At 38.1% G+C, this 144179-nt stretch overlaps 1 protein-coding gene across 1 annotated transcript; it reads left to right on the top strand.

The window, feature by feature from the left end:
- The first annotated feature begins 35480 nt into the window (after positions 1–35480).
- Positions 35481–106322, top strand: DCHS2 (dachsous cadherin-related 2). The gene is made up of 20 exons (XM_026088250.1): positions 35481–35516; positions 37075–37266; positions 47085–47316; positions 60978–61214; positions 62626–63645; positions 65062–65249; positions 66046–66145; positions 72319–72476; positions 73675–74515; positions 75619–75858; positions 82012–82146; positions 82387–82596; positions 83830–84687; positions 90383–90493; positions 93027–93238; positions 94742–94893; positions 97362–97492; positions 99003–99289; positions 102080–102218; positions 103684–106322. Exons 1-20 carry the CDS (start codon positions 35481–35483, stop codon positions 106320–106322), a joined length of 8118 nt encoding a protein of 2705 aa, XP_025944035.1.
- The last annotated feature ends 37857 nt before the right edge of the window (positions 106323–144179 follow it).

The raw sequence follows: 144179 nt of genomic DNA, 5'->3' as shown, positions 1-144179 counted from the left end.
TTTCAATACTTACTGTAATGGTTCTCTTTAGTATTAGTACAATATATCTCAGAATTACAGTACTGAGCTGCCAGTTTTGTCAGGATTTTCAGTCGTCTTGTTGAAGAGACAATATATTATATTTCTCTCTCTGTTATACCACAGGCTAAAATTTGATCTAAAGGGAAATAATTAAGCATGTCGAGTTGGCATCTCTTTCCCTTGTGTTGTCTTTTACATTGTTGGGGTGGAAATGCCTGGAGCCCCAGTTCTGCTTGGTATCCTCCAGGGACTCCTGCGTGCTTGAATATTTCTCCCTTATCTGGCTATGCAACGCTTAGAGCCAGAAAGGAGTTTGGCGACAGTGGCAGCTTTCAACTGAACTCATATGTTGAAATTAACACAAAATAAACATCTCCATTATACAATATAGTACATTCTGTATAATTTGGGACTTGTAGCTTGAACTTGCTTCCACTGCATGGGTATACTATAGGTTGTAAGGTACTCTTATTCTATGACATGAATGTCGTTCACTTTATACTGAACATGCATTCTTATGGTAGGTATAACAAATTAGGTATTTGTAATTGCATCTTGAAAAAAAACATAAGTTGTCATGAATTCTTGAGAGTCCTATCAGTAGCTATGTTCTAAATTTATTTTCTTTTATGGTTTATTAAAAAATGTATCTATTACCTTTAAAGTCATCTCTGATGGACCAGAAGAAGAAATAAAGCATATGTTGTCTGTCAGATGATAAAGACCTGTATGCATTCTGCTGTTATGAAAACTTGCACTTTTCTGGTCCATTAAGGCAACTGTTTTAACTCACTGGTTAGAGCTCTTCAGTTATTTTTATTTAAAAATAGCAGGTTGAGGTGTGGGGGGGAGGGGGAGGTTTGTAAATGCAATGGCATCAAGGAAAGATTTTGTGTAAAGCTGAAAAACCTAACCTAGGTATACCAGAAATTATTTCCTGATTAGGGAAAGGCCTGTGGATTTTTAGAAAATATATTTGAAGGCAATAATATATGTAAGAAGGATGGTTGTTTTTTTGAGAATTTTTAAAGTGTTTAGTATATTTGGGAAAAGTTGTTTATTCTTACTTGAAACATACATATTTCCAAGAGACATTAGCATAAGGAGAGAGTTCTCAAAAGACATTTTAACATGCATCTTTTCTTTAACTTTTCTCTGCCTTCTGCAAAAAATGAAAGAAAAATAAGAGGACGAAAAGGATTTTTGATGTCTGGTGTAAGTGAAGGAGACGTGGAGGCTAATTGTCCATTGAGCCACTGATCAGGTAGCAGCATTGGCTGCAGACTGCATTTTTCTTCCCTTTCTTTCTCTGAAATGTTGGAAGAAGGAGCTGAAAGGACAGTTCATTCTTTGATCCTTTTCATTCTGGGTCATTTTGTCCACATTGCTGTTACTAAGAACAGACATGAAGCCAGCAAACTGTTTCATGTTGGTTATAAGGAGCTATAAAACAGACTCATCCTAATTAGAGGTAAGACAAAAAGAAGATAAAAGCAATTAGGCCATGCATTCCTCTGTTAGTTTCTTGAGCTTTCCAAGCTTAGTCTTCATTGCATCCACCTTCAAAAAGTAAGCTGCAGAAGAGTTAAGATTTTTGTTTGTTGGCTTAGAGTGGTATTTTATTTTGAAACTAATACAATTAAAAACAGGAAGACCAAAACCCAGGCTGAAGTACAGTTACAGCAAAAATTTATTATTTAACCTATAATTATAATGCAACACTATTTGTTTCATCCAATCTGTATTAGTATTTTACTGAGTCTGAAACCAGCTAGCCCATCATCGTTTATCTGTTAGAAGATGTATGATTTTGTAGCAATTCTTCCCCCCCACCCCTCCCTTCGATTCACAACAAATATCCTTTTGCATTCCAGAAGTCACTCAGTAGATTCTCAATAGACTATAATAGCTTTGTGGCAATAAAATCACTTTTCATGGCTGCACGCACCTTTTGTAATCCTTCAGATATGTGGCTTTACAGATACAGTTGGTCTGTGCTTGGAGATAAAAATGTCTCTTGGAGTCTGTGAAGCATCCTGCTGCTTCCTGTGCTGAGCTGACTGCATAGTGAAAGGGAGGAAATGAAAAAATTCAGAAAACAAGATAAATTGTTTTAATGATACTATTTGATTAGCTCTAAATGAATAGGATTCCTACATATCTTTTGTTTAAGAATTCTAATTATGGCATATTTCTATCTTTTTAATAATTGGAAAAAGTTCCATTTTAGTAATAGAAAAGTTTATAAAAATGAATTGGTCTGTTTCTTGATGCAGTCCTTTCAGTGCCAGTCTTAAGCACAGAAACCATGTTTTGTAGAAGTAGGAAGTTCTGATCCTAAAAAATTCAAGGATGTGAGAAGTGGAAGCCTTTGACTTTTGCTGCTTTTAGTTTGTGGTTACTCTTAAATGTGGCAAGCATTAAATTTTCAGTGTCCAACACCTGCAAAAGAACAGATTTCCTAAGGGAAAGTAATCCCCTCCCCATGACAGTGTGCTAAATCTATAGCTGTTTGATAACTAATCCCCCCACTTTGAGAACATATGAAAAAGAAATAGATTGAATGTGATGGCTCTTAATGCTTATTTCTGACTTCACTTAAAGTGAACCAGCTGCTAAAGGAACAAACATGACTAGCTGAAAACTTGTATTGGTATTGAACTTAAACTTGAAGATACAGACATTGTCTTATATTAAGAAATGTTATAGCCAGTAAGGGCCTTTTAAATGAAAAATGACTTCAAAAGAAAGCTAAAAGTTTGATTAAACATTGACAAGGAAACAATTAGCTTTTATTTGAGAACCCAAATTTGCATGAAAGTTTTTCTTTTTTTAAGTTTTTATTCTCAAAATTGCTGCAGAAAATGACCTTTTTCCCCCCAGTTCTAATGGCAGTCTTTTAATTGACTCAGCAAGTTAGTGCTGGGAAGAGGGAAGGTTTGGAGGCTTATGGGTGCCCAAGTCTTCTGAAAGTGTCTGCACACTTCAGTCTGGAGCCGTGTTGAGAAAAGATACACCAATGGTTAAGGTGATGTTGTTAGAGTAATTAGACATGTTCTTAGCACTTGGGGTAGTGATAGCGAAGTAATCAAATTATCTTCTTACTCATGTGCTTTGCATTGCGGAGATCTCTGTGTTAAAATAGTAGTTAAAAGAATACTTGGAGCACCAGTGGCAAAGATAGAGCCTTGAGTATCTTTAACTACAGAATTTTACAGAGTTTTATACAGAATAATGAATAAATGTTTACTGAAGTGTCCAGCAAGTGTTGCTGACCTTCTGGATTAATTATTCGTGAATTACTTTTTTAGATGGAAGGCAGTCCAATTCAGAAATGTAATGGTTTTGCTAGCGTTCATCTTTATGCAAAGAGCTGACTTCAGCAGTTGTTTTATAACACACTCGAGCAAATTATTAATAAGCTGTAAATGGCTGGGTATGGCCTGTCTGTTCATTTATSAAATATTAATGTCAGTTTATCATCTATGTAGATTTTCATAAGCTGCTAGGTCAGCAGAGAGTGAAGCCTTAGTCTTTCCTGGAAGGTTTTAAAGCACAGGGAAATATATGAGTCGGAATTTAAGTTCTAAGCTTACTACGCAAATGGATTGACACATCATAGAATGAGTTTTTATTTTTATTTTCTTTTGCTGTGTGATTCATTCTTGAAAACAAACTTCTAATTGCATGCTGAAAAACCATCAATGATTCACAGAGTCTGCATTTCTCTTTTAAAATTCATGAGYTTGATTTAGAAACAATTAAGAAGTTTTATGTTCATTTTGCTTTCAGATAGCCAGCAGAAACTTGTGCTGCAGTGTGTTAGTGATAGTTTGTCTGAGCAATCCCTACCCTACATTCAGCATAAAGAGATAAGTAATATGAACACTGCTGTTAGCAAGGAGGAGTGGCGCTCGTTCTCAAAATGATTATACAGATCCTGCTACAGGTGTCAACGACCCAGAGGCACAAACATCGGCTAACAGAGCGCGCCTTGGGAAGAAATACTACAAAGCTCACTTTGTGCAGTTGTTATACATAAGACCTTATGTATGTATTGTGTCAGACCAATAGTCCATCTATAGCCCCATGTCCTCTCTCTCTCATAGGTACTAAAACTGTATGCCTGGGGAAGAGTATAAGAACAGGGCCAACGTGATCCATGCCCTAATAGACTCTCAGTCTCCAATTGCTTTCAGCTCAAGGACATCAGCAGCAAAATATGGTTTCTGCACATTTGTAACCCTGAATGGATTTTCTTCTGTGAAACTTATTTAGCTCCCAGCATTTCCCAAGTGCTTTCATCCACAGTGTGCTGTGGCGAGGAGTTCCACAGATCAGCGACCCCTTCCATGAAGAATCACCCCGTTGCTTTGACCTTGGAGACAGCTCGAATGAATGAATGAATGATTGGTCCCTACCGCTCATCATTTTATAGTTCTCTGTTGTATCACCTCTCCATCATCTCTTTTCCAGTACTCTGTCTTGTTAGGTGAAAAATGCAGCTAGTACTTGGGAAATAGTTGGTCTTGAACCAATGCTGAAATGTGCCATTGGTGAAGAGATAAAATTAAATCTTTTTTACAAAGGTGATGTAGTGAAAAAAAGCCTATGTTTTATAGTCTACAAAAACAGTCTACAAGAGCAGTTCAGTAATCTGTGTAAAAGAGGTTTCTTTCAGAAGGAGTAATGGATTCTTAGAATATTATTTATAAATCCCAGTTCATTTAATCAGTTCTAAGTGCTTTAAGACTCCTCTATAAAGATCTCTACAAAATCAGGAGCTTTTTTATTTCTTTGGCACTTAGTGAAATCATGCTTCTCTAGTGAATGTAGAATTACATGGGATTTATGCCATCCCTGGAGAACATGTCCAGTAGTGGTATACTGTTTAACATTGCTGCAGAAGGTGTGCAGACATTTCTCACCTTTTCCTACTGAGCTGTTCTCCTACGTGTGTGTGTGTGTGTGTGTRTATATATATATATATAAAAATACATGCATATATTATATATTTGTAAAAAAAAAATGCAGCAAATTAAATACTTGTATTCTAACATGTACATGACCAAATGTAGTAACTGTCAGCATTTACTGTAACTGCCAGCACATACTAATGCAAAAGGAACGTTTATAAGGACCCATATGCTGGCCAGCAGTGCTTGGATGTAAAATGTCTGGTTAGTTCTCTTGATAATTACTTGGTCAGGATTTTTAGTGAAGTAGAGTGTTTGGATGCAGGAACTTTGTACCAAAGTATGTGGGTTATTGATGAAATTGTTCTATGTACAAAATCAKTGTAGTTCCTATTACTAGCTCAGTCCCACTTAAATCAAGCAATGCAAAGAAAGTTTGAACTAGGCCTTTCTTTACAGACCATTCGGTAAAGACCATTCTTTATAGACCAAATTTACCACAGAACCCAAAGCCTCACCTTTCATGGTAGCATCTGCTAGTGAGAGTAAGCAGAACATATTTTACGGGAAGATGTGTGTGTTGCAACCCATTTTTGTGCCTATTTGCTTACTCCCACAAGCTTCCCTTTGATGTGTAGGTTACTCTAGTAGATTGAATCAAATCTGTGAACTTTGAAATACTGCTTTGTTTAGAAGAGTGTTTCTGTTCTATACTAAAAGTACAGCATTAGACACGCAGCTCTAGATTCTATCTCTCCCACTCCTCTTCCCCAAACAAAAGCATGCGTTACATCTATGCCAGATTTTACTAGGTCTGATTCCTGTTGTGTACGACTTTTAAAATAAAAATCAGGTTATTGTCATGCCTGTTTACTTGTATTCACAGGCTGTATTATTTTAAGAATAAAACTGTTGCAGTACCAATAGTATTTGCTGTAGTAAAAAAATGTACTAACTCTCAGCCTTGACAGATGTCTCGGTCTCCTGCATTGACGTTGTGAGACTCTCGCCTAGTGTTTTTTGTCTCCTCTTCCCCCTCCCTCTCCCCACTTATTCCCTCATGCAGGGAATTAGGTTGTCATGCTTTTGTCTGCTCCACTTCCAGTGGCTGTACCTACATCTGGTACTGGGGAAGGGGTAACAGGAAGGGCAATTCTTAAACTAATGTCTGACTAAACATATGTGAGACAAACAACTTGTGTATGCTCTTTTTTTTTAAACGATTATAAACAAACACATATGGTTTAGTGTAACGTCCAAAGAACTGGATGTACCTTACTAATTAGAGAAACTGCTTGAGACTATTGCACTCATTCTTTTGTAGATTACGTTATAMGCTTGTAAAACCCCAATAAATACAATTTTTATATTACACATTCAGTTTTTCCTGCTACGTTTTGTAGTTGCTTTGAATTCTGAACTCATGTCCAGAGATACTAGAGTAGTAATTTATCAAATTTTTTTCTCTCAAGTGTCCTCCTGCACTGTGACTGCACTGGTAATAGACTTATCATTTGTATAAAACTTTGTTTTTTCTTAGATTCTTACCAAGTCACACATCTGTTCTTTATCTCTATTTATGTATATTTAGCTTATATATTAGAAGTTCTTCATAGATATATAGACACATAATTATTTTTACTTACAGATATGTTACAAGTCTTTTGATAGGCTATTGCTTTGGACATTTATCCAGTATGATTTTGTAACCAATTCCAAACATTTTTATTAATAACTAATTTTATGGATGCATTTCAGTTTGGTACTTTTATTGCTGGAATGCTTAATTTCATTTATGTAGAACTGATGTTGTGCCCTTACAGGGGCATGGAATCGATACAGCATGTCTTTATTTTGTGATACTTCTGTTCTGAAAAGATACTCAGTCTCTTAAGATGCTATCAAATGGAGGAGAAAAAGCTCCTTGAGACAAGGCTTATCACCTTGTTAATGCTTATGCTGTACATTGTATCATAAGATTTTTTTTTGGTGTGTTATTAGAATATATGTTAATTTCAAAAATGTATCCACAGGGAATTTAAACCTTAAAGTTTGCAGTCACGTGTGGGGGAAAGAGGATGATAACTTGTATGTACCAAGTTATTGCTTGCTCAATTTTTAAGTTTGGTTCCTGTTCTGAATATTTTGTGTGCTGTATTGTTGTTGTTGCTCATGAAGACATCAAATAGAATTCTGTTTTATAGAATTTTGAGGGATGAAATCACTGAAAGCATTTTAAAATTCTTGGGGCTATACTTAAACTCCTTAGTTACTCTAATGTAGCTCTGGGATAGCTCCTTAGCACTGTTCTACTGTATCAAGGGTCAGTCGGTGTTTAGGGCCTTTTCAGAATCCAGTCACCAGCTAGTGATACAAAAATAGGACAGGGACCTTCATTCACATTACAGATTGGCTGTTTAACTTCAAACACAAGATTCAATAATGCTGTTTTTTAAAAATTAATGAACCTGGTAATTCCTGTCTGCCTTTTCCTTTTTCAGGTCTATAAGCCTGCGCAAAGTAAGTGTAAAATGCTGCCATATGGTAGTACTGTACAACAACAACACGCCAATGGATGTCTGCCCAGATCGTGAGGCAGTGGAGAGCTAGAATGCTATTTTCAAAAGTGCCTTTCTTGCACAAGCATGTAGGAATATAAGCCATGAAGAAATCAACCGGGACTTGCTCTTTGGGGTTTTTTTTTTTTAGGTTCTCAGCTTCTGAAAATCCCAGCTAATTTAATGTGTGTCTGTGTGAAAACCTGGCAGTTGAAACATAGCATTTGAAAGACTAACTGCTTTTAATTTTCAGGAATATTTGTTTGAATTTGTTTGCAGTGAGGACCAAAGGCAGTATTTAGGAGTTAGAACCTAACATTTGTAGAATGCTGTTATGGGACACAAGTTATTCAGCAGCTGCAGAAATTCTGTCAGTGAAATTCCATGTTACTATTAGTATATAGATAAAGAGAAAACATTCATGTTTACTGGGAGATTTTTTGATGTCTATTGGATCTTAGTGGTGGCCAGTTAAAACATACTTTTTGAAACCTTGATTTTATGCTATAGCATTATTCTTACTAATTGCTCAGAATGGAAACCATGTTTTAGGCCTATGAGCATAAACTAAATAATGGCTTTTTTTCTAAATAGTGTGGGTGAACATTAGAGACATTGCTGAGGTTTTCAGGTACAAATTTTAGTACCAGCTATCTCCAAAGGCTCCTAGTGGCCTCAGTAGTTCTTGCCTGTCCCCAGGTTTCTGGGGCATAAAGCAGAATTGCTCTATCTGCATAGGCAGACAGACATTTTCATCAAATCTGTAGACTCAGAAAGCTTGACTTTCTTCAAGCACAGCAGGTAACACCATAGTGACAAGTATGAGATTGCCGGCGTTGTAGCCTTGGAGCATATGTTATATGTAAGTTTGTTTGCCTGTCAAAACTTATGTTAAAAAAACACTGTTGGTGAGCTAAAGGGGGACTAGCACATAGAAATGGACCTTCTGGGGCATTCAGTCCACTTACATGCTGTTACATGCAGTCATATCATGAAATTAATCCTGCTTAGCAACTGATCAAACTCTGTTTTAACACCAGAGGGGTCTGGGTTTTGCCCCACTGCTCTGATTGAAAGACTGTTCCAGAAGTGAGTGCCAGGGTTAGAAACAGTCTTCTCATTTTCAGCTTCCACACCCAGTTTATCCATTCCTTGTGCAAGCACCACTCTCTAATTGAAATGGCAAGGGGGGAAGAGGGTATCTGCCCTCTGTAAATACCTCAGGAGGAAAACCATATCTCTGCTCAGCCTCCATCTTTTTAAGGTACCAACTCAAGCTCTTCAAGTCTCTTCTGTAAGGTTGGCTTTTTGCTCTGTTCATCGTCTTATCTCTGCCCCCATTCCAGCTTTAATTCATCATTCTTGAAAACAGGTACCCCGACTGTACGCAGTATATTCCAAATGAGATCTGACAAGTTATTTGTACAGGAATGTTAATACTTAACTGGAAATACCTCACCTAAATCAGTTTGCATTTGTCTTTTTTATGGCAGGTTTGCTTTGACTCAGTCATCCATGTATTTTTTTCTCTTCTTCAGTTTCCAATAAATAACATCACAGCTTACAGCAAAAAATATTAGTTTGTGGATACGTAATTTCATATTTTGTCATTCTATTTTTATTACTCCAATCCTCTAGTTTCTTCTTTATAAACTCTTTATCTTCTGTATTGACAGGGCTTTCCAATTTCATATAACTGGTGAATTTTATTGAAATGCTTATTTTTCTTTTCTGATTAATGCATAGATTTAGCAAGATAGTTACCAAGACTTATCCTGAGGAGTTCCACTGTGAACAACCAACCCTTTTTTTACTTCCCTTTTTCAAGACACCCTGTTTTCTCTCTCCTGTAACCTAGTTTCTTTGCATGTGATTCTTTGACTAGTAGCTGTGTTCTCTGTATTAAATAAAAGTTTAAAGAAATATGGTTTTCTACGAGATACTTACTATATCCTGACTAAATAATTACATTTTCTGTGTCTAGAAAATCAGTTTTCAAAAAAATACTGAGATAGTTGGCAGAATGTTGCATTTTATCCTCTTTTTTTATCTTTATTCTTTCTTCAAAACTTGTTCAAAAGTTTGCATCTGCTTAAGTCAGGCTGATAGGACTGTAGTGCTCACATTCACTTGAAAATACAGTCCCTGCATTTGGTATTTTCAAGACAGATGCATTTGTTAAGATTTAGAATAGTTCTTGCTGCAGGCCTGTAGTTTTACTTCAGTTCTTTAATAGTTCTGGATTGGATCCTCTCATTTTGAATGCTGTTTGAGTTTTATCTTTAAGATGCATAACTGCCTTTTGCTATATTCTTATTCCCATTAGTTATCATGCCCACGGTCACTGCTCTTAGCAGAAGTGAGGAATGCATTCCTTCAGCTCTCGCACAATAGCCAATTTTAACAGGATGCTATCTTCTTGTCTTAGCACGCCATAACTGCTTATTCTCTTTTTTTATGAATATCTGTATATTTTTATCACGATTGACTTAAAGAAGTCCCAGACTTCCCTCTTATCCAAATCCCTGATTTTGTCCATTTGTCTGTTAATTGGTTCCTTTAATTTTTAACATTATTTATCACTTAAAAACTATGAGTTACAGACTAACTGTTGTTTATTCCTCCTCCATTGAATTTAAACTTACGTTATAATTACGTGATCTGAAATATTTATGCCTAATGCCTCTATTATTTTCATTGATTTGTCAGTATCTGAGAAGTTAGTGCCTCATAAAGAAATGATTTCTGGTGGTAGTCTTTCTTCAAGAGCACTATAATTCTCCCTGTATATCTTCAAATCTAATTTTGGGTCTGAAAAGGCCTACAGCAGATACTCAGCTTTATTCCGTGTGATGCTGGAGAAAAAATCCACCAACCAACATGCCCTATGAGCATTAGCACAACACTTTACAGCTGTTAAAATCTCATCTTACTCAGAGGACTAACCATCTATTTCTCTTGGCTTATAGATTCGCATGTGAATTCATTCTAGGTTTTTTTAATAACATAGAGGTTAACTGGGGCTGCTAGTAGAATTTCTTCCCTAGTGGGACATTTCACTGGCTGATATGTTAGGGATTTATTTCATTAGGCCATACATTCTTTAAGCCTCTGGAATCTGAACCTCCATGAGGTCTCAAAGCACCTTCTGGAGATGCCATAAATCTTTTAAGTGACTGTTGGGATTCAACCCAGCTTCTCTTGGCTTCTGCAGCTTCCGGCTTTTCTTCAGTAACAACGCTTTTCTCACGTTTTGTTCTCTTGTGAATCTTGTGTCTCCAATTAAATAAGACCGCATCTTCTTTCTTCTTTCTGAAAATTCCTGAGATTTCCCCCTACGCTCTTCCTTCAAGTCTTTTTTTTTTTTTTTTTAAAGCTTGTGTTTTATCCACTTATACTGAATTTATCTTGCTTAGGTATTTTCCACTTTGTCTACTTCTTGCTTGTGGACAAGAAGGAGTAAACGCATTTCGGTCTTTAATCAAGGATTTTTTTTGGTTTTGTTTTGCTTTTTTCCTATGGTTTGTCACCCAGAGAAGCAATTGTTATTTTTAATGGCCCGTTATTTATCTGATCTGGGTGTTATGAGTGGAAACCTTTCCCTGGAAATGATATAAATGAGATTTACTCTAGGAGAAAAGTATCTGTAGTCCCTTTTAGAATTAATATTTATTGAATTAAAATAAGATGCATCTCTAAAAGGCAAGAAATAAGAAACTGTGACTGAAGAGAATAAACATCTCACTTCTATTCCTCTTACGTCTATGGCATTCTTAAAGGTTGCCATGTACAGTGCAGTGATGCACATGAAATCTTCCATGTTTTTAATTCAGCCTACTTTTATTTCTAACTTGATTGTTGTGTGTACCAAATTAGGAAAAAAGAAAAAATCCCAAGTAATTAAAATTCTGTTGAAAGATAAAGGAGTCAAAGGGTATAAGAAAGAGGACTTGCAAAACCAAAGTTAGACTGCAGTATTAAACTGTCATCCGCAGTAACCAGAAAAAAGTCATTTTATCATTATCATGACTGCTTAATAATTAGTCAGAAGAGAATAATGACCGGAGCTAAGGGGAATGTGATGAATTGCTTTTGAAAAGATTTTTGTAGAGTGTTTAGGTTTGTGTGGGGTTGCAACTGTGTATGATTACTGTACTTGAAATACTTTATGGGGGGGAAGAAGAATCTCAGTTTTGAGATGAATGCTACTGTGAGAATTTCAGATTATGAATAAGAACGAAATAGAATCCTATAAACTGCTAAAAACTCAGATAAGCTTCCAGAGCAAAGGGATGTATCATTTTTTTTTTCCTTTTGTACGTAATTGGACACAATCTAAGTGAAGAGCACCTAACTGGAACATTGTATTATAAAATTAAGGATTTGGGCATGTGGTTTTGTAATGATGTGAGCTACCAATAGTTAACATTAAATATGCCGGTCTACAGATTGATCTACATGAAAATTCTTCTAGCTGTGAGACAGTAACTGACCATAAGTTGCAGCAGCACCTTTTGGAGGGAATCACAGTTACATGCACTTCATGTGCTCGGCTGATATGTTCTGGTCATTTATGATACATGAAAGTAAGAATATAGGTACAGGTACACAAATCTCTGGTTTGGTATTTCAGATCTTATCCTGCATTGTCTAAGTCAAAAAACAACCCAACATTTTTTTTCAGTTAGAATGAACCTGAAATGTTTTTAATTTGAAATGGAAAAAAGCAATAAAACTAAAAATGAACAAAAAGTTTTCCAGGTTGAATGAAATGTTGACTTTGTTTTGACTAAAACCATTCATTTTTGGTCCTTCAAAGAAAGCAAAGAAATTAATAAAGTAAATGTTCTGTCTATTTATCTAATAGCTTGGTTGTTAATTTGCTCATACAAGGACCAAGACAGAAATCAATCTACCTTTTCCCATTTTCTGGAAGGTTTGTGTACAGTGATGTGTATAAGTAAAGGTTTTTTTCCTGATTGTAAGTACAAGTACAATTCAGACTACATTTTCCAGAATCACAGCTGTAGACTTGTGCTCGGAAAGCATTTTTAGTTCTGAAGGTGTTCTTACCATTATGATACTATTCTGAGGAGACACTGTAGAATACTAGGATATTTCCCAGGGAATTTATGACAAGAAAACCAGAAAATGGAATTATCATTCAGAAATAGGACCAAAGAAAGGAAAGTTGAAAGAGAAAAAAGAGTCCTGGACAGGAAAGCGAGGTTCTGTTTCATAGAGGTCAGCAGTGGTTGACCCGGAAGGGACCTGCAGTGAAGTTGTAGAAATGGATTAAAAATGTGAAAATCTTCAAGAACACTTCTCCCCCTGGGAGTACGGAGGTAAAACCTTCCTGGCACTTGCTGAGAATAATAACTAGTTACTTCAGGACCTCATTGCTTTGTCCAGAAGTTGACAATCTTAAAGCGTGCAGCCTCAACTGCATTCACTACAGCGGGATGCAACACTTGGGCAGTTAGTAGCTTAATTCATTTCATTTCTGCATGAGAGATTATTCATGTATTCATTCCCATTCCCTAGAAATTTCACCTGTTCAGTATTAAATGTACCTCTTGTCTTCATTTGCCACTCAGTGGAGTATTATATCACTGATCTTTCTATACGTCAGTGTTACTTTGGTTATATATTATGAACAGGAAAATGGAAAGGCATGAGACAGATTACTGGGAACTTAAAACTGTGTATTGCAATTAAAATCTTAATAAATGTAGATAACAGATACCTTTGTGATGAACAGACATTCAATATATGTACCTTGTTGATTGTACGTGGGAGAAGCTTTTGGTGATTAAAGGCTTTTGTAATTCTCACAGACTGTATTTTCCTTCAGCAAGGATCATATTTCAGTGAATGCTGTTTAACTGGAGTTCATGTTGTTGCTCTCTGGTATTAGAAGTGAATGGGTTTAATAGGGTGGTATTAGATGGCTTTGTGTGTAATCTTTTTGTCTTTATTTAGCTGTTTTGATAGTATATAAAAAGTATTCTTAAACTATTGAGATGTGGTAAGTGCCTGCATAGTTTAAAGTTACCAGATTATACTATGGTGAGCTTTACAGCAAGGTGTTACAGTTAACCTGCTACCAATTGGAAGTAGTGAAATCTTCTGCCATTCATCAGCTTTATTATTTGATTGGGAAGTCCTCTTTATGTCTGATTGCAGAGATCCTGCACGACAAAAGTTTTTTATTTTTAGATATTAGTAGAGATGGTACYCAGAAAACTTCTGGAATACCCAGCAGGTATTTCAAACAGAACATTGGGTGATTTTTAGATATCAATATTTTCTGTAGGAGCAATGTGAAAAGATGCATTATTTTTTCTCTGACACTAATGTTTTTTTAATAGAGGGAATTAAAAATACTATTTAGTTACCTTTCCCATTTCACGTATGCTGGGGCCCAGTTCTGAGCCAAATCTAGCCTAGTGGAAAGCCTTGTGCCTTTAAATCCAGTAATACAGAAAGTAGAAAGCACCCCCCCACACCACTAAGACCTTTATGCAGACATACTTTCAGATAAGTCAGTGTTACTGGGCAGTAGGTGGGATGGCTGATAATGCTTAAATCAGTCTGGGAGTGGGAGTTCTTTGCTGCCAATCCTTTGCACAAACTACAAAACACGTTTTGTTTCTTGTTCTCTATTTTAAAATTTTATCAAGGTGCATAGTATTTCAGTGCCTTGACCATGTGATTAGTTTATTTTTCTTACTTGATTTGCAACTGAAACTGATTCAGGTTATTAAATTGTCTTGTACATTCTGTCCGAAAAGATATCCTCCAAAGGTCACCCGTACAAAATACATGTATTACAGCATTGCTTTTTTATCCCATGAAACTCTTCATATTGTAAGCAATAACATGGTAAACTGACAGATATATTAACTGTGAAGACTGATTTTTTTGATAGAATAACATTTCCAAATATATAATGAGGTTTTACTTGCATGGGGTTTCCTTTTAATTGTGCCTGTTAGACTTCTGCTTTGTAGACTCGTGTTAGAGTATTTCATAGTGTAAACCAGAATGGTGACTTGTTCTCTCTGCTGTTTAAAAAAAAAAAATTTTGCTGAAATGAAAAATGTGCTTTTAATAATACAGATGGCAATAGATTCTTGAAAAAGCTTTTATGGTCATTGTCAGCAACATTTTCATTTTCATGCTTTAGAGTCAGGAATACTTACTAACATCAACGTGACAAATGCCGAACATTTAGTCCTGTCGTGATGCATTTTTGGTGTGTGGCAGGGTTTCTCTTTTTCTAATTAAGTCAACTAAAGACACTTTCTATTTTTGTCATTCTGCAGCATGGTTGATAAGTCTCAAACACAGTCTTATCCAAGATAGTGGTCAGTCTGTTTCATTCCTGTAGAGAGTTATGGACATGTATTGGCAAACTTTTCAAAATATCAAAGCTTTGTATATTAATTGTCGTGCTTTCTGGTTCTGTCAATGTTGTCATATTTTGATATCAAAATACAAGTTTTCTACTGTATTCCTGGCCATGAGCATTCTGTACTCCTTCTAGTTCAATAATTGCAGAGTTTTCTGTATAGTCCTAATTCTGAATTCCTTGTCCACTCAAACTGGAAGTTTTAACTGGTAAAAAGGTGTGAAAACTGGCCCTTAGTGATGATTTCTCAGCCATATGATCCTATTACTCCCATCATTCTTCATTCTCCCTTTTAGCACTGTGTGACTCTTCTGCAAAGAAAACAAACATGTTCTGTTGAAGCTGCTGATTACCCTATTTGGAGAACACTGTTCAAGGTCTTAGAGTAATGGAAAATTTGTGTCAGTCTTTGTAACTTTTTAGAGGAACTAAAGGGATGATGCTGTTCAAAATGTACATAAAATGATCATATCAGAGGAACTCTCTTCCTGCAGTTCTCTTTCTGTAATGTCTTGTCCTGTCATATGCCTTTGATAATGGCAGGTATCAAAGGCTTTACTGAGACACTTAGGTACCTGTAATTACATAGTAATCTAGGCTTTGTTAAGTATATAGATTGAGACCACTTTTAATTGTATCATAATTGGTTCTCTGTTGTCTGTTATAATACTATTCCTGTTTATTTAGGTCTGGCTTTGAATAGTGTGCTCATGTTGTATTGCAGTTTAAGCTATCTCGTTGACTGCAGTCAGACCAGTCATGAAGAGCAGCAAAAATTCAGCATCCTTGCATCTGGCTTTTAAGTTTTCATTTGTTTCCAAAACTTGACAACTCTATTTTCATTAGTGTTACAATAAAAATTTTTAGTAAACTTTTTAAGGTTTTCTGCTTTATCATTTTTGTTGTTGTGAACTTTTCTCTGTATTGCTGTGATATTGTGAGGATAGCTATTTTGAACAAATCTTCTGATCTGTTTCAGCCTGTCTACACACACACACACACACACACACACACACAAAATACATCTTGATTTCACCATCTGAGACCAAGGACATATAATGTAAGAATCAAAGGCTGAATTCTGAAAGTTGCAGGAACTGGAAAAACTTTGTGTGACTATTTTAGTTCATGGTAGTTGTCAAATTTCCAGGTATCTTTATTGCAGAAAAAATTCCACCGCAGCTGTGTAGATTGCCTAGGTATCTCATAGATACTGTTACTCAGCAACCATTCTAAAATAAATTTAAAGCCAGACATTTTATATTTTTAAAATGACCATGGACAATATTTTATTACAGAATAAAATTTGCTTTCTTCCAGAGTTCAGCAGCTGTAGTGTGTCCAACTGCCTTCATCTGAGGAGCTCCAAAACAAACAGGTCAGGTCCTATTGTGAAAAGGAAACCAACCACCCACTTTCTTTATAAAACAGTATACTGACTCCTGACTATGAAATCAGGGCTCAAAGAGAATGAGAAATTTAACAGCTGCTTTTTAGTTTCCTGTAGGAAGGCTCACATGCTTCCATGAGGCTTGCATTCATTGTCCTTAGATAGCAAGAAACTGGAGTGCTTGAAAAAAATTCCCATTCCCTCTGCTTGTCTGGATGTTATCTTCTGTACTGGGATGATGACTGTTTACATGGCTGCTTATACTCAGCTCCAACTTTGTAGAGGTTGAATAGATGTCCTAAGACTTGTTTTCACAAGCAACTTTGTTATTAAGGCTACATGACAAAAGTTAATGTGGATTTCTTGGGGGGGCGCCGGGGGCACTCTGTGGGGTAGAATTTGAAAGAAAATATAAAAGAGTATTTTCTCCACCCTGGCACTAGAAGCATGGCAGATGCAATTACAGTAACGAAGGAATGCTGCATGCATTATCTTCTGGGACAAAAGCAGGCAGTGTTGGCAAGCTCTAGGGCCTGCATAACTGACCTGCTTCTTCTCTGGAGTCACAAGTGTTTGTATCATGACAGCCAAAGCTTTGGTGCCACTTTCTTTTTCAGACCATTGTATTGTAAGCCTGGTACTACCAGATGACACGCACAAAGAAGCTATTAAAGTGTAAAATGAGACAGTGCTGTGTAACATTAATGACTGGAGGAGGAGCCCATTAAGTCTAATTTATAAAGCTTGTCAATGTGCTGTTATTATTTGTTGGTCTATGAAAAAAATCTCTGTTTTTACTAAGCATGTTGAATATTAATACAATAAGAATGCTTATTTTCATAATACATCTTTGTGAAATTTTGGTTTAGTGGTTACATGTATCTGTTTAGCTTGTTGAAATCACCCTATTGAAGATATACTTCTGACCTTCTGTGTGGTGATGTAATATTCTAAAAAGTATTATACTCTCCTTGTGAACTGTATTCTGTATGGGTTTGAATGGGTGTGTATCTGTAACAGTATATGAACTCTGTATGTAGTACACTTTATATATGTATGATGTTTCAAAATGGTTTAATAGTTTTATCTTTGTCTGTAGTTATAGCTGCGTAGTCTTGTTAGGTCAATGAGACTTCATAGATAGAGTAAGGGAAGAACTTACAGAATAAATATAGAGGATAAATAAGGATAAGTAGGATAAATATATGAGAATTCTCTTTGTCCCCAACATGTCATCAGATCCACACCTTGCTGTTATGGGTGTCCGCAAGATCTTTTCTTCCTTTTCTTTTTAGGCTCAGATAGCAGTGATTCTTTTTCTGGCTGTAGTTCTTCTGCAGTAATTCTCTTCTTTCTCTTTCTTCCCCCCTGCTCCCCTTCCTGTTYACATATCTATTTTCTCCTTAAGCGTCCCCTAGATTCTCCAGAACCTACTACTGTGTTTTAGTATGTCCCCTAGAGAGAGTTGATCCATCATAACATGGGACATAACTGAATTGTAACTACAGATTCTTCCCACTAAACTGCCATTTCAGTGTTTATTGCTTTATTATAAAGGGAGGTTCTGTAATCATCTGGAAGGAATTTAATTTTGTTCAAGGGGAGGACTTATACATCTGTCTCTTTTAAAATCTAGYGGTGCCTCTTACCATGGTATTTGTTTGCCTAAGGGAACACAGATCTGATTCTCTCTCCCATCTTTTGAGAATGGTGACTAACTTTTTTTGTTTACTTTTGGGGAATTTGGTTTTAGCTATTGTTGTCAGAAGAGCAGTTTAAGGAGAAAAGTTTTTTGCTTTCTGTTTGGATGAAGCTGAGGTTTGTTGTCCTCATCTCTTCTGGAAATGATCTCCAAATTTTTGGGCCCATCATGGAAAAAAGCATTTGATCATGTGACCTGAAATTGATGGTTCTGCCATTTTAGAAAAGCAGTTCTTCCAGTAGCGGAGCCATTTCCAGTTAAGAAGTCTGAAGATAAGAATGAGAGTCTTGAATATGAACTGTTATGTGATAGAAAGTTAGTAAAAGGACAAATTGAGAAGAGGCATGCTGAGTGACTTTGGCTGCTGAACAGCTGCCTGGCTGCGTTCTCATCTGCTTGCAGCTTTTTCAAGATGTGCAGCTGTGGTGTGGTCAGTTACCTGCTCAGTTGCAGTCCAAGTAGTGAGGCCCAAAGGTCAAAAACTTGCTGATCATTGGGATTAAGTCTGACTGTAGCAGGAATGGGACCGTCCGTGTACCTCTGGCCTTTTGAGTATTTGGAAACAATGATAAGTTTAGATGAATACCAAAACCGGTAGCCTAATGTTCTGTGGGGAGATTACATTTGATATGGGTGAGATTAAAAAGGTGGTAGAGTCTTCCAACAGCTTCCCTTTTTCACTAACACCGTGCTAGCATTGCTAGGATTCAGCCAGCAAATCTTATTCAAATCTTGGATAACTAGGAAATGGTGCTTTTATATTTGATAGCAGAGAGGGATGTTAGTGATATATAAGCCCTAAACTTAATTTTTTCCTGCTGGTTTTATGGAGAGGGAGAGTAGGGATTTATTATGATTTTCTAAGAAGAACCCTGAAAGCATGTCAGTGCAGGCCTAGTAACCCCTGTGATGTGTTTATGGCAGTAACATTCCCAACTGGGAGGAATCCCAGTTCTTGGCAGTTACTGTGTAGACTTGGAGGTGATTCTTGTCACGTCTCTTACTTGACTTGCTCAGGAATTGGGAGGTTATATTACAGATGGTAGGTAAATAGAGGAGTTGAATAAATGGGGAGTTAAATATGGCATGCTTCAAAGGGGACCCCTCTCAAAAGAGTTTTAAAAGGGAATATGACATAATTGAAAAACAAGAGTTTAAGCTTGTCCTTATCCTGCAAACCAGGATTGTTAGGAATAGTTTTGTAGCTTGTTACTAATGAATGTTTGTACCCTTTGCCCCAGCTCAGCCTTTAGAAATGGGACTGAATGTCTCAGGCTGATTACTGGTGCTCCATTTGTGTCTGTCGTAGAAACTACCATCGAGGAAGTCACTCTTGTTGGCAGCTAGGCAAAAAAGACCAAAAGTGTACGCATAATAGAATCTCCTCTGTTCTGGTAGTGTGTTCATTTGTGGTTGGCACTGAGACACATCAGCAGGAACTTGTCCTCTCCGAAGACGTGAGGGTTTTCATTTTGTCAGGGCTATTAGTTCAGGGCCTTATGGAAACCAAATGTATGTTAAGGGAATATCTGAGAGTTTCCCATAAAAATTCATAAAGTCTCATTACAGTTGCTTACATTAAAAGATCCAAATACAGTTGTTCACATGACATCTGTTTGCACACAAAATGACTGCTGTATGACCTTTCAAGTTTGATAAAAGTAGTATGTAACTGAGGACAGGTTAACTCAATAGACAAAATAATAATAGTTACTTAGGGATTAAAGTCTGAAAAAGAGGGAAGATAGATCTGTGTAGATATGGTCCAGCCAAAGAAAATAAGGACCAAGACCTCAACAGTAGCTGAGATTTATGGGATTCTGGTGCTCACTGAAAAAAAAGGTTTATATCAGGTATACCCTAGGTTAAAATCAATTCAACATTTGTAACTTTACATCTATATTCTAACTTATTTATGTATTTAAGCATGTTAATGTGAGACAGCTGCTACAGCTTTGTACAGATACAAAGTCTGCATGAAGAGCATTTTTTCATGTAATAGAGAGGATTTGGTACTATTCATACTTTAAGCTGTTGTAGTAAAATGCTGTTTCACCACAGAACTTTGTCTCAGCAGTAAGCAAATAGTAATTTATATTTCATTTTAAAGATACAAGTTTCTTTTCTCAGTTCCACTGGTTCAAGGTTCAAAACTGTAGTTGCTTGTAATGTGCAGTGTGGCACAAATGGCTTACTTTGGCTATCTGGCTGCCATTGGTGATACATAGACAAAAAAAAAGAGAAGCTTTTAAATATTACTAAGGTGCCTATGGATGACCAAAAAGCCTATGGATAAAATCAAATGATCTCATCAGCAGTTAACATCAGCAGTGCTAATTCTTCAAAGGGCAAAAAGACTGGTGTGTTTTTAAAGTTCAGAAAGTTAAGAAGGGGATGCTCTATAGTTCCTGGCTCTATACAGAGCCAGTTGGGACTGTACGTAGAATAAAGCAGACATGTTCATCACAGGATTTGCTTACTAAACACTGCTTTCCTAGACCAGATCTTTTGAATTGAGTCATTTGCTGTCACATAATTTTTGCTTTTTGAGTTGAGTTTGCTTTCTTGAGTTGCTCTTCACTCTGACATAGACATACTCGTATAAGCATGAGTGGGTGTTCATTAAGGATTTAATTCTTCTTTTGAGTTCTGTGGTAATTTTACCTGCTTGAAGAGCACTTTGAACCCCTGTATTTTGCTGCAAGAGACATCTCTAATTTCAGTCATGAAATTATCATGTTGTGTTCAGTACTGACTTACTGCTTTTATTGCTGAAAACTGTTACTTCAGAAATAAATAACTGTGGAATTGACTTATAGGAGGAAAATTTTTACACTTAATGAATCCTACAGCATGTTTAATTCCTGAAATGCATATTTTTTCCCTGTTGGCATCCAATATTTGGGCATTGGTAGTCTGAATTGTGGGTAAGGTGCTCTGTAGCATTATCAAATCACCAGTGCAGTAGGAAGACATGGAGCATTTGRGACAGCAGGTCTGTTTTGGGTACTGTAGATAGAAGTGCTAAAAGCACTTCCTAAACAGAAATCATCAACTTGGGTTTCTAGCAGTCTCATCCTTAACAGCAATCACAACCCCCCCGCCAAAGTCTCCAGAAGTACAGACTCTTACAGAGTTGTATTCCAAAGCACCTGATACTTCCAGGCTTCCAGGGCTTTGTCTCTATCCCTTTATTTATTTTGCATAACATTGTTAATATTTACTRGTAATTTGTTCTCTCTCTCTTTGGGATAGACTTCTTGGTAGGATTGATTTGGGCACAGATATCAGATGAATGTATGCAAGCAAGACTTTGTTCACATTTTATCATTGATACTATTGCTATGGAGTGATATTTTCTATATTGGGTGTGAAATGAGCCCTGAGAAAGGCACAGAGTCTGCATTCCTTTTCCTTTAAATACCTAAGCTGATTACATTATAAAGCTTAGGATCACTCTTGAAATTTCCATGGCTATTGCTAGCATATTAAAGAATAGTGTAATTCTATGCAAAGGGAAAGATTATTAAAGGAGGTTAAACATAGCACTACACAATTTGCTTCTAATTTTCTAGTAAATATATTTCAATTTGTTCCATAATAAATAGGAAACCTTATAAGACTGTTTATTTATAAAAGCTGTTGCTTAAGGGTTTTTGAAAACATTGTGAATTAGGGAAATATTATTATTCCCATTGAACTGGTAAATATAAAGGGAGAGAGAAATTAAGCAACCTGTGTGAGCTTACAGGCATTATTCATGAGAACAAATTAGTGTCCCCATTTTTATTAATGAGAAGGTGATATTTGATATATGCAAGAAGGAGGATCAGGGGAGAAGCCAGGGTGTTACGAGGCTGGGGTACTGAAAAAGAGAAATAGATCATAAGCAACATCCACCTGATTTACTTTCCCTGTCCCTTCTACTGTTTTGAATTTAGGTCATTCAAGCAGTGCCTGTGGAAGATGCCTGTAGAATTTAGTAGAAATGAAGTGTCATGCTACGAAGGTTTGATAGTAACAACTGAGACAGTAACGTAATAAAAAAATATATATGTTTACCTCCTCACGCAAGCTCTTAGGTTAGTAACGTCCATTAAAATAATGCGATTACTAATTTAGAAAGGATAATTCAAGATCATTGATTACTGATTTAGAAAGGATAACCTGAAATCATCGATTTCTGATTTAGAAAGGATAACCCGAAACCATCAGTTACTGCGCTATTAATTGGAAGGACTGCTTATCCCTACTTGAAAGCTTTCTTGTTCACTCTCCTAGTGAGAGGACTCTCAACCTCGAGGAGTTCCCTTCACCCAGCRTCCCAGGAAAAGGGGAGGGGGKGGATACTCACGGTCCAGCCGGAGAGGATGGTCAGGTCACGTTCCCGTCCCTGCTCCAACTCTCTTAGCTGCCAAGCCTCTTTTTATACGGCTGGGGCTCTGGGCAAACACTGCTTTTGCTGACCTCTGCAAGTTTCATAATCACAGGACTGTTTGTCTGCTTGCAAGGACCCTGCTAGCGAGGCAAGACCACAACACCTCTGTATCGCTTCTCCCCTCCCTGTGGGTCCATGCAGATTCCTTGGCCTTGTCAGGCGGCAGAGTTCTTTAGCCGTTAGCTCTTCTAGTCTGCAGCCTTGAGCATATCAGTTGGCAGACTTTTTCTGTCCTGTTAACTCTTCACTCGCTTGACATGAAGTGAGTAGGGTTCTACAGAAAAGAATTTAAAAATACCATTGAATTTAGTAGATCAGTTTGCTGTTTTAGCTTTTTGAACAACTATATAGAATATATATACAAATATATATAGTATTTACAATTCTACAGAAAATTATACAAGATGTCAGAAAATAATTCAGAGAAAAAAATCTGATTTCTGTTACATTCTGTAGTATTAGTCCCAATCTAGTTTTTATTTTGAAAATAAAAGGAAAGACTATTTTAACTACTTTTTAATCATGTCTTTTCAGGGCAAGTATAGCACAAACATTCATGCCATGACACTGTTATTACATAGGAGCGGTGACAGTCATTGGTGGCATAAACTCACTGTTCTTATGACAAGAAGAAGGTAAATTCAGTTTTGATTACAGAACAGATGAACTGGCTTTCAGTACTTTGCTGTATTGTCAGCCTTTCTAACTGTAATAACACACAGCACGTTATATTCCATCAGAGTTTTACTTTGACAGCTGGTTTATAAATGTCTCAATGTGTATAGAGCTCTATTGGGGTCATTGGGAATTATGCAGTCAGTGTAATGAACCTTTTCTCTTTAATTTGTGTGATTAAATGTGGAGAAGTAAGCTAAATTCTGTAGGGCAGGATTGGATGACAGGGAGATGGTTGCAAAAATTAGACCATGATCTTGGTGTTGGACAAGTGACAGAAGAACCAGGAGATGATGTGTAGGGTCTTTTAAGGATGTTATGTTTAACTGACAARTCTATCTCCTTTGGCTTTACTGGAGACTGCTTAAATAATTTGAAAGAGTTTATAAAGTCAATTTAAATTAGCCATAATTGTGTGTTCCTTGCAGAAGACCTAGGAAGAAGCCCTAGGTGCTTCCTTTCCCTAATTTGTCAGCTTGGATTTTATATTGCAAGGTATATTATTAGAAGTAGTGCTTGTACAGTAGTGCATTTGTTTGCCTGATTTTTTTCTCCTGATGATGGGATTGTTTTGTGGGTGAAGAGCACCACAGTTCCTGTGCACAAGTCTCTCAGACCCAGGGAAACCATTGTAAACTGTCACTCATGAGAGACCAGAAATGTAAATCTTACTGTTTAGTATTACAGTGCCTTTGGAGACCATGCTGCTCTAGCAGATGGGGAATGCGTTGCTGAAAGTTTTGTCACTCACTGAGAACACAATATATCATTTCTGTTTTTTTTTTTTCTGTAAATCTCTTTACCTTGCTTGCAAATCTTATTGAGCATACTACAGTCTTGCAGATTATTGTTAGAACTGACTACTTGACAAGCATGCCCTGCTGTGCCGCAATCCTATTTTAGCTCAGCTGCTTTCAAGAAGCACCAATTTTTTTTTTTCTGTGTAGGGTTTTTATGCGTGTGTTTATGATATAAAGTAGTTCTGCCAGGCATTATTAAAGACATTACAATGTTCATGAGCTTTGGCTGCCACTGACATGGTGACTGTGTTTGATATTTCTAGATAGATTTCTGATCTGTTCTGCATTCACTTCAAAACAGATTCATTTTATATTATCCCACCTGTGCTCCTGCACATGCAATGTGCATTACCAGATGTATATATAGGTTGGGCTATTGGAGCATTAGGTTACAACAGTGAAAGCTCAAATGACAGGTTCTGAATCTTAATGGAGTGCAGAACATGGCAGCCCTGTAGAGATTATATTTCTGTTTCCTGTCCCACAGACCTGTGTCTGCAAAGCACAGCAGCTGACTGCTAAAGTGCGCAGATTTCTCTGATTCTGATGAGGAACTTAAGGATCAGATGGATTGCAATTACTTTGTGCTAGAACAGGTAATTTCCCACCGAAACCCATCACTCTCAGCATGATTTATTCTGTCATAAATTTCTGTAACATCTTTTTTTTAACACCTTGTAAGAGGAATCACATTTCAAAATCTGTGTTAAACTACTTTTTTGATGTTAAGATTGCTCTCATCTTTTCCCACTCTTAGTTTTCAACTCCATCTGCAAAGTGCAGTTCTCTGATGGTAACTGACATTTGCATTCACACAGTGTTTTTTCCCTTGGGTTTGAAGTGTTTTTTTTAAATCTTGCAGCAAAGGCACYAGGTTTACCCCAGCTGCATGCCTGCTCTCCCTGGGTCATTTCTCTGCTGGATTTAAATTCAGCTGTGCAGGTGCCATGCTTGCTTTAGGCCACAAGTATTATTCCATTATTCCCTAATGTCAATTATAGTTGTTTAGCCTTTCTAACAGTTACATTTCAGTCCTGGTGTGTGTAACACTATGCATCCTATCCATAGATCTGCACACTGAATGCTTCTAGTGTTGCAGTAAATGGTATGTTCCCAAATTTGGAACATCTGCCAATTAGCAAGCTCCATACCTCACGGTGAAGTGAACCTAAACTGCAGAAGTAATTGCTGATTATGCTATAGCAGTGTCTGCTGATGCACATGTCTGTTGAGACCTTACTGCATTGCCTGTGGACAGATAGGCATCAAAGATTACTAGATCATCATCAGTGGGGAAAGATCTCTACTGACACTGCTCCACCAGTTTGCAGGACACTGTCAGAGACTGAGATTCCCTCTTTCTACAGCACTGATCAATGTGAGCTTCCCAGTCAGTCAAAAGGATTTTAAAATACTGATTCAAGCACAATCCCTGCTCGTGGGCTTTCTTCGTTACCTCAGTCCACATCCTCTGTCTCTAGTACAAGGACTTGTGCGCTGTCATGACTTCTCCTGAGGGCCAGGAACCTCTCTGACACTGTGTTTATCTGACATTGGTGCTGCTGGCTAAGAGGGATATCTGATGTCTTCTGTCTTTCTGTTGTCTCGGCATCAATTTCCAGGTACTTATTTTCTCCTTTGGAGAGGAAAGGCACCTACATAAATGCTTTGTCATGAGTGCCTATCCTCCATGCCTTGTCAGGAGGTTGTACATCATCTACTAGGTAGCCAGGTCGGTGTTGGATTCTGCAATATCAGAGACGTTGCAGCAATTCAAGGTTAAGATGATCTTCCTCTTGCTTTTATTTGTCTGGGTGGGGCAGGGGGGAAAGGAGCCTCAGCTGCATTTCAGATATTCCCCATTGATTATTTTGCAACTGAAAATCCACAGTCCATGAGAAGAAGCTGTCAGTACAGTTTATCAGGCTGAACTCTGCCCTTTTCAAGGTAGTCAGCTGTCTCTAACTATTTCAAGAAAGTGCAATGTACTATCCTGTATATTGTGTATATAGTACAAGATACATAWCTTCCAGATATAAACTGGAGCTTTTTATTCCTTGTCTAGCAACATACRAAGATACTCCATTAAATGGAAAAGGCATAAATTAAAAAAATGATGAGATACAATTCTTCCTGAGTAGGAAATTTGTAGCCATGGCGTGTCCTTGAAGTGAATAATTTAACACATTTGGAGAAAGCTTAGATTTTGATGCATATAACATGAGTAAAGACAGTTAATTCAAGAAAGTTTGGGAAAGAATAAAAAGCTGACCTTTGGTCATTAACCAGTTTAACTATTAAATTATGTTGAATCCTTCATGAGGAAGGAGAAGAGGGTGAAGGGAAGATTAGTTTGTCAGTTGTAGGCTTCTTGCATCTTCCTCTTGAGAATCCGGCATTACTCATTGCACAGGAACAAGATACTGGACTAAAGAATCAGTTGTTCTGTTCCTGTCTGGAAGTTTTATGTTTCTGTAATGCCCCTTCAAAAGGTACAGTTTCACTTGGGGAAGAAGGAAGTAAAAAGGGAGGTTATACTGTGGCAGGACAAACCAGAAAAACAGGCTCTGATTTTGTGCATTGGAACAATATTTTGAGAATAAAATACCATAGTGTATTTACTGGCAGACTGGAAATCAGTGGTGCAAAGTGGAAAGAGCACACACTGTAGCCCAGATATCCCCATCTATATACTATATGCTCTCTCTAGTGTCTCTTGCGTGGCTGAAATATAATAGTTCTGTTGTGAAATTTTAGCTGCTGTGATTCCCATTTGTGTAGTTTAACAGGAGCCAGGTCTCTATAAGAAATTGTTTGTTTTACAAGTTTAACGAAAGGCTGTTCCTCTGTGTCTGCTGTATAGTTGCTGGCGAGGAGGAGCTACCATTCTCTGGAGGTATAGGAAAAGACGGACCTTAGGTTAGGGGTGAAATGACTTGTCAAAGGTAGGGAAAAAACAAGCTTTACTTTTTGGCCAGATGGTGAAAAGCTCTAATAAAAGCAGCTGAGATTAATGAGCATTGTGGACAGGTACCAATAATATGCATGAGAGATGGAAGTAATTGAGAACAGAATCTCATTATTCAGCAGTTCCCTATTCTGAGTTCTAATGTGTCTTTTTAGTTTCTCCAGAAAATAGTGGAACATTACACAACAATGAAAATTAAACAGCTACAAATTTAGCACATCAATGTGACAAAGTTTTGGGATTCTTTCAGCTCAATAATAAGAATATCTGGTCTGTTTATAGTTTAAATACCATGCTACAAATGGTCTCATCCACTAGTTTGAGAAAAATGTAATGAGAAAATAGGGAATGGAATGGATTGTCTGAAAGTAGCACATGTGATAAAGTGACTTAGTATTAGAGACCTACTGCCTGAATATTCAGGGAGGCCTCAACCCTGCCTTAACATATGGATGCATGAATTCTGCATACACAATTGGACATATAATTCTTTTGGGGGTTCCTGTGTTTTCAGTTTTTCTTTCTGAAGAGCACATATTGAAGAATGCTTCTACCTGGCAGGTCATCTTGCTGTTCTGCTCACTGAAGTTGAAATTTATTTCAGTGAGCTGTTTTGATCACTGAAATGGCTACATTCAAGATTTTCAAAACTGGTCCTCAAAACAGAGCATTTCCTTTTCCTAAGAGCAAGCAAAAGGCTTCAGAGAATTCTGGAGCTGATCAAGTGGACTTAGACATCTGGTATTCATAATCTCCCACTTYAAAACAATTCTGACTTCTTTTGCTGTGCAAGAAGTACAAGAACTGTGTAGGACTCAAATGTCTTGTTTGTCTGTGGGAGAATTCAGTATCAGGAAAAAAAAGGACACTTCCATGTGTGTAAGTGATGTGGCCAATTTATACCCCCTCAGCCCTTTTCATTTCCTTCCCGGAACTTAATACATCTGTTACTTTTAGTAATTAAAATATGCTGCTGGTACACAGCATGCTTTTCTTAGATGTTATACTATAAAATTTAGCCACATTTTCTGCTCATAGTTCTTCTTTGGTTACTCCCACACGCTATGTACCCTTTGTTATCTGGTATATTTTGCAAAGGCCAAAGGTTTGTATGGTATTAGATCATACTGTTTAAAAGCTCTCACCTCATGCMGCAAAAGTTACTGGTGAATGAAGTAAATGGAACCTGAAATGCATAAATTGTAATGGATTAGTGTCTACTTGTGTGGCAGGTTCATAGCTACAGTATTGGACATTCCTTCCCTGTTCTCTTTTCTTGCTTTCCTGTTAGTTGGTTCTGTACTGTTTTGACCCATTAACCTTTGTAACTTGTGGATGTTCAACTTCTCAGGTGTGCAGTGGGTATGGTCCAGCAGAACAGGCTTTCAGCCCATGGGTTGCTCATGGATCCCATCTGACTGGAGGTGCATCTGTCACGTTGCCAGATGGAATGGGCCCTTCCAATAATGGGACACGCACCGCACAACAGCGTATCCTAGTTTGCATGCATGTAACGTGCCAGTCTAATGGCCATCATGTAACTGGGATCGTGCATGGAGGATGCATGAACAGGGAGAGATCATAGGAGAGGAAAGGCTGGTGCATCCCACAGTTTCGTTCAGACGTCAAGCCTGTATGTGGCCAGAATGTGTACAAGGTCTGACATGGGGACAGAAGTGCTTCTTGCCCCATAATGCTGGGATGGATCTCATAGGTGTAGCTGATGACCTGTGTTACTGTGTTCATTTAAAGATCTGTGAAAGAGTGTGTATGTACAATTATTTTCATTCTGGATGTGTAAGAGTTCTCATGATAATGAGTATTGGGTAGATTTTATTAGCACTTCATTGAACGGTCATTTGGATTCTCATAATACCAATTAGGATTCACCAAAGGCAGTGAGCATGGACTGCACAGGCAGGGATGGGAGCAGGGGTGGGCTCTCTTCCCCTCCATCCGGAGTGGCATGGCTGCGGAGTCGCTCTTGTTCTCTAGGCTCTGTGTTTCTGCARCTAACTTTCCCATGTACTGTGCAGGGAGCCTGAGTGCCTTCCCTGCTTATAGGGCTGACATCTACAGTAGGAACAAACTTATAGACACCTGTGTGCATTTGTGCCCAGCCCTCTCAGCTTGTGTTTAGGTTTCTGTACTTTCACTTTAAGGTTGTTGAGATTAAATTAATGAATGTTTCTGATGGCACTTGGATGAAGTAGTTATGAGCACCTTTGGAAAACATATAACAACTGCGGAAGTGACCTGGGGGACTAAGGGTTTGCTGCAGAAGAGTTTTGCAAACTTTAAAGTTTGTGTAGTGCTTGATGTCAGTTGTTTGGTTGTTGCAGCCTCCTTGCTATAGGAGATGAAAAGAATGCAGAAAGATTGATATTGGTGCAGTGGAGATACTTTGCATCAGAGCAAGGATGAGAAGTCAGGATTTTGTTGTTCTTTGTTTTGGGGGGAATGTGGTACCTGTGGTGATTGATAAAGTGAGTGTGAAAGCCAATTGAATATTCAGCTTAGATTCCAGATTTTACCTCAGTTCCTGGCTTTCCAGATGGGACCCATTTTGAGGATGAGGGACAAGGCTTCCTCTGTTCTGTACCTACAATTTTTCTGCAAAGACAGGCTGGTAAGAACAGCAACTGTTTGCCTGAGCACTTGAAGACAAGCCTTATGCATCTAGGACTTAAGCAAGTATGTCTGAAGCTTTATCTCTGTTTCTGTATGCTAAATCTGCAGTAAAAGGGAGATGGGTAGTAATTGTGCACACTGAGACAGACAGTAATCCAAAAAAGCCATGTATTTATTAAACCTCTTCCTGGGCTTGGTGTCAGCATTAGTGTTCACACTTTCTCAGGCAGTTTTGAGGTGAAGATCATTATTTTATATTTTATATATTATTTTCCTGCCAAACAGAGGTATAAATAAGGACACACAAAGCCATCTGCTGAGCCGACCTAACAGAGGAGCTGAGTGCTGCTCATGGTAGAAATTTACACACCATCAATAGGGTTTTTCTGTCAGTTTATGTGCTAATCTCGCRAGTACAATTACACCCAAATGACTCTTGAAGAATAACAGCTACCAGTAAGCAGTCTTTATTTCACAGTCTCATTTTACTGACAGCGTGCCACCAACATAGGCTGCTCCACTTTTTCTGTGTGGCTAGGTCCTGACAGGATTCAGGCGAGGAATAGTCTTTTAACTCAGCCAGCAGACTATGATCTTGCTGTTATGCTGATGCCAACTGTAGCATCCTGTGAGATCCTACTGTGTAACAGTGATTACAATACTGATATCAAAAAAGTACTCTGATGATCTGTATGATACTATGAAGTACTTAGAACATGGACACTAAGGAGAAGAGCGAAGTGTGCATCTCTTATTTGCCTCTCACTTGCCAGCTCATCTGATCTCTCTGTGGTGCTGCAATAAGGCTCACAGCACGCCACTGAAAGAAATGAGAGAGGGAAGAAAAGCAAATTTCACCCACCTTCAGCTCTTCCCCTTTCCACTTTTGGAGCAAAGACATAAAGAAATAGGACCTGAGAGGCACAGTGGGCAGAGAATAGGTGTGAGACATGCACAGTAGGGCTAAGTTGTGTAGTATGCTGCAGGAAAGCACAGAAGTCTGCAGTAGCAGATACTTCTGCAGTACTGGTGCTAAACAGCTCTGGTGGTGCTTGGGCTATCAGCATTTAGAACTGCAGTTCTGATCTGGTAAGGGCCTGTCATCTGGCATTGCCACGTAGCCATGGGCAGGTTTGCTGTCCTTTAATTTGAAGGATATTGAATTTTGGTTTGGTAATCACAGACTATGCCCTGGATGTCTGTAGGACAGGAAGGTTCTTAAACCATTTATCATCAGCATAACTATATTGCTGAATTGTTTCCTTATAGTTTTCCTATGTCTGTATCCATCTACTGTATCCTGTCGTACATTTTGATTATGAATATTTTGGAGTAGTGGAGTATGTTTCTATTTATCCATCATTCTGATTTTCTTCAAAACTGATTACTAGCAAGTAATTTGCTTTTCAAGATATCAATATAATTAGAAGAATTAAACCCACGCTTACAAAAAAAAAAAAAAGAAAGAAAAATCTGTCTCAATCTCTGACATTGAGGGTCCCCCAAAGCAGGTTTTATGAGCCATGAAAGCTTTATCTTGTTTTGCTGGAGTCAAACTGAATAAACTTGACAAAATATGTTGTATGAGAGAGATTCTTAAACTGGAAAATTGATTTAATGTTTTCTATTCTCTTTCAATTGCTATCAGAGATGACCACTGCCATAAGTTATTTGGCCAAACTGCCTGCTCTTTCCCTCAAAGTGTTTATTGTAGTTTATTTTTGTTCCATTGATCAGAAATCCATAAAATTAATTCTGGTCATCCACATGTGAATTTCAGTATTGCAAAGCAGCCAGCTTTAAGGCTGCATACTATCTGGAATCTAAATCTTGGAAATAGTCTTTACATAGGATGTGAAGTGTACGGCCTTGAAATTTTTGCTCTGCTCATAGTAAATTTACTAATTGTATTGTCTTCTCTGATGTATTTCTGTGTACACAAATCTTTTCTCCGATTTTGCATGTCATTTGAAATATTTACTCTGCTTTTCAAAATATATACAGTTGTAAAATAGCAGGTACTGCCTTAGGAAAGAAAGTAAAGAAGTCTAAATCTATAGATAGGAACTTTATTTTTGTCTGTTGAAACAATTAGATGCAATGAAATAGGTGCAATTTTTGAAGTAGGAAAAAGTAACAAACCAAACCAAATGGGGACATTTCTCTTAAAATAGATTAGTGTTTAAAACAATCTAGGCTTTAGGAGCTGATATAATTCTTTATAATCTTGATTACTAGTAAATTCCGTATCATAGCATTCTATCTCAGTACACAGCTCATTGTTTATTGATAACACTGTTTCATGTCCTAAAAACAGAGGACAGAGTGCCCATTTCTGTGAATTGTCATAATTCCACTGAAGTGAATGGAACCGAGGATCTGCCAAATATTTGCTTTCTCTTAGCTGTAAAGTCTCTTCTCCCTTAGCTTAACATTGAAGAAAATGTTTTTGTTCACACTTGTTAAGTGTATTGCCTGCGCTGTTTTCTCGATTCAAACTCTCCCAGGTTTTATAGGATTAAAGTGTATATCTAGGTGAAGTTAATCTTTAATTGCACAGTGGGTCCCTTTATTTTCTCTTCTCTGATGTAGCCCCTGTTTCCCTGTGCAAATATAAAGTAATTTCTGCACTTCCAACATTGTCTTYATCTGTATTTCTTTAAATGATTGACTGTCTTTCTGTCCGTCTGTCTGTCTTTCTCCTCTTACACCCTTTGGTGTCAACCAGTTTCCACCATTTATTCCCATCGTGCACTAATCTGTAAGTTTGAGCGTAATGTTGATGGATCAGCTTCCTTGTTGTTCTCCATAACATTTCCCTGGGTCCCCCTTTTCCCTCCTCTTGAGAGGATGGCTGCATTCTGACCACTTATTACTTTCTTGGTAGTGTCAACAGGACAAAAGAAAGTCTTTGTTTTTGTTTTTGTTTTTGTTTTTTTTTCTCTGGTGGGTTTGCAGTCTAGACAGTGTACAAATACAGTAAAGGAGATACGCTACAGAAAGTGCGACCAGCTGGAGAAGTTCAGCCAGGTTCTCTCCGTACCATGACATTTGTTGGCTTTTAAAAATGTTTCTAGGGAAATACTTTGTCATGTAGTTCCTTATTCCCAAATTTACGCTTCTTAATAACATGCATTTACAACTTAGTGTGYTGAAACATATTCAGTTAAAGAATAAAAAAGGTCCTGTCCACTTAATCCTTCTATTTTTCCCTTTCTGTTCTCCTGGATCCCAATATCATATTCAGCCCAGCTGTCAGAACAGAGCTGTTACAGCTCCATACTCTCTTGCCTCCCACCTCTGCAACTTCTATAAATCTTTCCAGCTCTATCACCTTTGTGATACTGCCAACATACAACACTCCTGATCAATCCACTGTGAAAATTCTTACTGCTGCCTTCATTTCCTCTTGTTTGGAGTGCTATAATTCACAGCTCTTGAACGCTTAACTACTGTAATACTCAATGAGAGCAGTACGATATTATAACCTGCAGTGTTTTGGATCATGACTACAGTATGGTTTAATTTCTAAAATGTGTGGCAGCTTGTTCTCTTCAACTGTATCTGAAAAGTTGAATTTGTCAGCGTGTCTTGACTAGATTCCTTCTTCTAAATCAGCTTGCATCAATAACAGTTAATTGCTCCCCAGGCCTCAGGTATGGTGCTATTCCAGCTCATCTGTATTTTCTACAATAAACTCTTCATTCATTTTTAATTCTGGATTTTTTTCCTCTTTAGATCAAAGATTCCATGGGCAAAAATTTAGTTTGCTAATGTACTCAAAAAAAGTCTGATAATAATAAGTAAGAAAGGTTAAAATTAGGTGGAAATTGAGTGCATACTAAGGACTCTGACAGGGAGATAAAACACATTTTTATAAATGCAGAAATTTGATGTCATTCAATTTTGCTGCCAGAGAGGTGATTCAAGTAACTGAAGTTGATCACAATTGGACCTTCAGGTTTATATTGAACTGAAGCGTTTTTATTTAAAGACATCATTCATTAGTCCTTTGCATGTACTGTTGAAAATCTAAGGACTGCATAATTTACAAGAAGGAAGAAAAGTTGCTGAACATAATGGGCTAAACCCATTTCACACTCCTAATTAATCACCCATAGTCAATTGCAGACATTAACCTTAGCATTTACACATTTAACTACTTGCAGGCACAGTTAGATAGAAACCTTTCAATATTGTCTCTCACACTAGCTTTTAGGCACAAAAATTAATTAAAATATTTTTATTTCAAGGGCCAAGTGAATTACTGCTCCGTAACATTGAAGCAGTAGAGTATTGACAGCATACTAGGCTTCTGTTTTATTTTATTTTTTGTAATGGAAATAACAAAGTAGAAGACTGGTGAAATACATGTGTTGTAGACTTGATTTACATATAACTGTAGAGCATTTTTAGGGTCAGATCGTTGTTCTATTGAAGTTGAGTGCGGGTTTTGCCTTTAACATTACTAGAGTGAATAGTAGGACTTAGTAAGAATTGCGCTGCATTGCATCCTGTGCTGCAGCTGTGGAAGGCAAACTACAAGGATGGTGAAGGAGCGTGAAGTGGTATTCCAGGGAGTACTGAAAAATGAAGCCAATTGAAGTAAATGTATCTTTTGGGCCCTCTGTCAGTTTAAAATTCTGATGGAAGCAATGGGCCTTGAGTAAGTTTTAGCTTCATAACTTGCTTTGATACTTTTCACACGGTTTCCATTTCCTGTTCTATGCTTTTCATCCTTCACAAGCCATGTTTTCGTTCATTTGGACTTAATTCAATCCCAGTTCAGGATCTTAATGCCGAAATAATTCCTCTGAGGGCAGAGAAGTGAGTTTGTGATTAAGGCACTGACTGTGGACTTTAAGGCCATGTTTGTACTAGTAAGTAAAGCAGCCAAGGACTGTTCTCTGGCCCGAAGGCCACCTGACCTGGCATGGCTTGTGTCCTTGCAGCTAAATTCTCTTACCCCCCTAAAGCAGGGTGACCTCATCCAAACTTATTACTAGGAAAATCCCTGGCCTGTGCTGCTTGGCCTTTGTCAAAACCATGCCTGAGCCCATGCCGGCAGTTTAACGAGTAGTGTGCAGGCCTGTGCCTTTGGCCCATTTTACTTTGTGACTGTGGATGTAGCTTAAAAACTTAGGTTGAAGTGCAGCCAATCTCTGTCACAGGTTTTCTCTGTAAATTTATGCAAGTTATTTAACTCTCAGGTCCTAGGATAATAAGGTTTCCCAAGATCTGTTAAGGTCTTCAAACATTGTATTTGCATAAACAGACTAATGGAAAAAACATAGGATTTACCATCTTCAATGAATAAATAGAAAATGAAACCAGACTGCAGAAGAGAAATTCTTCTCTAAATATCTCCAAGAACGACAAACTAAAGGACTAAAAATACTGACTCTTTTCATGTATATTTATTTTTATAAGTTATTTTCTTCCCAGATATTTGTAAATTTAAATGAAAACTTTCACATTGGAGCATGTCACAAAAGAACCAAGCTTAATGCAAAACTTCTGCTATTATTTAGAGAGCTTAAGGCAATAAAATTGAAGGTGTAGTGTACAAAGCTGTTCTGTTTATCAAAAATTTATTTGATTAATCCACCAGTTGGATTAAGAGCAGGAGTTTTACACTTGAGCATTGCATTGATTTTTGAGTGAATGATAAAGTTGCAGTGTTTTTACACAGTGCTGTACAGAAGCAGAGATTCATGCAGGCTGGAAGGGGCCTAGGTGGTCTCCAGGCCAGCCCCTCTTCGAAGCCAGGCCAGCAGCAGGTTCAGGCCCAGCTGCTCAGGGCTTTGTCCAGTCAGGTCTTGATACCTCTGAGGATGGAAACTGTGCAGCCTTTCTGGGCAGGTAGCCTGTTCCAGTGCTTAATTATCTTCATAGTGAAAAGTGCCTTCAATCCAGTGAGGACCTCTTCTGTTTCAATTTATGAATGTGGTTTCTCATTCTCCTGCGATGTACCTTGGGATAGAGCTTGGCTTTGTCTTTTCGGTAACCTTCTCTTAGGCACTGGAGGGCTGCTATTAAATTCCCCCAAACTTTCTCTTCTCCAAGCTAAGGAAGCCCGGTTCTCTCAGCTTCTTCTCACAGGGCATGTGTGTATTGTATGGGCTAAACCTATTGCCATGGTAAATATTTATTAAAATATTTTAAAGGGTTTGTTGATTTTTGTCTCTTCCTGTGTGTCACAAGCAAGATTTTAGTGTTGGAAAAAACTTTCAAACATGTTCTGTCTTAAAATTTGAAGCACCTGATGATTTTAAATGTTTTTTTTAATTTATGCTTCCTAGTTGCCAAATACATTCCCAAAAAATGAAGAGCACTGACCCCTACTGTTTGTTTAGTGTTTTGTGAGTTCTTTAAAACTCAGCTGAGAGAAGATGATACAGCAAGTTGAAAGTTACTCCAGGTTTTCATAGGCTTCTGAAAACATCTTTCTTAATCCCACATACTGGTCTGGTGTCATCTGATGGTAACACAAGAATATGTACAGCTGGAAAGAAGGGGAGGAACTCCTTTGTTTCTGCTTGGAAATAGCCATTTGGTGCCGTGGATTGCCCCCCACCCATTGCTACCTTAGGCCATTGCCCTGCTCCAGTTCCTAACCATCATCCATTTGGGTTTTTTCCTGCTGCTCATTTCCCTTGTCAACTTAGCACATTTACTTCTCTTTGGTGCCATGTGGTTCCAGAGGAACATCCCTCTGAAGGAAGTATTTCTTTAAAGTGGTTATTTATGACATGTTTTGGATTTACAGCAGAATCCACAATGCTTTTTAAATAGAATTAATATAGCTGAAAATAAAAGATGTGATGCTTATTGGTTATTCAGCATTTATAACTATATGCAAGACTATATTGAGAAGTGAATTTAATCTCTCACAGTGATTTATTGCAGTCTGTCCATCTTTTCCTTTGTATTGTACCTGCATGTGACAGTCAAGTTTAGTTGTGTTGGTTGTGTTGGTAGAGCTCTAGCTTCTAAAACAGGCGGTGGTGGATTAAATCCCCCTGCAGTCCTTAACTTTTATGGAGCACTGTTCCAATAAGCCCTCCTTGAAATGAAATAATAAATTAACTCTAGGGAATCTTTTAGAAATACATTAGATAAGAAAGTCCTGTCTCATTTTTCTGATCCACATGGGACATAGTTTTTGTAAGACCTACCTCTACTGGTAAAAATAACACATTTTAACATGAAAGCGAAGTAGCTTAATGTGTGGCCTACTAATGTGACTTAATGTGTACGGCTTCTCAAGGTGTGGGAAGTTCATTTGACCGAGATAATTATTTGTCAGGTAAACAAGTCATGTTACAGACAAGATCTAATCCATTTTAAGTTTGCTGCAATAATTACACCATCAGTATCTAAGTTATTATTTTACAAACTGCATGCAGATAGCTTAGGCAGTAGAGTGTGTTTGTATTGTGTGTGCACATTTGTTTTTATAACAAAAACAGTTCTCTTTAAAACGAAGTATCTCTGATTTTTAAATGATTGAGTAATAGTTTAGCTGGTTTTCATTTTTATCTTTATTATTTTCCTACAGGTCAAGGCAACAGATGCAGATGCAGACCAGTTTAGTGAAATTGAGTATTTTCTTTATGATGTATTCCATTACTATGAAAAATCTGAAGCGTTCCAGATTGATCCACATACTGGTCAAATCTGTGTGTCTCAAGACATTGACAGAGAGGGAGATCCAACCACTTACGATCTCTTAGTAAAAGCTACAGATGGGGTAAGTTTCACCCTTCCTTACTTCCAGACTTGTGAATGTATTTTCTAATTTGGATGTGCTATATACTTTTAAATGAGAATGGAGTATGTGAAACTTGCATGATTTTGAATTTAATTTATTACCACTAAAGAGGGCAGAATGTGATACTTCACAAAACATAAAATAGAACAAAATCCAACAGGAGTCATTTTGACTTGAATTGATATACTTCACTGTGAAATCCACAACCTTTCCTAAACAGGTTGTTCAAAGCCGTTTCCAGGAACTGTTACTCATTGCGGTTTTTCTTCTCCTCTTGGAACTGGTGGACTCCATGTTACTTCTGCTCCCTGGTTTAAAGATGGTTGCACCACTAATAAACCAGTAATTTGTGCCAGAATTGCATGGGTAGAGTGGGTGCCAGTAATTATTTTCCTAGATAACGTTCCTTGTCCTTTTTAGCTAGGTGATGCCATTGTTGTKGCTAGATACAGCCTCTTTTCAGCGGCATGTCTGCAAGTTTTCTCACTTTTCAAGAGCTAGTGCTTGGAAGCAGACTTCCACGATACAGTGGGGTGGGTCGTTTTATGTGGCCAAGAGGAGCATGCCTGAGACGGTCCATTTCAGGTCTCTAGTTTGCCAGAATGGTGAGGATGAAGAGGCTCTGAGGAGCTTCACTAAGCACGCAACTTTGTTTTGTGAGCTTGCACTGCATTGGCAAGTAGTGTAGACTCTAGTCTTGTTCCATTAACTGAATGCCCCCATGCAGCTGGAGTGCATTAACTGCAGTAAGTACATTCCTGGAGCATATCTTTCATTTAGTTTCAGTCTACTTTGTGTACTTTGAGGCCAGCTGACAATGTGAACCAAAGCATAGTAAGTGAGGACAGTCAGGAGATTGGCCTGAAAAGTATTAATAGTCACACTGAAACACTAATGGAGATGCACAGAGAATGTATTGCTGAGGTCATCTCTTCAAACTGACCAAAGCTATAAAGAATGCAATACAGTAACTCCTTCAGGTCTTCTCATTTCAAAATCTGTTGCACAGAAGTTCTTTGTGGTGGGAACACATCAAGACGGTTGGGCGTGGAGACTCGTTCTATAGGGTCGCCTATAACAGAGTATTTTAGTAAAGTGACTGGAAGAAAATAGTTTGTAGGTTCGTTGTTACAATTATGAAAGTATCCAAAAGCTACTTGCAGTGAGAGGCTGAGACCAGCCAGTATTTTTCTCACTTTAGTAGTGAACCGTGGAGAGGCTGAAAAAAAAGGTTACTGGTTTAACATTGTAAATGTTAAAATTAACATGAGGACGCTTTTTAAAACTTACGGATTCATGTTATTCAGATCATATTTTGCACCACAAGTTGAGCTGTGAAACATTTAAATTAAATTATTTCAGGTTAAACAGTTTTTATTTCATACTTTAAATACTAAACTTCCATTTAAAATTTTGTCCTAAGTATATCTACTATAATTTTTGAAAATGCAGATCTGCTAGAAATGCTGTATTTATTCATAAAAYGTCTATACTTTTCATTAAAGTACACCAAAGAAACTTGGAGAACTCTAATTCCTATATTAATTAGTAGATGAATTTAAATAGGTTTAGTTGATGCTTGGTATTGTTGCATTTTGAGAATGTAGTAGTCAAAGGTATATTTGTATATTGTTGAATTTGGATACATGTGTAACAGTTAAACAATGCACTTGCAAAAATCAGAGGTTTAATTCATGCCTTTTTTTTTTCTTTAGCTACAGATATTCAGTGATTATTTCAGAGGCTACAGACACATTCTTTGTGTTAGTAGTGCCTTTAGCACTGTGCCTTTTTTCCCCCATAGATTTGCTTCGAGGAAAAACAATAATATAAAAATATCAATTACATTTTTTGTTTCCTAATATACAACTATGTCTTATTTGAATGCATGATAATTTCAGAATATTAATTCTTTTTGTTAGGACAGTATAAGCAATCTTTCCAGCAGATGTATATTTCTGTGCCCTTTTTGGAATTTCTCTGTGAAGCGATTTTTGTCTTCAAAGTTCCTTTCTAGGAAAAAAATTTATAGCATACACATGAGTACACATTTCCGAGTCCTGAAGAATAAAGGAGTCAATATTACAATGTATAACAGGAGAAAATTACATATTTTGCTATGCTTCATCTTTTTTCTCTTGTGTATGTCCAATGCAGATTTTGCACAGGGCCTCACATGTTTTGAAGCTGAATAAGCATGAAGAATACATACAAATATCTGGAATATCAAGATTAGTCTTGTTAATAAAGGCTATGTGAGAGCTGAACAATAGCACTGTAAGTCATACAGGTTTCTCACATTTCCTTTTACTCTGGTCCATAAGATTATTTTGAAAATGTAAAGGAAAATAGGTTTATTTGAATAAGGTAGTTGCATATTTTGGTTAATTTTTTGCTATAGTGATTAACTTTTATGTCAAAAGGAAAACTCCAAAGCACAGAAACTATAGATTATTTCATTTTTAAGTTGGTCTGTGATTTGTCTTCATTTGGGGATCTTATGTTTTCAAAAATTCAATAATGTGGAGGAGGGATTCAATTTTTGATTGTCTTGTCTGTGACAGGTAGGGCTTGGATTTTTTTATTACTGGAACTCAGCACTTTGTAGCTCACATTGATTTGGATTCTGCAAATTAGGTCATCTGACAACTAAATACTAAAGCACCTAAAATCAATATTCACTTTTCAAAATTTTTGGTATACCTGAACTGATGTTGAGCCATGTACCACCTTTACAGCTGAATTATGGTAGGATATTTTTATCTCCTGGCATTCTGCTGCTGATTTTGATCAATTAAAAACATGTTAGGTATGGAGTTCAAAGTGGGGACTGTGATCAAAAGTAGGGGGAAATGTGTAGAGAAACGACAGAGGAAGAATGAGGGGTCACTGTTGTCAAAGAGGAGGGAGAGAGATGAAAAGGAAAGAAAATAAGAAAGTTAATTAGAAATGAGGAGGAAAATAAAGTATTTTCCAGGTGGTGCTCAGTTTATCTTACAGCAGAACTATCAATTTCTTCCACCTGTTTGTGTCTAYTCCATTACATGGTTTTGGAGCTTGACTGCCTTGTTTTTAATGCGCTATTTAGAAACAGTAATGGGAGAACTAGAATTGCCTGCAAATGACCATGGAGAGGCAAGTGTAAAATTGATTTTCTTAAACGAATGCTCATAAGGTCTAAACTTCTTGGGAGAGCTTGCAGGAGAAGTCTCACTGATTTAAATGGGGACAAGACTGATCATAATGTTAGCATAAGCTTTTTCAGTTGGCAGCACTCATTTTGATGCTAAAGTCACTTATGTCTCCTATGTATCTGGTGCTCTGTTTGAAATACTTTTATATGAAAAGAAATCATGTAACTAGCATTCTAGAAATGTATTTGCACTGAATTGCAGAGCATTTGCAGGTAGCCCTCCTTTTGGGTCTTTGTCACATGTTGTGTTCTCTGTATGGACTGGAGCAGACTGTACCATTAGTAACAGGACCTCTCCTACGCTTCGCATGCTACCCCTGCTTAGGACTATCGCCAGTTCAAATAGTGCCTTTAAGTCACAAGTAAATACGGTTGTATTATGCACTTGCAGCAGCCCAGAGATAGTTTCAGTAGGCATTTTGGGAGTCTGAATTGCTAGTGAGCTAAAAATTGGCTTTCTTGTAATGATGTCAAAATTCTAATGTTTTTCACTCTCAAAAAAGAAAAAACGAATGAAGACATTTTGCTTGGAAAACCTTCCCAAATATTTGAGAGAGAGATTTAGATCAAACATACTGTGAAATCAAGTCTTGCAAAAGGAAAATATGGAAAAACGGGAATTCTAATAAAAGTCTTAACATGTTTTCAAAAGTGGCGGAGGGGACAAAATTACTTTGTTTTTCTTTTTGAACATACGTACATTAGGTCCAATATGTTTTAACTGTTGTGTTTGTGTTTTGGGTTTTTTTTGTCTGCTGTTACAACATGACTGAAGTGAACTAAGACACTCCATATTTTCCCTATTTGCTTGGTGGTCTCCAAACTGTTACATATGTAACTTTATGCTTGTTTTATGTACTTCAGCCTTAAAGAGTGTTAACACGAATTCATTTACATGAAGGAAACTTTTTTTTGTTTAACAGCGTGCATATTTTTGCTGCTGTACAGTTGCAATTCAATCAAATCTTATTGCTATGCATAGTGCATAATTCAATCTTTTTGTTTTTACATTTGCATTTCTAAAATGATGTCCATCGCACCTCTTTTTTTCTTCAACCAAAAAAACAGTAATGCCTGCAGCTATCAAAAAAACCCTATCACAATCCGAGGAAATTTAATTGGAATAATGCTAATTTAGATTCTGTCTAGTGGCATCTCTGCTACCTGGTTACAGACTATGATTGGTCTTCAAAGCCAAAATCTCAAAGTCGCACAATCTTGGGGTTGGGGCCCAAAGAGGGGCGTTCATGAGAGTGTCCAGCTTAGACCCTCTGAGGACCTGGCCTTTACAGTTTTGTCCAAAGTGTGCCTTGGGAAGACTGGATAACCTGCATTTGTCAGTGTTGCTGTCAGGGATGGCCCAGTTCCAGGAACAAACGTCTCTCTAGATAACGCACTGCACATACCAGCGTACCATCTTTCTTCATCAGTGTGGCAAGAAGTTTCAAAAACTGAAGCACAGGCAGGAAATACTTCTGTTATTTGTGCTCCCACATTGTAAGGAATTCCCGATTCTCACTAAGGAAGGATTACATGCATCATTAAGAGCTAGAATCTGCCTAATCCCAGGTGGATCCACATGGCTGCAGCCCATACTGTGTTTAGTTTAGACAGGGAGTGTGGGCCTTCTTGCTGGGAGCCTGCTCTGACATTGCCAAACTAGCAGCTGTGACCCTGTCTGACAACCAGTTCTGTCAGAGCCCCCCTCCAGCCCCTTTACCTCCACCCACTGAAGGGCAGAGCAAACAAACATGCAATCATCTGGAACAGCTGTGCTGCACTTGGCCACAAACATACATAGAAGTGAAACAGAAAGATCTTTATTAGGACATGAAGTAATCCCTCTGAAGCGCAATTTGTGCTGCTTACCACGGGTCCCACCTCCCCTTCCACTTCATTCTCTCCTCTTTTCTCACCTCTTCTGTTCTCACATACACACACTTCCAAACCAGGATTACTGTGCTCACCTGAGAAAGAGGGCAGGACATACACAGCCTGCAAAGTGTTGTCTTATGCACCGCACAGACTGCTCACCGGTTGTGAGCGCTCATCAGAATTATGTTACGAAAACAGTATGCTCGCTATCCCCAGATATCCAAATACTGCTTTCAGGGGTAGCTGCACCATAGCAGCCTCTCCAGTCCTGCCCTGAGATTTTGCAGAAATGCAGCAGGTAGTGCTGCCCCTGCTGGAGCTGCAGTAAGGGCAACTACAGAAGGTGAATTGCAAAAGCCTCTATCTCCCTGCTGCTGGGGATTGTCTCAGTTCTGACGACAACTGGCCAAGCRCTTAGCAGTAAGTGACACATTGACTTTTTCATCACGTTTAATACAGGCAAGGCCATCTGAGACCTGCCTAGATCATCTTTAGATCTACATCCCTACAGAGCCTCTTCATAACAGACATTGAGGTCCTGTGTTGGAAACACATGCTTGGCTGCAGCAGAGTCTAGGAGGAGCCGGTATGCTGTAACGAGAGTTTAGATATTGGGAGTTTTGTTGGTTGTTTTATTATTATTATTTTTTCCCCAGCCTTTTCCCTTTACAGAGGTGGACTGCCTTGTTTTTGTTTTCTCCTAAGTGCAGTTCCTAAATGCTTTGATTGGACTGCCCTTAAAAATTATGATTTGAAGGTTGTCATTGAATCGTGATAGGAGGCTTTTTGGTGAGCTTCCTTGAAAGTCTGTGCCAGCATGGCTTCTCCTGATTTTGTCTGTTTTTCATCAGTCTTTGTCAGTGTAGGCCGTTAGGTTCCGATTTCACCATAATATGTAGTGCCTCACGTAATTTCTAAAGTACCATATGCATCTGGATATGCCCTGCAATTGCTTTTTTTTTTTTTTTTAATGGGAAATGGCCACTGTAGGCTTGTTCTTTTCCTGAGGCCTTTGTAAACAAGAAGAGAAAGATGGAGCTTTTTGTTTTGTAGGGTTTTCTTTTTATTCTGAACAGCAATGACAGCTTTTAGAGGTTGTCCGGGATGAAGACACTTCAGGGCATGTGTTTCCCATCCTAACTTGTTGGCCCAGGGAAGCTGCTAAAGTCACACTTTGACACACTCATGCACGCTGTAATGGTGCTTTCTTTTTCCTCTGCCTGTTAGCCTTTGCCCATACTAAGCTCTGTTGATTTTAGACCATATTTTCCCAAAGGGAAAGGGCATCCTTTTGCTGTAGGACAAACTCATGAAAATAATTTCTGCCTGAAAAAGATTGAGAGAAGCCAAAAAGGCTCTGCCAAGTATCTAAGTTGGTGTTTAGTTAGATTCCAAGGAAAATCTAATAATATTGAAACCTTAGTGGCTCGCCTRCTGTCTTTGTGTATAGAAAAAAAATTGTTCTTGAGAACTTTTTGTTTTCTGGTAAACCACACTGCATGGCTTGTCTCAATTTTCTTTGTCTTTTACAATGAAGCAATTAAAACATAGACATAAGCACTCAACACTCATGGCAAAGCTTCTAAAGAAGTTAAGGCTTTTGAAATACCTGGTGGTGTCCATCCCTATCCATCATGACAGCATTGTGACTTGAAGTTGGCATAGTATCTTTTAGGTTTTACAAAGAAAAGAAAATATGTCTTTATATCAGAGATCATGCATATCACAGTTCAGCTAGGAACAAAAATTTGACAGCACAATTCACTGATGAAAAGGTTGGAGGCCTCAGTGGAAATCTTGACAGATTCTTAAACATTTTACAATGTGTCAACAAGAAGAAATACAGCCATTCAAAATAGCACCATTCCTACTTATTAAGCTACAGTCTCTCCTGCCAAAGGCATGGTAATTTTTTTTTGAAACATGATAAAGAGGTATGCTGATAGCTTTATATTTTCACACAAATTGGGTCCTGCCAAAGAAAAGAAAATCTACTTTTGATTATCTTGACTTGGTAGTAGTTTCTTATGTCTGCTGTTTGTTCCACAGATCATAAAATCTTAGGATTCGGGCAAAAAAAATTGTAATTGTGACTTCTTGTTGCATCAAACAGCACAACAGTAGTTAATATTTGAACATTTGAGAGACATGATTTCAAAACAAGCAACTGTGGCTTGTTGTTGCTTGTAACGTGTTTTGACAAATGTAATTTTCTTTCAACAGCAGACTTGTTTAATTCAGTCTTCATATTTTGGAAGATCTACTGTGTCATGCTTGCTTCTGAACAGATGAAGCATATCCATGTGGTTAGAAATAGTGGCAGTCAGTTTCCTCTCACTTGGGATGTTACTTGAAAATTATTGTAGCCAGAGTAAGTTTAAAAGAATACAAAAAGGTTACACGATATCCACTGTACTGGACCATAACCAAGTTAATATCCCTCTTGACTTCTGTGTAATGGGGATACAATGCTGCTTCAGGAAAAGAAGGATCTGTCTCCATCATAAAATTTGGTCTGTCTTCTGAAAGATTTAATAGTAGGTCTCCAACTTGCTCAGAATGAATCCATTCCCAAAGATTTTAGTCTTTACTTAGCTCAGTAGGATAAATATAAATTGGCTGGAGAGCAGGGTGTTTTTCATGTCAGTTTAGCAATAATGAAACTTGGAAGAAGCAGTTTAACACAAATTCCCTTGAGTTTTGCAGTTTAGTTCTTTATGAACCTTTTAGTCTTTCTTGATGCTTTTTTGTTATTGACCTCACTTCTTCCTTGGCCCACTTCCCTTAAAAATACTGTTTCTGATTCCTGTTCTAAAGTACCTGAAAGCCGTGGAGTCACTGTGGTGAAGAACATCTTCTGCTAGTGGGCTTGAACAAAGCACGTAGGCTCCCCCTTTTAGGCCCTGTGCAGACATTTCCTTCCTGAGGAAACCCAGGCATCGAGTAAAGTCTCATTCTGAAATGGGATTGGGATGTTGGCAGTGAGCCCACCAGATCTGCACATCTCCACATCCTCTAATCAGCAAAACATTTCATGGCTATTTCAGCATTTTGAGGCTGGTGCTGGCATGGTGCACCTTACAGTCCTGATCCAGAGGTGCTCATCCTGGCTGCTGGCTGATTCCATGTCAGCATGAGACCTAGACCTGAAAGTGCACCATTCCACTTCATGTCCCTTTTTTCTTTGGAAGAAAACCCAAGCATACCAAGAGAAAGTGGGCCACATTTCCTAGTTTGCACGTGAAATATAGAGGCATACTGCACGACACAATCTTAATTTCCCACAAACTTTACTTTAGCTTTTATAGCAATGTCACTACCACCCAACAGAGATAATATCACTACATGGGGGGAAAAAATGAAAACCTCTGTGAAAATCCAGAGGAGAATGCTTTGGACGTTTTTCACAAAAAACAAGTCTGAGCCTGTGGAGGTAATAAGCAAAACATCAAAAGTAGTTTTGGAGGGTAGTCATATACTGTAGGACAAATCTAAAGTAGTATCCAGTCTGAATCATTAGGTGATTTCATGAAGGCCAGATTTAAAAATAATTGACATATACAATTAGATTTCAGAAATATGTAGCATCATTACTTTTTTATATCATAGCTATGATGTGATATGATATGATATGGTGGCTGCAAGATTAAGTTTGGAATTGCTCAGCATAGTTTGTCACTTGTGCTTACCAACAGGCCATTTGTGTCAGCATTTTCTGTAATTAACTAATTCATATAAGCACGGTGTTCTTGACATGACTTTGAAAGTCATAAGTTTCTTTTCCATATATGTTTTAATGTATTGTTTACAGTGTGTGCAATATATATGTGCGTATATTCTTTTATGCCTCCATTCTACACTTCAATGCCATAGAATTCACCTTTAGCTGTTCCAGAAAGGGTGCTGTTTTCTTTTAAACAATGTCTTTAGTTGTTACRCTTGCACAGATAACCTTGGAAATATGAGCCACTCCAAGCTGATGGAGAGTCAACAGGGAGTGTGAGACAGTGGCTCTGAGAAGTAAATTGCTGTTTATTTCACTCAGGGCCCTGTAGTGTCTACGCTTCAGCAGCCACAGCATTATCTTTTTTCCAGATTGTCACAAAAATCAGTGTTTTGCCATGGCAAATAATGATTTTGCTGTCACATAATTTGCTAAGCCAGCTTGCAGTTGCTTCTTGCTTTTCTGGTTTCCGTGCAAAGCAAGGTTAAATGGGATTCCATGCCTGCCCACACAGTGTTACAGTGGGGAGGGAGTCCTGGTGAGCACCAGTAGCAGAAGCTTCAACCAAGTGGAGAACAGCAAAGCAGCTGGGGCTTGAGGCTGTGAAAAGGTAAGTTACTGAAGCTGCACACAAGGCCTGGCTCTTTTCCCAGCTATTTGTGTAGGGGAAAGAAACAAGAGCCAAGAAGTTGAGCCAAGCTCTCTGGAAAGCATGGTGAGACCTCTTTCTCCTCAAAATAAGCTTGTGAATAAAATTACATAATCATTTACAAATTTTACATCAACAAATCTGTTCAGCTAGGTATTTCTGTTGAATTTGGTAGCATTCTGCCTCTACCTACCTGAAGTGAAGGTGTGGATATGTAGACACATACATATATGCTGCATGAGCAGAGCAGTGTATTCTTTATTCTGATGATGGGCTCAAGCCAGATCTGTGTCATTCTACTGTGTACAGTCTAAAAATTGACAATGTTTTTATTTTTTTCTGATTTATCCAATCAGGGTGGACTGAGTGCCCAAGCTTTTGTTCGTATTGAGATAGAAGATATTAATGATAATCAACCTATTTTTGAACAAGCCATCTATGTGACAAGCATCAGCAGTCACACACAGCCGGGAACAGAGATCATCAATGTTGTTGCAACAGATAGAGACTCTGGAATATATGGAATTGTCACATATGAACTGATCCCAGGGGAATTTTCTTCTCTTTTCACAGTGGATACTTTTACAGGTACTGTAAGAGTGTACGATTCAGAGAGGCTATAATGACAGCATGTATTTTTTCCTTGAAGATGGTTTCTTTATTTGGGGTCATGTCATACGATTGAAAGTTAGATTCTACTGAAAAAATAATTCTAAAGGAAGGTGGAGGATTTAGAGTTAACACAGATGCATTTCTCTCCTATCTTCCTTCCCCATATTGTGCTAGCCTAATTCTCCCATTCTGCTCAAAGTTTTATAACATCCAACTGCCTCCCTGTTTGACTTAGTGATTAGCTTCTTAAGTGTCTTTTCCTGCCATTACTTCCTGATATGATCCTTCCCAATTTTGGTTTCTGGAAAGAGATTCAATGAAGGGGTGATGGTGAAGGTAGGAAAACAGACAGATGAATCTCACAGTCATCACTTTTCCCATGACCACAAAGCAGTCCAGTATAGGTTTTTTCTAATCTTAAATAGTTATCAATCGTTCTATCTAATAAATCTAAGTATCTAATAAATAATTATCAGTATCAGATGGATTAAACATGAGCAGTATATCCGCAAATGTGCATGGTATCTTTCARAGAGTGCTTAGTTAAACCACAGCTAACATTTTACTAAAAAGCCAGCCCTTGCATACTACTATGAATATGTCCCAGTCAACAGTATTGCTTCCTGATCATCTGTTATTTCAGATAAATTAGCTTTGGCACAGGCGATTATTTCATATGTTTTAAGAATATTTTGGGCTGTTGTATGTGTGTGCTTATATTAGCAGTTTGGCACATGAATCATTGTAAGGCTCTGTTCTCTCAAAATGGTGCCTATTTTCACCCTCTTACACAGTCCCAAAAATATTCTGATGAACAGAGGAAACTAATCTTCTTAGGAAGTTGGCCTGCTTGTCTTGGCTATTTCATAATTTCCTTTAACTGTGAACTTCAACTGCCTGTCAACTCAGATTCTCTAGGGCATAACCAATGCCAAAAATATATAGGTCAATCAATAATTAGGGAACTGGATCTCCACAAGCATTTAACTGATCATTTTAAAGCTGCTCCAGTAGGCTTGTCAGAGAGAGACCCTGTGGATTATGCTAAAAGAATTGGCTTTGCAGCAGCCCTTTCTTTTAAAAGAGTTCTTCCTCAGATTGTGACTTTTGGGCCTTTTTTTTCTAGCTTTGGCACTTGTATAGAACAAATGTCATCCTTAATCATGAAGACCATAAAAGTTATCATTATCTTATGGAACTATCATGGTATTTTATCAAAGACAGACCAAATTCTGGATGAAATAGCTTGCAGTCATTATTGCTTGCATTTCTTGATGAGAAAAGCATTTAGGTTGAAGATACTGTTCCCAACATTATAGTGCTTGGAATCTGACTGCACTTAATCAGGTCTCATGGGTAATTCATGAGGTCAGGCTGTGTTTTATTTTAACTTATTAATATTAATGGTGCATGTTTTTTTTGTGAAGAATCCACTTTTTCCTTTTATATTCTTTAATGTCTGCCTGAAACAATGCTTATGCCTAATTACTGGCAAGCAAGCAAAATGATTTTTAAATCATTTGGCAATATCTAAATAAAACAAGCATTAAAATTGCCAATTTACTACACAGAAGTTCTGCAATCTTCCTGGGTTAAATAGCTGTGAAAGCTGTTCAGTATTCAGAGGAAGAAGGAGAAAAGTGGTTCACTGTGATGGTGCAGAGACTGGAGTTCCTACATGTTACTTGTTGTTAGGGTGGTGACCTTTTCCAGTTTCCTCTTGCTAAAGCTGTGTCCATGCTCTCTGACATATGTCCCGATTTAGATTTGCCTCTCTGAAGATTATATGAGGGACTTTATCCAGTTGTTAGGTGGACTGTATTTTGTGAACAGAAGGAGATGGACAAATATGACTAGAAATAGAAATTTTTCAGAAGATGGAGCCCCAAACCCATAAGCCAAACAAGATCGTATTGTGCTCTTTGGTGTTCTGCTCTTTCCTGTGGAGGTGCAATTTGTGACTGATGTGTTGTGCAGTTTTTCCAATTTGTAGTGTGACAAACTATTTCATTTGCTGTTTTCACTATTAAAGGACTTAAAAGGAGGCATAGTGATGGCTTTGGAGTGTTCTATGAATTTGCCTTCCTAATAGGTTTTATTTCTTAAATGAGTAATTTTTCTCATTGACAACATATTTAGAAATGAGGAATGAGAATCAGTACATTGATCTTTTTGACTTACTTTATTCATCATAGCGCTTAAGATTATATGTATAAATGGACAGAGAAATATTTCCAGTATTATGAGATGTAAATGGTTTGTTAGTTAATGGTTTGTCACATTAGAGTAAAACTATGTTCCATTAAAATCATGTACAAGATGAAGCTGCTCTCCATGCCATATATAATTTCTGTTTTATTGAGTGTAGATTGTGTATTTGAAAATTGATCTCATTGTAGTTTTCTTCAGGATTGTTTTTGGAATGTTAAAGATTAACTTTTCTCTCACTTCTCTTCTATATTTATTTTTAAAAGAGAAATGAATAGTGGAATTAAATAAAAGCTATAGCCCAAATTCCTCACTGCTATAGCTCGCTTCTAGCTGTTGCTCTGTTAAAGCAAGTATGTGTCTGTATGAAGAAAACTTAGTTTTGCATAGTGAACTGTTGTCATAGTACAGGATGTGCATGGCCTGGAGATCCTACAAGATGGTCAACAACTGACTATATAGAATATGCTAATGGTGCTTTGGAAATGTAGAGATTATAAGACTGAGCCGCATCCAAGCTCCTTGAAGGGGCTCCAGCTTTTGTTTCAGGCACTATGGCATGTGGATATCATGTATGGATAAGTTTAATGGGAGTGGGAAGGAAGAAGCGTTCATGAGGCAGATAGATACTCCATTAAAAAGGTTGTTTGAATTTTAAAAAGTTCTTAAATGGTGATATTTATTGCTATTTTGGCTTTTAGGTACTGTATTGTTTGTGATATGCTCTTACACCCTTGTAAATAACTTTTGTTGCATTTTCCTTAGAGAAATAATTGAAATAAGCTATTTTTCATTTGATTAAGGATAGACTGTCCACAAGATAAACCACTTTTTAAAGTTTGTAACTAGAAAAGTACATGGATAGGGGAGCTGTCAACCAGTTCCTCTGCTAGTTCGTAACTCTTTTATTATCATTTATTTCTAGCATTGGTGTAAACAACATTCTTAGCCTTGCTAGGTTTCCTTTTGTAGCTATTTGATCCATGCATGATCTATGAACAACACTGGTGGATTGACTAGAACRGAACAAGTTGAAGAGCTCTTCTGGCCAAGAAACTGTCTGAGCTATGTTTATTTTCCCATTATTAGCTAACAAATTGTCTGAAAGACAGTTTATTTGTAATTGTGGGTAAGCAGGTAATTAATAATGCAAGTCACAGGATACAATCAGAAATGTGGCAGGAAACCTGTGCAGTGATTAACTTTAAGAATTTGGGATTAACAGTTTAATTTATAAACTTTCATTGTGCTACAAGCATTAATATTTTCTTTCATTCAAGGGCATAAAATTATTTTTTTTTTCCATTGATCTTAGTGATATCCTTCTTCAGAGCTGGATAAAAGATGGTTATTATCTCATTTATAGTCTTGGTTCACGGAACGTGCTTCAAATCTGCAGAATTAGTAGAGCTGATCAGTAGTTTTGCATTAAAGATTTTTTTTAATGTAAAGTACAGCTTCTTCAAAATTAGCATTCTTTTGGGAAATTTTGACTTGCTAAAATTTATTAATTTCCTCTCAAAAAAATCAAAATATAATGATTGCTTTCTGGTCAGTCTCAGGCACACTGTGGTTGCCTAAGCTGCAGTGAAGTTTTTTGAGGTCCACAGCCTCTTTTGTGAACATGGATACGTGGTCAGCCCCTCTTTCTCAAGATGCATTCTGATTTCTTTTTAACTAAATAACATAGTGCATCTCATGACTGAAATGTCCTAGAAGAGATGCGGATCAGTCTGGGAGCTTAGTCCCACAGAGAAGAATAAAGGAACATGACACCAGAAGGGGATGCAAATTTAAGAACATAAGACTTTCTAACTAAGTCAGCCCAAAGGCAGATTTAAGTCTGGTATCCTGCCTCTCTAACAGTGGTCGGTAATGGATGCAAAAGGAAGGGTTAAGAGCAGAACTGGTGCAGAATGGTTCCTCCACTGGTATATATATCTTCCTGGTTTTGGCAGTGCTCCACTTAGTGCTTTGCTACTTCCATTACTGTCCTCTGTACAATATGTAAATGCAATTTTATGTCAAACTGACCTAAAAATAAACTTTTTGATTTGGTTCAGTACTCCAGAATAGATTCATTCCAGTTAAGAATGTTGACAAATTTTGTTTTATTGAAGAAAATTGAAACATTGTTTACCAATCATATCTTGGTAGATTTTCATTTCATGAAAAATTTTAGTGTGTTTTTTTTATCACAATACAGGTTGAAAACAAAAGTTGTAATATCAGCATTTCATTTGGGACAAAAATTTCAAGTTTTGCTTAACTCTATATGTTATACAACATTTAATATATAGCAAATTTTAATCTGCATCCAAGTAAAATGGGGATGCATCCTTTCTGAAAAAAGCAAAGCCATTTTATGATGATTAATGGTGTTTTCATACAGTATTATAGTAAAAATAGTTTATTTTTAAACTACTCTTGGCATTTTTTTACAGTATGTAATACATTTGGAATACATATGAAGAGGTTCACATAAATAACATTTAAAATTAGGAGTGTTTTATTTTGGAACATTTTGAGACCACAGTTTTTTACTTCAATGACTGTTTTTCTGACCTTGCACATTGATAGCATATTCAGAATGCTGCAAATTAGAGGAATATATGTGAGACATTGGATTAACCCACTTAGTTTTTGCCTTTTAAGACTTTTATTCAGGTTAAGTCACAGAGGAATCAGTAGTGGCTCAGCTAAATAATTAGTGGACATTTACCACCACTGGGGTCTCACCTAAGAAGAAATCTAACATAGAGAACACCGGACACAATATATTCTCCTTGAAGCATACAAAATTTGCTCTAGTGAGTATGAGAATGAAGATTTTGGCCCTGAAAGAAAGCTCTGTAGCAGAACAGAAGAAAACATACATAGTGCCAACTCTTAATGTGTTTGACTTTTTTTTTTTTTTAATGCGGAATAAAATTCAATAGAATCAACCATTTATGAGGAGAAAAATTACCACAAGCTACATGCCAAAAATTGAACAATGCATTAGTGGAGTGACATCTGTACTCGAGATTCATTGTGCACAATACAATGCAAGTATTTTCAGAAATACTCTAGCCTACCCCCTCTTTCTTGTAATTCAGTTCATGTCAGATCTCAGAAATGAAAGAATTCACCAAATTAGACAAAGAGCAAACTCCCATGGCATTCCAGTGCCATGGCTCTTTGTCTACAAGAGGCAGATGATGTGGGCTGCGAACAAGAAAAATGGAGAAGAGGGAAAGATTACACCAAAACCTTCCCTTTTGGAGGAGAGGAAAAAAATGCAAGACTTCTGCAGTAAAATTCAGTCAATCAACAGTTTTCTTTTCATATAGACTATATACATCTGTTAAGTACAGAATATGAAATAAGAAATGATCAGTTATTGCTAGCATTTAACAATTTTTGTTCTTGTTTCCTCTCCCATTTCAGCTGAATGAGGTTCTAGTAGTATTGCCTTTCTGATCAGCAGCTATAGATGGATTGGATTTGCACCTCATTTCCCCTATCTTCAGCCTGCTCTTTGTTTATTTTTCAGGAATGTAATGGTCTTAGAGCCTTGTGGTTGGTTTCTRTGGAAAAGTGAGGGCTAGCCTTCATGTTCTCAGTTAACTTAAACAAAAGAAGAAACTTTGAAAGCAGCAGGTCACACAAAGAACAAATAGCCTTAGCAAAATGCCTTCATTCTGCTAGACTTAACATAGTCTACATATGGCAGTGTATGTAAGTAGCGTCGTAGTGTAGTTAACATAGGCAGTGTATGTAAGTAGCAGATCATTTATGAGGATTAAGGTGAGCATCTGGAATGCTTTCTAATGCTCTTAATATAAAAACAGCAAATACATCTTTTATGGCCTATATTATACTTCAGTATAATGTGCTGGAAACGTGCATGTTTTTGTACAGTACCATCAAACAAATATCATCTCTGATTACCATGGCACTAGGGTTTTTTTATCAGGCTGCGCATTGAGATTTTGGACCTGCAAGCTGGCAGCCTTAGTGAAGAGGTCCTTCATTAAAAGGATGTTTTTGGAAAACTTCAATAAATTCAGCAGCTAAAAGTGACCTGGTGAGATGGTGTGGCAATGCTGGAGCTGTGCAGGTTGGTCGCACAAGTCTCTATATTGTCTTTGAAAAACCAGCAGTTCATCATCCAGAGTTCTGCCTGCCTCGTTGTATGCTTTGATTTTTATTTTTTTTTAACTCAGTTCTCATGTGGAAGTGTTGCCTGATTTCTTTTTCCATACCAAGAGAACAAACATACTCTGAGTTACTATTGTATTAGATTAAAGGAAATAAAACAAGAAAGAACCAAAGTAGATCTCCATGCAACAGCAAATTATGTCTCTTTAGTTACACACTGCTTTACTGACAAATTAGTGATATTTTTGCTGCTAGGGCAGAATTCTTTAAAGATGTAATGATACAATATAGAGAAAATTAGGTCAAAGTAATATTTTTTTTTTCTCTATTTAGTTTAGGTGTCCTATGATGAGTCACAGGAGCCCCTGTAGCACTAACATTAGCATTGTACTAAGCAAAATCTCCAGTCCTGTCCTGTGAGGGTTATGGTAGGTTGAAATAGTGAGAGAGTAGTGGATTAGCATGACAGGGAGCCATAGGAGGTTGATTTGAGCTGAATCAGGTATTTACTATGAAAGCATTAAAATAATTAATCCTTTCAAACTTGAAATAATCCCCTTATTCACTGAAACCAAAAACAGTTGCTAATCCTGCACATTTTTCTAACACACTTTGTTGTACACAAAACCGCATGTCTCTGTGCTGATAAGTTAGTGTGCTAGGTTGGTCAGGGCATGTTCTGAACACGTCAGTGGGTCAGCACTAACATACACAGAATTAAACAGCAGGTTCAGCTGCCAGCTTTGAAGGCGAATTGGGGGGATGAGCTGTACATACCTTTTGCCATCTGCCTACTGTCTGAGCTGTGCTGGGTCATGTCAGGTGACCTGWCCTAGGATACTTGCTGAAGAAATACTGCCATCATTTAAAGTTGTTAGGGCATTTGATTTCACAGTCTGAGAGAACTCTACTAGATAGTTGTTGATTTTATTCCTCCTTCTGTGTTCTAAAGTTACTTTTTTATTCCATGAATAACAAGAAAAATTTGGAAGCTGTTAAAGTAAGTAAGTATACATTTCTATGTAATCCAGACTTTGTTATTGAAATTTGGGTGTCCTGATTTATATCTTTGCTTGACTAGTGCTTGACTAGTGAGAAATGTTGCATTTACCTACTAATGGGTATAAACATAGTGCTGGATTTTTGCTTTGATGGTTTGAAGACCCTGTAGAAAAACAGGTGCTTTATCAAAGTGGTTAGCTAGAGGCGTATGTGGAAATCCTATTGGCATAATCAATACTATTTCTGCCATACAGAATGTGCTCTTGGTGAGTGAACCTACTTTGGCAATCTGTGCTGTTACAATATTAAGACTGAACACAACATCATGGAAAAGATCAGAAAATATTTTTTAAAAGAATCATTATATACCGCCCTGGTCTCCTGCCTTTAACTCTTAAGAAATAGCACTTAGCAGCAAGCCCACTGAAGGAGAGGTGACCACCTGTGGGGTAGAGTGCAGCTCAACAGAATTAAGAACAGCAAAATCAAATCCATGAGACGTTTTATGTCATTGCCACAGAATGGCAGGTACTACAGAGTTCTGTCTTTCATTTATGCATTTGCACATTCTGGGCAAACATTAGCCTCATTTTACACCTGTTATTGATATGCACAATGTCCAAAACAGAAACTTCTTGGAAGTTAGTGTTTAGCCCATACAGTGAGTGAGGAAGAATGGAACAGGTCAAAGGACTGACAGTCGTGATTTTGCCCATTTTTAGTACTAGCCTTCACAGTACATTGAATCCCTGAAACAGTTGCAACAGTTTACACTGGCCAATAAACATAGTTTGTTCTGCAGCAAAATATCTTTAAATCCTAATGTGRCTGTGCTGAACTAACCTGCCATGGAACAGTTGTTCTCAAACTAGACCCTGAAGTGGCAGTTGCTAGCATGTACTTACATATTAAAAAGTGATTAGTGCTTATTTGTGTTTTGTACTAATTCAGATTCAGAGGTTTGCATATAGAACCACTGAATTTTTACATACCTGCATTGCAAATTCTCTCTAGAATGTGTATGTAAATCACGATATGCATTCTCTGAATCATATGGCTTTTATTTAGGCAGGTTGGAATCTGCAGTCAATTACACCTGTGCAAATCTATTCAAGAAAATGAAATTGCAAAGGTGTATTATTGATGCTAGATGATAACACTTCATCTGGAATTTACTAATATTATTGTTTACCTGTGAGCCAGAGTTGATTTCAGCGCTCCCTCCTGCAGACTGATGAGTTAACAGAGATAAAATCTTCAAGGCTGTGCAGTAATATGAACAATACATTAAAAAGGTAGTAAAAGTTATTGAAGGCAGCAGGTAAGACTTTCCATATAGAGGGGGAGCTAAGCTGTAAGAAAGAAGGTGACATTTTTCATACAATGACTTCTCAGAGTCAAACTACAGTTCTTTCTGTGTGGTCCCCTGCTGAGAACTTTGATCTCAGTGAAACATTTCCTCCAGAGGAGCTATCTAACCACTGCATCATTCCCTTTCCATCATTAGCCTTTCTAGATACTGTTTTTCATAATGGAGGAATATGTTCTGTACAATGACAACCTAATTTTCTTTTAAGTTCTCTGAAGCCACAAATTCCAGCCTGCAAATGACTATAGTAATACCAATAGTAAGCTGCTGATTTTTCTTAATTGCAGAACAGAGAAGAAAGGAAAATTGTGACTGATCTTCAGTCTTTCGCTTAATAGGGCCATACCTGTTGAATTTTGCACGCTGAATGTGTGACTTACACAGATTGTTCCTGCCTTGTGCTTCTTTGAGTTAAGCCCGTACTTCTGTCTTTGCAGTGTAGTGCTAGAGGATCTCCTGCACCATAGTGCAGCAGATCAAATACACCTAGTCAGCCTGCTCTGTGATACACTGGTAGCTACATTTGACCTGAGTGGTTATGACTGTCTGTTTTAGCCACAGTCTGGGGTTTTTACCCAACCAGAGAGAAAGTAGGATCCCAGATGCTGCCTACTTCTCCAGCTTCTTTCCTGTCATATGAGGCCATCATGTAGCCTAATGTGGCACGTCCCCCAGCATGTGATAGAACTGTCTCAAATGTATGTGTAGATTATTACCCATATCACTTGACTCAAAGCTAATATCCAGTCTTAAAAATGCTGAAAGAGAATGTGTATAACTAAAACTCAAACTAGATTGTAAAGTTTTCCATATATTAGAGGTTTGAGGCTAGAAGGAACCATCAGGAAGACAAACACTTTTCACTTGGAATTTGCCACTTTTCTTAGTGCCTCCTTACATGTGCTTCCCTGGTCCTGAGAGAGGATTGAGTTGGCAAGATACATTTGTCTATTCCCTTCCCTCTCAAGGACACTGCAAAAAGAGTGAAGAGAGGCAGCAAAATCTTCCATCCGTTTTCTTTCCCTCTGCTTACTCTAGCTGAACTGGCATGGACTGTGCTGTAACCTGTGTTTTGTCTAGGTCAGCAGAGAAATAACTCTGATTCTGAAATCTTTCTGTCCTACAAAGTCTTCAGAATTCCTGGAGTGGATCAGTTTTTGTTCCACCCCTTGCTCAGGGATGTGCTGAAGTCATTTATTGCTTTAAGAGTAAGAATTTCAACATGATGCTTTTCCGTAGAAATTTTCCCACTCTTCACATACATCTTGAAGTATCCAAAATGGGAAAGAGATATTTTTGGCCTTTTCAGTAGGAAAATACCCAATAGTGAAGTGATCAAGTTAGTAAAATATAATCTGTTTGATGGTTTCATTTAATCTGACAGTGGCAATGTTTAAAATCCATGTTTATATGTTTAACCTCTGGCAAAAAAAAGGTTAAAACCCTTTTTCCTTTGAGCTACAGTTGCTCAGATTACCTCAGGAAATGCCAAAAGTTTATGTCGCTGGAATATTACTTTGTTGAACAGTCTAACTAATTGTAAAACCCAATCATCAGAAGACCAAAACAAAGGCCAAAATAAGGCTGATTCTTGGAAAAGCATCCATTATTGGCAGAGGAACTGGATCAGCAATGAATTCTGAATCCATCTATATCTTTGTTGAGTTATGACTGTGGTTTGTCACACTGGAATAAACGTGCTTTGTTATTAGGGGAAAAGATTCTTCCTTGATCTTGAAGACCCTTTGAATGCATTTTAAGCATGTCACGACACAGTTTGTTATTATAATGTCCTGGCAGTGTAATTGAAAAGTGTGCTGCATGCATATTTGAATATTTGTAAGGATTTTATGTATTTTCCATTCTTCTGCTTAAAAATGCATTATCACAAATTACAGTTGTGGCTTCACCCTAAATTTTGAGAAGATACATTGTAGTTGAATCATGCACCAATTCTGCTAAGGCAGTTTGACTTAAATGTAATTTTTACTCTGTCTGACAGATAGGATCACTAAATATCCAACTTGAGTGCCAGACATCTTTCCTACTAAACCTGTCCTGAGAAGCAGAAAATTATGAAGGTATCTCAAAGCTTAAAAGTTTGGTTTTACTGAACTGCTGGAGGTTTTGTGACTTCATTGGCTTCTATAAAAAGTATAGGTGCTTTTTAAAAAATGTCCATTGATATGTAGAAAATTGTCCCTGGTGGTTGAATCACTCGAGTTTACTACAACCTTGCTACTTACAAGCTCACTACAGTTCTAGCATTTAGTGTATTAATAATAATTCATCCATTCCTAAGAAGGATGTTCTTGCCTTTAGTCACTTCTCATGTTCATTTTCATATTGAAAACCTTTCTTTACAAGAGGCTTTCCATGTGTTGCAAATTCTATGACCACCAAAAGGTCTTAGAATATTGAGGGTTTTTTGTCTTCACCTTAGAACAGGTGAAAGTGATTTTCCTCCTGCTCAGTAATAGAGAAGATGCTGGAAAGCATCGGACAAAAAGATGTCATCGCTACCAACACAGCACTTGTTTCTGACTCTTCATAAAGCTGATAAAAATGGTGTGGAGTGAAGAAGAAAGAGAGAAACATCATAATGATGCTTTGAATATAAACCAATCAGTTGCCTGTTTACCTGAAAGGATACTTTCCTATTCTCATGGATGGTCGCACTGGTGGAAATAATAGAGAAAGATTTAATATAAAAAGAAGTGAGAAGATGGAAAGAGAAAAGAGAAGAGGACATAAAAAAGATTAGAGGGAAAAAAGTTATAATACATCTTTTATTGAATAATATGTTTTGAATAGGCTACATGTATTTACTAGTTGGCATACTATACTTAACATAGAAATCTATTTTGGGCTTCTGCTGCTTTTTAGAAACATCTCTAAAAAACATATTGTTGAACAGATGAGAAGACTTCTCAACGCAGCACAACTTGTGTCTCGTAAAGACTTATTCTCTTATTTCCTTGTGATAATTACTTGTCACTAATAAGAAATATTTTATTATTTGTGAAAGGAGGAGAATAAGGAATTTCTAGTATAGACTATCCMACAATGGAGGAGGAAGTAGGGCTTCTAAGTGTCCCAAAAAATCTTTGGAAAATCTTTTGAGTAAGTGCCTGCTAACCTCCTGTTTTGTCAGGGCAGTGGAAAGAACTGTACATGTGAAAAGATTCATTTATTTAAAGCTGAAYTGAGATATCTCTTTCCCTGAGTTTCATAGTTGTATTAACTATACTGAAAATGAGTAAGTGAGGCAAAATATATTCAGAAGTACAGTGATGCTTACACTTAATTTATTTTTAATATTAAATCAGCTATGTCAAACAGTATTAAGACATAATTACATTTACTTATTTCACAGAATCATTTCATCTGTTATGTGACTGAAAGCACCTGGTCTTTGACTGCGTGCCTCAGGTTATAATTTAGATGCACAATTTATGAGGTAACAGACATACTGTGATCAACCACATTGTTCTATGATTCAGTGTGCTCCCCTAAATTCTTGTGTATTTCTGTTCACTTCATCTAGACCAGAGATTTCAGAGTGCTCTGAGGGTTAATTGATTTATTCATGGTTTTGTATCTTCATTTATAAATCCTTAATTGGCTCAAAAAGAACAATGAATAACTAACAGTCTCGCATGGAACAATTGCAAATATCAATTTTGGACCATTATGTACATCCCGTAGAGAGCTATGGTTTGGATGTAGTTTTTATTGCTGAGACTGAAGCCTTCACTCAGACAAAGCTTTTTTTGAAGTTCAGACAAGCTTTTACTGTAGTAGAAGACAGGACAGGATCCCTACCATATTATTCTTTCTAGCCATACTACCATCTCAGGTAATGATAGTTAGATGCTGATGCAGGTGGGGGTTTCTGTAGTAATATACAGAGTATTTGAAAATTGGATATCATCTATCTGATACTACTAAAGATTTATTTTAGCAGTCAGAAGAGAATATATTTGGAGACAGCTAGTCTCGCCCTTCAAAGTTAAAGGATGAAAATATATTTGTCTTGAGGAAGGTAGATCCAAAGTGCTGTATTTCTGGAGAGAACATTGCATTTTCTTTTCAAAGAATTATTTATTTCATGTAGTTTAGAAAAACAGTAATTGGCAGCAGCTTGCAAGTTAACCAGACCTCAGAATTTACTAGTAAAGGGTATTTTACCAAAAAGTTGTGATCAGACAGAGAGTGAATGCTTCCCAGATACCTGCCACGGGCCCCACTGCTCTTAAGATTTGTATTTTGGGGCTTCAGCCCTATTTGTCTGGACGTCTTATTTGCGTGATTATTTGAACAGGATGTCTCTGCAGCCTATTTGAAATGCAGTTTTCTCCGCTGTTTGCAAAGATAAATTAATCAGTTGTAATAAAGTTATTTTTCCCTAACTCACCTCCAGATTCCTAAATATTATTACTGGTTGAATTCTGTTCTTCATAACATTGCTGAATACTCAGAGCTACTCCACTAATTCAGGGAAGTTATAATAGATTTATACAGGAAATTTAAAAAATGAAGTTTGACCTGTCCATAGCTGAGTATATGTTTCTAAAGTCACAATAAGGGACACTGGGTTTTGACACACAACTTGCCATTTGTCAGTGGCTTTGTGCATGGTAAATTCGAGAAAACTTAGCCCTCAAAAAGGAATTAGTAGTGCTGCATACACAATGAAGGGGGAAGAGGTAAAACATGCATACAATCACTGCAAAGCAGCTGACACATTTTTACTTATTCATGTCTCAAACTCTTCAGCAGCTTTTTGTCCACACTGTCTGGCCTTCTTTTATGATAAAGGTACATGCTGAAGCCCTTTTGACAGCGTGCTAAATCTGGAAGAGTGTCATTAACTTAGTGCCTTCATTATTCTTCTATTTCTGTATACTTTCAGGAATTATTTACTTGATCTCAGCTCTTAGCCACCTGGAACATTCTGTGTTGTTTCTGACTGTTTCTGCACAAGATGGGGGTGGCCTTTCCTCTGCCATTAATGCAGCTGTCACAGTAAACATCCTTCAGACCACTTTGGCACCGGCCATATTTGAGAGATCCCGGTATGCTTTTTCTGTTCCCGAAGATGTACCTGAAGACAGCCCAGTTGGAACTGTCAAGGCCCGAGAACCTTTAAGTAAGTTTTATAGTCAGAGATTAATGTATATTTTAATTGTGACTGTAGGCTGGAAACATCTGCAGATAGTCTCATTTTTTGAACTTTTACATTATTTATTCAGTATGTTAAACATCAAATAGTATTTATTGTAAGTATTTACAGCAACTGCTGTAGTAACTGCTATATCAGGATTCTCCTTAAAACAGGCTTCCCAAACTGAGATTATTGGAATCCATCTTGGTGGCCCATGGGGAACAAGAACTGTCTCCGTTTTGTTATTTCCATTTACGAATTTGCTTTGCAAGATAGTTAAAAATACCTAAAGTAGTTTCCTAATATGTGTTTTGCATGCAAGCATCTGCTTAGTTGCCAGATGGATTTGTGTGATTGTGAGTGATGAGATGGGCAGTGCACTGTGAAAGTGTAAGGAAGAGTGTGTGTAACAGCATGGATTTTGTTAAAGCATTGGCCATGAAAGAAGACCTGTAGAGCAATACTGATGAGCAAACAGAAAGTATTCAGAAGTTTTCAAGAATCTAGATGGTGTGCTAATGCAAAAAAATGCATTCCCAAATTAAGTGGTGAAATCCAGACAGATGTTTATGGGGCTTTTTAAAAGCTTATTTAATCTATTTGGTTTCTTCATCACTTTGAGAGGGAAATGGGTTTAATTCTACCAGGCCCCTTGTAGCCATAAAAGACCCTGACCTGAGAGCCATATATGTTTGGCTGTAATGCAGAACAGTGGGACCATGGGTCCACATACCAACTTGACTATGGATCTCTGCATGTAAGGTGATAAACAGAGAGGTTTTATAAGAATTTGTGATTAGACAGAACCTCTTACTTTCTTCTTGGAGTTAGAGTGCATTGACCACAGTTTCCAGGGTGAGGTAGGACCTTGCTAAGCCAGAACCATGTGGAATTGTGGAAAAGAATTTTAGTCAGCATTCGACATGTATAGGTTATAGCAATGGTCACACATGAACAGTAAGTTCAGTAAAATGCAATTCTTTCAGAGAACTGCCATTTGTTTTATTCCTTGTAGTGAATCCCTGTGTGTAGTGAAATTATTTCCTTAAAAGTAATTTGTAAGAGTGTTTTTCTGTATTTTAGATGAGGGGAAAACAAGAGGCAATGATAGTRTTTTCTCCATAGAGATTTATCATACCAGTGATGAAAGTCAAATAGTGCATAATTGGGGAAACTGTATACAGTCAGATCAAGTCTGTGCAGTATTTATTTTACTGAAAGGCTCCAGGGACAGGAACGAGGAATCATAAAAACCCTAAGAAAGACAAGTATCTGTGTAGGTTACATTTATTCAGCTGAATTTAATGGCACACATTCTTCATAGATGTTCATACAAGCTTTCAGATTATCACTTTCATACTTTTTTACATTTTGTTGTTGTTGTTCCCATTTATAGATTCTTTAGAAGTGGTTTCTTACAGAATTTCCTCTGGTGATCCATATGGAAGATTCTCTATTGACCCTCAGTTTGGTATCATCCGCACCAAAAAACAACTTGACCATGAAACTCAATCTGTTGTGGTGCTCACTGTTCAGTCACAGTTGGGCAGCTCCCCTGTCTACAGTAGCACCCAGGTCAACATATCTGTGATAGATGTCAATGACAACCCTCCGGTATTTCTTACCAAATCTGGTAAAGTAATTATTTCACATACCCTGCCTCCTGGCACAGCTGTCTACATTGCTCATGCAGAAGATAAAGACAGTGGCCTAAATGGGGCAATCAAATATAGTATTGCAAGCAATCAATCAAGTGCATTTAGCATTGATCCAAGCCTTGGAGTGGTGAACCTCACCAGGACAGTGTTTGCAGATAAGCAACAGGAATATACTTTACACGTAGCAGCTGAAGACCATGGAAGTCCTCCTCTGAGTTCTTTGTTGAAGTTGTCAGTGATTATTGAAGAGCAGAAGATGGGCCCCACTTTGGCTTTTGAAAACTTGGTGTATCAAGTGGAAATCAGTGAAGCTTCCTCACTAGGTGCCCAAATCCTTCAAGTTCAAGCCCACTCACTAGATMCACACCATGTCACCTCCAAGCTGACATATTCCCTAGAGTCTAGTACAGATTCTGTTGCTTTTGGAATCAGCTCTGATACTGGCTGGATTTATCTGCGGAAACACTTGAACTATGAATGTGCACAGATGCTAAGTTTTAGAGCCCTAGTCAGCACCTTAGAGGACAAAAGCTCCAGGCAGAATGCAAGTACTTCAGTAATTGTTAATGTCCTGGATGAAAATGATAATTGCCCCATGTTTATACGTGAGGGCTACTTCTTTGAAATGGAGGAAAATCCAGTTCCCAGGGGTGTGGTTGGCACAGTCACAGCTGTTGACAAAGACTCAGGAAGAAATGGACAACTTTCCTATTTCCTCTTGTCTGATGGAAAATATTTCAAGATGAATTCCAACACAGGTAGCGTTTTATGATTTGTAATCTGCCTAATATTGCTTTTGGAAAGCAGTTTTCCTCTAAGGGAATGGAAGTAATGTGTAAAGTTCAGGAGCCGCTGTGAATTTCTTGGGTTGGTATATGAATATTCTAACTCAAAGCTTCATAACTTTTGGGATGAAATAAATCTAATACATGTTCATGAAGAATGAACTAACCCTTAGGATTTGATTTTTCATGACTTTGTTCTGGTCACTTGCTCATAAGTTTCAGTATTTGAATGTAGCAAATGAAGGAGTTTTAAATAATAGTTTCAATAGAGCATAGGAAGAACTTCTAATTGCCTGTGATCAAGTAAAGTTGTAAGTACAGGTCAGCCATAAACAACTGTAAAGATAACTATGATATTTGAAAGTTAGTGTTTTAAAACACATTTGTGAAAACTTCTAAAAGTTGCATCGAAACTAAGCTCATGCTGTTAATGGCATTGCAAAAGGAAATTGACTGAGACAAATTCTTCCCTGTACAAAGTGTACTCCACAGTGAATCCCAAATGCCTTGAGTCAGAGATACTTTATCCACACAGTGTAACAATACAGAATACAACATGGGAAGTCAAGTGGAAGGATATCCTATAACGAACACAGGCACTGTAAATAATCCAGTTTAGCAAAAGAATGTCTAAGCAGCACAGATTTCCCGTTTAAAACTCCACTTCCCAGATGTCCTGTCCTCACTGGGGTGAAGAGGCTTTTCTAGAATTTCTCCATGAATCTCAAAATAAAACTGTCATTTCAAAGCAGGTTCTTGTGGGGTACCTTTATAAAAGTTTAAAGGCAAATAGAATATAAGGAATTAACCAAGAAGATCTTAAAATGGTACAAGGTCATCTATGTGAAGGACTGGTCAGCTGCAAATCTTCAGGTATATTGAGTACGATTGAGCTGAGGGAGAGAAGATTGGGTCAGATTTATTCACTGGGTTTACCAAAATGTGTAGTAGACATAAGGCTTTCTGATTATCATACAGACATTGTGCTGAGAATTTCCTAACCCAAGGGCATAATAAAAGCCATGTGTGAGCAATTAAAAGTCCGTGCTCGTATATTATCTATCATGAAGTATGGTGAAGAAAAGGCCAGATGGATTTCTTTGGAAGGTCAGCATGTTGGTTTATACTGTTTTATACCTTTGCTCTGGGGCATCCGGAGTGCAGTAAAGAATGTAATATAATACTAATGTACAAATGCAGACTTTTATTCACAAAACCTTTCTGTGGAATGGAGTTCAGTAAACTGGGATTTTAGTGTAAGAAGTAGGGTATATCAAAAGACATGTATTATTAGTTCACATTAAATTAAATGTATAATTGCATACAATAAGATTAATGCAAGCATACAGCAATATCTCACTCGTTTTCTCCTTTTTCTTTGTCCATCAGGTGAAATTATAAACTGGGTTGCATTAGACCATGAAAGACAAACTCACCATCAGTTGACTATACTAGTGACTGATCATGGGTCACCGCGACTTAATGCCACAACAACTGTGTATATCTCAGTCACTGACATCAATGATAATAAGCCTATCTTCCCACAGATTCCATCTGGAAAAGAACTAAATGTCAAGGTTTGTGCTAGCCGTTTCAGTAACCTTCCAGTTTGGTCTATCTATGCTGTCTTTCAAGACTTGTTCTGAGCACCACCTTGTGGCAAAAGCTCAAATTGTAAATCGGATTTTCATCTACATATCACAGTTGTGTTTAGTGGAATGCATGTAATCTGACTTACTTGAAAGTTATTAAAGGAAGCATATGATAACAATAAGAAATACCTTTTAGTCCATGTGACCACCACATTGCCTAGAATGTGTGACCTAACTGAATAGTTATTAAGATTCAATTATGAGCCTAAAGGTTTTTGATTGATGTGAAATAAATTATTTATTAAGGAATATTACTTCTAAAGTATTTAAATTGCTGTTTTACTATAGGACTGACAAAATAATAAAACAGTAACAATATAACACAAAATAAAGAAGTAAGACATTTTTAAATTTAGATTCAGGTATATTTGAAACTTTCAAAATATGTAAAATTATTAGACTTCTCATCGACTATTAGTTTTAAAAAATATACATATAATTCTGTTTTATGTATACAGTAGACTCTTTTAATTTCTGGCCTCTGAATCGGCTGTATTAAAGATTTTTGAATTAGCAATGTATGCAAACCATAATGGGGTATTGCTAGAAATGTGTTAATTTGACCATTTTCTGAAATACTTTGTTTGTACTTACCGTGAACGTTACTGAAATGGAAAACATAGCTACTACTAAAGTCTTGCTTTATGGGAAGTGAATTAGTTTTAAAGCTCACTGATATTCTTTTATATTTACAAATTATATATAAACTGCTTGATGACAGGTTTTGGAAGGGCAGCCATCAGGGACACTCATCACAACTATCTTTGCAAAAGACTTTGATTCTGGGAACAATGGTGTAGTATTGTATTCAGTAGAATCAGGTAAGAATTTAAAATGTTATTCATAAGAAAAACACATTGAAATAATTAGTTTTAGAGGTGCCAAAAAGACATACAGGATTTTATTTTTATTTTGTGTCAATTAGAATAAAGGTGCCTGTGTAAGCAGGAATCAAGACTAATATATGTCTTATTAAATGTTTGAGGAGACATGAGTAGTTATCTTCCTCCCTTCACCRTCTGCCCCATCATCCCAAGGATTCAGTTGCTTATAGGGCCAGCCAGAGAATGTCCAAACAGCACTCRCACAAGATTAGGACCATGGTCTTGTACAGTACAGTTTAGTGTTTCAGTCAGTTGTTTAACATCTTAAAGGAAAGATGATCTCCCTGTTCCCATGATCAATTGAGAATTTTGATGCTAAAAGAACAGTTCATGACAGTCTGAGACAGGGATCAGAAGGATCAACAGATAATCTGGGCAGACAATGAGACTTGCGGTTTTTAGGTCATGYTTCATCCTTTGTTTAGCGCTGTGTTAGCTTGACATGGTGCAGCAGCTTAAAAACACTTCTCTTTTTTAGTTTTCCCCGTAATTTCTATATCTAGTAGTTCATGTCTGGGGTATGCTTTAGGACCCAGTTTTGTTTCCAGTGAAATCAATAACAAAACAGTTCTTAATTAGAATATGAGTGGGACTGGGACATTGATACTGGTAAGAGATATAGATATGATCTCTGCTTTTGTCACATACTACTTGCTACACTTTTACACAAGAGAACGCCATCTCCAAACAATGAGGAAAAAATTCCTTCTGCTTTATATAATTACTTACTGAAAATAGCTAGAGACGTCAAGAACAAAACTATTTCTAAAAATCTGTCAAGTTGTTTACATGTGGATGCCGTAACAGTTTTTATACCTGCTCCATGCTACAGGATTTATATAATCAGTATTTTTCAAGACTGATATTTTTAATATGTCGTAATTTGCACATTAAACATACTGTTTCACTGAGGTCATGAAGAGCAAAAATACATTTCAGTTATTTCCATCTGCTTAGTACATTTTCTCATGCGTTCTTTTCTGTGTAGGTAGAGCTCAAATGTGTGCTCATTCGGTTTGAACTCATGATTATTTGTCACTTCAGAGTAAAGAACAAAATTAAATGCCATAAAGGTACATTTATGGCATTAGCCCTCACTCTGAAGAGACAGGAAAGCTGTAATCTTTCCTTTGCAAGGCTGAAATTGCTGAAAGATTTCTGTGAATTGTTATACTGTATGTATCCTTTTGACTTTCATAGGGTAATGGGAGAACTTTAAGATACAAATTCAGAGGGCCAGAGAACTGATTCTTGTCTCTTCCACCAAGAAATCCTTAAAAAATTAAGACATTTAATAACTCTATTGTAAATTTTGCAGTTGAAAAGTATGTAGGTAATAAAAGTGTGTAGGGTTGTTTTATTGCCATACCTTTATTGCCTTAGTTTGGATACAAGTGACCATCTCTTTCAGAGGGAGTTGGAGAGAACTGTAGACTCCTGCATTGTGAATGATGAGCTTTTGCAAGAAATTATCCCCCCTAAGGAGAAGGGAACTATAGAACAGGTAGTACCCAACCCTTCGTTTGAAGGGTGATGGCCAGCCAATATAGGAAGCGTTCTTCATGGKTTTTTTTGTCTCTCTGTGTATCTAACTATATGCCCTTCCTTCAAAGAGCAACTGGATTTTCTTCGTGGCTTCACTGTAGAGCCACAGAGGAGAGTAAGTAAGAGTTCAAATTATTAAAAAGACTAGCGACTCAAAATATGACTGATCTTTCAAATGCTCTCTCTAGAAAGGACAAAAGGATAAAAGCAAAAACAGCAGCAAAAGCTCTAAAAGAATGCTCCCAAACTCTGAACTAGATATTTTCCTGATAAACAAATCCAGAAACAGCTCAGCTTCTCTGATACTGATTTTTGTTGTTGTTGTTAGTTGGCTCACAGCCTTTAACATCTGGTCTTCTGTTTCATGGTGAAGTTCTTGCCTGGTTTATATTTAAAATAGTATTTTCCAGTCTCGGGACATTGTTCAGTACTAAAATTTAAAGAAGAAATATGATCTGATTTACAGCCTTTTTTGTTAAACACAGGCATCAGGTTAATTGGAGGAGTGCATGCAGACCAGTGCCCTTTTCAACAGTTAAGGGACTGCTGCAAGATCAAGAGCGATGAGTATCAGTGTCAGCTGTTCAGCTTGTAAACTCCATAGGGACCTCAGTCACTGGGTAATTTTCAATGTTCTTGAGACCTTAATGAGACTCCCAGATTAAAATAATAGACTATTGTTCAGGAGGGCTAATGATAAATGTCCACGAATTATATAAGGGAAAAATCTGTGAAAGAACCATGAGGTTTACAAAAAAGATAAATTTTAGCCTTCAAAGTAGAAGTGTTTTCTTCTAAATTCTCCTCCCTCTTCCAAGAAAATCAAAACAAATCATCCTTTAAACATTCTCATGCTTGGAGATTCATGATCATATGGTCATACCTCTGCTTTTGTATCATTGCTGAAAGAATAACTGAAATCAGGAGGAAGTGGATCCCTCCCCATATGTATTATCCCTTAATAATGCTGGCAATTGCTAAGTGATTTACTTGGCCTTCTTTACAATTGTCAATAGATTATATCGTAACATTTATAACAAAATTTAATCTGTATTTATAGTACATCATAAACTGTTGCTTTGTGTGTTAAGATTAGCACTGGCAAAATACAGTTTTACAGTTACATGTGAAATGGTTCTGTGGATCCATTAGAACTTGATAACCAGAATGCTATGAGAAGAATAGTTTACACTGCTAAGACACACAAATTGGTCAGGGTTGTGTGCTTGTCTGTGGACAAGTAAAAAGCCAGTACTTGTTCTCTAGGGTGATCTGCAAGCACAATCCAAGGAAGATTCCTAGATTTGAAGAGGGCTACATTTCTATAGCAGCCCTGTGGTATTCAAGCACTTTGAGAAACATGGCACTGTTGTCTTCATTCTAATTAAAAGAAACACTTCTTTTCTCAGCATCATCAATTATATTTCTTCTGAAAGGAGAATGAGATGACTAAGGCCCTAAGTATCTTGAAATGTAGATAAGATATAGTTCTTCAGGAAATTAGATAAAAATATTTAACTAATAATATCTGCCTGCTGAGGCCACTGATATTTGGGAAAAATCTAGTGTTATTTTGTGTCTAGGTTTCTAAGCTATTTTGCCTGAATTATGGATCCCCAGAAGGCTTGAATGGTTCTGCTGAGGTTCATGGCCACATTGTGTGGTGTTTCTTAGGCCATCTTTTCATCTGAAATTGCAGTTTGTGTCATTGTGTTTGAGGGCACAGAGTTGAGAAAGTGCTTGGGTTTTGGAGAACAACAGGTAAATGAAAGACTGGTGTATAGATTGGACAATGAAAAGGTAGAAAACTGAGCGAAACAGTGTATCTGTTTATTAGCAAGTTAAGGTAGTGATGTAAGCACAAGAAGAGATTGGGTGCATTAGAGTCTAGTCGAGAGATTTACTTTTTGTCCGTTCCATACTTCATTTGCTCTTCTCAATTTCTTTCTTCTCCATTTCTCTTATTTTCTTCATTTTCCCTTCATACATAAAGCGTGGGATCTTGAAGGTGTATGATATAAGCAGCAGTTGCCTAACTCAGGTGACTCACGGAGATGAAAGCTGAGCAAATGTTTCTGGAAGTGCAGGAAGCACACGTTTCCAGAGCAGCAACTGACATACTCTTTGAGCGTAAAAAATACAACCACCTTTTCCCTTATTCCTCCCTTTGAACTTCCAAAAGAATGATGGGGAGGATTTGGAGTGTATTTAGAAAGTGCGCAAGTTACCGCTCGCATACACTTGTCCCCGCAATCTTGGGCAAAGGTATTTAAAAGTGATCTGTCTGTTCTCTTAGTAGATGTCAATTATTAAATCCACAGAAAAAAATCAGATCTGTCTTTGACAGACTTTTGATATTCAGAATTGAAAAAACTGGTTTAGCTACGAAATCTAGAATGAAAGTATTCTATTTTAATGACTTATACAAATACTGCTTTCCAAAATTATCAGACATTTTTGTTACTTTTTTCTCCAGCAAAATATGTGCAAAACTGTTTCAGGCAATATTTGGATTTTAGTGGAATTGCGGTCTCTGATGATTAACACCATTTCTTTTCTGATCTTCTTTTCTTTATTTTATTCAGAAAAGTAGATTCTGACCATTCATTTCTCTTATCAAATAAGCTTCAATGCTTCAAAAGCTCTGTTGACTGACACCTATTTCAGTTGACTGTAACTACCTACTTTCTGTTATTTGAAATAAAAAGTCTTTATGCTAAGACCTACTAACTGTCCTCAGTCACTACTGAAACAAGGGTGAGTCCTTCTAGCCTCTGGCTCAGATTGCAGTTATGTACTTGCAATGTTTTTGTTTCTAATTTTTTGGTTCAGTTTGGTAACTATAACTCCATTTTGGTAGAAAAATGAAAGGAATAGTTTTCATGAACATTTATTCACTGTTAGCTTCTTTTTCATGTTAGTTCTCAGTATCTGTTATTTTAAATGTCAGTTTTAGTAGAATGTTAAAAATACATGCATATAATTCACATTGTGTGTTCATGTCTTCTTTGCTGTTTTGCTGAACTGGGATTTTATGYTGTGAAACATTATGCAGAACAAAACAGGATATCCGCAAATGTAATGATGCATGCTGTTGAGACCTAAAACAGGAAAGTAACCAAAAGCTATCTATGAAAACAGTAATAAAGCAGCATTAATATTTTTATACTCTCATGAAAAAATGCAGAATGCAGGACTGTCTCATTCAATACTTTTGACTCTATATCTTGTTTCCTTTTGTTGGCAATTTCCTTGTTATATTCCAGACTGCAAGAGTCAACCCAGAAGGGACTTAGGGCACATGAAAAACCTATAGTCACTCAAAAATAGCTGAGAACAATATTGGATAAAACTCCTATGTGTCGATGGTGAAAGCCCTGTTTTCTAACTAGCCTTCTCAGTTTTTGTTCAAAGTCTTCAGATGCAAATATTTTGCAATCACAAGTAAGGTAATTGGGTACACAAACGAACACTTCTATGTACAGCTAACTAATTTGCATGTGCAGATTTGGAGAACATAAACAGCTTCATGCGCACTTAGGTGCCTATGGAAATACAGCTCTTTATGGGTATTTTGTGTACTACATCTGCGTTGAATTTATTTTTACCACAGTTGCTTATTAGAATAGCAGCTGTTATGCTACATGACTTTATTTGACCCACTAGCACACCTTATTAAAAATTCATGTGGCAAAAAGTTGTTTGCATAGTATTTTAAGACAGAAGTCGTTATGACAGTTTTGGTTTTCTCAGTTTCTAATAGTGTATACCAAGTAACAGATTTTTGCCCATTTTGCTAAAAATTGGAAAGTCACAAATAATATTTACCATTCTGTAGTAGAATTTTTCTCTGCAACTCTAGAATGGATGTAATATGATATGCCTGCTAGTAGTAATTTTAATGAGTAATATTTTAATTTTATTAGCAATGTGACCAGTCCTTAACAAAAGATGAAAGCGTAATTTCTAATATTCACATGTTGCTTTGGAACAAATCATCGCAAGCTTTTAGCTTTCCTCCAGTTAAATTGCTGTTCAGAACAAGTGCAGGGCTCCATCACTGTAGTTACACTGTCTTAGGGGTAGATCAGTCTCGTTGCTGTCTCCTAGTCTGTGAGGGTGCTGAGCCAGCCTTGTATCTGGAATAATTTACTTGTCCCTTCATACCAGTTCAAACACTAAGACTTAATTCTCTCCCTGGCCCTGCCTGCCAACTGATGTTGGAGATAGGAATCCTGGGGTGTCTGCTTCTCTCCTTATGCACAGACCATTGATGTGAGTAACATGGTACAAAAGTAAGCAGTTGCTTTGGTACTCTATAGTTTTTCTCTCTGTAGCTTTTTAATTCCACGCTAAGCGGGTCATAATTATTATGCACCTGATGAAGGGAGAACAAGAGATCCAGATGAGCCTGAGAGATCCAAATGAGTTGATTTCTTTTCCAGTTGGTCCTGATCTTTTTTACTCATTAATTACAGTGCATAGTTCCATACTGTGGAGGCATTTGGCAAGCTGAAGAGATGCATTTGGCATCTGTAATAACTGATATCCATTTTTCCCCATAGAAGAGGGTATAGGGTACTTCCAGATTGATACTATCAGTGGAGAGCTAAGAACAACTCAGTCTCTGTCATATGCTGAGAGATCAAACTACAGAATGGTGATCACAGCCAGGGACCAAGGAATGCCTTCACTTCAAGGACATGCTGCTGTGTACATCCAGGTACTTGTTTATTTTGTACAGATAAAAAAATTATGATAGATGCTTACTTTCTTTAAAACACAAGCTGAAAATAAGCTGAAGAAAGGAAATGCTCAAAATTACAAGCACATCATCTCATCATAATTTTCGTTAGTCTAACCACTTTTCTGTTGAGTGAGGAAATCAGAGGGCAAACTCAGTTTTGATTTGTTTTGACTTCACAACAACATTATGGGTCATCTTGCAAATACACATTATTTGTAGTTCAATAAGAGGTGACTATGAACACTGGAAGAGAAGGAAAATATCAAGGAAGGCAGAATGAAAAGCACATATAGGGAGGGGCTGAAAATGGGAAAAAGAAAATGAAAAAAAGGTTCTTAGAGTAGATATTGTTTCTCCACTACACTGTTCCCTTTTCTGAATTCCCTGTCTGTAAACCAATATAAGGATAGTTCATTCCTTTGTGCTGGTTTATATAGGGTTGCTATGCATGCGAGTGTGAAATCCAGTGTGTGCTCTTTCTGCAGCCAGCCATCTGCTGTTCATCAAACTACAGTGGATCTGTTTTGTCAAGGCCTTCTGTGTACTCCTTTATTGCAGGTTGAGTATCACCAAAACTGCTATTTTCATGTCACCCAATTTTAGGTAGCTTGGAAAAATGCTTACATCAACACAAGGCAAATGCAGTTCACACCAATAAAGATTCTTTCAAATTAAAACATTATTTTAGAACGTTACAGCAATCTATAATAAATGAAATCCTATAATGATTTAAACAACCCTCAACAGAATCAACTACCTATTTGTATTGGGCAAACTGAATAACGTACCATAATTTCTGTGTCAAATCTCTCTCTGTGAGCACTGTGATATGGTCATATGCAGAAAAAGAGTTGAAGTGCTTCAGAGTAGGACAGAGATAGCACTGTTTGAGACTTCTGTCTGTGGATGCCTGAGATTCAGAGAATGGGAGACAACCTCATTACTTTTTTTTTAATGTGGGAATGAGAGAATTATGGGATTACTTGCTTGCTAAGGACTTCCTGAACTCTTACAGAGCATGTTGAATTCATTTACTGGCTTTGAGGCATACTTAGGATAGTTATACAGTCACAAATAAATAAATGACTGAACCCTCAATTAAGGAAAATTATTTGCATTGCAGTATTCCTAATAACAATGAGAAATTATTGCAGTCTTTGTGCTTTTGTTTCAGGTAATACCACTTCCCAAAGGGAGATCTGTCTTCTCTCAAGACTTCAAGCACTTTGTCATACCTGAAAATTTTAAACCTGCACAAGTATTGAATTCTATAAAGTTGCCTGATAATCATCTGATAAACAATAGGAAACTGCATTTTAGTATCACTAAAGAAGATGATGATGTTCATTTTGAAATAGATAGCTTRACAGGAGATCTTTTTCTTTCCAAGGAACTTGACTATGAAACAGCTTCTCACTTTCTTTTGCAAGTAACTATAAAGGATTATGATAATAGTCTTCCACAGAATACCACTGTCTTTGTGAGTATTGATGTAGAAGATCAAAATGACCATTCGCCATATTTTCAAGATGATTTTGTAGTGATTGGCATAGAGGAAAATGTACCTGTTGGCACTCTGGTGTACTCATTCAATGCAAAAGATGGAGATGGCAGTTTTCTGAACAGCAAAATACAGTATTCCATGGAAATGAGTAGCTTGGGTGAAAATCCATTTCTTATTCACCCTTTGTATGGCACCTTGATCACAGCATTTCCACTAGACAGAGAGATTACTCGCTCTGTGATCCTTACAGTGTCTGCAACAGACCAGGCAATAAATCTGACTGATCGCAGACTTGATTCCTTGACTGCAAAAGTTGTTGTTTTAGATATCAATGACAACAGTCCCGGTTTTACATCTTCCCCTCTTTCCTATGTCATGGAGAATGTGGAAGTGGGCTTCCTTGTTCACCACATAGTCGCAAAGGATCCAGATGAAGGAAGAAATGGACAAGTAACATACCACATTCTTTCAGGCAATGAAAAAAAAACATTTATACTGGATAAGGTCACAGGTACTGTAACTTCTACTCTATAATTTCTCATACTGTGCTTATTAGGGTAATATCTGGCAGTGTATACAATGCAATATTGTATTGAGATACTACATTAATATTTGTCTATTGTCCTTAAGGTTAATTATCTTGGGCAGCGTACCACATGGCCATGGCAGTACTACATTCAGTATGGAAGCTCAGTGAAAGTTAGCTCAGAAATGTCTGCATGGTACTGTGCTGTGTTGTGTAGATGTACTGGGGTGCCTTCCAGTAGTGCATTAAGTAATGTGGGAGGAAAGTGTTTGCAATGAAATATTTTGTTCTGTTTTTTGTACAATGCTTACTTAAAATATGTATACAAACATATGTTGGCATATATATATGTAGATATGCTAGGCAAAATCAATATCAAAGGACTGTTCATTACACTCTGGATACAAAATGGTCTATGGAGGTTCTAAGTGTTGATTGAATTTCATTCTTCAGACCTCTAAAATACTTTGGTTCCTGAATGAGTTCTTTAATTATTATACCATCAGGACAAGAATGCAAATCTCACCATAATAGCTGCAATTTTATTAGTTTTTATTTTGATTTTAATTCCATTGTATGATACAGCTGTCTGTGGTTTGATCTGTAGAGCTCCTAATTGTAGAACTGATTTCCAAAAGAAGATCTTTATTCTTTCTTTAGTAACATGGGTAAAAGTATAAAACATCATGAAAACCTCTTCATGTGTGTAAATACAGATTCACAGCAAAAGTAGAGTGAGGTATCTTCTACCTGTAGCAGATCATTTGGCAACATTTGACTTGGAAGAGGGTATATTCTGTATCATTGCTCTACATTTACAAAGCCCTCTGAGAGAAGAATTAAATAAAAAGAAATCTCTCTTTGAACCTAACTTGTATGTTTCATGAATCCCAATTTCCCCGATGTCAAAATGAATATTTCTGGACCAATTAGGGAGTCAGAGGTAATGACTGACTCCAAAGTGTGGAAGCCTTGTAGCAGCGACACAGTATGCACTGTGGTGCTATACTGGACCTGTGAATGCTGGAACACCTGGGATCCTAACCGTGAGTAGAATACTTTTTTAATGCTTCCAATCTTTATAATAGGACTACTCTCTACATCCCTGCTTTTGGACCATGAGATTGAAGAACGCTACAATTTGACTATTATGGCTCTTGATGATGGCACCCCAGCTCTCTCTGCAACTCAGATTCTGACTATAATTGTTCTTGATGTGAATGATGAGAGACCAATATTTCTCAAGCAATTTTATGAAACTGCAGTCTGTGAAAACCAAGATCCAGGGGAGTTTGTCGTAAAGGTAGAAGCTGTGGATAGAGATTCAGGTAATTTCAGTCCTTTTGCTGTTAATTTCATTGTGGACATAATAGACCAATCAAATCTTGCTGCCCAGTGTGCTTGCATGTACAACTGTTGTGCTTTTCCCAAGGTGACGTATGAGTCTAAGTTTCAAAACATGGCTGCTGGCTCAGACTTTCAACCTTTTTTCAAAGCTTGGAGGTATTCTGACTTGCGCACGGAGTTAGCCCTGGGTGCTCGGATGATGCAGAGCAGTACAGCATACTCTAGCTTCCGTGTGAAAATAGCTACAGTACTGTGGTTATAAATCAGCCAGCAATGTTCAAGTCAATTAAAGTTAATATTTTAATGTTTTGTTTCTCTCAGTCAAAATGTTTGTTAAAATAGTTTACTAGATAGAGACCTGTGTTTTATAGCAGAACCAGCAAATATGCACTAATCTTTTCTGACCAGAGAGGGGCACTGTCATCCAAGATTTTCCAGGTAGTTGAGCTGTAAAGGAATCTTAGAAGCCACTCTGGATTTCAAATATGGTTTTACATACATTAAAAAGTTAATGAATTGTTTTTCAAACCTATGCAAAATGAATGAGGAAGAAGCGTGGTTCATATGGTCTTTGAATCACAGGTAATGTGTAAACATGACAGAGTCTTTGTTATGCAACAGAAAATTCCCTTCAGTTTTTCAATTACCTATTCTTTTGAAATATCTAAAATACATATGATGTTACAGGTAGTCTATGTATTGGAGAGGATCTTACCTTCAGTAACATCAAACACAGTGTGTACAGTTGGTGTAAAATGAAACAGTTATACAGAATCTGTGGTCTGCAGTAAAGATAAAAACTGAAAAGACAAATATTAAGAGTTGCTGCGATTGGCACAAAGTTTCTCAGCTATGTGAATGACTTTCTCTTTACATATGTTCACTTTCTGCACATTTTTAGAATAGTGTAAGGCTGTGCTATTGAAAAAGTAGATCTTGTGAGCAAAATCATCTTCAGTATGCAGTAAAATTTTCTGTTTTRATATAGAGCCCATATTAATTGCAAAAGGCTGATGTGAGATACACGGCTCAACAGAGATGCAGCATAGAAGAGACATTTCCCCACAAGTATGTAAAATATTTAGAAAATAGAAATGGGTGGGTAGCCCTGTCTATGAAAATCTTCATGACAGCTGAGCAGTGTTACTATCTACCTCTGTACCTCACTCTTCCAAGTATTTTCTTTCTTTTGTGGATCACACTATAAAAACAAAGGCAAAGTATTTGATGTAAAAATCTGCAAGTTGATAGAAAAAAGAAATAGGAATTTGCTTGAATTCCTCTCCCTCCTTTCTCCATCCCTTGTATTTATTTATTACATATCTTGTGGGATATGTAGGAAAGGAAATTTTAGGAGCAATTAGAAGGAGGGAGTGGGGGTGACTTGGCAGGATGGAGAAGAAGGGCATTCCAAGTGTKAGGGGTGGCACATGACTCTAGCCAGTATGCGGTTGGCTGTACAGTCACTTTGGGTTGGAGCACTATTGTGGCTGATGGTTCCTTCCTTTTTCTTTTGTTTTTTTTTTTTTTCCTAATTTTACCCATTTTTCAGTAACCACAGTCCTTCTGTTCAGGCTTTTGCTCGTATTTACATGATTTGGCCTGAGGCTGTATGTATATTACAACAGTATTATTCGGAACAAGTACCGAAAGTGATGCTCGCAATGTAAGAAGATGGGGGTTTATGAGAGCCATATAAACATAATGCTACTCGCTTTTCTTATATTTTTGGGACAGAATTTTTGAATGAAGACACTCCCCTCATGCTGTTCTTTATTTTTTACATCACAATTTTTACATTATTTTTATTTACTCTTTAAATTGCACTTTGCATCCCAGTAATATTTGCATGGTCTCAGTAGAAGACTTTCTTCCCTTCACTGATTTTTTTTTTGCCTCATATGTTCCTTGACTGACCACAGGGAGGAATTATTTTTACTGGCAGTTGCAGACATCATCATCCTTTTGTTTTATTTGTTTTTCTACTGTACGTATTCCCTGTGAAGGGAAGAAGGAAAGCAAGCAGCTGTAATCTGTTTTGCGTTTCAACCAAGCTTTAAGCTTGCTGCCATTTTAAAAGGTCTTTTGTGGAAATCACTACTAAATTTTTTTGCCTGTAGTGACTTTCTTTCACACTGATAACCATGAAACATCCTGTTCCACCCACTCCAACCTGCACCTTATTACAGTTGTCCTCACTACAACTCTACCTTGGCTTACTTTCTCTCAGTCCTCCTACACTGGATGAGAGCTCCCCACCTGCCCTAAGGCCAAGATCCAACTGTGCAATGCAAGTCAATACAAGTGTGTAATACAAGTTAATGCTGGGAACAAATATATAGGAAAGCAAATATATCCACAAAATATTTAAGCTAGGTCAAGGATTTGGCTTGAGATGTATCTTTGCAGAATCTCTGAATGAACTAAACTAGCACTTGGCAAGGTCTGCTTTTAAGCTGCTGTTCACCGTTGTCTGTYGTTCTGTCTGGAGCATTATGAGAAAAATCTCAGATTAATAGGGACAGCTAACTTAGAGAGTTTGAAGGGGCTTATTTCCATCCTCTAGAAATTTTTCTGTGCTCATATTTGTAGATTATCATAGTCATAACACTAGTATTATAAAGATAGGACTTGAGCCAAGATTTATGGGGAGTTGGGGGACGGGCATTTGTTCCCGTTGCTTCTTTGCTGGTGTTGGCACTAGACGTATTCAGAACGTAATGCCATGGCTGCTGCTCCAGAGAAGCTGTGGTGGTGCCCTAAAAATGCAAGTGTTACCAGTGCTATGGTGGAGGAATAGGAAAGGGAGCTAAAGCTTTTCCCTAGCTGAAGCTCAAGCACCATGAATTCACCCTGTTGTTTGGCCGGGAGGGGAAGGGGTCCCTGTCACTGGCTCATGCCAAGGAAGGCTAGGGAGACTTAGCTAGGGAGACTTAGCTTCTCTTTCAGCTCTTAATGTACTGAGGGAATAGTTTCAGTTACTTGTTTCAGTTTGTAGTTTCAACCCCCAAAATGTAACTAGCACTATTATTCAATAAACCAGCAGGCTGGATTAAGTGCAAACATGTCAGTTGCTATGCCAGGCTCATGGTATGTGAATGTGGAGTCATCACTCTCCTCTCTTGGGCAGGGTCAGGTGCGCAGCTTTTTTCTTCTGTTAGACATACACTCCTAGCAGCTGGATACCAGAAAGGAGGCAGTAAATGCTTGATAAATGAATGTAACTAGGGGTGTCACATAGTTGTGTGTTTTAAGGGTTAAAAGTTTTAACTTCAACAATGTGTGAATAGTCAAGCTTTATAGCACCTGTGGGTTTGTTCAGCACTGGCTGTAAACTATGTCCATTGTGAAATCTGCCAGTGGACGGACTGGGTCAAAGCTGTTCAGTTGCAGGAGACCAAAGGCTAGTAGTTAATGTCATCCCACCTGAGTCATGTGTATTTTTTTCCATGTGTAGCATACTGCAAGTTAAGGATAGATAAATGCAGACAGAACTGCCAAGATCTTTTTAAAAATGTAGTTGAGTGGTATCTAATATGGATGGACTGGATGGAGTGTGTTGGTAGCCTTAAATTTTGCAAGACATTCTCCTTTATTGTCCTTGCTGCTGTGATTTTTCCCCTTTCTTCTTGAAAGCTGAAAGGACTTCTGTAGCTCATCTTCCTTCTCCTATGTATAAAGATTTTTTATGAATATTTTGTGAATATGTCCTTCCCCTGAATTAGTTTAGATACAAATGCATTTAGACTAATCATTCTTTCAGTCAAATTTCAGTGACATTGCCAACTGTTTAGCAAAGCTATTCAAAAGGAAAACAAAGCAGTCATTGGCATTAAAAATTGTACGGTCTGTTTCTTCTCTCACATTGATGTGTCTCCATCGACTCTGTTGTAGATCATCCTATTTTCCACTGCAGTGAATGAGAACAGGCATGCAGTGTTTGACTCCAAATAACAGTCTTGGTATTGCTAGGAGTGCTGTAGTTTTCCAGGTGCACTAACTGTGCCTACACTACTAAAAGACTGATTGTTGGTTAAAAAAACATAGAAAAATGATTGAATGGAACTTATGAAAATCTGTAAATAAAAGAGCACAATGGTACAAGATGAGTGTTTGCTGCCCTTCAAGTATAAGGTATGATTAAATTCATTAAATTTAATAATATGAATGATGTTACTCTGTAACCAGTGATGGAGATGACATTATACTTTCCTCAGAAGGATATTGAAACTACCAGAAATAGGAAAGAAATTATTTTGTATCCATAATGTATAAGAATCACAGAATCACAGAATAGTTGGGGCTGGAAGGAACCTCTGGAGATCTAGTCCAACTCCCCTGCTCAAGCAGGGTCAGCTAGAGTAGGTTGCCCAGGACTGTGTCCAGTCAGGTTTGAATATCTCCAAGGGTGGAGACTCCGCAGCCTCTCTGGGCAACCTGTTCTAGTGTTCAACCACCTTCAAAGTAAAAAAGTGTTTTCTTATGTTGAAATGGATTTTCCTGTATTTCAGTTTGTGCCCATTGCTTCTTGTCTGTCACTGAGCACTGCAGAGAAAAGTCTGGCCCTGTTGTCTTGACATCCTCCCATCAGATATTTATACAGATGAGATCCCCCCTCAGCCTTCTCTTCTCCAGGCTAAACAGTCCCAGCTCTCTCAGCCTCTCCTCATATGAGAGATGCTCCAGTCCCTTCTTCAAGTTAGTAGCCCTTTACTGGTCTTGCTCCTGTCTGTCCGTGTCTCTCTTGTACTAGGAGCCCAGCACTGGACCCAGCTACTCCAGATGTGGCCTCACCAGTGCTGAGTTGAGGGGAAGGATCACCTACCTCAACCCGCTGACAATGCTCTGCCTAATGTAGCCCAGGAGGCCTTCTTTGCCACAAGGGCATCTTGCTGGCTCATGGTCAACTTGTTGGCCTCCAATACCCCCAGGTCCTTCTCTGAAAAGCTGCTCTCCAGCTGGTTGGCCCTCAGCCTGTACTGGTGCATGGGGTTATTTCTCCGCAGGTGCAGGACTTTGCAATTCCCTTTGTTCAACTTCACAAGGTTCCTCTCTGCCCATTTCTCCAGCCTGTTGAGGTCCCTCTGAATAGCAGCACAATCATCTGGTGTATCAGCCACTTCTCCCAGTTCTGTATCATCTGTGAACTTGCTGAGGGTGCATTCAGTTCCAGTGAATGTGGAATCACATTTCTTGCCCAACACAGGCAGACAGCTTTGAAAGAAAGATTTTAAAAGGCCTCTACACTTTTGCTATACTTATTTCCTAGAGAGAGATGGAAGGACTACTAATCGTGCACTGTATACAAATGGTAGGTCTAATTAGGAAGTGAATGGAGTTGACATTCAGAATAGCTTTGAGGGAGGAAAAAATCTTTAGTCTTCACTTCTGGAAATCCTACAAGACTTAATAAAACCAAACATTATCATTTCAGAGTTTGGCTACAACTGGGAACAGTCTAAAAGGTCTGAGACCTGCTGAATGTCCACCAAATTGGTTTTTATGCAGAAAACATCTTGGAAATGCCTACTGTATGAGAGTCTTAATGGGACTTAGGCACCTGCCTGCTCAATATTACAAATATTTGGAACTTCTGGGTAGGCTGAGAAGCAGATTTTTTCTCTGTGTGTTTATACTATTCAGTGCTGTACTGTATAGAGATACTTGCATTGTCTCTGAAAGAAGCAAGTTGAAAACCAGAACTGCCACAGCAGCATAGTGTTCTCCTTGACATCCTGCTGAGAAATAATTRATTACCTCAGGGAGAGCACAAAACAATACATAGCTTCCAAGATCTAAGTTAATGCTCTCTTGCACCATGGTGGTGTATCAGCTTGTTTGGAGCATCTCATTGCACAGTGGAGATGTGCCCTGAGTGTCTAGAAATGTTATTCAGATTGCTTTGAGTGACTGAAAAACTTAGACAAAAAGCAACAGCTGAGCAGGGATTTTGGAGATCCAAATTTTAAATTTTGATCTCATGTGGTAATGAAGAATCAGTTACAGCCATAAAAATAATGATTTCATCCATAACCCATTTCCCAGTTGGAAAAAAAAGGGAGTGAGACAAATGTATATAGTGGAATGTGAGGAGAGTGGCTGTATTTCACTAAGACTTCCATTCTGCTTTTAAGGACTGAATTCCTTGCTTCAATATGAAATCTTACCAGGAAGTGGTTACGGGAATTTCAGGATGGACTCAGACAGTGGAGAGGTTGTGACAACTGTATCACTGGACAGGGAAACCGAGGAGTTTTTCTATATTAAAGGTAACAATATGAAATATCTTCGAAGGCCTGTAAAATCGGAAGTGAGAATGGGTGGTGTCATTATCAGTGTTATCTTTTGTTCTTGTCATCTCAATTAGATAAAAGTGGTAAATCTTTCAGGAACAGAGAGTAGCTTTGTCCTTTTTGCATTGCACAAATACTCTGCTRTTCTGATGTTATTAAGGAATATCCATTGTTGCACACACAACCTTTGTGTAAAATTTGCTTTCTTTTTATTAGTTTTAGTTCGAGATAGTGGAACTCCTTCACTATCAAGCACAGTGACAGTTATCTGCAAAGTACTGGATGAAAATGATTACTCTCCAAAGTTTCTTTTTCCTGTCTCTGAGATTCGTATTCCAGAGAATCAACAGCCTTCTATAGTTCACATTGCCTTGGCTGTAGATGAGGATGCTGGCAATAATGGAACTCTAAGATATGAAATAATTGGTAAGTTATGCTGTATCATTTTAGTTAATATAAATTAGGAAGTATATAAACAGTAGTTCCAAGATTTAGACTAGACTTCATTTTACCTAGCCTGTCTCCTGTCTTGTAGACACACTTTCTTCATGTGGGAAGAATAAAAAAAAAATTACCCCTTTGTCTCTATTTATAAGCATTTTCCAGGCATACTTTCAGTCTGTTTTCTGGATTAGGACCTGTACGGAAAAGAAAAACAAAAACTATCAAATGCTAGAAAGAGACATTTATTGGAAAAGCATAATTTTGTCCCTTTTATCATAGTGGTGGAAATTCTGAATGTAGATACCCTCTGAAGTCTTGCAAATAAACACAAGAATGCATCTAATTAAGTGGACTTTTTGTTTCATGAAAGCTTCTTTCACCCAGCAATTAGTAAAGTCATACTTACTTTTCATATTGCTGAACTCTCCCCATGTCCACTATGCCAATATAAGCTCCACAGCTGTTCAAAGCCTCCTGTAATATCTTTGCACAAATACAAGCCGGCTGTGCTTTCTTTGGTTTGGGGCTGTCAGCAATAGTTCAAATGTAGGCAGATGGCTACTGTGGTAACAGCCAACAATTTTTTCTTTGAATAAGCAGTTATGAATTCCTTTATGTTTCCTTGGTTTTAATTTCATGATCTTTTATGGTTTTTAATTTAATGATCTTTCTACATGTTATAAAGTATGTATACTGTTCAATGTTACTAAAAGCACTGGCTTTTCTTCTAGCAGCAGCTTCAGAAGTTTACCTTTACCTTTTTTTACTCCCCCAAATCAAGACCTTGCACTACTTTACTTCCTCGAGACAGGTTTGTAGAAGAGAGCAAGGAGCAAGTAATTACAATTGTCAGCAATGCTTCATAGGTTTCTGGAATTTGTAACTAAGGTTGGGAAGAGGTCATTGTGCAGCAGCATAGTTGCAGGAGATTTTATAAGGTGTGCTGTTTTGGGAAAAAAGACATGCATCTGGCAAAATATCTGCTCTGTAAATTGATATGACATTCTGTATTTACTGTCATTGCCACCCACAGATTTAAATGAAATGCAGGTTTTAATTTTTGTAAAAGAAAAAAAAATATGCTAAAGGCACATGAGCGCACAGCTGTACTAGCAATTGCATCATTTTATTGCAATTAACGTAGTGGAACTCACAAGGGATTCCTTTTTCAAATGCAATTGTTTTTGATCATTTTATGTTCTATGTGTTTGAAAGGTGGAAACGTTGGAGAATACTTCACATTAAATAGTACCTCAGGAAAACTGTTGGTCACTCGTAGCTTAGACAGAGAAGATATTAGCAATTTCACTCTTGTAATTGAGTGCCATGACCTGGGCAACCCACCAAGAAGCTCCACTGCACAGTTATACATAGCAGTCTTGGATGAAAATGACAACAACCCATTATTTGCAAAGAACCACTGTCAAGTTTCTGTGAGAGAAGATCTAGAAGAAGGCTCAGCCATCGTGGAACTTTTTGCTTCTGATAAAGATGATGGCCTGAATGGTGAAGTTATGTACTCTCTCATTGATGACACCTTTGGAGCATTTGCTATTGATAGTGTAACTGGTTCTATAGTTACTACACAGATACTGGACCGGGAGACCAAATCACAGTATACATTTAGGGCTGTGGCAAGTGACTGCAGCATCCATTTGCCAAGAAGCACCACTATCAGCATTGTGGTACACATTGATGATGTCAATGACAATGATCCAGTTTTTTTACAGAATCCTGTCAAAGCCTTTGTGCCTGTTGAAACCTCTGTGAATGAGACGGTAGCCACTGTTAGAGCTGAGGACATGGATCTGGGGCCAAATGGAGCAGTTGTTTTCAGTTTGATGGTACCGGAACCTATATTTCAGATTGACAGGAATACAGGTGACATCATCCTTCAGGAGCCCTTGGTTTCCAAGGACTTCAGTACCCGACTGCTAGTGATGGCTTTGGATCAAGGTATCTCACCTCGAACAGCCACAGCTATAGTAGCTATCTTTACAGAGGAACAAGAGGAGGAGATTTCATTCAGTCACAGCTTGTATGAAGTAAGCRTGCCTGAGAACAGTGCAGCAGGTGGGTATCAAAGCCTGATTGTATTCTTACAGTTGCTGGTTTTCTGCCCTTTAGGGATGGTAATGTTGATGAATAATATAGGGAAATCTTTTTCCTTTGCAGTTAGATTTGGATGAAGCAAATACCCTTCCACCCTTTTCCAGTGCACCAGAGCCAAAAAGAAGCATGATCTGTTAGTTGGAGGCATTGTCTGGCTCTTGGGTTTGCTGCATATATGCAAGAAATGTCACTCACATTAAACAGAATGCTTCTGAATCAAAGGTGGTGCATTTCCATCCCTCAGCCTGGGGATCCCAGAGCATCAGTAGATTCTCTCTTTTAGCAAAATTACTTTAGTGATGGCTGGACTGTGTTCACCTGTTGTTTCACTTGTCACCCACACACAAATTCAAATAAGATGAGTGGTGTATACCAGTTGCAACAGGAGATTTTTTTCTTTTAGCAGATTCCTTCATGAACTGTAATAGCATTCTGAGATATTTTAAAACCTTGCTTAAGTTTTGGACTTATTAAAATAAGGAGGTTGCGGGGAGTATACTATCTCTAGATAGAAGCCTGCATTACTGAATGCTACCTAGAGACAAACAGTTTAAATCACAAGGTGCTTAAAACTTTTTGTTCAGTATAATGATGAGAATTGCTGCTGTACTTTTTATCATTCACAGAATAGTTTAGATATGCATCCTGGTACTTAGATGTAATAAGAACCTTTTCATGCTTCAGGGGATGGGCTCATCATAATGAGGGGCAGAAAGGAATGCCTTTCACATTTTTCCACCTACAAATCCTGCTGTACAATTGACCAGATGTATTTAGAGGTCTGACCTGTGCTACATTCTTGATTCAGCTGCTGCCTTATGGGGTTCACCTTGAACAAGTCATTTATCCTCTTTATAGTTAAAATTTCCCTCTGTAAAATGGGAGCAATATTCCTTTATATCCTAAGGGTGTAGTGAGACTAGGAATTCTTAGATCTTGAGTAATGGCCTATATATTTGATTAGGAATCAGTAATAATGAAATGTGTTAATAATTTTGAAAAAACAGTCAGTGTTCTGTGGATAATTACACAGAGAATAGAGAACTAAGGGTGAAGATGGCTGTTGCAGAAATTATTGCTATGATTGTTCAACCATTTCTTCCTCTGTGTCTCTTTGGGACCACAAGCCAAATTTTCAGCAGTGTATTCTAAGATATAGGTAGGTCTGTGAGTATAACTGATGTTTCACTTAACTGATCAAAAAAGGCAATAAGATGAAAAAGCTGTTTTTGGATTAAGTGAAACTTTTTGGGGGAGGGACCATAAATGAAATGTTTTATTTTCAGTCTATTTTTAAAAAGATGTGGTGAGTGACCAGACTACCACACTAGAGCATCCTTCTTGGTCTATCACTATCTCTCAAAAAACGTGTAGGATTTTAGAAAAAGTGGAAGGGTTCCAACAGGAAAAAGAGAGGAGTCCTGCCTTTGAGCATGCAGTAGGCTGATGGTTAAAACAATCTTCTGCGATATGAAAGGTCAGGTGTCCTGAAGCAGAACATTTCCCTTTCTCTCACTCCATGCTGAGCACTCTGAGAACTGAGCCATGGGATAGAAGTTAATTCTTCTCTAGCATTTTTATGAAACAGCAGCTTCTATTACAAATCCCCCCCAAAAAATCAGAAATCTCTAAACTGATTTGTTTTGACATTTACAAAATGTTTTTTTTCCATGAATTTGACTAGGATTTATAAGTAGTTTTGGATGACCTAAAAAATTTTTTTCTCTGAAAGTGAGTCACAGATACCCAGAAGCCTCTTTTTAGAGTCAGCATTGTACAGTAATTAATTTTGTATCACTCCRCAAATGAGACTCTCTGCCTTAGAGGACTTACTGTTTCCAGATGATATAGTTCAGATCTCCCAGGACTTAGTGTTTTAATTTCTCTTACTTTCTGTCTTTGAATTAATCTACCAATTGTGAACCAGTTGTGGTGCTGTGTTTGGGGCCCTAGATCATGTCTGGAAAGAGCAGAGACCAGGATGTTTCTAGAGGGGACTCCTGGGCTCTGAATTTTGTTTCTCCCTGTTCCAGCAGGCTTGTATTTTCAGACTGTGTTGTGAGAACCTTTTTGTCAGTCTTCCCATGGGAGTAAGATGAAGGCTCTGGGGTTTCAGTCTTTTCAGGAGAGATGATATTAATCTGCATGAATCCTCTGTTATGGCTGAACAGAGCTAAATTTCTGTCTAGGTAAGAAAATTAGTAAGGTTGAAGATATATTTAGTTAGGAATATCAAAATACGGATAAGAGCAACAAAATAAGAGCTTTTGGCAATAGTTAAGCTAATCTGATCCTAAATTTTCCTAAGTGTGGATACTTTCATGGGTCAGGCTAGACAATCCAGCTTGAAATTATGGAAATACCCCAAGGAACTGTGGAAACAGAATACGATAGTCAGATGTTCTCCCACTCAATCTATAGAAAATATAAATAAGATTCAAATTGTTTTGATTAGAGGAAGTTTAGCAAAGCTTCAGGGTAAACTGGAAGGTTTCATCACAAAATTTTTGTTTGTATATTTAATAAAAGGCTATATGCTAAGAAGATCAAATTCTTTTAAGAGCATGAGAGATTTTTATCAAATACTGATACTACTTGCTCTCTTTGTTTGCAGTATTTTCTTGTTTATATAACCACAAGTACATGTCAAATATGTTATGTTTCGGGAAAAAAAAATTATTAAAATTAAAACTTCCTTAGAAGTTAGCTTACTGGATATATATGATCCTTGGACCCCTACAAGTATGAATAATACCAGTGTATTCAGTCCAAGGGAGGTTTACGTTACACACTGAGTATTTGTAGAACTGTTATTAATAAATTTGGCTTTTTCTCCTAATTTTATTTCTACCTTAACTAATAGGGTGGGAAAACTGAGTTTATTTTTAAAAGAATCAAACTCAAACTAATCTAAACTCAAAATAATCTAAACAATGAAAGCCAAAGCCAAAAGTCCTTTAGTTTTAATTCAGTCTGAACTCCCTTTTGGGTAACTACCTCAGGATTTGGTCCATGTGGTCTGATTTTCTTCAAGTAGAGTGTTTGACCTCCAAGTTTAATGACCTCCAGAAAACCCCATTCTTCTACTATTTTGTTTAGTATTGAATATTTGATGTCTTTAAATATTATTAACTATGTTACAACAGGCTCTTAGAAGCCAATCAATAAATAATCAAGTCATTACGCTCTCCAGAGTGTAAGAAACTTTCATTATTCACCAAGCTTTCAGCTGAGTGGTAGTTTGCATAGCATTTCCTTAGAGACATTCACCAGTAAAACTTGTTGACTTCTGCTGTATTTGCAGAATTATTTTTTCCTAATAGATATAAAATATGTTACCTCTTATTCTTCTGTAAGTCATCTCTTACTCTATGCTTATTTAGCTTTTTTTCATTAGTAATTAAGATTTCTCAAGAACTSAAGAGCAAGGATGAATCAGATTGAAATGGGAAAGGAGGGAAAAAAAGACCACTATACTGAGTACAGATGAGAGAAGAAAAACAATGATATGGATTATACAACAGCTCACTTCTGGTGTATATTTTATATCCAAACATAGAAAAGTTCTTATTAGCCTGTTTTGCCGGGTAGACAAATAGTGTCCAAGCTGCCATACTTCAGTGTCAAGTCATTAGTTATAATGTAAAAGTTGATATTTGGATTCAAGTAGCTTGAGGTACTTTCAAATAAAATTATGTTGTCTCTGATTGAACTAAAAAACTAAATATAAACATTTTAAATCACTCTTCACTTCCTCTAATATTCTTAACTAATTTGTAAGTTGATAGCGCAGCGTTTCAAGCCAATCTGACTGTTTTCTGTTATGATCCTGATCTCTCTCCTCCTTTGCCCTACCTTCAGTGCTGATCATTTTAGCCACATGAAAAACAAAACTGAAAGGATTAGAATTTGAGGACCCAGAGCAACATTTTATTAACTTAGTTAGCAGGAAAAGCAGGAATTCAAATGGAAACGCTGTTGCCTCCTTTATTTCTGGTAGTTTTTCTTCTTTTATTAAAAAGCAAAAATCAAACAAAAAAGACTGCAGACGGATGAGAAGACAATGGAAGATAACCGGACCTTGAATTTTTTCCATACCTTTAACTCTGGTCTGAGGATGTTATAAACGACTGCCRTTGCTGGTTTCTGTATTAAGTCAAGAAATGAAAATTCAACCTACAGTCATCCAGAAGGCCCCCATTTTAGTTCCTAAAAGCAACAGCGCAGCTCTAATATCTATCTTTACCTACTGGACACTTAGATCTTGCTTCTGAGGCTTTCCTAGTAAATGGTCCTAGAAATATATTCATTAGTGCAGAAAACTCCTCCTGTCACAGTCAGCATATTTTTGCTTTTGGCTGCTAGATTTTAGGAGTCAATGACAAACCATTTAAAACAACATTTCCTGTTTTTAAAAGTTAGTAGCTAATAGCACTAAAAAAAAAAAAATTAGAGGATGATACTAAGAACAATATTTCCTCTGATTTTTATGCTAAAGATAAAGCCCTTCCCTCCAAAATCCAGGACACTTTGTATGAACAGTATGCCCTTTGTAATGTAATAAAATAGCTAGCTGTCTGTAATGCTGTTTGGAAGAGGTCAGGTTGCACAGTAACCTCATTCCATCACAGTTGGATGGAATCAATTAAAGTTAAATTAAACAATTAAAATCTGTTAAATCAATTGCCATATGTGCTAAATGATCTCATAACTAGCTTGAAAATAATAGTTGTTTGGAAACCTTAATAATGCTTTTTAAAGTTGTCACAATTCTGTTAAATGTGATGATTCTGATCAGGATAATGTATTCAGTTCCACATTTTTCTCAAATCCTAATTCAAACTGGATTTTTATTTCACATCTTTTGTATTCTGTATTGAATCATTGCTCTTTTCATTGAACTTGGATTCTGCTTGATTCTGCTTTTTTGACACATAACTATGTATGCAGTTGTAGCTTTTCATTCTGTCAGAAGAGGGCTACTTAAAATTTTTAAAACTAATTTAATTTAAAATATTTTTCAAAAATCCAAACTGTGTTTAGATAAATGAAGGGAAAATAAAGCAATCTCTTTATAGTGATTCAGAAGTAACATGCATACTTATGATCCACAAAAATGACTACTTTTCTAAGAAGAATTCATGAAAAAGTGAGATTAAAATGACCTAAGGCAAAACCTGAATAAAAAGAATACAGCCACTTCTTCAGACAGCCTCAGAAAGGGAATTTCATAGCTGATGTCTCTTTTAGCCCTCAACCCAATCAGTGCTATCTCTGGTAGAGAGAAAAATTACCTAATAATTTTTTGAAATATGACTTCAGGTTAAGAGATGATTCCAGTGGTACATGGGATTTTTTGCCTTTAGGAAAAGTTGTTAAAAGCTCATCATTTTATTAGGCAGGTGATGAAGTTGGGATGAGATGACTAATGATTTATAGGGCAAGGAGGGATAGGCAATGTCTTGCCTATGAAGTTGCAATACAGTAAAAGTTCATGGAGGAGTTGCTTTTATTGTTTACTATTTCAAATCATGAAGAGGTCCTTAAGCTAGTACACAGATGTTTGGGCAAGCATCTGCTATTAATCACAGTAAAATAAAATTAGGATAAAATCTTCTGAAGTAAACATTTTGAAAATATCTTATTGCTTCCATAGGTACATCACTTGTAACTGTAGAAGCTTATGAACACAGATTAACAGGAGAAAGCATAAAATACAGCATCTTCAGTGACAAAGAAAACATATTCTCCATACACCCCATCACAGGTACATTTATATATTTATGGGRTTTTTTTCAAGTGTCTTTTGTTCCTTAAAGAGTGTGGTCTGTAAAATATAGCAAGCTCCTACCACAAGAAGGAGGGATTTTTACATTTCAGTGTGTATGCACATACAAATATAACTCGTATGTAATAAATTTAGATACCTTAGAATACAAGCTTCCTCTTGAAATGAATAAAACGTTAATAAAACCAGAGATGCAGAGAGACTGGCACTAGTGTAAACTTGATGTGAAAAGAAATTGCACAAGAGTATACCTGTTTAAAACGCTCAGCTTTATTAAACTAGTGATCACAGGATTTGGGGGTCTGGATAAACTGTTGCTTCATGATTAAAGATGAAACTCCATCTTGTTTCTTATCACAAAGTTGCCAAAAAAACTCAGTTTAAATAATCCTTCAAAACACACCTAATGAAGGAAGCACTGATCCCTTGTTGAATTTAATGGTTCAGACCTTGGTCTGAAGAACAAGCTCGCTATTCTTTGAGCAATTGTAACTTCTTCAAAAAGCATGCATCTCCAGTATCATCTCCCCCCGCCTCCAAAAAAAATGTCAAATGCAGAGGGATTTTTCTCTTTTATCAGGCTAGGCTGCAAACTGATTACAAGATGTTTTGAAAAGTCTCATAAACACTTTCTTCACAAACATTAGTGGAATTCCTATAGCACTGGGTATAATGAATCATCTTTTGAGACTTTTGGACCATTGTGAAGTCTGCTGTTGAAATACTTGGTGTGACTGGAACTAAACCTTTCTTCTCTTTCTTAGAAAGCATTAATTGGAGTGCTGCCTTTTACGACTTGTTAAGAGTAGTTCTCACCTTATCATTAATTTTGACACCAGTAACTCTCTACCCATTGCTTCTACAGCAGAAGTATTTTGAGGTATATTGATGCCCTCTGTAACTTAAGTATTCTTAACAGGCAAAGGTATGCTCTACTTGACTTGCTCAAGCACTGATGTTAATTTATTCTGCTTTGGAAATGATCTCCAGAAATATTTGCTGTTACCAGACCTCCACTATGCCATGTAGAACCTTCCCCATCCTAAGGGGATCTATTATATTGTAGAATCATAGAAAATAGAGTAGGAAGTGACCCAAAGACATGAACTAGTCTCCCCTCTCCCACAGGAAAGAAATCAGCTGTGCCTCAGTCTGACAGCTGTTTGTCTTGCTTGTTCTTAAAGACCTCCAATGACAGAGATTCTGTATCCTCTCTCAGTAGTCTGTACAAGTCTTAGCAGTTGGAAGATTTTTTTTCAGATTTAGCTAAATGTCTCTTGAAGCTATTTAAACATACTACTTCTTGCCCTAAAAACAATGAAGAACAATTTTTACATTTCTCTTTTACGTACTTGAAAACTGTTACCCTGTTTCTTTTCAGTCTTCATTTGTCTAGAATGAACAACTCTGATTCTTTCAGTTCTTCCTCATAGGTGATATACCTCAAACTTGACTATTTGTTCCATTCTTCTCTAGAGTCTTTCAGTTAGTCTGTTTCTTCTTGAAGTGTATTCCTAAAAGCAACCACTTAGGCCCATGAGTCCTCATGCCACTGTAGATTTTGCCTTTTTCCTTATACAAAATGTGATAAATGTTGACTGTTGTGCTAAAGACAAAACACCTGCTAGCTTTGAAACCTTTATGTTCAAGACTCAGCTCTAGAAAACTGGACAGATCCACAAAAATAATCAACAATTGATGTTTATCTTAAAAAATAAAAACTAAAAATCAGTAGCTTGGGAATCCACACTAGATGGCTTCTTATGCTATCACAGGTTTGCGCTGTAGATATTCATGGCATCATTATTGAAAAATTCATTACAAAACTGAAGTTGGATTTTAATGAAAATATTGTGCAAATAAACTATGCTTAATGTTTAGATGTAACAAAGAATTTTGATTTATTACTATATTACTTAGAATGTTGAAACAGTGACCACAGATTTCCAAAGAAATTTTAGGTTTAATATGGAGATGCTTAGTTGTACCTGTACTCCAGGTAACTTTCACTGATTATTTTTGACAGCATAACAGTTTTATTGGGAAGCTCACTGTAGCACAAGGAGTCTTAGTGTTTCAGCTGTGAGTCAGTCAGATTCAGAGACTGATACAGCTATTGCCTCATTTGGATATGGATGAGGTACTTGCCTTTTAAAGCCACACTCCAGATGAGGGCCAAGAATCTCCTCAGACATGGCTGTTTTACTGTCACACAGTCAACAAGCACGTGTCACACAGGCACGTCTCTTCCTCTCTCTCCATCTAGAAGTAAATTTGCTTTGTTTTAGGAAATTGCCATGTGGTGGTTGATGAGGGAAAACTTGAGATACCCTAGATTTGTACCATAACAGCATGTGGAGAACATCATTGTTAGATAGAGGAAAGACACAATGGGAAGCTTGTTGGAATTCTGTGACGTGTTCAGTAAGGGAGACCATGAATTAGAAATTTCATAACTTGTGTTTTTTTCCTGACTACATATGTCACATTTCAGTTTCTTTTAATAAAACAGGTGTGATCACAGTAAAAGAGCCGAAGTTTCTTGATTATGAAGTTAAGAATAAAATACATCTCTTAGTTTTGGCTGAAAATAGCTTGAATTCAGTGCTCTGTGAAGTGATGGTTTGGGTACAAGATGTGAATGACAATGTACCTAAATTTGAGCAAAGCTATTATAAAGCATCAGTATGGGAAGGCCAAATTCCTAAAACAGATATCATACAGGTAAGAGAAAATATGTCTTCACAAGCTCATTTGTATAGTTAAAAAATAAGTTTGATCTGTCCTGCCAGGCCTGTTTTGGACCACCACTTTTTAAATATCAAGAGTGGGGCTCTTGGTATTTCTGCTACTTTGCTTGGATATCTAAAATAATTGATGATTTTGTCTAGCTCAGATTTCAAGTCTTTCATTCAGTTCTACCAAGTTGAAGAAGAATTTTTTGTCCTCTTACTAGTTGTGCAGCTGGATTTTAAATTCAGTTCTTTTATTTTCTGTTTATCTCTTCAAGTAATTGAAGAATATTATTCAAAGCTATGGTTCTGGTTACTGTGTAGGTTGGGTCGTGCGTTAGAGCATCTACTTAAATGGCTGTAGCACTAAAAAGAATATTTTCAGCTAATCAGACTAGGAGTAGAAGCCTTGAGTCAAACCTAAGTGATCAGTTTAAAATCTGATGCTTCGAGAGCAGCTTGTCTCAATTTAAATGTGCAAACACTTCTTCCTCTGAATGGGTCTATTCTCTGAAAGTGTTTCCAGCTGGCCAAGTTAGAGCAAAAGAAGACATCAGCTGTACTAGAAGAACACACAATTTCCTCAATACATGTTCTTGTATTGCAAGTCAGGTCACAGTGAGGGTCATGTTAGRTACTACAGATATTTTTCCTCTAGAGAATAAATAAATGGAAAGCTACAAATGCCCCAAGGGCAAAGTGATTAGGAAATGATGGACATTGTATTTAGAGAAACATAGGCCCAGCAATGGGGAAAATCAAAAGGCAGTAAACCCAGATGTGCAGTCAAAAGTTTCTGATGGAATACATTCTATTATGTCTATTATATTTATTGAATCTGACTAGTTGCCTCTGCTATGATTTTATTCCCATAGTTATTATAATGCTTGTTCAGCAACCAGAAAAGATGCAAAGAAGACTCTTCAAAGAGTCAGAGGAATCTTTGAGAAACCCGTTCACCGCTGTTGAAAGTTATTCATTCAGATGGTTTTATAATTTGCTTTGCCCCTTTTACTTTTTTTGCTTCATATTTTAAAAAGTAATTGATGAACTATCACATGAAAGCTCTGAAAACCCTCATAATTAATTAATCTTATCCTTTATCTATTTGTATTGCAGTAATACTTTAAGGGCCAGTCCTGGACCCCTGATACAGTGCATTTTTATGCACTAAACAGAGGCAGGATTCTACAAGCAACTATATAGTAATGTAAGCAGTGTAAAAATGATCATATTCAAGAACAATCACCCCTAATGCTTTATGAAGTTGAATTTCAGATTACTCGGTGGAAAAATTTACATGCATAACATTTCAATTCCTGAGCAGATTTTGTGACCTCACATGACACTCATGTTGGGGGCCTATATGATTACTCTCTTAAATCTGTGCAGCCAGGAGGAAAGTAACCAGATATAATGACTGTAGTATGAGGCTTCTCGTTCTGAAATTGCATTCTGCCATTCTGAATTAAATATCAGTTTTGTTCCCAAACAGGTATTTGCAACCGACCTTGACAGTGGGCTGAATGGAGAAATTGAATACTCAATTTTATCTGGTAATGAAAATGCAGCATTCCTAATTGATTCATCACGAGGGATTTTAGCAACTAACACAATCCTAAATCATGAAAACACTTCATCTTACAGGTTTGTGTACAGAGTTCTTATAAAAATACGCTCCTCTTCTTTTTGTTCACCTTAATTTGAAATAGCTCATATTACGTATGTTATAGTTTTCAGATGGTTTCCATCAACCATAGATTCCGTGTGCAAGCCAGCCAGCATTGAAAACAACAATAAAGCTGCCTGTTTGTATCATGGATTCTTGGGTACTTCTCAAATTTAGGGGAAAAAGCATAATTTTATTCCATCAATTGCAACACTTATTGATATAAGTGATCAAGCTGATTCATTATAGGAAAGATGACATTTCCTAGATTTTGGATTTATTAAGAACTATACAGCCATTCCCTGTGTAGAGCCATTTTTTATAAATGTATAAAGACAGAGAGAAAGCACTCAAACCAAATGCAGTAAATAGGGACATGTTCTGTTCTTCAATTAAATTTGAATATATTTTGAATTTTCTTCTCCATAATCTGATAACAATTCTTCTGTAAGCTGTTTCCATCTATAAGCTGTTTTGTACTTGCTATTAGTTTTCTCCTGTTTTCCAGGAAATTGTGACTAAATACAGTCAAGTGGACATGACTTTCTTTCTTCGCAGCTCATGCCATAATTAGAATTAGAAAGCAAACAAATCATGCCTTGAAGAGAAAGTAAGAGTATGCTGATTCATTAGCATAACCTTTTTATATAATGCAGTCTCTACAAAAAGTAAATTGCTGTATATGTGTCAGTAGAAATTATGATTTTTTCCATATGGCTGTGGCATCAGTTAAAGCATTTGCAAGTTTTTCTATCCTCTGGGGCCACAAATTTTTAACCATCCAATCAGAATTCTTATGAACCAGAATAACTTTTAGCAAACCACATCAAGAGGATCAACAGAATATGATTTTTTTAAAATATCAATGTAATTTGATAATAGTTTCCTAAAGGAACTATTTTTTGACTTAATATCCAGAGCACTTTGTTTAGAGTTTATTTTTCATTTTTTCACTGAATTAAAAACATCAGTTCTAATTTTTAGTCACTTAAATAGCATAATACATTTTATTTGTAAATAGTATTTTAAAACAATTTTGGAATAAATCCTCCAAAGAAAGGATGTTTGTTGTTAATGAAGTACTGAACATCTTCATGCATCTTACATGCTTTAACTGGGAACTTGATTTGATTCAGTATTTATGTTGGAATTTTAGCATTTTAAATTAACAGTTTGTTAGGGGAATCTGAAGCCTCATATCCTTTCTCTTTATTAATGCTTTATTAATAAATCTGTATATTGCTATGTTAGGTAAAAAGAGACAAACAAAAGAAGTTTTTAAAATGTTTTCCTGTTTAATTTCAAAATGATACTGTTGGTCCTTGCAAATTTGAAAGGAGTTGTTTGTTTTATCTAAATTGAACATTTTCATCCCCAGAAGTTCTAAGTCCTTTATAATAGGGGTTATAATAAAAGTGTTGACAGAACCTTAATTTTAATGCCTTGGCTGAGATGTTTTTATGAGAGTTTTTTCCTGAAACCTTAGAAAGTGATTATTTTTAGTAAAATATTTCCATATGTACCTTACCAATATTCATTCTAGACCAAATACTACACTTTCTATATGGAATTATACATGGTCACCAATTGAATACTACTCTGTAATTCAAGTTATGTGTTCTGTTGATGTCAGAAACCACAGGGGCACCCAGAGCATAGCTTGTGTGGTTCATGAATGGCAGTAGAATCCACAGCTTGAATTACAGCTTTGGTATTCCATGTTGTCATGTGAATATGTAAAAAGTAATATCTGTTTGACACAAAGAAAGAAGAAGAAAAAGTGGGAAATGAAGTGCTCAAAAGATCTGCAGGAAAGACCCAGAGAATATGATGTGGCATGTAAACAGTTTATWGTTTTCAAAACATTTAATAGAGATGCCAGGCCTTGAACTGTATATAACTTCATGTAGCCTGACTTTTTCTTCTTTTTATCAGTTGCTTTTCTAGAGCACTTGTTGAGTTAGATTTAGTTTTGATTTACAGATTCTTGCTGAAGTTACTATTTTGGAAGTCTTCATATTATCTATTTTTCATCTTCCTAGTGTCCCTTTATAATCAATGAAGAAAGACAGGTTCCTTCAAAGGACAGTTCAGTGCTTAATTCAATTCCTGCTCTGAATTGCCTTATGGAGAAATTTGTCTATTTGAAAGAACCTTGCTAGCTCGTTTAATCACCTCTACTTGATATGAAATTGGGTGATATGAATACTTAGGAGTTCAGTATGTTTTTGCTACAGAAACTCCTGGATGTTGTTCCTGCAAGATATAAAAGAATAAAATCCCTGGCAGTCACCCTTATAGAAATAAGGATGCAAATTTAGGAAGAGCAATGTGGAGAAGAAGGACCAACCTCTTCATTTGTAGTTTTTTCCCCATTTATATCTTTGGTGAATAATTTTGTGATTTCTGACAGATGGTGACAATTACAGCTTCCTTCCGATTGTAGGTTGGTTGTACAAGCTGCTGATAAAGGAAATCCCAGACTTTCTGCTACAACTATTGTGAGGATACAAGTGGTGGATGTTAATGACAATGCTCCAATTGTCCAACCACTAGGCAAAGTGGAAGTTCCAGAAAGTAAGTGGGATTGTACAGTTAAGTGTTACTAGGACTGGATTTGCCAGACCACAGTACTGCTTTTGGTGTAGTCATGTAGTCATGTAGTCAAGAGCTTATAGTAGAAAGCATAATCGATCATATTAATTTTGAAATACTGAAGTAAATTATGATCTGCTTTTGTTCTCAAAGGCATTATTCTTAATCTTTAGACATCATATTTAAGAACAGTTTGAAACAAAGCCATAGGCAATTCAGAAAGAGAAAAACAAACTCCACAGAAATACATCTGTAATCTGTTCATTTTGGACTCCAGTTTCAGATTTTTCAGAGGTCTTCAATTTCTTTCATTTCTGCAATAAAAATGCCTAGTGTTAAAACCAGCACTGCTAGAAAAGAAACATTTTGAACTTCATTTTGATGAAGGAAATTCTTTCTTTCTCTAAGTTTGAATGAAGCTTTAAGCTGCTTTATAGCTTGGTCTAGTTGAAGATCATGAAAAAGAAGACCAGGACCTCCTGAGTTCTCCTCCCGGTTTGACACCTGGTATGTTGTGTGACCATAGCTCTGCATTTGCAGACCTTGAGTCTTAAGCCTAGAATTTTCAAATACAGGCATCCTGTATGTGATACATTAAGATTCACTGTAGAATATTTATAAAGGTTTAAGTGCTGAAAGTCCCGTACTCCTGTTAACAGAAGGTATCAAGGATGGTTTTCCTGTGATTTTTTTTAGCCTTTTCTAAATTTAGTTCCCACAGGTAGTGACAAGAGATTGAGTGTGAACCATGGATGCAGAACAGCTCTAAAACTACTGTCTGCTTACTTAGGTTTTTGTATTCAGCCTAAGTACGTTTGCTTTAGGACATGGCTGTACAGCACAACTTGTTTGAGTCTTCAAGCCCCAAACATCCATATGAGAAATGATTTTGTTTCTGGTAGCTCCAGCCTTTGTTATATGATCACTGATAGAGGCAGGTCCAGTTTGCAATCTCTGGTACTGTCAGTTTGGCACATGACATCCAATTTCTCAGTCTCACAGGAGTATACTTGGTATCTTTAAGGTTTTGTGCCAAGTACTAGGTCTGGCTGGATGTATTGTTTCTAATGGCCTTTTCCTTGTTTCGAGAGGCTTCAGAATTGCCATCCTTGGTTCTACAAAGACCAGGGGATTCTAATGTGTCAGTTAAATATTCTTGTGGAAGTTTGTGATACTTTTCAATAAATCCATGTCACCTAAATGCAAAAGGAATGTCCTGTTGCTGGTGAAGAAACAGTCATGGGTACAGTGGAACTATGAAAATCTAAAAGAAAATTCACACCAAAATTGGGATGAAGCAGGTGTATTTGAAGAAATTCACTACTGTTTTCATAGCATGTCTGGATCTTGCTTTTATTCTAAAACACAAATCAAAAATACACCAAAGGTAATATAGAAAGATTACATATTTAGTATTTACAAAATTGATAAAATCTTCAAAAATTGTAGCATCATTTTTAGCTATGACTTATTTTGAAAATTATTGTTTCAGATGTCCTGCCTGGTTTTACAGTGACTCAGGTGTCAGCAGCAGATGCGGACTCAAGGCCAGCACTTCAGTTTGGTTTTACTGAGGATAATAGTCCTGGAATGAAATTTGCTATTAATCAACATACTGGTGTTATCACAGTGGTGGAACCATTAGATTTTGAAGAAACTTCTGTGTATAAGTTGGGAATCATAGTTTCAGATTCTGTACATCAAACAGAAGCAGAACTCACTATCCTTATTTTGGATGTCAACGATAACCCACCAGTGTTTACTCAGGATTCATATCAGGTAGGAATGTGGCAAACAGACTACAAATGTCTGTGATGTCTTTCTGTATATGATGATAAATAGTAGGAGTGCATGTTTATATTTATGCCTTAAAAATGCATTTATCACCACTGAGAGGAAAGATCTCTGCAAACTATTAGCACATGAGCGGTAACAGTGCAAGTTCCCCAAACTGCTCCCCCCAGAATCTTAGTCCTTTCCTAGGAGTTCTGCTGATTGGACTGAGGGAATTGTTCAGTTTTCATGCTCATGTTTTCTGCCTTCAGAGGGAAGCTGGTATGAATTCTAGCTGTACTCCTTACACAGTGCTACATCACTAGGAGTTATTGGATATAATACAAAACCAGTTTGGAAAGCAGCGTCTTGAATTTGGAACTTCCTTCTTTGAGAGAATAGTTCACAAGTTGATACGTTTATTCTGGCCTTATTATGGCTTGTTTCTTCATTTACAGTTACACAACTCCACACAGGGGTAGCAAATGCCCCTGTGGCAGGTTATGCATGTATAGTTTGTAACACGTAACCTTGCCTTATAGCAACAGTACTCTTCTAGGAGGTGAGGGATATGAATGTCGATGTATCCTACATCTCCTACTAGACTGAGGAGCTCACAGAGCTCAGCTTTTGTGCTTCTGGACAAAGGTTTTAACTGCTAGACTGTTGTAAAAGTCAAGTTGTGCAACAATGTTTTTGCAAGTGTTTTAGCAACTAAGGGCCACTAAGATGATTAAAGGAATTGGAGCATATGTCATACGGGGCTCCCAAGAATAGAGGTAGGCTGCCAAAAGAGTTTTACCCTGAGAGCTTTCTCCAGGGCTCAGCACACGTAGGGGCCTAGTGCTAGGGTTAGGCTTGAAAGACAGACTAAGCCTAGAGCTGCAGTTGGAGAGGGACTGCAGAGGGAGTGCCAAAGGAAGGGTGAGGTTTTCAAAAGAAGAATTGTCCTCTGAGGACTTGTTCATGTGGGCTGAGCTGTGGAGCTTGTGCCAAGGCTGATGCCCAAGAGAGCTTAGAGCATGGGTTGATTAGCCTGAAGAGGAGAAGAAAAGGCTCATGGGGATCTTATCAATGCCTGTAAACACCTGATGGGGGGCAGTATGGGCTTTTCTCTGTGGTGCCCAGTGAATGGATAAGAGATAATGGGCACAAAGGGAAATCCAGAAAATTCAAATTCCATTTAAACTTAAGAAAAAATGTTTTACTTTAAGAGTGATTGAACACTCGAACAGGTTGCTCAGTGGGGATGTGGAATCTCCATCCTTGGAAATATTCAAAACCTGACTGGACACTGCCCTGAGCAACCTGCGGTAGTTGACCCTGCTTTGAGAAGGGGGGTTGGACCGGGTGATTTCCAGAGGTCCCCTCCTACCTCAGTGATTCTGCAGTTCTGTGAACAGAGCTGTGTGCTTGACTGGGTGCTTTTTGTGTGTGTTGGTGGTGCTCAGAGCCTAAAATATAAGGCACCACAGAAGACTTGGATTTAGCAATGCTTCGTTTATAAATCTCAGACAGATTTAGTTAAGAAGTAAGTCTAAACATTCCATTTAGTAGATAAATTGCTACCTCTGAGCATGTGCAGGAGCAGGGGTATAGTTACTTAGATAACTATGGGACAAACTGTATGCATCTGTGAAAATTTCAGATGCCTGAGTTGGCAGGATTTGTGTGAATCACCCACTTAGACTTGTAAGTCTAAATTCCATTAAAAATGCACTTTAAATGCTCAAGTGTTTCTTTAGACTTGGCCTTAAGTTTTTCTCAGTCCTCATTTGTGTCTGATTTTGGAGAATAGTTTAGGCAAGTATTTGCTCTTGCAAGTGTTAGGAATTTTTTGTGTAGATTGAAGCAGACCTTAGAGGCAGGATTATTAACTGATGTAAATCAGCGTAGCTCTGTTGACTATGCTAATGTAAACCAGCTGAGCATCTGGCTCTGCAATCTTGATTTTTCATGAGTTGCTTGGACAATAAGATACACAGCTTATTTTTCACTCAATGATATGTATAATTCCCTATTCATAGCCCTGTAATTTTATGCTTTTAGTATCCTTTCACAAGTTTTCATATTTATACTATACATGGATATTTATACATATAATCTGTGCGGTAAAATGACACTAACTAACACCTGAAGTTATGACAGAGGTAGCTGCTGTATCATTAACATTTGAAATTCGATTTATAAGGTGGGAGGAAATTTTGGTCACAAAAATACATTATCTGGACTTCAAATTATGGAACCTTTGAAGAAGAGAAAGGACTTTTTTGATTTCCTAAATTATATGAAGAAGAAAGGAAACATTTTGAAAAACTAAATTAAGTGCTCTGGTGCTGGGATTTTCAGGGTATATATGTTTTTTAAGGTTCAATCAGATACTCCGGAATGGATCTGCAAAGTGTATTCCATGTACTGAAATCAAGATGTTTCTGAAAGCATGGAGAAAAGCTAGTTACAGTTGCAGTGCACAGGGAAATATTCCTTCCATTAATATATTATTAAAAAGAGACATTCAGAGATTCATTGAACTTGTTGTCATAATGAAACCTGAAATAAATGGATTTTAATATTGTTTAAAGTTCACTCTAAATTTTGGCCCTATTGTGCGCATTGCTTTGAATATCTTAGCTGTTTATAGTTTTGTCCACTGAAGAAAACGAGTAGGTGAAACTTCTTCCAAAGATGGGAACTGTATTTTTTTCCTAATCAAATCAAATGAAAGAAAATGCTTTTGTTATGTTCAAAATCTTTCATCAAGCTTTATCAAAACTGTCATTGTGCTTTACACTTCAGGTGAGCTTGCCAGAGCTCATTTCTGTGGATGCTGCTGTTCTGACAATCACTGCTGTGGACAGGGATTCAGAGCATAATGGAATGATTTCCTACAGAATGCTTTCTTCCTCTGAGGGATTTTCCATTGATCCTAAGAATGGTGAGTCTGTTAACATGGTTTATTATTTCAACTCATACAGTGTAAATTGAAGATTCATATTCCACTTCCTAACCTGTTGCCAGTGATCATCTGAGTTTTGGAATCTTTGGACTTAAATACACCATACATTATGGCTAAGGTATGCTATTATCCCTGAAGAACTGATTGCATCAGACTGGAGTTCTCAGTTTATCCCTGAACTGTGTACAAAGCTAGTCACAACATCCTATAGATGCCATTCCTCTGACATGATTTAATAGGAATGGTGCTGTAAGTTCTGTATTAAGTTTTGTGAAATTTCAGCTCATGCATGAGATTTCATGAAATTTAAGTTCATACTTACTACTTTTCAGTACAAGTTGAAGCTATCATAATAGAGCTTCTCTACAGCTTGGGCTGTATGTTTTTAAGATTTGTGCTTTGAGGGAATTGCATTATCGAGTAATCCTAAGTGGAATTTAAAAGTTTTCTAAACTGAGAACACTCCAAAGTACATCATTTTCTGTAATAGTTAAGAGATTTACAGATTTAAATGTTCTTGCCTATTGTTGTAATGTTCTGGGAGGTGGAAAACTCTGTGCGTGTGTGTGTGCATGTGTCTGTCTCTCTCTCTCTCTCTATGTATGTGTGTATGTATACATATGATTTTTTGGTTATGCCTGTTTCAGAGATTGATATTGCAGAAATGTGCAACTATTTAGTTTGAGCAAGTTCGTGTCACTTATTTGCTGTTACCAAGCATTCACGTGAGAGGAATTTTTGAATGCAGTGTTTGTTGGGTGATGGTAACTGCAAACACTGAATATACAGATGTTTCACCCAATTAAAGATGTTTTCTTTTTTACCCATTTGTTACTCTGTGTTCACCAACCTGTCTTTATCTTTGGCTAGTGATTATTTTTAACTATGATCAGAAAATTGTCATACACCATTGACCCTGCAGTGTTTAGCTAAACACCACGAACAATAAAGTARAAGTAAATGGCTTATGAACATGTTTAGATAAGCAAGTTGGATGAAACATATTTACCTAACTTATTGGCAAACCTATCTAAGTAGCAAACATGMCTATAATGCTGTTTCTGGATAGCAAGACAGGAAAACTAATAGCATTCAATAATGAACTTGCAGAGAATAGCTGCCTCTAATAATGAGCCTACATTTCCTTAGCCTTATTTTGCTTTTTATTTTCTGCAGTTTACCTGTTCAACCTATTAAGAAGAAGAGACATTTTTGCTAGTCTAAATACAGTATGTGTATTTGTACAGTACAGTATGTGTACTGTATCATTGTGGGTGGGCCTTGGCTTTGCAGAATTAACTGTGGTTTCTTAAAGTTACTTTTGTATGTATGCAACCATTGCATTTGCGTCATTTTCAAATACAACTGATTAGATTCAGCTCTTGGAATCATGTTTATTTGCCTTGGTGAGTGTGGGTTTTTATTAATTCTATTTTATTTTCAGGTTCAGTATTCACTACTAAACCAGTGATACACCTGGGAAAGAACTCCATTTTTCAGCTCCTTATAGAAGCTAAGGACAGTGGAAATCCTGCTTTAAGTGCAGTTATGTCAGTAGAGATACAGATAGAAGATGTAAATAACTATGCCCCTAAGTTCACAAGGGGATTGTACAATCTCAGTGTGAGTGAGGATGCCTCAGTTGGAGAAAGTATCCTCATGTTTTCAGCCATTGACTGTGACTGGACACATGAAAATACACATATTGAATACTCTATTATTGATGGCAATGCTGATAATCTATTCTCTGTGGAAACAAGTCTCATGGAGTCAGAAACATCTTACAAGCTTGTTGGCAATCTTGTTTTGAGCAATACTCTTGACAGGGAAACTGCTTCTTCCCACTGTTTGGTCCTCCTTGCATCTGATCATGGAACACCTTCCTTAAATTCAACTGCTACTGTACTAATAACTGTACTGGATGTTAATGATAATCCACCAGTATTTAACAACCTGGAGTATCATATTCATGTCAAAGAAAGTATCCCCATAGGTAGTCATATCATTGAAGTTTCAGCAAATGACTGTGATGCAGGAGCTAATGCAGAGATCACTTACGCTATCATCTCTGGAAATGACAAGGAGTATTTTCGCTTGGATGGGAAAACTGGATCAGTTGATTTGATGAAAACTCTGGATTATGAAGATACTGCGAAGTTCGCTTTGAATATCCAAGCCACAGATGGAGGAGCTGATGTAAAAAATGTGGCTTTTTCTGTTGTTCTTGTTAGTGTCCTAGATGACAATGATTATGTCCCACTGTTTTTGTTTCCCAGCTTCAACTGCATTGTCAGTGAAAATCTGCCTACCTTTTCTTTTGTGTGCACTGTTACAGCACTGGATTTTGATAAAGGCTCCTATGGACACATTACCTATTCCATCCAGTCTTCATGTTTGGCTCATCGTGACGCTCCTAGAGACCATGACATGTTTTTCATCAACCCTTTGACAGGAGATATTCATACAAAGCAAATGTTTGACTATGAAAGTCAGAATAGGTACTGTCTCATAATCCAAGCAAAAGACAAAGGTGACTCACTGGCTACAGTTACAGTTCAGGTAGATATTGAGGGGAGAGATGAATTTGACCCAGTTTTTACCCAAGATCAGTATTTCTTTAATCTCCCTGAGAAAAATGAAGCAGATCAGTTACTTGGCAAAGTGACAGCATCAGATAATGATGGTGGACTGGATGGAGTTGTTCATTACTCTCTGCTAAAATCTTCTCCATTCTTTTCTGTAAATCAAACCAGTGGTAATATTTATTTGACTCAAACTGTTCATAGAAAGAAAAATGGCAGAAAAAGGAAAGATGACACCCTGGAGTTGTTAGTAAGAGCTCATAGTCCAAAAATTGACTCGAAGTTCACTGTGTGCACTGTTCTGGTAAATGTTTCTAATTTTCCTGAGAATTATCCCTTAGGATCTGCATACAGCCTGATTATTAGCCTTTCTATCTCCTTTAYAGTATTCCTATTGCTTGCTATCAGTCTTATTGCACTTATTCTGAGATATAAGCGAAAAGACATGATGAACTCCTGTGTGAAAAAAGAAGCAGCAACCTCATCGGCTACTAATTCAGGTTTGGCCAGTGAAGATAAAGTCCCTAAGGACTGCCAGGAAATCCAGAGTACTGAGAGCAGTATGCTTCCCATGGGTACCATAGCAGAATGGCTGAGCTTAGTAGGAATCAGAGAGAAGGAGGATGTTGGTAACCCCTGTAGGCATTCAGATTCTAGTGGCCACGGTTCAACTGAAGGGGAAACTGCAGAAGATGAGGAAATCAAAAGGATCAGTGAACATCCTTGCAGAAAGAGCTCTGGTTCAGCTTTAAGTGAGAGAGGCTCGCAGGTGCCAGATTCAGGAATTCCAAGAGAATCTGATCAACTGTCCTCTCAATCTGGAGAAACTGATGTTGTGGCTACCAGTCAAAGCATGGAGAGCATGCAGGCCATTAAAGATGAAGGTGGAGAAGAAGCCTGTGACACAGCCTATGCACATAACAACATGTTATCTCAAACACTTAAGAAAATTCAAATGAAAGAGAAAGACATAATGACAGACTTCACAAGAGAATATATGTTGATTTCAGATACGCGGGACTCCCAGTATGATTCACTTGCAATTCTTGTCACCTCTGAGGATCTCAGAGGGAGTTGTAACTGGGATTATTTGTTCAGTTGGGAACCCAGATTCCAGCCTCTTGCCTCAGTGTTTAGTGATATTGCAGAACTGAAGGATGAAAATGTACACATTCATAGCTTCCCTAAGGAGAAGAAATCTTTTATTTTCCCTCCTCCCTTGATAACATCGGTAGCTCAACCTGCCATAAGGACAGTGCCACCACGAATGCCAAACATAACCTCAGGACAAGCATATACAAGCAAATATCCTCGTTCTCCCCTTACTCATAATCTTGGATACCCTCCACCAACCATGACTCCCAGTTTTTCTCCTTCTCTCTCTTTACTTACCGTGCAGACTCCTACCACTTCTCCAGTAATATCTGATGGGAGAATGATAGGAACATGTCTCATTGGTCCAAGCCATGAACTTGCAACAGAGGAAGAAATTCAGGTCTAGATATTAACTGCTGGTAGTTTGTGGAAAAACATATGGCTTAAAATGTATTTTGTTATTCTTTAACATGCTAAACATGCCTGTCAGAGCTGTATCACGAGTATTCTTTATATTTTTATGAGCTGAAAAGGTTACTAGATAACATAGCCACAAACTTTCTAACTACTTATCTTCTTCACAGAATGCACTGCAAGTTCATGAGGCTTCTCCTTTCTCAGCTCCCCAAAACTACAGTTTCTAATGTAAAGCATAGGGCCAGGTGCTTGATAACCAGCTCAACAGATTTTACTGTTTTTCTCATAAAGTATGTCAATAACAATTTAATGGGAGTAACTTTTTACTGTGGAAAATCTTCATTAGCGTGCTGATGGGTTCTGACCACTTCTGTGTTTGTATTGGAAGAGTGTACTAGAGGGATGTATAAATGTGGCAGGCTTGGGGATGGGCAAGATTAAAGGAGGGATTTCTGTCCAGCTGTCTCTTGTGCATTTGCCCAGACTTCCCCCATCGCAGCCCGTGTCCCACTAACCTGTTGGGCCTGGTGCAGTTGCACCATCTGCAATGGCTTTCCAGTGGGCTTTATTAGATATCTTTGTGTTGTGGAATCCAACTTGGCAGTTTCTCTGCATTTTTCTCTCATCTCCAAGTGTAGTGCCTGAGAGTCATGGTGTTTGAATAATAACTGATCACTYAGAGTCCCTTGAAAAACAGAATAACACACGGTAAGATAAAAGCAACCTTCCTCTTTATTATTAGATCTATAATAGATACCTATTATCTTTCTGTCCTATTACAGAAGCAGGTCTGGTCCCCAGACAGCTGCAGAGCAGGACAGTTACAATTCTGAAAGGCTTGTATGCCTCCACATCATTCTTTGCTCCTACACTGGGCACATCTCTGTGAGACCAGATAATCTGGCCTGTTTTGTTATATATATCATACATATCGCATTTTGTGTATGTATATATATCCAGACACATACACATGCCTATGCTGCTGTGTATGTATGTATATTGTATCAAATCAATAAAACACATGGAAAATACATCTACAGTAAATTTGATTTCTCTTCAGTGTATAGTTGAAAGTCTTCAATGGTTCTTTTGCATCACATATATTAAAAGTGGGGTGTAGGGGAGAGTCTAATTGGTGCTGGGGCATCAGTTACAGGTCAGATATGTACAGAGTTATGTATTGTACAGGTCATATCAGGTAAAGAAAGTGCACACAGTGCTGTTAGAATGACTGACCTTGTGGGATCAGTATCATGTGTGTAGTGGCAGATCTTTACTGGGTCCAGCCTGAGGCCTCATAACGTATCTTTGAATAAGATTCTGTTTCTAAGGCTGTGTCTGCACTGTACTAACATGTAGCAAAATCCATGCTGCTATGCAAGAGTGCTTCTTTTAAAGCTGGCATGTGTTCTTCATACTGYCATGTAGTCTGAAAAGCAGACATAGCTTAGGAGTTCATAGGGGTCAACAAATATTATTGAGGAAGGAGACAGGAAGAAAAGTTTTATAATCAGCCAAAAACCTATGTCAGAAAGAGGAAAACAAAAGAGAGGAGCAATTGCCAGTTCATATCTGAACATGGAATATCAGTTTAAGGGTCTATGGCCGTTATTTCAAAACCTTTGGGTCGTTAGATTGGCCACCTGAGGGTTGGGAGATAAACTTCTTTGGACACATATCAGAAGAAGGCAGAGTGTATTTTTGCATTTTATGTTGATAGAGGCTGCATATGTAGTTATTGAAATTTGAAGGCTAATTCATTAACTTTCACAGTAACCTGTTCTGGCTTCCTCTTGATGTTGTAATTATTTTTGCAACTGAATGTCCAATGTTAATTTTTGAACTGCATTTCAGTGAGAAATGTATGTATTTTAAAAAGCAACTGCAATGTGATATCGTAGTATCAACATATATATTTACATAGCTCAAATAATATAACAGTATTTTAAAACTTAATTTTGTATCAATTTTTCTATTATAAAAGGCTAAAAGTTATCCACAGAATTTATCTTCCACCTGTTAAAATGTTGTTATCTACAACCGTATTGATTTTGACTTTAATGCTACATAAAATAATTCCTAACAGAATGAGATGCTCTTTGTGATGTTACAGCTTCATGCAGTTACAGCTTCAGGGGGTGTTTATTGTACAAGAGCGTATTTATGACTATATATTTTTCTATRTAGTCAACTTCTTAGCTAGTATGAGTTTAGTTTCAGGGAGTCACAGTCAAGTGAAAGCTATTGCTGTGGAGAGGAACAATAAACACATTCATGTTGTCATAATAGGGTTCATCTTTGCAATGGATGATCAGTGGAAGAATACACAGTGAAGCTGTTTGGTCTTTCATGTTGATTAATATATAGTAATAGCTGGGGCCTCATTTCTTGTATAAAGCCTAGACTAATAGATGAATAGCTTTTTCTCCACTAATACTGCTGTTGCAACTGGAATAGTATTAGCATTAGAAATCTTCAAAGTATTTGGTCATCATATTCAGTCATCATATTTAGTACAAGACATGGCCCTGACCATGCTTCCATGTTTTGTAAGTCTGTGGACACTTTTTGTAGTTCTGCCTGAAAAGTGAGCAAATCCTGTTCCTATTTGTATTGTCTTTACTACTTGAAACGTAGCTTGTTTTTGCGGCCTTTCTGAAAGGATTAAGTACAGCTTACATCCTATTTATCGAGCACATGAGATAACCACTACATGATACTTTTTGCTTCTCTTAAGTTTTACAGCAGTGTTTTCCTTGTCTTTTATGTATCTGCTCATTCTGTATCAGACAGGAAACAACACTAAGCTGACATATTGTTGTTCCATACATAGTTGAGCTTAAAAATGTGACTATTAAAACAAGTGTCTGCAATAAACCATGTGTAGTTCTTTTAACCTTACTGTTTTTTTCCTAAGTAAACAGTATAATTTCTGTAATTTGCCGTGCATTTAATATTAGCTTGCCTCGAAGAGGCTATGTTACTTTGCAATTCTGCACACCAGTTTTAGCACTTTGGAGAAGGTACAGAACTTGTTAGTGGAAAATCATATTAAGCTCAAAATGCATAAGCTATAAAATAAAAGACAGTTGTCTGTTCTGGAATTTTGGCTGCCTGCCTTCTGGATTTGCTTTTTGGCAGCCTTGAAAACACTGGTGTAAATCAGTACCAAATGGATATCAAAATTCCATCTACCAGTAGTAATCATTATGCTGACATTCAAGCAGATTCCTATGCAAAGAGAAAAAAATTCATATTTTTAGGGAATCCATCATTTAGAAATTAAAAAAATATAGACTTATATTCTAAAATGTTACTAAAAACTAATTACCTGCATACTTCCATATTTAGTCTACAGTTTATCTTCAGCTGAAGACAGGAATTATTCGTAAAATAATTTTAGATAAAAATAGTTCTGATAAAAATGAATCCATTTTGCTAAATCTATTGTACTGCTATTTCCTAATAACATTTATATTCAATTGCCATCAAATCTCTGTGTTGTATGTCACTTGTTTTGACACATAGCTTCCTGAAGAATTATGTTTAATTCTTCTTCCTCACTGCTAATACAAACATATGCAAAACATGTCTTTGAGAGACCTATATGTCAAAAATGTGCTGCCCTTACAAAAAATATTACTAGAGTACTAGCGAGCACCAGACTGACAATTGTGCCAGTATGGCTTTGTGCTTTTACAGCTCATGGAGCCAAAGTCAATTGACGATTTAGTCGACAATCATAGGTAGTGGCACAAGAAGCCTTCTGCTGAGACAGCCTCCTCTTCACAGCTCCTCATACATGCTCACTACAGCTCTTCTTGAAAACTAGTCACTGGTCTGGAAGAATGCGGGGGAATCTTTGCGGTGAGGGAACTGGCGCTGATTTGCTGGTATTCCCTAAAATCCTGTAAAAATGCTAATTGGAATAGGAGGCAATTGTGACTCTGTAATTGAATATACAGTAGTGGAAGGTTTATATTTAGAATCTGGCTTACATTGCAAGTGAAATGGCTTTGCAGCTTCTTGCTCTCACTATCTGGCACAACAAAAACAACTCACTATGGCAAAATGTGGCTTAGTTCACTGTTGATGGTCTGGTTGGAATAACTAAGGTGTTGCAAAATCAAATTGAGTATACTTTTGGGTCTAGCATAGCTGCCGGTTCTACTAGCTGTTCATTATCATGTATACAAAGCCTAATATATATTCAAAGCTGTCTATGGATCTGGATGTTCAGCTCATTAAAATGAACTGCAGTCTGGCATCCAAATCCTCCTGGTGGCCTTGAAAATTCCACCGTAAATACACACAACATTTTAAAAATGTTGGAACAGACATTGATGTCTAAGCAAAGGAAGGAGGCCTTATAAAAAGGAAGACAGGATATAAAACCTCCTGTTTTAGACTCACACTTTACATTGCTGCTAGGGCTATTCCTCATAAAATCTCAAGTGCTTTTTTTCTAAAATGTATGAAACATAATAGAAGAGCATCTGTAAGGAATACAGACAGGCATCAGAGTAAGCTGGATTTGTGAGATGTTTTTATTTCTTGACACCTGTGAGGTGCTTGAGCAATGTAGAAAATAGCAAATCCTTTAGCTAATAATAGTTGCAAGAAGTTTCAAGAGGAATCAAAATTTCTGTTCCATTACTGTTATAAGTGTATGACTGACCCAAGCAAATCCTGTACCTGATGAAGCATTATATGGCAAACCACATGCCTGAAAATGCAGATGTCATGGTAAAGGACTGAAATGACTCTCTATGGTATTCAGAACTTCTGTTGAAAACCTCATCACAATTAGAAAACTCTAATTTCTTGAATATTAAATTCAAAATGAAGGATTGCAGCACTATACGTTTAAAACTGGCAGCCTTGTCCATGTCACCTTAACCATGTGAAAAGATTCTTACACTTAATACTCGTTTKAGGCTTAGAATTTTTAATACAGTCCAGGCAGCTGCACTAGAACTACATATAAATTGCACTTGAAAAAATGTCAGAAATATTAGAAAATGGAAGTTGAGCTGTAGATTATGAGGACTGGTCGGCTAACAGTAGTCATTATGCCAAGAGCTATGTTTGAGAAAGGGTGGGGTGAGATTATGCCCACTCACCGGTGAAAGTCTGATTAATACCCTGCAGTTACTTATTTATATGCCCATTGCATTTGGTTGAAAAGTTTCAAATGTGGAGTTCAGAAGAGTTTCTAACATGATATCACCGGTGGCATATCCAAAAGAAGTTAGTAGCAAGTCAAGGTGACTTGCATTGAACTCAGAAACTCCTGTTTCAAGCCCAGTGCAGCTGGGTGTAGACTGATTTCCAGCATCTTCCATTTAACAAACTTTAGGGTTCATTTAATTTCAAAAGGTTTGAAAATCGTGGGTTCTGATTCAACACCACTAGACTTCCATTGATTTCAGTGGGACTTGAGTAAAAAATGCACCTGGAAGAAATGGACAACATGTGTTCCTTACTGGTACTGTAACAAGAGTCACTGGCAGCGGAGAGCAGCCTCCCTGAGGTGCAGGGGCTATAAACCAGCAGGAAGGAGCATTAAAAAAAGGGAAATCAAGAGCCTGGAAAAGAGAGGGGAACCAGCATGGGGTGAGGGGGGGAATTGGAGGGGAGGTTCCTTTATGTTTCATGGTGATTGATGCAAGCCTTGCTTTATAGGCTTATTTTGGAGAGCCTTTTAGAGAAATCTGAAAAGGTCTGCAAGGGAAAGGTCATTTACTTTTTTTTTTCATTCTACTTTTATGTAAACTACAGTCTGCTGCCTGATTTGCCACTGCTTATGTTGACCTGCACAGAATGATCATGCCTTCAAATACTAATTTCTCCACGCATCTTTGTCCTGTAAGCACTTTACCTGAAATCAAGTGCTGGATAGAAGTAGTCTTCAAAATGATCCTAGCAACTATTAACATTATGCTAATAGAGAAAGGTTGAGTGTTTGTTGAGTGGGTTGTTGGGTTTTTTTCTTTTTTGAGGGGAGGTTATGTTTTTTTGTTTTTGTTTTTAAGCTGAGCGCCACAGCTTTTGCACTCCACCGAGTTTTGGCTTCTGTCTCACTGTAATGGAGCATCTTGTGCCAACAATTGACCACATATTCACTGGATGGAGATTGATTAGAAGTTTCAGCAGTCTGCTCTGTTCACTGGCAGCAGAGCTGCAGAAATCTAGGGGCCCTATGTGCAATTTTGCTGCTGGAAACCATATACTGTACTTGATCAATGATATGTTTGAACTCCCCCACTTTTCCTCCAGATTTTTTCCATATCTAGCTAAAATGTTCCAGAGTGCACAATTTTCATCCCTCATATGTTTCTTGTAACTTAGTTTTAATAACTGAAAATTGGGGATTCCAATCCTTAATCGGTTAAGGTGTGAAACCAAGATGTGAATGTTTCCTATTAAAAGAATGTGGTATGTTCCATCATTACAATTAGATATAAATAAGGGTTTAGCCATACAAAGCCTTCTCTTATGAACAGTTTCTGGATGGGGTTCAATGAGATTTTTTTGCGATTTCAGATAAATTGAGTGAAATGGTGATATTTATGCCATACAGACAAAAAGCAGCAAAGAAATATGGATTCTGCAAGTAGTGTAAAGATGAAATGATGAAGGGGAGGACATCATAATATTTGAATTTTAAAACACTAAACTTGAGTAAAAAGCATGTCCAGTTCATCCATCTGCTTGAGATGTGAACTGCTTAGAAGGACCTTGCAATAGTCAAGACWGCTAGGTAGTGCTTTGGGGAGTGTAGAGCTGGTAGCCATGTATTATACTTCTTACGTAATAGCAATGATAATATTGTAAAGTTTGTGCTGATCTAAGGGTTTAAGCTACTAGGAATATACCTACTAGGAAGGAAAAAGTAATAACTTGTATTAGACCAACTGATACAGTCAGTAAAGAAAATATTTGTGTACAAATCCCATCAGCTTCAGCTTTCCAAATTCTTCAGGGGCTGCTTGTACCTGCAGGCTTGTCTGTTTTTTTCCAGAGATGTCAAGTTTGATGATTAGATCAAACTAAGTGTCTCCTCTTCCTTCAAACTTTATCTTGGAATCTTTGGGTTTCTTCTTGTTTATATGGGGAACCATCATAATTGCACAGACTTATAGGTAATATATCTTTCAAGAATACTTACAATGGCATTATAAGGACTACATTAGGACTTCACTTATGTCACCTGCTAACTAGTTAGTTTGCTAGGTTTATTATTTTGGTTATATGGCTATAGTTAACATCTACGCAGAACAGTTTTGCTTGCATATAATGAACAATTTTCCTTTACATTCTTCTCTTAATTCCAGTAACCTTATATTGTCTTCTTGATCCTTAGCCCTTGTCTGTTTTCTTTTCAATTCCACCATTTCCTTTCTGTCTCTTCTGATATGTCATTAGCTGCTGCTTCTAAGKGAATCCCATACTCTCAAGCCAAAGGAAGCTAAACTATTACTCCTTTATTTTTTCTAATTTCCTCTATGGCAAGAGTCAAAGATCCTGTCTCACTTGCATACTCCTCCTCCCAATACACTGTTGCGTGACTCTCTTGGGTAAAAGTACATAAATGTTTGCTCACATGGATAAACAAAAGTGTCTGATACTATTTCTCATGGTACAATCAGTCATACTTTGTGGCAGCAGTGGGGACTGTTAGACTACCACCAAACCCATCACCTGCTGAACTTGCCAAAATTTAGCTTTTACCAAATTTTACCAATTTTTACCTTGAAGAACTGGAAGCTTAGGTGATCTTCAGTAGAGTTCTGCCAGCCTGTAAAGAAGAAGGGTAAAGATACTGGAAAACAGTGCAGAGAACATCAGGGAGGATGCGCATAATTTCTTAAGCCTCATTCTGGTACACAGAGAGAAAAATCAGGTGAACGGGGAGGTGAGAACGGAGAAAGGAGTCAAAGTGGATGGGGGGATGGACAGAGATTTAGAGACTTGCAAAACTTGACAAGGCCCTAATCCAATTGATCTAACTTTGAAGTTAGCACTGCTTTGACCAGGAGGTTGGACTACAGACTTCCAGAGGTCCCTTTCAACCTAGATTATTCTATGATTCTGTTACGGTAAGAAGAAAGAAATGCTAATATGAAGAACAGTGATTGGGTAGATGATGCTGTTAGTGAAAGGGCGGGTATGGTATTGGATGAGGTTAGCCAGACACAACTGAGGTGTCTGTGTATTCTTAGAAAGAAAGCTGGCAGCACAGAGAAGCTTGAACTGCTGATGCATGTTATGAAATCAAGTATAATAATAATGATTGGAACACAAGTTTCAAAAAACTTATGATGTCCAGGAAGAGCAGAAATAAAGGCAAAAGGTGATGTGGTAGCAGTGTACATTACCAGTGTGATAGCTTATAAAGAAATGGGAAGGGACAGCCAAAATAAAGCTGCTTTGGATTACTGTCTCCTTGGGGAAAAGTAGCCACAGAGCTTTTCTTGGTGTTGGGAAGCTTGTACACTCTCAGGTTGGCTTAGACAAAGGTACATATAGTAGACATAGGATATTTCATGATGTCATGGTGGGATTTGTCTCTTAATAAAATATGCATGGCTGGTGGACAAATATTACAAATAATGTTAGGATCAAAGTATTCTTACATATAATAGCTAACATTTCTTCACACAGTTAATGAACTGATCACCGACAAAAGGTGATTTATATTTTTATTTTGATAAGCAATTAAGACATTATGGAGGACTTGACTGTAAAAAGAAAGCTTGTATCTGTGATCACAAGTTATTTTTGTTTAAATTAAAAAAAAAAATCTGTCCAGATTAAAAAAAATAGGCCTGTAACTGAGAATATGTCTACATAACAGTATTTGGCCAGCAGAGATAACCAAATTAGTTCTAAATGAGCTAATTTGAATATCTGAAGCTGTGCTACCACACACTTTGCTCCAGCTAACTTATTCAAAATATATTAGCTCAAGTGGAACATCACACTGACATAGCTATACTAGTCAAAATAACTTTGATCAGATCTCCCTACCGTGTCATGTAAGCTGAGGAATCACAAAATGGTTGAGTTTGGAAGGGACCTCTGGAGATCATCTAGTCTAACCCCCCCTGCTCAAACAGGGTCACCTAGAGCACGTTGCCCAGGACAAGCTATATTCTAAGATTGCTGACTTCAAAGAGCAAACTTCTTCATCAGTTTACAGAGGAAATTTGGGCTAATTGCTTATTTGACTGTCAGACTTCAACTTTTAGTGATTAGTTCTTACAATACCCTTCCCTGCTAGATTAAGGAGCACCTGAATTCCTGATATGACTGCTCACTGTAATCAAATCAATTTTAATCTCCTTTTTTACCTACTAAGTATGCTGAACTTTTCTGAAACTCACACAATGAGTCATTTTCTCCAATCGTTGAGTAATTTTTATGGCTCTCTTCTGTATGTAATTTCTCAGCATCTTGAAATAGACTGAATCCAATTGTTATTCCAATATTCCTAGGATTCCAAGAACTGTTAAAACTTAACATTAGTAGACCCAAAGCATTTGCAACAAGTTCTTATTTGATTCTTGGGTGCAAAATATCCAGGCTGTTATTTCAGTTGTATCCATCCTTGTATGAGATCTCTGATCTCAGTAACATTATCATAGTCCTCACTTACTAATGAACTGGAAAAAGCTTATTATCCCTAAATAACAGGGGAGCTTCTTCATGTTTCATCAAGAGTACAAACCAGAAAGATATAGGGAACACTTTTGAGTTGGTACTGTCTCACACAGTTCTGTTTGAAGAAAGACCTTTACCTTGATTTGCATAGAAAAAGAAAATACTATCATTTGAAAAAGTAGCATAAAACATGATTATATATATACAAGTGAAGGTGCYGAGATAGAGGTGTTCAGGATGGTGAGTATTGGCACAGACTTCAATACTCTTAAAGGCATCATAACTCAGACCTCTGTTTAATCCATTGGTCTATCTAGAAGTGCCATTTCTTGATGTGAATTTTGGATCAATAGAGAGGTTTTAAAATTTGTTCAGGCATTCAAATATTTAAAAATATTTTGCTTGAATTTTCATCAAGGTATTTTGAAATATAATAGAGGTGATCACATTTAATAAATAATGCATGAAAATTCAAAGGCAGGCACATTTTATTTTAGCTTCCAGTTTCATTAATCTACCTGTCTTTTTCCTCTCCTTTGCCTTCCCCCCCTCACGTCCAATATCTCTTCCTGCCAAAATTGTTTTGGGAATTCAACCCAAATTGGGGAGCTGTAGTCAGATGACTGAAAGCACGTTTTTCTCTTAATTGTTGAGTTACTGAAATCATCTCACTCCACTTTAGAGATGTGAAAGGAAGTAAGGCATATATATGGAATATATATAAAAAATGTGACATTACAGAATGTGGTCTGAAAAAGTTTAGCAATGTGTATTTGGGAGAGATGCACTGTATCTGAGTGAAGAAGCTGTGAGTGAGTTATGTAGGTCATCTCCAAGAAGTGACAATAAAGTCATTAAGAGTACTTCATGCCACAGTGCGTTCTGCAGATGCCTGATATTTTACAGCAGTTTATTCCTAAACTGTTTTAGTAAGTTTTAAAGTTTTATTGCTTCTATTTTTGTCTCTGCCTGTAAAGCTAAAATACATTAATGATACAATTCCAACTTTAAAGAATTCTGACAGAGGAGAGGAACTTATAAATAATACATTTAGAAACCTCTAAAAAGATTTGCAGAACTTTTGACACTACTTAAAGGTGAGTATCTCATGATTAGCCACAGATAGTTATTTTTTAACCATAGAAAGTTTGGTAGGAAGAGGTTCCTGGCTTTTTAATGAGATTAAATCTCCTGTCTGCAGCCTAGGAAGGTCATATGATGCTGAGCATTAAGATTATTAGTAGYTTTTATTACTTTGGACCAGGATAATTCTAAATGGGAGATTCATAGTTTATTTGTGGGGAGGAGAGTACACTTTCTTTGGCTGGATTGCTTTTTAAAGCAGCTGTTAGAAACCACTGAGCAGGTTAGAATTTTTAAAGTAACCCAGTGCAAAAGGATTAACAGAGCAAATTGCAGGTGAGACAATCAAAGGGACACGATAAAATACCATTTCATTAAGTGTGTCAGTGCACTAGCTCAGCAAAGAAATCCTGCAGCCAACCCAGGCACCTCCGAACTGTCTGCGTGTAGACCTCTGTGTAGAAAACCCATCTCCGTGGTTTTCTACAAATGGATAGTCCTTCGTGTGACATCATTTCCTTAATGGACTACACACAGATAGAGATACTGCTGCAGTGAAATACCCACTAGAGCTATTTTTTGTGGAGAAGGAAAAGCAGGGAAAGTAGTGTTCAAGGGGAAAGAGACACAAATGCAAGGAGAATGAACATGGAAACAGCAAGAAACCCCCTTATATTTCAGTCCAGAGAACTCCAAGGTGGAAATCTGGTATTTCTGGGGAAAGTAGCACTCTGGGTCTGAGCCCTGCAAACCATGTGCGAATGAAACTTGCAGCTAGATTTCAAGTTCCCAGTAAATGAAGGTCTAAAAGCATGATCTGTGGCTTAAGGGCTGAATTAGGTCACTGGATATTAGGTATCCATGCTTAAAATCGGGATGATTTTTTGTGGCCTTTTTGTGGAAATTTTGGAGGAAATACCCCAAGTATAACAGTAGTATTTCCTCCGCAGGAACTTGCCCTGCAGGCTTTGTTGTTGTTTCATAATGATTGTTGTTGGTTTTATTAACTCTTTTTTTGCTATGGATTTTCCTCCTGGTCAGAGTGCTGCAATATGTGCCTAAAACAAAAAGATCCCGTTCTCAAATGGCATTCAAGCCAAGGGCCTATTTCTGTGATGGGACACAGAAAAGAGGAGTCTCACTGTTTTTCTGATCACTAATATCTTTTCAACTTCTTGGCATCATCCATAAGTTTTCCCTCTTTGCAATATTTGTAAATATGAAACTATACTTTAGCCATCTGGGAATAATTCAGTTGAGTCCAATTCTCCCCTAGGGTTTCAGTAGGGATTCTCATACAGAATGGTTCTGTTACATACATAGAAAAGTGCTCACAACATGAAAATTGCATCATTTTATGCATCCCTCTGCAAGAAATTTATGGTCTTCATGACTTTCACAAAACTTATTAATCAGAAATCAAATTTAACAGTCAGAAACAACTTTAAAGAAGACGCTCTAGCAGATGTAGAGGAGCAAGAGGAGAAGAGGGAGCCTTCCTGTGGGCAGAAATTGCCAGTGTTTGAAATGCATTTGAAAGCCTCCATATAAATCCTGCACAGTTTCACATTTCGATCTAGAAGATCTAGCTTAATGTAGCTTGAAGAATTTCAAGAATTCCCTGCTGGCTTTAACCAAAGGAAAAATAAATCTTTAACTTCTTTTATTTCCTCCTTCTTCTTTTATTAGAGATGTTTTGAATGCTTTTCTCACTTTTTCATCTTCCGATTCCTCTGTTTTGAAATATTTCAACACTATAAAAGCGTTGTCAGTATTCAAGCTGTCCAAAGGAAAGGAGGGTTCTGTTACATTACCATAAATGTTAAATAGTTCCTGTAGTTTTCACAATGTATAGGCAAAACTGAATATGGTTCAAGATTCAACTTTTTGGTTGACAGTGGCTGCCAAAGAATAAACCTGGTGATCTAAAAGGGGAAAGCTGGAGGCAAGACAACCAGATAAAATAGGAAGTGTGCTGAATGCTATCCCAAATTCTGTGGTTGTCAGATGGCTTGGCACAACTGTCAGGTTTCTTTTTTTGGTGAAATCCCTGAGTTGTAGCTCAAACTTTTAAGCCAGGTCCTATAATTTCTGTCTTTGGAATGTGCTTTGTTCTCTGCTCGGTTCCTGAAGTGATCCACCCACTGCTAGGACCAACTTTAAAGTTGCAACACAGTCTTTGTGGGATCAAACTCAACCCATCAAAATGAGAGATACTGAGGATAAATTTCTTATTCTGTATCTTGTACTTACAATCCTACCCAGTTACTGTAAAACTATTTAACACATGATCAAAGCGATTCTATGGCAAATGACAAAAATTAAAAATTAAACTAGTGGAATTAGGAGCTCATAGAACAAAAGGTAAGTTGGGGTTTCTAACAGAAATGATTAGATTATATTGCTGAAGGATTTAAAAGCTAGCTTTTTCTGGARGTCTGACTTGGTTCTTTCTTGGCTATGCTGAGATACTTCAGAATATTCCAGTCTTTCCTACACTGGTAGTTAGAGGTTGAGTAACCCAACATGAAAATATTTTTGGGATGTTTGGGAAAGAACACATATGTTGCTCATGTTGTACCAGATACTTATTATATTTCAGTCTGGAATACTGCTAAAATTAATATTGAAAGTAGTTCTGCATGTTGAAAGGAACAGGAATTGTCATGTATTGTTTCTCCTTGGATTTGTATGAACAGGTTTTGTTCAGTTATAGCTGCATCTTTGCAAAAGGATTGTAACTTGTAAAGCAGTCAAAAACTAAGATTTTATAAAATTTTGAGAAATCTTCTTCCTTTTCTACCTAATCCACCCCAGGTCATCTGTGATAGCTTTTTGAGTATTAAAAGTAATTCTAGCATCATGTTCTTGCATAATCTGAATCTTTTGTGTGATATTACCTGGCAACTGTTTTGTGCGTTTCATTTTCTCAAAGGGCTCAGAACATGTCATTGTATGCTTTGATGAAAGACAAAATAGATAAATATATTAGACAGATGAGCTCTTGAGGAAAAAAGAATGTACAGTAAATGTAAATCATGTAAATAACTTTTAGAATTCCGTATTCCAGTATTGCCTGCTGGATAATAGTGTTTCCTGGCAATGCAGAAATTCAAGGTAGTAATCTGTCACACATCATCCAAATGCTATAAAGAGTTTAAAAATAGGAAAAAGCACTATAATGTTTTCAGAGGAGTCAGAGTGCTGTTATCTTTCTTCAGTCTTGCTTTTATAAACACTGTCAAAAAAGGGGTGCTGTTGTAATTAGTTTTGCAAGGAAATGATTCTGAGAATAAGAACCTTATCTTAAAGACATGTAAAATGACATGGTGGAAACCACTTCACATGGACTTCTTTGAAGATGAATGTCAGAAGTGAAGCCTTTCAGACAGTGCAGGAAGCATTTACTTATGGAAAGAAAATGAAGATAGGTGAATGCGTGGTACCTAGGTATAAAAGGATATCTCAGAGAACTCCCAGAAACATTGYTGGGTGAAGTTGGTCCTGTTTTTTTGTTGCTTTGCTGGATATTGTCTTACACAATTTCTTACATTGTTTCAAGCACAACCAAGCTTTAAAAATTGGATCTGGCCACCATTAAAAGGAATATTCACTGCTGAAAGCACAGGAAGGAATCCAGATAGCCTAATTTAGGCATTGGTTTATCGATTTTTAAGCGTTTGGCCCCTACTGAGGTTCTTGCATGGTCTAAATTGTCTGCACAGTGTATTCCTTACAGAGGCAATAGGTGCCTTTGAAGATGTGCAGGTGGGCAACCAGCTGTTGAACTTCGTTGTTGTTTCTTATTGCCTCCATAAAGAATCTGGTTATGTTCAAAAGATGACCCAGCCACTGGAGTTATTTTTTTAGTGCCCCACTGAGTGCACAGAGAACCAACAGGAAACTTTAATTGCTTCCGCACACTCAGGATTCATCCTGTTCCCTTGATCCACTGCTAGTGATAAGAAATAGTGAAAACAGTCACCCAAGAAATAAGAGGTATTAAATAAGCGCTAGCTTAAGGGATCTTAAATCACAACAACTTGTATCTCAAGAAACTCCCTAACCAGCAGACCATCAGGTAGTCGGAGGGAGGACACTCCTTGCCCTGTGACGCTGAGCTGCTGCCAGGTCAGAGAGCTTTGCTTCCCAAAGGAAAGAGTGAGAAACTGTTTCTGTCAGACTCAGTGGTGCTCTTGGAAAAGATAGTTACTGCATCTCTTGACTCCTTCCATTTTAACTCTGCTACCCTAATCCGTATTCCAGCAGTTTGATGCATGCAAATAGACCCCTCTGTGAGCCCTCTCACATCTATTGGAGCTTGGAGGAGGTTCAAGGGCTGGATTATCTCATCTCTTGCAAAAGCAAGCGCTGGATGACATTTTTTTAACATCATACCCAAAAAAGGGAATTATTTTTCTACATGTTGACTTCAGTCAGTACCAGGTTCTGCAGCAAGGTAGGAATCTCTTTGAAATCAGTATGTGTGCACTCAGTGACCCTTGCACTATATCCACCTGTAGGCAACATTTTACCCAGGAGTGCACAGCACACTGTGTGAAAAGCCACAACTTTGCTAAATGAAAGCCAATTCTTTTCGAAGCATGCGAGTGCACTAATTTTCATTGATTACTCTGTCCTGGCCAAGTTTCAGACTTCATCTGTTTTTACTGTAGCTCTTCTGGAAAAAGTTTGGTTAGAATCACTCTCCCATAACCTAAGAATGGTTGCAGGGGTTTTGCTTTGACTTTAAGGGGATAAGAAAAAAAATCCCTTTAGGCATGGAAAACTTCAGCCTGAACAATGAATGTGTCAGAAAACTGTGGCTGTGGGAAAATGGGCTTTTAATGGGTTTCATTTTATTTATGTAACTATCTGGGCCCTATCAAGAAGCTGCTGTAATAATAATTTTGTTTATCAGTGATATCTAGTCTCCTTTAAACTAATGTGTCTATGGTGTCTAGGTGAAAAAAACAGAAGCAGTGTGAAGATAATCATGCTATAAGAACAATGAATGTTAACTGTGCTATGTCCTGTGTTTCCTGGAGGAAGCGTAGGCTTAGCCCTCCCGCCACGGCTGCTGGTCATTGCGACCGTCCTGTGTACCTTTAGCATGATGCTGTGGGGTTAGATCAACGTGCTGAGTTTTGCATTTGGTTGACAGGAGCTTGTTCTTGGTGAGCTCCTAAACAGAATGGGTGAGAGAAGGGTTGTGCTTTCCTGTGTCTGGGTGAAGATGATGAGGGAGACTCTCAGGTTTGCGGATGGCTTCAGCACTTGATGACTTTGAGCTGTGAATCCCTCTGGGTCAGCCACAACAGATGAAGCTAAGCAGAAAGACTTAATAATGAGTTAATGTCAGGCAAGTACTGGAGCTGACAAAGAGAAGAGGCAAGCAGACCATGTTTTTGTGCCAGCTGATGGTGAAATGCCTTCCAGGAACACAGCAGTCAAGTAGGTTCAGCTACAGGTCTCAATAGTTCTCTAGAGTTTCGAAAGAGCTACCTGAGAAGGGGCTGGTCTTTAAATGTGKTTTTTTTTATATGTCTTCAGTGACAAAGAAAACCCCAGATAACTCAGATAAATGTAAGTATTAAATCAATATTTAAATGGAGAAAATGGGAATCATTACTGCAGGTTTGCCCACCTGGCTGAACAAAACACTGGAAAGGCTCCAAAATGAGGAATGGCAAACTCTGCTAACGTCTGATTACCTCATATACTGAACCAGTTTAGCTATGTGAGAACAAGGAGGGGGCACACACGATTTCCACAGTGTTTGTGTCGGTGTACAGTAGATATGGGAGCTTGGCATGCCCTGGTGTGTGAATGGTGGAGGACCTGCCTTGCTGGAGATCTTGTCCCTCCACAGATGGACTCCCACAGCTGTCCCTCAGTGCTCATCTCTCCCTTCCCCAGTGGAAGCATTCGCAAATCACAACACGAGTGCAGTATGCTGCACCAGCTTCTTGATTGACTGCTCCTTAGTATATACATATTTTAAGTAAGCTTAGATGCTTTTGATCTTTTTTTCTGTTGAAAACTGATTAAAACTAATGAGGTGTCTTCTTTTTTACTTTTATTTTCCATCAGGTATTACTAATGCTTTTAATAATTGTCCCAGCTCTCCCAAGTCATGGCCACAATTATTATAACGAGATCTTCCTCTCAAACCACCCCAATCAAGCAGCATGTGTACCAAGGAGAGCTTGCCAGCCTCAGCATGGTGTGGCCTGCAATTTGGACATAACAGTCACTTCAGAAGGCATCAGGGATGTTAACATTCAGGAATTTAGGTCGCAGTTCATTAGTTAAACATATTTGCATGTTTGATGGTTGCAGAATGGTGTATTCATTGCTTTCACAAGGCTTCATAACTCAGGACCGCAACTACCTGCTGTGAGAAGCTTTCTTCACATAAACAGTCTTGTGCAGGTGATAATAGATGCATCTCCAGGAAAATCATGGTCCACATGCAGGTTTGGAACATTATGCCCATGCAATAATCATAAACTCACTGTTTTGAGCAGTACCACTTTGCCTGCCAGCACTCCTCTTGTGTATCATCTGGATTAAGGAATGTTAATGCATTGTAGCAAGAAGTCCCACTAGGAAGGCATCKCTAAATTGCAGTAAATAGGACAAATAATTATCCCTGACTGTCTGAATGGTGGAGATGCTAAAACAGTAAGCTTTTGGTTTTGTTAGGCAAGCCCCAAAATTAGGGGAAGGGGTGAAGAAGATTCAATGAATTGAATCATTATAAAATCATCACCACTGCCAAAAAATGAATTTCAATGAGAGCTGAATAAAAGCATTTTTATTTTTAAAAAGTCCTTAGTAAAGCAGGAAGCAATTCAGTTCATTTTAATGAAAAACCAAAACATTCAAGAGATGTTTGAAGGTTTAATTTTTTTGGCCAAAAATATCAGCCAAATTACAGAGAGTTTTGGTTGACTTAAGCCCTTTTCAGAGGAAAAACTTTTCTTCCAAAAAAATGTCACCCTTCTGTAGTCAACAGAACACTATAAACAAGCCAAGTAAAATCATTAATCTGTTATGCAAAACTATGGAAAGACCCCACCAAAGAATGATATTCCCTCTTGGGTATATCTGCTCCATCTGATCAAAAGTCTGAGAAAGGGCTTAGGTATGATAACAAACTGAAGAGTTTAAGGCTAAAATTTCCCCCCGTCTCTCCCCCAAAATGAAGTTAGGCAGTTTAAATCCAAGTAGTCTAATTTTCAAAGGTTCAGAGCACTTCTATCGATCTGTGAAGTCTCTGCATTTTCCTTCTGTTTTTGTTTGTTACCCTGGAGCCTAATAGACTATTTAGATATATGACCATTAAACAGAATATTTAGGATTACAGTATGTGGCTGCTTGCCTTCTCCATGTTGCAAGCACGTTGGGCCTGTGTTCAAGTCCTTCAACCTGCTCCCAGCTTTGGATGCTAGGTTAAGGCTTTGGCCCTAATCTTCCCAGCCGTTAATCAGTCAAGTCCCAGCTACATTAAGGGCTGGATTTCAGTCCATGAGTCACCACAACAGCTGCGACAGAGCAGACCAGCAGGCCCAAATGGATGGTGCGACGCCTCTGTCGCAGGGGCTTGGCAAGGACACAAAATCCCAGAAGATTTAGGCAAGTGCAGAGAGTGGCTATCTTTGGGAAACACAGCAAAACCTCCGTCCTTTTTTTGCCCTCAGGCTGCCATTCACACAACTTGTCTCCAAACCTCCTATCAACTGTGCCTCGTCCCCTTCCAGTTCCTCCCTCACCCCAGCAGTTCCAGCTCTGCTCCGCCGAGATTTCCTCAAAAGAGAAACAAACCAGAGATTGTAGAAAAGCCCCAGTGGATTTTAGTAATTTAAATAAAGGGTGCTCATGTTGTATTTGATGAGGGACAGCATTAGAAAACACAAGGTTAGATTGGGGTAGACTGTGAAGAGTTTGGGAAAACATACAGAGGAAATTAAAACAATATTTTAAAAAGCAACAGGCTATTTCACAATAAAAATGTCATCTTTGGAAATATATTTCTTTTTATTATACAGAAGGTCAAAGGAGAAGGTAGAGCCCAATGTCTGGCATTTCAGGATGAAGGTACTTAGATTAAGAAAGAAGAGCAAAAAGAAATATTGCATCCCCAATTTGCTGTTTCTTCAGATGTGGCTGCAGCTTCAGCATAGAGGCATCTCTTAAGGAACTGCCAGATTCATCAATGTCTCTGCAAAAATTAACAAAATGGAACTGTCAATTATTTAAAAATGTAGATGCAGCAACCAGTGAGCAGCTTGCTGTGTCTGGCATTCCTCAGGAAGAGGGGTGCCAGAAATTTACTGGCAAAACACTTCAGCTAAGTGATCTCAGATGAAAAAATGACAGCTTCTACTAATGAACAGTCAGTAGGACGAACATAAACATTCACCAACAGTCCCCGAGGGGAGCGGCTGTGCTGCCTGGTATCTGGCTGTGTGTAGACGCTACTTTTCTTTGCATCCCTATGCACACCTGATCCAGTATTAATCTGTAGCGGTACTGGGATGGGCACGCACACTGCCAGACCCGAAAGCRAAGGGCATCGGCTCCCACGCATGAGCTCAAGCGCTTTAACAGCCTCTCTGCTGGTGCCAGGTTCATGAGGAGCAACCAAGGAGGTGTCTTGCATCTCACCCCAACTGTGGCCACAGCAGAGGTTTGAGAAATGGGTGCCCAAACCAGCACAAGGGGTCCATCACCATCCTGGCTGTGACACCTGGTAAATATATGTTACGTGGGCAGTACATTGTGTTGTTCAGTGGTTGTGGTGTTCAACAGCCATGGAGCTAACCTGCTTTCTCTTGGTTGACCTAATCTCTTTCCAAACCCTGTTATACTCATGGTTTCCACAGGGTGATGGGAATGGATTTCACCATTTAATTATGCCCCATGTGGGAAAAGGCCTTCCTTTCACTTCATGGCGTTCAAAATAAATGTGTGTGTTTTTGAATATTTCTGGGTAACTGCAAATGAATTATTAAGACTGATACAAGTGTCAACTTGATTTAAAAGCTAAAACATTAGATCAGCAGTTTATCCATTGTAGACACTAACAAATGCTTAGGGTCAAAGGTTTTAAAGAAAGAAGGCAGCTGTGGCTATGGTGCTAAAGGTTTAGCGTCTTTATTTGTGGGAAGCCCATGTTAACTGACACAAATAACATCCTGGCAGTGCCAAAAGGGGCCTTGCAATGCCTTCCCCTCACCTCCAGAGGAGAGTTGTTATTTTTGCCGTGACAAACATATGATAAGTACCTCATTTGCAGATTGAATGCAAATCTGGGAGAGACATAGTGTTTGCAGAAGGATTCTCTGCAGCATTTGAGGAAAAGAGCTAGGAATTGTACATGTCAGCTTGATGCAAGAAACCTTGCAAAAATGTCCAGTCTGAGAAAATACAGATGGTGGTGGCCAGTCATGCTGCTGCGTGGAGGCGCTTCAGACAGTAACTGAGGCTGCTGGCACGGCTAGCCAGGACCACACGTTCTTGTAACCTCTCACCAGCCCTATACACAGCTTCTTCAGGAAGCCTGATAAGTGATTCCTGGCATGCGGTAGAAAAGTATATTCAAAATAATAAGTTAAGGCTATTTAAAAACTGTAAAATCAAGGAAAGACATTTCATTCTTTCCTTGAAAGAAAGATGAAACCAGTGTAGCTTATCATACAAGAATACGTGCTGAAGCTAATGAAAGAATTGATGTCAGCAGCCAAGAAAAATCTCTGCCTGCTCCCACCAGAAGGAAGTTACTCTCAGTTTACGTTCACTGCAATAAATATATTCTCATTTTAAGCTGTTATTGTCAGTCTCCTGAGCTGGTGTTACTAGACGAGACTATAGCTAAACAGAAAATAGGATGCTAATTTAGCCAGACATGACTTGACAACTTATTTTTTTATTATTAAACATTATTCCCTTCATTTTTAGCCATTTAGACTTTATTCCACTCATACAAGGCTTCACCTGTCACTTTTCGGTTGTGAGGTGTGATGTTAGCCAGTTTGCTGTGCGATGCAGTTTTGCATAGGTAACTGTTAGTCTCTGTTAATACTCAGTCCACTGCATAGGTGGAGAACATTAGTAAATAATATAACGGCCCCTGAGGAGGACTGCAGAGCTGTACTCTAATCCATATTGACATTTCAGGACAGCTATAAGGAAATGTTGTTTCTCATGTATATTTTTACACAGAAAAATGAGAACTCAAATCCCTACAACTTTTGAAATTGAGGCAAGAAGAACCAGAGAAATGCAACAGTACAAACCGATAAAGGTTAAACCCAACAACACCACTGTGATTTGTTGTCTCAGGACAGGTCACATGAATGATGGGTTTCTGCGATGTTTGCAAACAAGAGGAGTACAATAGAAAGGCATCCATAACAGCATGACACACAAACACTGTAGAAAACCACAGCAAATATAAAACACAACCAAGCACAAATGCCAGAAGAAGCAGACTCACTGTTTTTTGATAGCTGCTCTGGTATTTCAAGGGGAACGACAGGTCCGAGAAACAACAAAAGGCACCTCAAGGCTTGGTAGCACCACTGGTAGTAAGTTCAGTTAGTTAGTAAGAGGTATTAAATAGCCTTGGTAGGATCCAATGTAATCAGTAAACAATTTTTGTGTTCTTCCTCTCTATCTAACTCACCAGCTACAAATTCTCATTGACCCCAGCTTTCAAACTGACCATGGGATAAATCAGACAATAAATTGATTTAGTCTTACTCTCTGCCCATGGCCTAACACAGAGCTTGCACTACAGGATACGTATCTATGTCTCAGTGTCTCTATATGGAGGCATCAATGTGTGCCATCCTCCTGTGGGTCTTGCTCTTGTTCCTTCAGTAAAAATACACATTTTTGGAGATACATAAATGATAAATATTAGGCAAGGTAGTTATTAGCACATATTTTCTCTTGTAGAGATATTTGGCTTATCAAGGAAGGAATGTTTCCTTTCTTTTTTTATCCAGACCAAGAATATTTTCCAGGTTCAGAGAGCTCATATTTTCCCCAAACTTTYATTTTCTCCAAGCAAACCAGTCCCCTAACTTGAATTTCCCATGTGTGACATCCACAGTCACCTTCCATGAAGAACTGGGAAAACATCCTTGTTTACAGCAGCTTGGGAGGGAGTCTCCTGGTCCTTGCTGCAAATCGAACAGTCCTTGCAAGTTCCTCTCCTTGGAGCACTGGGGGGGATTCTGAACAAAATCACGGCACATGGATGTAAGCAAAAATCCACATTAACAAAGCAACAAAACACCCCACCTCCAAACAGAGTAGTGCACCTGAAGAACAAGTTTTCTCTGAGCAACCTGGACTCATTCACCTGCCCACTGAGATGGGCACTGTAAAATGAACAGACTGTGAGTTAATAAATAATATTTTATGACTCTTATGGGCTCTTTCCTTTACTGATGTTTAAATAAAAAGGTTTTATAATCCTTGCTAGGTTTCTGGTTTTATTTACCCACGACCATCTGTTCTTCGTCTCTTTTCTCTTTTTCCAGGATTCACTTCCCCTCCACCTGCTTGTTTACATATGGGGCAGCCCCTTCCCCACCAGCCACTTCTCCTCTCCCTCGTTTTCCCAGTTTGCTTTCCTCCTCTTACTTTTTTGTGATCTGCTGTTTTTCCCCAGCACGTTTTACATCTATGGGGATATTTATTCTGTAGCCTTTTCTCTCTTATTCTACGAATGTCGTTTCACTCTGTGGCTTTGGGGTCTTCCTGGTCTCGGCTCGGTCTTGCAGCCCAAGCTTGGCTCTGCCAGAGGACAGGGCAGGGGCGCAAGGCCCAGCACCTTGAAATCACTTAGTGGGCGAGCCACGAAAGCAGGTAGATGCGCAGGGTGCCCGCCTACATCTTCCTCACCTTTGAAGACACTGCAAACTGTTGCTCTCACTGTTGTGTCCTCCAGGCACCTTCACGTATATGCTGGGGCATGTACACAAGAAAAACTCATCTGAGGAGACCATCAGATGTTGAAATCAGTCTCTTAGCCATTTAAAGAGAGATACCTCTAGCCAGTGTGGCTGAAAAGAGACTATAGGCAGTTTTCCTCACATCCATCACTCGCAAAGTTATGTTTTCAAAACAAATGTTAAGCACAAAAGATTGATCCGAGCTGTCTGAGGTGATCCATTGCATCTTTTCTATAGCTATCTTAATAGCAAGAAAGTTATTGTTTGCTGTCTCACAGCCAACTAAGTAACAAAATTAATTGGCCATATACAAGACAGCTACTCCCGACTCATGAAAATCTTTTAGGAAAATCACTAGGATGAAGAAAAATAAGGCTTGAGTGTTATTGAAAATAAACCTAGTTTTTAGACAATGAAAACATTTTATTCTCTAAGTTAAACCAGAATGCATGCAGCCTGTTTCTAATTCATGTTGCCCATGAAATTGAAGCAATGTATTCATCTTGATTTTCATGCTCATTGTCCCTATTAAAAAATTCTCTACATCAATTGCTCATTATTTGCTCAAGTTGTTTACTGTTAAGTTTGTATATGATTGCAAATTAAACAAGCACATTGAAACTTCATCTGCCAGCACATGGTCACTATTCATTTCTGGCAAGGCCTGTTTTTCTCATTGAGCACTAAGAAACAACCTCAAGTATAATACTTGATATTGAAAAAGTGCTGTGCTTCAAATTTTCTGTTGGACATAAAGTACAAGAGAGAAAATGTTTTTTTCCCAATAGAAAAAAACAAGCTGTTTTTAAGCTAAAACAAAAATTAAGATCCATTGTATGCAAGTGATTAAATAATAGTATTAGCTTAATAAAAGGTAGGAAAGTAAGAATCTCATCAACTGTAGGTACAAATAGCCAGTAAAATTTGATTGATTATAATTAAATTATAGGTATGTCAAAATTATCATTATATGAGTCCTAGATTATAGGAACTTTTCTTTTTAAATAATCATTAGAAAGGATTTATTTTCAGAAGAATACTGTTTGCTGCTTTCTGAAGACCTGACTCTGTCAGGGTGTCTCATTTTGAACGCGTAAGGTGATACACTCAATATTATTATTTTTTAATTCTGCCCACATTTCTTCATAAAGATAATGAAAATAATTCTTGAGATTATCAGATGATTTAGCAATGGGGAAAGAGCTTTTCGTCTCCACCACTTTCTTCTCCACACACGAGCAGGAAACTCCCCCTGTTTTTCTTCTCCTCACCTCCGACTGTTACGATCCCTGTATCAGCGTCATTGATTTCTCTCTCTCGCTCAAAGACTGTCCTGTCTTTCCTTCCCTGTGCCTGCTCGTACCAGAGCCCGGGACACTGTTGCCTGCAGATAGCTGTCATGGATAAAAAAATGCAGTAAAAATAAAGGGTGAGGAGCTGCCACCCTCGAGCAAAACTGTCCACCTGTCACACCGCTCTTTCAGATTTTGTCTTTCCTCTCCCTTCCTGCCGTGTGTGGAAAGGTGCACGGTGTGCTGCAGTCTCGCCTCCACGAGGGCCGCGTGGCATCATGCTGCTGGCGGGACCGCGTGCCGTGGGGATCAGCAGTGGCATCGGCAGAAATGAACGACAGCAGCGGAGAAAGGAGACCTGTGAGCGCCGCATCTTGTGGTGTTGAGTCTTCCTGAGGACATAGTGCGGTAGGAAGGCAAAATTGTGGAGGATGGGCGACTGCCGCCGGATGGACAGCAGCTGTGAGATCTCCGACAAGCTGCAGGGGAGAGAGTGATAGGAAAACGGGGATGACAGCAAGTCTTATCTTTCCATGTGACAGAGTCCAGTGATAAAACAGCACTGGGATTTCTGTCCCAGAATCAGACTTGTCACTGACCAAAGGAAAACCCTTCATGGGGCAAGTGACAGCATCAAGGGAGCACACACATGCAGCTTGCTTGCGTTTTGGAGTGACCCACGGACACCAATACAAGGTGACAGCTGACCTCACGCCATCACTTCTTTAGGCCTCTGTGAGTTTATTTTCACCTTACATCCTACACAATGTAACCCTTGGGGCTCCATCTATAAATTTATCTTTTGTAAGACAATGTAACTGAGCCAAAGATATTGGAGAACGGGGCCGCTGCCTTGATTTTTCAGAGTTGCAGAAACCACCCAGCCCCCAGCTGAGTTAAATGGAAACTGAGGTTGCTAAGTGGCCCCAGAAGCCAGGCCATAAGTGGTATATAATTGCGCGTAAGTGGTATGTAATTGTGCATGAGTGATACGGAATTGCACAATATCACCTTTGACACAGGCATAAAGTTCCTTAAATCCTGCTGTTAACGAAGAAAACGATACATCCTCCACCCTGTAAAGAGAAGTCGTGCTTGGCTTGGGAGCGTTTAGGTGTCTCAGGCTCGTCCTTGTGAACTGATAAATGGAGGAAGCCGCCGCGCTGGGTTTTCGTTGCGGGTTTTCAGCAGGGGGACCCGCTGCAGCAGCCGGGCCCTAGCAGCCCTTCTCCTTGCACAGGCACCCATGGGACCTACGTGTGCCGCGGGAACCCTCGCGCACAGGCCGGCGCATTGAATTAAATTGCTGGTGAAGGTAAGGTTGCTGTGAGAAGCTCCCCTACGAACTGGAGTAGCTGGAGCAAAGTACAGCATCATGCACTGCTGGCTCTGATAGGACGGTGGGGGAAGGTGAGAAGGCTGAGAGCATCTTGCTGAACACAAATYTGCTTAAAAAAATTGACTAACTCCCCCGTGCAAGTACCCGTGTGGAAAGGTGAAGCATTTCTTAATATTGCAAGCCACTAGAAAAATCCAGTGTTTTTTTTTTTTATGAATTTCTCATTCAGCAAGGTCAAAAGTTACTTTTGCTAATCCATAAAAAATATACAGGGCCAAATTTCTTGTTATAAACATAGCCAAAACCACAGGAAGTTTTGCCTCATGCAGATATGAATGGTTACCATAGATAAAGTCAGTGCCCTGAGGGTAGTTTAGAAAATGAAGCATCATGAACTCCTGAATTCATATTACTGCCTGTTATTTTGACAGTGTGTTAATAAATGTGACTTATATGAAGGAATACATTAAGGAAATAATTTGCAAAAATTCAAGAGTTTTTGAAGATGCTGCAACAGTTAGGTTATTAGAAATTAAAAATCAAAAGAAAGTGTTCTTTCTGAAGCTGATCAAGTAAATATCTGACCATATATCAGCGTTCACTTTCAGGATGGTATCAAAACCTAACTGGAATTAAAAAAAGAGAGAAGAAGTGTTTGTGTGTGTGTGAATAAGACAGAGAGAAACAGAGATCACACTGATTATGACTAATAAGTTCCTCTATTAAAGGTCTTGACCAAAGGCTGTGATGGCATAATTTGGTGCCATAATTACAAAAATATTGTAACTAGACATGATTTAAAAGTTCTTGTCGAATTCATTTTTCTTGATAGAAAAGTGCATTTTGGCTGAACTCTTTTAAAAATCATTTTGATCTTGACTGAAATGCCAGCCCCCCAAAAAATTAGTTTTGTAAATGTTTGCTCTGGACCATTTCAGAATTTTGCATCAGAATTTGCATTGTTAATTTTATCTGGCATTGTTAATTTTATTTTGTAGATTTTTTCATCTCTATGTTAGCATGATTTTGCTATTTCTTCATGAAATACCAGTAATGTATGCTAATACTAGCAAGTCACGTTGCCAACATGCAAGCTGCCTGCTATAAAACAAACCAGAGAAACATGGTTTCCAGGGAGAAAGAGAGAGACTCTTAAATCAATCCTAAACTGCCCTCCATGAATTTAAAAATACAATTTCAGAATGCTCCAGTCATCAGCTTATCTCCTACCACGACACATGAGTAAGAAGACGGGTGTTATGTGCTAGTGCATCAGGAATGGATATGAAATCTTGCTTCGGAGAAAGTTCAGGAGATATTCGTTGTCATTCTGATGCATTCAGCCCTACAAAAAAATTGCTTGTTACATTTTTTTCCCTGGCACAGAGCAAGTTGTGTCGTAACATTTTGCCTCCTTTGCCCGGCTCTGGATCACAGTTGGCTGCGGTTTGGGGGGAAAAAGGCTCCAGGCATATGAAGGAGACACAACGTCCTTGTGGTCTTTGGTGTGGGCTGTCACCAGCTCCAAGGTTGGTGGGCCGGGCTCTGTGGTGGCTCCAACAGCATCGAAACCAGCTGGGACTGCAGAAAAAGCAGACAGGAGGGAAAGGATGGACGTGAAGGACCTGTTTCTCACGGGGAGGGAGCCCACAGCAGTGTACAGGGATGATGGACCATTGCTCCGGAGGGATGGGAAGTGTCCACATGTGCATTACAACCAGGTCCCGACAGTGACGGGGAGAGCTGCCCACCCATCACGATGCTGGCATGTTCCCAGGGCCACAAGCCCTGCAGCAGAGGRAGGTTTCCATCCACCCAGTGCGTGTGCTTTGCTTGACAAAAGACAAAGCTTTTCTTGAAGCGAAAGTAAATTATGCACACATCAGCTCCGTCAGCAGAAGGAATCTCCCAAAAGGAAGGCAAATCTCATGAAAAAAATGAAAATGACATCTTTCCCCTTCCAAAGAAAACAGTCCTCCTCCTGAACCTCTAATTAAAATATGAAGGTTTAATATGTAAACCAGCAGAAGGCTTCATTGTTATGACTCAGCTCATGGGGAAGACATCCAGCATTTCARCTGAAGAGCAGCAAACCATCGATCGCTGGCTTCCCGCTAGGAGAAACTACTGTTCATTGTCCCCTGGGCAACGCTTGGTGTTTTGATACTAGGGAACATCAGTGACAGCCGGGCAGCTCTCCCATGGCAGCGCTGGTGGCCAGAGTGGGGCTTCCTTGCCAGGGGGACAACCCCGGTGCCGCTGAGAGGGAAGCAGGGCCAGCGGAGAAGGTCGGGGCCGTGCGCTCCCAGCGCTGGGGCTGGTGGCTGCTGCCAGGACCTCCAGAGGCTCCCCCTGCCATGGTGGCTGCACCTGGACCTGTCCCCAGGGACGCTCATCCAGCTTCTTCGTCAGCATCTCTGTCTTCCACAGGCTGTGACAGCATTGAACAGGCTCCGTAGTGAGAACTTCTTTCTTCATATCTAATTTAAGTGTCTCTTGTTGCAAGTCGTTCACTTTTTATCTCACCCCCCGTGGCCACCATGAGCTGTTTATTCTCTTTGCAGCCATGCACTTGTCCCAGCTGGACCATGGCCTCCACTCTTCCAGGTCATCTTTCAAATCAGGCAAGCAAACATTACTCTTACATTCGCTTTCTTCAATCATTCTTCTTTTGCAGAAGTTGGGTCTTGGTTCATGCTGGTATCCAGCTGAAGGTAAAATTCCTTCATTAAAAAAGACAACAAAAGCAGTGTTTCTGAAAGTACAAAGCTCTCATACTCTAGCTTGTATACTCAGAGCTCCCATGCTCTAGCAACAATGCGAGAGTATATGAGTACACCTTTCTGGGTAGCACTGCTATATTTTTAGTATGATTTTGTTTTTTCTATTCTATGCTGCAGAGACATGCAGTCAGAAATTCAAAGGACAAGCCTACTTTTTTTTCAGTCAGATTCAATTTTATGTCACTCAGCTTAGGCACTATATATTGTCAAGTAAGCTATGGATGTTGGGCACCCAAGAGCATACATATATAAATGAAGTCAGTAACCTTGTTTTCTTTTTATGCTATAGATGACTATTTTGGCATAGTTTTATGCTATGACATAAAGCTAATGACCTGTTCTAGATAAAAATAAAGCTTCAGAGCAAGTAAATTTACTTGTAAATTCATATAAAATTCCATAAATACTTCTTGTGAGAAAAAAGAAGGAAGAAAAACAAAAAGAACACGCCTTTTTTCAACATTTGCTAAGAGAATTAAAAAAAAATTAATAGTTCTTCACCTTGAAATTAGCTTCTTCTAAAAATTTTGATTCACATAAAACATATTAGTCAACTTGAAATAACACAGACAAGGAAAGTATTCTGCTGATGAAACAAACAAATGCAATTTGAAATTTGGATCAGCCTGAAACCATTTCCCGTCCTTCTCTCTCAATCTGGCCAGTGAATTTAGAGGAATTATTTGCGCAGCTTTCACTGCCGGTCCATGCAGGGACGTAGGAGTCTTTGTGCCCTTGGTGTGTGATCACAGAAGCCCAACCCTGAATCGCAAAAGGGCATTTAAGCACAGGACTCCAGCTCTGAACACAAATAAAAATACACCTTTGTGAAAAGCTAATGAGAAGATAATTCACAGGCATGTTTATTAATAGCAAAACATTGCATAAAATGTACGGTTAAGGCCAAACCTTCATTAAAATACCACCCAGGTAAATCAGCTTCCTAGGCAATATATGAAGAATACTGCCATTTAACTGCCCCAAGGCAGCCAGCAAAAATGCTAGAGCAGACTGCCAAATAGCTAGATGTTGCTGATGGAAAAAATTAGCCTCAGTACATTGGCATCTGGAGACTGTGACTGCCATCCAAAAAGAAAAGGGACTAGTGCTGTGGAATTGGTAATTGCACTCCAGCAGCCTACCACAAGTCTGCTGTGGCTTTGTCGTTAAAAAAAAAATTAAGTGTTTTTAATTAAAATATGAGGCTTTGAAAGTACAAAAAATAAGATGTTAGGGAAAGACATACAATTAACTGGATGAAAGGAATCACAGTTTCTGTGTGTGTGTCTGAGTATAATAAACACAGACACACACATATCTGAGTATGTGTGCATGTGCCTTGCTGCGTTTCTGAGTATTTGTTCCTGCGTTAACTCTGTGTCCATTTCACAAAGAATTATACACTCCATTTACTTGAGATTCCAATGTATATTACTTGGAAAAATAAAAGCAGTTTTTGACTACAGACCATGTTTTAGCAATTATATTCCTTTTCTCTATTTTTCTCCCCCTTTTGTGTTCTTTTTCTTGGGGGGGGGGGGCAGATGCAAGCAATAACCCCGTTATGATCCCCAAAGTGGGCCTGTAGCTTAAACAGCAAGGGTGGGGCAGCCAGTAAAGGTAAATTACCAGTTCGAGTTTTGAAAATGTGCTTATTCATAAGAGAAATGTACAGGAATCATGGTACATTAGCACTAGCATCTTAGCTATCTGCCTGTTCAGAGAGTGCTCTCCTACTGATGGCCAGAGAAATGACACTAGGCACACTCTGCTGATGGTTATGCATGGCACTTCCTTTTCAAGGCTTCGGTTCCAGGCATTTAGAAGTCCTTCCCCTCGGATCAGCAATGTCACTTACTTCTCAGTTCATATGCAAAAGTTTCAGGAAAATCCACTTAGACACTTTTTCCATTAAAATAAAAAATAGCTGCATTTCTTGTGCAAGATTAACTGAAGGCTGGTGTAGGTTTAAAACATCAGGCTTGGATCTAGTTCTCAATGAGGAATATGTTCATTGCTAAGTTAACTGCTTCTAAGAATTCAGGAGGTTATCGAAGGCACAAAAGAGTGTAACGTGGACATAATACACTCTTTTAGCTATTATTCCATATATCCATGGATCTGCTACAAACTGAACTCTCCTCTTCCATATGCGCTACCAAGGCAGTGAGAGCAAGCATATTATTTGTCATAGAAGTCGATGGGACTAATCATATGCCTAAGGTTACGGGAGTGCTTAAGTGCTTTGCTGGATGATGGCCTAATGGACCATATGTGCTGCCATAGCTCCTCATGAGAGGGATCAGTGAAGGAGGCAATGCAAACGCATTGTAACTCAGACTTGTCTGGATTTCTTTTTGGCCCTCGGTGCTATTTGTGTGTGCGTGTGTGAGTGTAAGAGATATCAAATAAACCTCACTTTCTATAAACAGACCAACAAACAGGAGATCATTTCCATGCCGTGACGGAACAACCGCGGAAGGAAACAGGTAGTTCRACCTTTCATAACCCTTTCCACACTGCAAGCCAGCACGTAGGAAGAGGGAAAAAATTAACTAATGGTCACTATTAGTTGAAATCTAATCTATCAGTGTCAAGAGAGGTGTTCAAAAGTGTTATGTTGGTAGACATGCTTTTTATGTGGGATGTTAGAGACAAGCCAGTAAGCGTTAATTTTTAGAGGCAGTTTTTGTATGCTTTTTAAATGGCAGATAAGAAGACATTAGTGATAACTCTTTGAAAACCATGTTAGCCATTTGTAGAAAACTGTTTATCTCAAAAATAATATGAGGCACAAACAAAATACATTCAATTAAGAACAGGGCAATAAACACACATTGAAAAAAGGCAAAGGTTTACTTCAGAAAAAAGCACTGATTTAAGCACAAGCCTATTCAGAAAAGCACTTAAGCAGATACTTAAGGTAGAGCAGGTACCCAACTGCTTTGCTGAATCATAGCCACGATTACAGAGCCTTTCATTTACTCTTAGCAGTGTCCTCAGGTTTGGGGATCTTTTTTGCTTTCACAGAGTAATCACTGTAATCAATCAGAAGGTATTAGCATTCCCACCGCTGAGGTTGTGAATTACATTTCTATAATAAAAGCAAATTCCTTTTCCCTCATCTCTTGTTTTTTGAAGAGCCCTGAAAGTTTTATCTCACCTTTCAAACTTGCATTGAGGACTTTGGCTAGGAGTTAGTTCTTCTGGCCTGCTGGAGCTAGTTTGGGAAATAATTTTAAAACTTTTATTGTGTGTAGAATTAGCGGATTTGAAAAATTGTGCGGTCAGCTCTTATGTCATGGATGGTCTGTTTGGTTAGGAACCCAGGTGAGATGCAGCGAGGGGAGCCGGGCGAGCTGCAACCCCTGCAAAGGGAGGGGGGAGCGAAGTGCATTTGCTTGCGTCTTCGCAGAGCGTTATGCCCACTCGGCCACTGTGCAAAGAGCTACTGCCTCCTCTGGCCATGTTTTAAGAAAGCTGCTGCTGTATTTTGTGAAAAGCCCTATTCTGATGAAATGTGCTCCAAGGATGCTCCTGGAGAGGGCCCCGTCTCTCCACCACTGCCTGCAAGGCTGCGGGCAGTTCCCAGGGTGGGTGGGAGGCAAATCTGGGGTTTGCCAAACCCTTGGCAAATTTTCCTTGTGTTGCCGTAATTCGGATTCAAGCCCGCAGGCTTCAGGTGGATTTTGGGACTTGCAGAAGTGTGGAATTGAGCAGCATCCCCCTTGCTCTTCCGCGGCTGMTGCGGGGATCCTCACTCGCCGAATCGTCCAGCTTTCCGATGAGTGATGCTCGGTAATGGCAATCTTCCTGCAAGGATAGGGAATCCCTAACTCACTGATACACACTTCAACAGTAAAATTTATCTTCAGCAAGAAATTAATAGAAAGTATAAGCATAAGCTGCAGAGGAAAAAAAAAAAAACCAAACCCAAACCCCAAATCATTAGTTTCCAACCTCCTAGTGAAGCAAAGTCATGCTTTGCCCTGAGGACAGAACAAGAAACCAGACGGAGTTTATATAAAGCTACATGTGGAAACCTCCCATGGTAACAAAATGAGTAATAAAAATCAACTATCGATGAGAGTCCAAACATTCATCTTTGAAATCACTGAATGGTAAATTGCACATCACAGACCTCTTTAGTATTCTGGCCAAAGCTCCACAAACGGAAACTGCTGCATGCAAATAAAAAACAATGTATTTGTTTAATTCTGCAGCTAGAACAAGCCGCTTTTTCTAAATCAGGCTTTTTTGTCACAYGGTTTAGAGAATGCTTTTGTCCAGCTCTACCTACAAAGTATTTAATCAATTAGGATGGTAAAATTAAGACAGCAAATTCCTTCCTCTCTTGCCCCAAAGCCAGGAGATAGGCATGGGTCCTCGGGCAATTTGAAAGGACATGTCAGACATTCTTTGCCAAAACCCACAATCTTAAAACAACCCCCAAAGCACTGCGTTGGCTTGGTGTTCGTTGCCTGTCAGAAGCTTTAACTTTTCTTTACCCAGGGCTGGGTTGCAGCATGGACACGTGAGCACCAGCCCTTTCCCCAAGCCTCCTCCGCGCCTCGCATTAACACCACAGCACCTCTTATTTGCAAGGACGCCTCCCGTTCTGCATTTCCAGGCTGGTCCAGCCAGGCCGGGTGCCGGAGCCGGACACAGGGGCCGCGCATCCTCGCCTGCCTACGCTCTGAGTCTGTAAGTTTATTTCTAACCCTTCGGACTCGCATTTCACCATAAAACCTTGCTCTGAAGAGCTCTCTGCTCCAAGGATGTTGGACAGGCCAAGGACGTTTCAAGGAAGCCGAAACTTGGTGCGCCCACGCTCCGCGTTTCCCACCTGGCGAGCCGGGAGCACGCCAAGTAAACGCTGCGGCTGGAGCAGCACCTGCTCCGTGCAAGAGGCTGCCGAAGCAGGTCCATAGCAAACAGGGCTCATGGGACGCGGAGACTGACGGGATGTGGGGTTTTGGTACCATTTTTGTCCCTGGATCTTCCCATTTGCTGAATGTTTGGTGCTTTGGTGATGGAAAAGTCTCCACCGCCTGACCTTGGCACTGACAAAAGATCAGCACTTTGCTGARCAGTTGTTTATAAGACGTCAGAAAGACCTTCACCTAACTCATTATTTTTTTTATTGATTTGCAATCAGGCAGTATGTCAACTGATATTTTATGAAGTAATGCACAGACGCTCTTACTGTGAGGAGCGGCAGAAGGGGGTTGCCAGCCTTTAGAGCTTTTTTAGCAGTTCTCTTCCCCAAGCTATTTTAAGGGGACCAACACAAATCTGGTGGTTATTTGGGTCTTTCCCCTAACCCGCTTTGGTGAGCTGCAGTGAAACCATGTGAAATGCCCATTTTTGGTAGCATTTAATTGTGCATCTCTGCACAAGACATTTTAAAGTTTCAGTGATAGATTATGAACCATTTCTTTTAAACATGCCATCACAATTTCCCATTATATTGTTGCAGTGGACTGAACATAGCAGCAAACCAAATCCTAAATCCATAAAAGCAGTAAATTAAATGTGGCTCCAGTGGTTTTGGAGCTTGACCAACAAGTTATCTTTATTAATGCAGTCAGGGAAAAGGTCTCATTTTATTGCATTATTTTCTTAATGATAAAGGCAGTAATGGAATCTCAGCACAACACACCAAAGGAATCTCAGTTTGCTGGCAATCRGGTCAAATTTTTGTGTGTGTGTGCTTGGTACAGGGTTAAGACTTGGCAGTATCCGACTCACTGACTTCTGTCTTGAAAAGCACAGTCTTTTGCTGCTTCTCTGTACTTGCGAGCTGACATTTTCTTGGCTTTAAATGAAATTTTGACACATAAATCCCACATGTCAAATGATATTGTAAAACAAGCATCCAAGTGTCAGCACATAGCCCAATAGTCTGGGGAGCAGAGAATAGAATAAGGAACACCTTTATGGAGTCTTTCATCTACATCCAGCCATCTGCAAGTAATTTGAAACCAGTTTCAAATGAAGCTAGGTTGTTTGGCCTGTTAGCACACACAAAGCCAAAGCAGAAGTTTGGAGTCTTCATGGCTTTTATTGACTTGCTAATAAGTAGATAAAGCTTTTGTTTTCCAAAACTGTTTTCTCTCAGATAGTCCATTCCAAAGAAAGCCTAACTGAAATTACAGAAATCTCTTGCAGAGTGCCACAAATTCCATTTTCAAATAGCCTGCTGATACTGAAAGACTTTGTGAAGATCCTTTAATTTGCAAAGCAGGGCTTGTGGATTCGGCACTGATGAGCTGTTTTGTTTGACTTTGGGAGACACTAATGGTACCAGATTTCTACAAAACATCAGTAATAAAAGAGTGTGGATTTACATGATGATAGGCTGGCCCCAAGATTCACCACTAAAATACTACAGGAGGCTTCATGCAGCTGCCTGCTGCACTGGGTACTTTGCAATACCTGCTTTTCTGTGTACTACCATTGGAAAAACAGGACTACTGGCAAGTCATGGTTTAACAGGGATCTCAAGGGCCCTCAGCTGTGGCAGACTTGGATTTAGTAGAAATAAACTGCAGATTCAGTGTGGCATTTTGCATATGAAGTCTGTTATGAATTTCAGACAACACAAAACTTGGACCTTTGAGCTTTAAAAAATGGAGGATTCACCTGCGTTCCCAATAGTAAAGGGCCTGTGAACCTCAATATGTAGCAACTCTCAGCGAGACTGGAGAAGTGTGAAAATGAGCACAATGAAATGCAAAACCCCAGTCAAGGTCTTGGAATTTACCCCAAAACATAATTAGTGTGAAGATGTGAAAAAGCCAGCAGATTAGAAGTAATACTATACTTAAATGCAACCAGTTACACCTATCTATCAATCATTCTGTCAAATATAAAGTATTTATTTACTTTTTAAAATATAGACATACATTCTATATATATATTTATATTCACATATATCTATTCATATATATGTGTGTATATATATATAAAAATGCATACAATTCCTAGACAACAAATGAACTTGAAAGGGCCTATTAGGACTGATTGAGAAAAGGCCATAGAGGATAATTAGCCTAGAAGTACTTTTAAAGGGGAATTAAAAATTCACATTAAATTCATCTGTGGTTTTAGTGGACATTAAGTGACTTTGACTGATTTCACTTCACTTGCAGAGTTGCTCTAGGGACAGCACACTCAGGTTTCGCACAGATTTGAATGTGCCCCTATGCTTCTTGGGCTGAGCATGCCTTGACCCAGGACTTGCAGGAAGGAAGGTCCAGGTGGCTTCTGATTGCCTCCATCCCAGGAGGCCTCCTCCAGCCTTGGTGAAGGGCTTCCTTCTGCAGCAAGTGTCCATCTGAGCCTGAGGAGCTCCAGCTCCTGCCCTGCGACGAGGAAGCAAAAGGGGACTGAGCACAATCAGGTGGGTCCAGCCTGGGTGTAGACACCTAGAATAATTGTGTAAATCCTGGTGCTGGTGGAGCAAGTGCTGGGCTTGGCCTTCTTTACTGAATATTGATAACTGCATATCTAGCTGTGTAATGGACCTCTGGGCTTTTAAAATTTTGCTTGTGGCACTGGCTTGCCACTGGGCTGTAAAAAATCCAGTAATCCAATGGGCTTTATTAAAAAACACATGTATATCTGCCAGAAAGTGTTTGAAGCAAATGAACCACACCCAAGAAATTAACTGCATGTAGTCCACTGGTTAATCTCTTCAGTAGCTAAACAAATAGCCTTTACAGTTTTGATTTAAACCCAAGAAGAAGCCAGTGGAGACAAGCAAGACAAATCTCTATGGGTAGGAGCTGGGTAGYGGTCTGGGTTTTTTTAGCCCAGCGAGGCTTTTTAGCAGTGTTTGCTGTAGTTGGTGCTTGGGAAGGTGCCAGGACTTGGCTCAGGGTGTGGAGCCATTACCCCTTGCAGGTGCTTAAAAGGGTAATTTGGACTTCATCAAGTGCCGGAAATTCCTTCCTGTTATGCTGATTGTTTCTAAGGGCAAAAAAGATGCTAACAGCAAATATATAAGGTGGAGCAAAACACATGATGCTGATTGTGAAAAGCAAATGCTAATGAAACTAGGGTCCAGCTAAAAGAAATTCTGTTGTGAGCTACTCGCCTGCCTAAGGGTTTTAGAGGTCCTACTCCGTCTGAATATTTATTCTGTTTGTTGCACTGTCTTTTGGCTTTCTTGGAGTGATTTGTGGTTCAATGTGTGTGCGAGCAAGTGGGGAAGGAGAAGCCTTCACACACTACCATCTTGAAGGTTGCTGAGTTCAGCCTTATTTTGCCTCTATGCATGTACACATAGATGTACATAACAGATTTTGTAGGAACTTCCTACCTTTTTTTTCTTACATGTATGTCAGTGGTGTGGTATAATGAATTATCTGGTGTGTGGGAGCAGATCACCTGTGTGCCACCTATTAACCCACCTCACCAGGCCTGCTGCATTCAGAGTGGTTTGCAAATAAATGACGTTTTTTAAAACTTGTAGTCACAGCAAGGTTTCCTTTCTCCCTGGAGTTCTTTCACTTACCACCAAATGTGTTTTAAAATGCTGATCAATATTTAGTCCTTGGCAAGAGACATGTTTGAGACATTTGAGACGTACATGGGGTTCTGCATGCTGGGTAAAATCCAGAGCTGACGTATACGTTTTTCTTCCAGACTTATGCCCAAACAGATGAGAGTGTAAGTTGGTGTCAGTTACATGTCAGGAACTAGAAGAAGGGTTAGGAAGATGTGATTTAAAAGAGGCCTAAGTATCTGTCTCTCTGTTTTGCTTAACGGTAGGATTTTTTCCTAACTCACTGGTCTGTGCCTTTCTTTTTCTTTCTTTTTTTTTTTCTATTACCCCTTTGCGCCAGTGAAAAATGTGAAATGGTGAGTTTGTATGTCGTGTGAGGCAATGCACACAGTTGGCTTTTACTGATCTGCTGCATCTATCTGAAACATGTATACTATTCTCAGGAGTTGCATGAAATAATAAAGGAGCTTTCTTTAATCTCCCTGAAGGCATTATGCTGAAGAGAGATTTTTACTGTTAATACTATAACTAAATAAACCAATAAAATATGAAAAGATAATAGCTGAATTCAAAACATTTGCATGCTAACATGATTTCTGTTAGGTGCACTGATGGTGGTGGCAGAGATTTGGAAATATTTAAAACTTAGTATTGCATTCTATCCGTTATCTTTCCTTAAAGATTTCCTTGCTTTCCTGTTCCTCCCCCCACATCTAGCTGTTGACCATGGGAATTCTCAATTTTACACAAAGACTCCTTATTGTCTGCTCTAACATGGCCAATTTTCCATCTGCTTTTTGGATTCTACAACGGCCCCTGAGTTTTTGTAACCAAACTTAGCTTGTAGAGTTGAGAATATGTGCAAGAACAAAGAGTAATGATGTAATTTTRTGCTAAAATGTTAGGAGCTACTGAACGTGTTTAGACCAAAGTCTGATCCTCGTTAAAATTATTCACAAGACAGCGGCAGGGAAGAGGCAAATTTAAGCTCCAAAGTGGGGGGGAAAGAATATTTAAGAGGCTAGAGTAGGACTTGGGTGTAATTTCTGCCTACATTTAAACCTGTAATTCTGAAAATCTGCGTTCAGCTGCTCCAAAACTTCATCAGCCTCCCTGTGCTCCTCTGCTATTCTCCAGATACCTCTCTGGGAGGCCAGATTTCCTTCTTCCTGGGAGGGTAACACCAGGATACATCTGTT

This window comes from Apteryx rowi, unplaced genomic scaffold, assembly GCF_003343035.1.
Source record: "Apteryx rowi isolate R43461 unplaced genomic scaffold, aptRow1 scaffold_76, whole genome shotgun sequence".
Lineage (NCBI taxonomy): Eukaryota > Metazoa > Chordata > Aves > Apterygiformes > Apterygidae > Apteryx > Apteryx rowi.
This window is presented reverse-complemented; position numbering and strand designations above follow the sequence as displayed.